Raw genomic sequence first — 144,179 nt, 5'->3', positions numbered from 1 at the left:
TGGTCAGATGAGTTATACCGCCACAATAGCGCTGAAACTGCCCGAAGGTAGGATCTTAGGATTTGCTAGGTAAGGTCAGGGAAGACCGTGGTTACAGCCTTTGATCACCAGTGAACAGGCCACCGACTACGTTGATGGATCACATTATGTGACATTGTCGGTTGACTTCAGTACATTATGTTGGGACGTTAATGTAGACAGACACTTTGATTTTATTCCGGAGGACTATGACATCTAATGCGTCAGCAATAAATTTTACCCACTTTTCTCAGCTTCAACAATGAGACGCATATGACTCTCAAACATAAGTCACAGTCGCGCGGGATTAGCCGAGCGGTCTCGGGGGCTGCAGTCATGGACTCTGCGGCTGGTCCCGGCGGATGTTCGAGTCCTCCCTCGGGCATGGATGTTTGTGTTTGTCCTTAGGATAATTTAAGTTAAGTAGTGTCTAAGCTTAGGGACTGATGACCTTAGCAGTTCAGTCCCATAAGATTTCACATACATTTGAACATTTGAACATAAGTCACAGCACTCACTCAACTCCAAACGAAAACGTGGATGCCTGCATTTCACGAAGTATGACATCCTTCTCCAATTAGGTAGCTGGAAAAACTCCAACACCTCACCATTGCGTAACCATACACATTCACACTATCCACTCGCATTAATGGGACCATGTGTCATGAGCCTCAATATCCTCCTTTTGCAGAGCGAGACATACAGGAAGAGAGTCAGTGAGGTTCTAGAAGGTACGGACAGTGATGTGGAGCCATGTCGATTCCAGCGCTATGGCCAGTAGTGCTACGTTTCTCGATTGAGCATCCATGGCGCAAACAGCCCATTCGAGTTGGTCCCACAAGATCTCATAAATCCGGGACGTTTGGTGGTCAGAGAAGAGTGGTAAACATTTTTCTAGTGCTCTTCCAACCATGCATGTACGCTGCAAGCTATGTGACACGTGCACCGCCCTGCTTTTATGTGACACCATGACGAGGAACAACAAACTGCTTGTAGGGATGGAGATGGCCACCAAGGACAGATGCATATTTGTGTTGTTTCATTGTGTTTTCCAGATTGACGAGATCACCCAGGGAACGACAAGAAAACATTTCTTGGGCCGTAACACTCCCTCCATGTTGCAGTGTAGTCGCTTTCAGACGCTGAACACTGCACTCACCTACGGGCTATCTGTTCAGTACAGCACGAAACGTGATTCACCTCTAAAGGCCACCTGTCGCCACTGAACGGGCGTCCAGTTGCAGTATTGGCGTCCAAATTACAGCCTTCGTCACCGATGAACAGCAATCAGCATGGGTGCATGGACCAGGCAATTGCGTGGAGGCCCATAAGGAGCAACTTTGGGTGAACGGTTGTTGACGAGACACTGTTGGTAGTCCCTTGGTTCAGCTGGACGATCAGTTGCTGAACAATTGCATACCTCTTCGCCTGTACTCATCTCCACAGCTGTTGTTCGCCCCTGTCATCAAGGGCCCATGGTGCACGGAAGTCAACTCGGAATCAGATTTTGAGTCATAAGTTTCTGATACTTTTCATCACTGAAGTTTACTATGGAAGAAATACTTCCTCTGTGTGACGAGTAGTGGAGCAGGTCACTATGTAACTAGATAGCTATCATTTGTCGAGTTAAGGTCCCCTATAAGGTAACGTCGGACCTCTTGGGCTATTATTCGACTGAAAATGGAGGTCACCTATCCACTGCCCCCTTTTGAGTGCCAAATTCAAGGCCACCCAACCACTATCCCGGTTCTGGCTCAGATAATGATATAAAAGGAGGTCACCTCCCCCTCCCCCCACTATCACCTGGGGTAATTGTTGTAGGAAAAGCAAGTTCTCCACCTCCCTGCCCCCCGGCAGGGCCGGCCGCGGTGACCGAGCGGTTCTAGGCGCTTCAGTCCGGAACCGCGCGACTGCTACGGTCGCAGGTTTGAATCCTGCCACGCGTATGGATGTGTGTGATGTCCTTGGGTTAGTTAGGTTTAAGTAGTTCTAAGTTCTACGGGACTGATGACCTCAGATGTTAAGTCCCATAGTGCTCAGAGCCATTTCAACCATTTGAACCCTCCTGCCCCATACCCCCCCCATATCGATGGCCCAAAAGAAAGAATTCAAAATGGTTGGAAAACAAGTTACCGCTACCCTTCTCTCCAACTTATACCAAACTCTCAAGTGTGTGTCAGTCTCAACATTAGAGCTCTAGTCATTGTAGTGGTAGGGTCATCACGGTGAAGTATCAGCAGAGATCAGCAAGTGCCCCAAGGCAGAATAAAAAGAAACTGCATGGTGAAACGTAAGAATTATCAACTTTTGCCTCTCATTGCATTAGTAGTTTGTTAAAAACTAAGGAATTTTCTGTAAGCACACCAATGTATGACCATTCCCCGTTGCTGTTTGCACCACTGGTATTGGATAGGAGTGATAATGGAAATGCACTGAATTTAAAACAAACTAAAATGCACCATGCGAAGACCCCCATACCACTCTTCACATGGTCCGTGCAAATCTTGTATTAGCATGCAGCTGTGCGGCTGACCGTGGGCTAGTGCTGCCAGATGCCAGCCGCAGAAGAAGCAGCTGTCTCAATAACAGCCAGCAAGTTGTAACTCACAGCAATCGTAACTTGTCCAGGAACCATCAGGATCGTTCGCATCTGATAGATAATGCTGCTTGAGAGGGAGGGAGAGAGAGATAGTGTGTGTGTGTGAGAGAGAGAGAGAGGTGGTCTCTTGAGTACTCTTTGCCGCACAGACAATTCCCGTAAGCATCCCACACACGAGAAAAGAGCTGCCAGATCATGGAAGTCACGCTCGACTCTTGCTAATACGTAGATGCCATCAATATTACATTAGAATTTAACAAAATGACTCCATAATCCTAAGGATTGATACATTAATATTAACATTCTAGTATCCTCACATACTATTCCTAACTGTATAGAGCTATACATATACTTAAGTCACAAACTCCTGTCAAGTAATGACTTAGGGACTGAAACAACCACCGCCAAGGTAATGAGTCTCTGATCGAGTCCTTCGCTGGGCATTTCCTCGCTGATAAAACATATCACTTATTACCCCCATGCATTAAGGAAAAGTTATTTTTACTGACATTTCGTTCCAAAGACCGTACTTCCGCTATAGCCAATATCCCTGTTTCATTTGCGAATGGCACGTGGTAAGGATGTCTGTTGGTAGACCTGCATAACTTCTCATTGTGGTCATTTTGCGAGACATAACTGGGACGTTGCACTACTTCTTTGTGTATGATTAATCACAGCTTTGCGGGGGTTCTGGTAATTCTTCATAAGCAAATTGCATTACGAAGTCAGGAGGGTGTATATATGCTGCGGAAGACGGTAGTTGTTTAATGAACATTTGGTTCAAAATAGTTGAAACGGCTCTTAGCACTATGGGACTTAACATCTGAGGTCATCAGTCCCCTAGACTTAGAACTACTTAAATCTGACTAACCTAAGGACATCACACACATCCATGCCCGAGGCAGGATTCGAACCTGCGACCGTAGCAACAGCGCGGTTCCAGACTGAAGCGCCTAGAACCGCTCAGCCACTGCGGCCGGCGAACATTTTGTTAATGGTGGTAGTAGCACAGAGGAATGGTCTACCAAAAGAGAGGACTGACAGGCATGTTATAGACTCTCTCTTTGTGGAAATTTAGGTTATGCATCCGATTCCATTCCTCTGTAATTGGTAAGAAAACTGCCGTGGAAGACAGCAGGTTTTCAAGGAACTTTTATTATTGGCAGGAGGCAGTAACAAACAGCAAAACTCTACTGAGAAAGAGGACTGAAAGGTATACTGTAGACTATCTGTTGATGGAAGTATGTGTTATACATCCGATTCCATTGCCGTGCTGGAGTATTGGCTGTACTTGACAACCAAATTGCTTTTTAAATCAGGAGGGGTATATGCCTTAGAAGACTGTTGTTCTAATGCAAGATTTGGTAATTTTGGGAGGCAGTACTACAGAGCAATACTCCAATAAAAAAGAGGACTGACTGCTGTATATAATTGCGCTTGTAGAATACTCTACTAAAAATGTGGGCTGATAGGCATAGTGTAAACGAACTTTGTTATTGCATACACACAAATGACATAAATGTTGTACATCAGTGCTATATTAAAGCTGGGGAAAGAAAGTTTTTTTCTCAGTCCAGGACCTTGATACAATGCTATGTATTTCGAGACAGATAATACTTAAAAGAAACAATGTCTGCGTGGCGCAGTGGCTAATGCAGCTGCCTCATAAGCAGGAGATCTTGTTTTCGACCCACGGTGGGGCGCACATTTTCACTTGTCGTAGCTGATTCCGAATTAAATCCTTATGCTGCTGATATCAATAGTTCCATTCCTTCCCCCTCCCCCCCCCCCCCCCCTCTAACGTCAGATTACATAATAGGTATCACAGCAGCGAATTTCGTGGGATGTCTGTTTTTTCGGACCAGAAACCACGCATTCAAAAAGAAGAATTCCATTCTGGCAAGATTTCCATTACTCACAGCAATGTTACTAGTCTGATGACTCTTCTAAACGTTTGCAGTCTTTGGTTTTGCTCTTCCGCATGATGTGGACACTTACTATTGAGGGAAAATGCATTCAACGAGGACTGCCGTTCCATTACGTCACCATAATCGTAGAGATCATAAGAGGAATCAGGGCATGTAGACAGGTATTTTTTCTCGACCAGTGTGTGAGAGTGGAATTAGAATAAAAATCGATAGTAACGATACGTTGCAGGTCCACCATGCTCTACACAGCAGCTTGTAGAGTGTATGTTTGGACGTAGATGTAGACGATTCTATAACAGGCTGTAGTGAAATGCACAAATAAGAACTGCACAGGATCGACAATTGGTATACCGACTGACTGTGAATAAATGTAACATATTGTGAATAAGTAGGCAAGGACGTCCGTTACTGTTCGATTACGCTACTGGAGTCAGTAACCATCATACAATGCGTAGGGGTAACAGTCCTGACTGAACAAAACCTAGAATTAACGCATAATACAACGTGCAGGAAAGATCATATGCCATACTGAGGTTCGTCTGAAGAAACTCAAGGGAACTTGTTTCGTCGTTTACTCCACAGAACACAGCAGAACATTGCAGCAGTTGAAGCCATAGTGAAGGAAAACCGCCGAGTGACACTGAATGACACTGCAGCATGTTTACAGATTAGTCATGGGTCTGCACACCACATTGTGCATGATGTGCTCCAGTTTCACAAAGTGTCTGCAAGATGGGTGCCACGCCAGTTGACTCCCGAAATGAGAGAACGACGTGCTGATGCTTGTGAAGAACTATTTTGGCGCTTTGACAAGAAGGTGATGGCTTCCTTGCAAGAATCGTTACTGGCGACGAAACCTGGTTCAAATGGCTCTGAGCACTATGGGACTTAACATCTATGGTCATCAGTCCCCTAGAACTTAGAACTACTTAAACCTAACTAACCTAAGGACAGCACACAACACCCAGCCATCACGAGGCAGAGAAAATCCCTGACCCCGCCGGGAATCGAACCCGGGAACCCGGGCGTGGGAAGCGAGAACGCTACCGCACGACCACGAGATGCGGGCACGAAACCTGGGTTCACTTCCATTTTGAGTGACTTCCTCATCCACCATACTCACCAGACCTTGCCCCAAGTGATTTCCATACGTCTGGACCACTCAAAGACGCTTTGGGAGGAAAGACGTTCCGTTCTGATGAAGTACGCCACGCGGTGCATGAGTGCTTCCGCGGCCCACCGAAATAATTTTTTTCTAAAGGAATTTATGCACTTTGTAAGCGCTGGAGGACTTGCATTGAGCGTGGGGGAGATTATGTTGGAAAGTGATACAGCTTTGTACCACTTCTGCACAATAAATAATATTTAAAAAATATTAAAGTTTTCATTTGACTCGCCCTCGTACGATTAATGTATACGAACTGCAACATCGCAGGTCTTACTGATGTCCACATTCTTTGAAGCTAAGACGAAAGAGATGTAGAAAAGAATCGGTCCGTTGTGGAGAGCTCAAAACGCCGTTGGAAACATCAAATTGGAGTTTAGTTACTAAATCTTTTTACGTGCTCCACATCATGTCATACAAAGAAATACATATCTTGAAGAAAGTTGTTATCACTGGTTGTGATGGTCGAATGAGATGATCATTTTGCTTCCCTGTTTTATGGAGGAAAAAATTGCGCCTTTTTGCTTAAAATACTCTTGTTAATTCCTTTTTCAGTCATGCTGGTAACACATTTTTGTTTCATAAGAGATACTGTAGGGACACATGTGAGTCGACAGTATGTTTTTAGCACTGTGTCTGCTTGTATATTATGATGAGTAACAGACCGAAAAAGTTGCAGTTCAGCATAACTAAAAGGCTAGGAGCCTCACAAATTCAGTTCCTGACCCCACCGAGCTAACGCATCCGTTTTGTGAATTACTACTGTGCTCTCTAACATAATTGCTTTGACTGGAACTATATTCTCTCATTTTATTTATACCTCGTTATTTGCTGTACATTGTAGTCAAACTTCGTGACAGTTGACAGAAAACTTTTAGATTGATACTGATTTCATGAATTTTCCTTTACTCGTCTAAATCTACATATGGCTCTGTAATGATACTTTATTATCACTCGTAAAGTATGGTTCATATACTAGTAAACATATGGGACTGTAATGTTTTGAAGTATGTTCACTTCCAATGGTCTGTCACTCAATGTTAACAAGACTCAATCCATTCATTTTCAAACAGCAAATAAAACAAAGGAAATATTGAAATAAAATTTGATGACAAAGAAATATTGAGAGTTGAGTCTTTAAAATTCCTGAGATTACACATAAAAGAAATCAAAACTGGTCAGTTCACGTCAATGACCTGTGTAAAAGACCTAATTCAGCAGTATTTGCCATTCGCTCAATTTCATCTGTTTGTGATTTGGAAACAATTAAAGCTGCATACCTAGGATATTTCAACTCATTTATGACATATGGCAATATATTCTGGGGTATCCAGTCACGAGCTAACAAAGTCCTTAGTGCGCAGAAAAACGTCATCAGAATTGTGGCTAGAGTGCACCCGAGATGCACTTGCAGAAACTTATTCAAAGAGCTCGGGGTCTTCATCATCCATCTCAGAACACTTTTTCACTAGTATGCTTTGTGAATAACAATCATACAGTTTACAAAACAAACAGTGAATATCATGGTCATGATACAAGAAGTAAACATGATCTTCACAGAGATATAAAAAATCTCTGCATGGTACAGAAACGAGCACATTATTCAAGCATAAAAGTATACAATAAACTTCCATTTCATGTTAATCTGTCTCTGGCGATTCTACTAAATTCAAAAAACAGCTAAAAATTTATCTTTTGAATAGTTCTTTCTATTCTCTACAGGAATTTTTTGACAATGTGAAACAATTAGTACAATGTGTTTAATTTTAAGCATTCCTATAAGAACTGTCTATGTAACATTGTCATATTGTTTGATGACAGAATGTCTTTTTCGTGTATTAGAATGTAAGACTTATGATTTTTTTGTGTAGTCATTATTACTACTATAATCTGTGTTGTTTAAACAGTTGAACCTCTTCTATCTGTTTATATATGATTTAGTTTGTAAGCCTCATGACCATTTAGATATGGTTATTACTGTAATAATCTGACATGTTGTACATCCTAGCGATACACTCGTACAAAGGATCTTTGGAACACGAAAATAAATAAATAAATAAATAACATGCTGGATCCGGTGATGCTTTCGGACTGGACGAAGTGACAATTGGGAACAAAAATGGCAACTGGAAACAGTCTAATATCCAGTAATGAGATCATAATTTCTCGGTAAAATTGAACAAACCGTCAGGGGTGGAGCATGCGCCGGGTATTAGTTCATGCTGCAGTCTGTTGTGAATGTCAGAGTGTGCCTGTGAGGGCCTGAGAGACAGACATCTGTCGCATCGGAAATTTCATTGGGTGTTGAGGGACGGCGTGAGACGACGTCAGTGCACGCGTCAGCGGCCCCACTGCTGGCGGGACTTCCCCGGCAGAGCCGCAGGCGGATGTAACGAGGTTTGTCGCCTGCGGCCGGGCGGTTGGCGCCCTGCTGAGTGGCGGCAGATTAGGTACGGGCGGCCAACCAGTAGCGCCGGCCAGCCGGCTGAACCAATCAGGGCAGCGGGGCGCAGCTCCCCTAACTGCACTGACGTGCCGCGGCGTGCAGCAAGTCTACCACCGGGCTGGCCAGGCTATATCTGCCTGCTCACTAGGCTTTGACTCAAACGTGTAATTTATACATTAACACCGAAACACCGTCGCTGGTTACTTATCCCCCATATACGTATGTATATTTAGCGGTACTTTGCAAGCCACTGTGCAATGCTTGACAGAGGGTATCAAATTCCACAGCCAGTGCTCTAGCTGTGTCACGGAAATAGTCTCCCCCCTGCTCAAATAGTTCAAAGGATTCTGCGGCACGTTTTATACTGGAATCGCTACAAGATACAGAATGTGTACCAAATAAAGTCCCAAGGTAGGCTACAATGCCATGACTTTGCCCTTCGTTCTTTGACACACATGGAAATGAATGACATTTTACCAGGAAATATTCTTTGGCTGGACGAGGCATATTTTACTCGGTAAGGTGCCGTTGAATGCACAGAACTATCGCGTCTGGAGTTCTACGCCGCCACATGTTGTGCAAGAACATCTATCGCTTTCAGCTTATGAGACCGCGTGGTGTGGTTGCACAAGAACCTTCCTTCTCAGTCCGTTTTTCTTCGAGATGACACTTCGCGGGCCTATTAGGTGTAAGTGATACCTGCACGTTACGAGGACCTCCTTGTGCAATATGTGATTCCAGCTTTGCAGAAATGCAACTGTGTCAACACCACTATTATCATTCAGGATGGCATGACACCACATATCACTTGTCAGGTGAAAGAGTTTCTGCGAGGAATCTTTGCTAACGACCGCATCATCTCTAGGCAGTTTCAAGAAGTGTGGCCTTGCAGACTCTAAATCCTTGTGTGTGGGGATATCTGAATCATTGTGCTTAACAGGGATGTATCTCAACTCTTCATTGTCTGAAGGATAGCATGTGATGACATACTGCTATTATTACACCGGAGATGCTGCAAGCAAATGTCAACCATGCCGTGTTATGGTTCAAATGGTTCTGAGCATTACGCGACTTAACTTCTGAGGTCATCAGTCGCCTAGAACTTAGAACTAATTAAACCTAACTAACCTAAGGACATCACACACATCCATTCCCGACGCAGGATTCGAACCTGCGACCGTAGCGGTTGCTCGGCTCCGCCGTGTTATGGATGCAGCATTTTGCTGAGTCTGGAGACAGAAGTGAACACATGTTGTAACCTTTGACCATGTCCTAGTAAACGTGACAGAAGGACCGTTGTCTTGTGTTCGATCTGTTGTTCGCTTTTCCTGCTTACAGCACCATATTTTTACCTGGTGGCAGAAAGTAAAACTATTATTCTTATTAGCATACTTCGCGACTGCACCGATTAATGAACATACCTACGATGTTTCACCGTCCTGCGATTTATAAACCCTGTACCTCAGGAATGATAAAATCCGTCAGTTTCATTACAGCCAACCAGTGCAATGGTAGCAGCGTACATGTTTTCGTGATGATCATGTTTCCCGAACGCAGTGGTATTTTTTAACAAGATAATGCGTCATGTTACAGGGCCAGGAATATGATTGAGTGGTTCGAGGGACGCAGTGGTCAGATACAGTTGATCGTCTGGCCCCCAAATCGTCAGATCTGAACTCCATCGAACAAATCTGGGAAGAAATTGAACGTGGCGTCAGAGCCCATCACCTCCTCCAAGGAATTTACAAGAAATGTTCTGGCTGATCGGTGCTGTTAAGACTTTTAAAGCATAACGGCAGTAGTACCGCATGAGGAACAAATGCTTTTTAGGAAAGGACGCTTTATGACAGAAGCAGTTTTTATTTCACATGCAGAGAATATAATAAAGAAAAACACATTTTTTATAGATTTTAAGGAAGCTGTTCACAATGTCCACAGACATGAACTTTGGACGATAATGACGAATCACACATACCTGAAACATCTAATAAATGCGATAAAATGTTTGTATTGGAACACGACTGTCTCAACGTAAAAATGGCTAATGAGATACCAACTAACAAAAGAGTACGAAACGGCTGCGTATCTCACCAACTTCGTTAAACATTCGCATAAATGAAGTATTGCGTGTATGGAAAACAGTACTTCAAAAAGATATGTACCTACACTAAACTGACGATGCACACTCCCTTTAAAGGCTACAAAGTAGAAGTGCGAAGAAAGAAGAGGCAGAGAGAGACTGTGGTAACGATGGGTACCGTAACAGGTAATTTCGCATAATACCTGAAGAGGAGAAAAAGAATTTCGATCTGCATAATTATGTAGGTCTGGATCGCAATTCGATCAAACACTATTACAGTATCGTCTTGATAGCCCATCTAATGATTGGCTGATTTCCCTCAACGCAGTCCTGTCACCTTGAAGAAGGTGCCTCCAGTAAAAGGCTAGGCGTCTGTTTTCGTCTTACATCTTGGGACTTTGCAGCCTAAGAAGCGTTTAACCCCTTTTGTTCTCGATTGCGTCACCCTATGCTAGCGTAAATCAGTAGTGTACGTAATAAATACTACGCTGAAATTGGAACTCGAGACGCATACTGCCGAATTTCAGAATTTCTATACGTTTCTTCTGTCACCAATATATATATACACTCCTGGAAATTGAAATAAGAACACCGTGAATTCATTGTCCCAGGAAGGGGAAACTTTATTGACACATTCCTGGGGTCAGATACATCACATGATCACACTGACAGAACCACAGGCACATAGACACAGGCAACAGAGCATGCATAATGTCGGCACTAGTACAGTGTATATCCACCTTTCGCAGCAATGCAGGCTTCTATTCTCCCATGGAACGATCGTAGAGATGCTGGATGTAGTCCTGTGGAACGGCTTGCCATGCCATTTCTACCTGGCGCCTCAGTTGGACCAGCGTTCGTGCTGGACGTGCAGACCGCGTGAGACGACGCTTCATCCAGTCCCAAACATGCTGAATGGGGGACAGATCCGGAGATCTTGCTGGCCAGGGTAGTTGACTTACACCTTCTAGAGCACGTTGAGTGGCACAGGATACATGCGGACGTGCATTGTCCTGTTGGAACAGCAAGTTCCCTTGCCGGTCTAGGAATGGTAGAACGATGGGTTCAATGACGGTTTGGATGTACCGTGCACTATTCAGTGTCCCCTCGACGATCACCAGTGGTGTACGGCCAGTGTAGGAGATCGCTCCCCACACCATGATGCCGGGTGTTGGCCCTGTGTGCCTCGGTCGTATGCAGTCCTGATTGTGGCGCTCACCTGCACGGCGCCAAACACGCATACGACCATCATTGGCACCAAGGCAGAAGCGACTCTCATCGCTGAAGACGACACGTCTCCATTCGTCCCTCCATTCACGCCTGTCGCGACACCACTGGAGGCGGGCTGCACGATGTTGGGGCGTGAGCGGAAGACGGCCTAACGGTGTGCGGGACCGTAGCCCAGCTTCATGGAGACGGTTGCGAATGGTCCTCGCCGATACCCTAGGAGCAACAGTGTCCCTAATTTGCTGGGAAGTGGCGGTGCGGTCCCCTACGGCACTGCGTAGGATCCTACGGTCTTGGCGTGCATCCGTGCGTCGCTGCGGTCCGGTCCCAGGTCGACGGGCACGTGCACCTTCCGCCGACCACTGGCGACAACATCGATGTACTGTGGAGACCTCACACCCCACGTGTTGAGCAATTCGGCGGTACGTCCACCCGGCCTCCCGCATGCCCACTATACGCCCTCGCTCAATGTCCGTCAACTGCACATACGGTTCACGTCCACGCTGTCGCGGCATGCTACCAGTGTTAAAGACTGCGATGGAGCTCCGTATGCCACGGCAAACTGGCTGACACTGACGGCGGCGGTGCACAAATGCTGCGCAGCTAGCGCCATTCGACGGCCAACACCGCGGTTCCTGGTGTGTCCGCTGTGCCGTGCGTGTGATCATTGCTTGTACAGCCCTCTCGCAGTGTCCGGAGCAAGTATGGTGGGTCTGACACACCGGTGTCAATGTGTTCTTTTTTCCATTTCCAGGAATATATATATATATATATATATATATATATATATATATATATATATATATATATATATATATAAATCTCCGAGCACGTCATACTGGTTGTCTATACGTGTTACGCATTCCGTCTGGACCGTGGTTACGATGTTTCCGCCTCTGACCTCCGGTCCTGGACAGACGGTCTGCTCTGATGCCGCTGCCAACTCTGGGGCATCGATACAAGGCCGCGCTGAATATTTAATAGACAGGAAGCTTCCAGAGGATCGCCGCGGTTCGTTACGCCAGCGGCCGAGCCGGGCTCGTATTAATGAATCATGTCATCAGTGCCAACATGTGCAGCACGTGGACACAGATCACAGACCGACAGCGGCACGTGTAAGCAAAGAGAAAAACCTCGGCGTGGTGGGCTGCAACTGTTAGTTGCCTTGAATGAAATTCACTGAAGTGAATAGAATCGATGAGAAAGAAATCAGTGAAGTTGCAGTGTCATGAAATGACATCACTGAAAACCGTAAACCCGTTAGAAATGCTGTACCAGGAATGTACCGTAATGAATAGTGACAGTGACTCCGCAGGTTTCATTTCAGTGAATTTAATTCAAATGGTATGTATCCCTATGACAGGATCCTTCACCAGATCCGTTGATCCTTTGGTGCTGTTCCTACATACCCCGCGTGAGTGTCTCTGGGTGCAACCTTCAGATAATATAGGAAGAAACAACACTAGCACTGAAAGTATCAGACCTGGAGGGCTGCTCAGATAGTTCTATTCGGTTCTGTGCTATCGCGACGATGGTCAGTGTAGTACAGCATATAAATGTCTCTTGATTAGTTAAAAGAGTTTTATAGTGTGTTTTGTAGAGAACATAGCTAAACGTTGTACATTATTAAGTTTACTACTGTCATCTTCCCCCGTCAGACGCGAACATCCTCAGGTATTCTTGTCGTAGGGGCAAAACGTTACAAGTTAAAAGCCGAACGGATACCAGAGGAGTTAGCATGTTCTGAGCTCTCAGATTTGTGCAGTCGAGATCAGAATCACTACTATTGTTATGAGGGCAGTAGGTAAACTGAAAAGTTGATGCGCGTGGAATTCCCTGGCGAATGGCGAGTGTCCATTTCAAGGCGGCGTATGGTTCGCGACACCGGCTTAGCGGGAACCAAGAGTGCGCGAATTTTGTAACTGTCACTGCAAAAAAAAAAAAAAAAAAAAAAAAAAAAAAAAAAAAAAAAAAAAAAAAACCAGTAGTTATATAATAGGCAATACCAGCACAAGACAGAGCAGAGCTAGGCAAGGAATCACGGGTAAAGACGGCGGAATAATATATTAGCTACGGACAATTAAAGGTGTACACCTATCTTCAAATATTACTAAGCTTAAAACGCTTTTAGCAATTATAGTGAATCATCCACTGTCAGCTCATGAGCAGCGCTATAGAAATACAGTACCAGGCCTATTACAAAATAAATACAATTGTAGTAATTACCCTGAATACTGATTCTGATTATTAAAGAAAATCATGTAAGTGAAAAGTAATTTGCAAAACGATACGTACAGTGACAGCGCGAGATAAGAAACCAGAACACCAGTCTGAAGACGTATGATGTCTGGTTTAGGTAGTTAATTGATTCACTGATTAAGAACGATGTACGGGTAGATCACAAACGAAGTGACCACAATAACGACTCAACGACACCACGCAGGTGGAACTTAAGACCTTACTGATACTCAGGTTGATTAAAAAGTCTTGTCCCGCGGGACAAAGTCTACATTGGTGACTCAATAGTCTAGGCCCCTAGAGAATTTCGTAGTCAGGAATATGACAGGATCGATTATTCGAAGCAAAAATTTCTGGTAAATGTGACCTCTAAACTCCATTTCGTAAGGGCTCTAAGCACTTGTTCATCTTAAATACTGTGAAACGAATCTCTTCTACTGCAAGCACTTTGTTTTCCATCATTATGGAGGAGGTAGTATGGACCAAAATAAGAGAAAATTGTCTGTTAAATATGGACTCTAAAACGCATAGCTTAAGGGCTGTGAGCACTTGTTCATCTTCGCTCTTCTGCGGGACAAGTGCCCAAGCTTTTAAGGTATGCATTTTAGAGCTAATGTTTACTAGATTTTTTCATTTGTTTGGTCCGTATTGCCACCCCTGTAAGTTGCCTACCACACAGACTTAGCAGCAACAGTGTGGGTACACGTATTCCACTGTCAGGGATATCAGAAGGATCTCCCCTTGTAACTTCTGACTCGATAGTTTCCGGACCAAGGACCCTTAAAGAAATTGACACGTTTACTCTTCTCCAACCTTCTCGAAAGTCTGTAACGTCATCATAGTATCACTCTGTTTGCGCTTGGCAGGTGAAAACAGCATGCCACAATTACCAAGAGGAACCAGGACGTAATCTCGATTTGAGTTATATGTGTAAGGACTGGTTTGCTGCAGCTCTCCATGCTACTCTATCCTGAGCAAGCCTATTCACATCTGAATAACTCCTGCAACATACAACGTTCTGAATCTGCTTACTGTCTTCTTCTCTTGGTCTCCTTCTACGATTTTTAGCCCCCCCCCCCCCTCCTCCGCTACCCTTCAGTACTAAATTGGTGATTCCTTAGTGCCTCAGAATGTGTGCTACCAACCGATCCCTTCTTCTAGTCAGGTTATGCCACAAATTTCTCTTCTCCCCAATTCTAATCACTTCCTCCACATTAGTTACGTGATCTACCTATCTAATCTTCAGCAGTCCTCTGTAGCGCCACATTTCAAAAGCTTCTGTTCTCTTCTGACTGAACTGTTTATCCTTCATGTTTCATTTCCATACATGGTTACACTCCATACAAATACTTTCAGAAAAGACTTCCTGACACTTCAATTTATACTCGATGTTAACAAATTTATCTTTTTCAGAAACAGTTTTCTTACCATTGCCACTCTAAATTTTATATCCTCTCTACTTCGACCTCATCAGTTATTTTGTTGCCCAAGTAGCAAAACTGATCTACGACTTTCAATGTCTAATTTCCTAAGCTAATTCCCTCAGTATCATCTGATTTAATTCGACTACTTTCCATTATCCTTGTTTTTCTCCTGTTGATGTTCATCTTATATACCACTTTCAAGACACTGTCCCTTTCGTTCAACTGCTCTTCCAAGTCCTTTGCTATCTCTGGCGGAATAACAATGTCATCGGCGAAACTCGAAGTTGTTAATTCTTCTCGCTGAACTTTAATTCCTACTCCAAATTTTTCTTTTGTTTCCTTTACTGCTCGCTCAATGTACAGATTGTATAACATCGGGGATAGGCTAAAATCCCTTGTCAACCACTGCTGCCCTTTCAAGCCCATCGACTTTTATAACTGCCATCTGGCTTCTGTACAAATTGTAAACACCCCTTCGCTCTCTGTATTTTGCTCATGCCACCTTTAGAATTTAAAGAGAATATTCCTGTCGACATTGTCAAAAGCTTTCTCTAAGTCTACAAATACTATAAACGTAGTTAACCTATGTCCTACGAGAAGTCATATGGTCGGTATTGACTCGCGTGATCCTACATTTCTCCGGAATCCAAGCTGATCTTACCCGAAGTCGGCTTCTAGCAATTTTTCCATCCTTCTGTAAGGAAACGTGTTAGTACTTTGCAACCGTGACTTATTAAACCGATAGGTCAGTAATTTTCACACTTGTCAGCACCTGCTTTCTTTAGAGTTGTAACTATTACGTTCTTCTGAAGTCTAGGGTATTTGACCTGTCTCATACATCTTGCTCCCAAGGCTATCAGTAGTTGTAACGGAATGTTGTCCACTCCCGGGGCTTGTTTCGACTTAGGTCTTTGAGTGCCCTGTCAAATTTTTCACGCAATATCAAATCTCCCAACTCATCTTCATCTACGTTCACTTCCATTTCCATAACATTGCCCTCAAGGATATCTCCCTTGTATAAATCTTACGTATACTCGCTCCACCTTCTGTTTTCCCTTCTTTGCTTAGGATTAGTGTTGCATCTCAGCTCTTGGTGTACATACAGGTGGTTCTCCTTTCTTCAAAGGTCTCTTTAGTTTTCCTCAAAGTGTCATCTATCTTACCCCCAATTATATATGTTTCTAGTAACATACATTTGTTCTCTAGCCATTCCTGCTTAGCCATTTTGCACTTCCTTCCGATCTCATTTTTTAGATGTTTGTATTCCCTTTCGCCTGCTTCATTTACTGCATTTTTATATTTTCTCCGTTCATGAATTAAAATCAATAACTCTGGTGTTACCCAAGGATTTTTAATAGCTCTTGTCTTTTTATCAACTTGACCCTCTGCTGCCTTCACAATTTCTTACGTCAAAACAACCTATTGCTCTTCTACTGTATTCAATTTCCCTGTTCTTGTCAATTGTTCCCTAATGCTCCCGCTGAAACTCTCTACAACCTCTGGATCTTTCAGTTTATCCAGGTCCCATCTCCTAAAATTCCTACCTTCTTGCAGTTTCTTCAGTTTTAATCAACAGTTTATAACAAATTAATTGTTGTCAGAGTCCTATACTTTGCAGTTACTTCAGTTTTAATGTACAGTTCATAACCAATAAATTGTGGTTAGAGTTTACATCAGCCCCTGGAAATGCCTTAGAATTTAAAACCTGATACCAAAATCTCTGTCTTAGCATTATATAACCAATCTGAAACCTGCCGGTGTCTCCAAGTCTCTTCCACGTATGCAACCTTCTCTCATAATTCTTAAACCAAGTGTTAGCTATGAATCAAATTATGTTCTGTGCAAAATTCTACCAGGCGGCTTTCTCTTTCATTCGTTCTCTCCAATCCATGTTCACCTAGTACTTTTTCTTCTCTTCCTTTTCCTGCTATCGAATTCCAGTCTCCCATGACTATTAAATGTTCGTCTCCCTTAACTATCTGAATAATTCTTTTACCTCATAACATATTTCTTCAATCTCTTCCTCATCTGTTTAACTAGTTGGCATAGAGACTTTGATAGTTGTGGGCTTCGTGTCTATCTTGGCTACAATAATGCGTTCACTCTGCTGTTCATCGTAGCTTATCAGCGTTCGTATTTTTTATTCATTATTAAACCTACTCCCGCAGTAGCCGTTCGATTTTGTATTTGTAATCCTGAATTCAGCTGACCGGGAGTCCTGTTCCTCCTTCCACCAAGCTTCACTAGTTCTCACTATATGTAACTTCAACCTGTCCATTTCCCTTTTTAAATTTTCTAACCTACCTGCCCCATTAAGGGGACAATCCGGGCTCCGATCCGTAGAACGCCAATTGTGTACCTCCTGAAAACGACGTTCTCCTGAGTAGTCCCCGACTGGGGATCCGAATGGGCGACTTTTTTACCTCCTGAATATTTTACACAAGAAGATAGTATCATTTAACCATACAGTAGAGCTGCATGCCCTCGGGAAAAATTACGGCTGTAGTTTCCCCTTGCTTTCACTTGTTGCAGTACCAGCAGAGCAACAAACCGTTTTGGTTGATGTTACAGGGCAAGATTAGTCATCATCCAGACTGTTGGCCCTACAGCTATAGAAAAGGTGCTGACCTTCTTCAGGAACCCCCTGTTTGTTTGGCCACTCATCAGATACCCATCCCTTGTGGTTGCACTTACGGTAGCGCTATTTGTATATTTGTATCGCTGAGGCATGAAAACCCGCACCCCCACCCCTCACCCCCCACCACCACCACCACCACATCCCACCGATGGCAAGGTCCAAGCTTCATATATTCAGTAGAAATAGTTACAATAAATGCATTTTTCGTTTTTCCAACGAAAGATTAATGGCTATATAAGAACAAAGTGCATATTGGGCAATATCAGTGAGTTGTATGCTCTCATAGAAGTAAGATCTGTGTGGACGTGTGGCACTTCAGTCGCTTCTAAAAGCATTCAAAATTATTAGTGTGACAGTTCTAGGCACTCTTTCTGTGTTTCTTCATTTTTATGGGACAATACAAGGTAACAGAACTTTAAATTACTGTTACAAAATACCGATACGTTGTGGAAGAAAGAGATAGCATGTCAATATGTCGTTGCATTTACAGCATATAAGAAAGTGTGAAGTAAACCATTTACACTGAAGAGCCAAAGAAATTGATACACCTGCCTAATATCGTGTAGGACCCCCGCGAGCACGCAGAAGTGCCACAGCATGACATGGCATGGACTCGACTAATGTCTGAAGTACTGCTGGAAAGATTTAACACCATGAATCCTGCAGGGCTGTCCATAAACCAGCACGCTGCAAGGCATCACAGATATTCTCAATAATGTTCACGTCTGGGGATTATGGTGGCCAGCGCAAGTGTTTAAACTCAGAAGAGTGGGGCGCCGCATTGCCCTGCTGGAATTGCCTGTCCGTCGGAATGCACAATGGACACGAATGGATGCAGGTAACCAGACAGGATGCTTGCGTAAATGTCGCCTGCCGCAGCTGTATCTAGACGTATCAGGGGTCCCCTATTACTTCAATTGCACACGCCCCATACCATTACAGAGCCTCTACCAGCTTGAAAAAGCCCTCTACTGACATGCAGGGTCCATGGATTCATGAGATTGTCTCCATGCCTGTACACGTCCATCCGCTCGATAGAATTTGAAACTAGACTCGTCCGACTAGGCAATATGTTTCCAGTCATCAACAGACCAATATCGGTGTTGACGGGCCGAGGCGAGGCGTAAAGAGTAGGTCTCCGGCTCAGAAAGCCCATATCGATGATGTTTCGTTGAATGATTCGCACGCTGACACTTTCTGATGGCTCAGAATTGAAATTTGCAGCAATCTGCGGAAGGGTTGCACTTCTGTCACGTTGAACGATTCTCTTTACTCGTTGTTTGTCTCGTTTTTGCAGTATCATTCTCCGGCCGCAGCGATGTTGGGGATTTGATGTTTTATCAGATTCTTGATATTCACGGAACATTCGTGAAATGGTCTTACGGGAAAATCCTCGCTTCATCACTACCTCGGAGATGCTGTGTCACATCGCTCGTGCGCCGACTATAACACCACGTTCAGACTCACTTAAATCTTGATAAGCTGCCACTGTAGCAGCAGCAACCGATCTAACAACTGCGCCAGACGCTTGTCTTATATAGGCGTTGCCGTCCTCGGCGCCGTATTCTGCCTGTTTACATATCTCTGTATTTGAATACGCATGCCTATACCAGTCTTTTTGGCGCATCAGTGTATTTAGTAAAAGGTAGCCACATATTGTTGATGATGTCTGTTTTTAGCAAGCTCAAGTTTAATCAATTTTCGGGAAATATTAAAACATTAATAGGGTATGTGGCCACTCCCTGGACATAAACGACGTCAAATATCATACACTTTTTTTAAGTTCTTACAACGAATATTTTTATTTATTGTATTATACGGGCACATCCCGCAACGCAGGAGGTTACAATGATGCAAGCGGTATTGTTAAATGAATTCACTTCACGGCATATGCAGCAAGTTGTTTAGGAAATTTGAGAGACCACGAAATGATTTAATATTTCTTGGAGCATTGTACAACCAGCTATTGATGATGTCTAGCTTTTTCAACACGCACAGGAAAAATTGCTGCTGCTTACTGCATTCGTGTTTACATATTTGAACCGTCTCCTCTTATTTTAAGCAGTAAGTCTCCCACAAGTTCAAACAACTTATGGGCAATCTCGTGGAACGTCTCATGGAATCGTTAAAGCACCCGCTTACTTGTAGGAGGGGAGGCACTGCAGTTGTGGCTGCAGAACATGGCTCTCCGTTGAGATCCCATAAGCTCCAACAGCACTCACACTCACTCCAGAACATGTCTCTTCCTGTAGACGAGGTGGATCAAGCACTGAGTCGTGGAGCCACATGTGAGATCTGTGGAGAGGCAACATAATTGCCGTACTTAACAGGATAAGAGGAAGAGGCTTGCGGTTGTCAGTGTGTGCTTGTCAGTACAGAACCAACATAGTCGCCACACCTAAGAGATAATAGGAAGAGATTATTGGTTGTGAGCGCGTCTGGAAATGTATAGCGACACCAGTTCTGTATCTTTTATGCTGACCTACTGGAATTCTCTTTGTAGTTGCAAGGAAATCAGGACACTTTGTAAAAAACTTGCTTGGGAATAAACATTTGTTATTGGCTCTGAGCACTATGGGACTTAACTTCTGAGGTCATCAGTTCCCTAGAACTTAGAACTACTTAAACCTAACTAACCTAAGGACATCACACACATCGATGCCCGAGGCAGGATTCGAACCTGCGACCGTAGGGGTCCCTCGGTTCCGGACTGTAGCGCCTAGAACCACTCGGCGCATTTGTTATTCACATGAAAGTTTACTGATCAGTTGTTTGCAGGGTAGCCAACAGTGAATAAAATAAATTTGGACTACGTGTGTATAGCACAGCAAAGGGTGGTTAGAAATTTGTCCTGACGGAATACCAGTTAATTTATGAGTGAAAGCTTCATGATTTTTAAGGAAAGATTTTAAAGCCATACAGTTGTTACTAAGCTATTGTTGCAAAGTTTTATATACTTGTATGGAAGTTAATGAAGTGTCTAGTGTAATATTATTCATAATATGAAGTCTCACTATCTTTGAGATTACGTGATGGCTGCAAGATGTTTCTAGTTATCATTACTGTTTTATTGTTGCTTTTTGCACTACACTTTCAGTTGCTGATTTTTATGACCCAGAACCTGCAATCGTCCGGCCAGAACTGTGCGTTGTTTGATTGTTCGGTGAGGTGACACATAGAAACCGTAACTCATGAGATATTACTTCACTTTATTACATTAATGAATAAAAGACTTACTTAACTTCGACACACTTCTTTCCTACAGGAGCACTGGTTAATTTACAGCTGTTATTGACTATCAAAGCATCACTTCATGCACTAATTAACAAACTGTTCTCTTGAGATACAGCGTCAACATTCACTAGAGTATGAGTTCATCATGAGCTTTAACAACTCTTGCTCCTACATTATGATGTTGACTCTCTCAGATGAGCTCGCGAACTAGGGCAAAGTGCTTCTGTGTTCGGCTCTACATTGACCTCTGGTGCGAGAATGCTGTTGTGCTGAGAGGGGAGTTGTGGTGTTCAAGAACCCCTCCCCTACGGCTTTGTGAACCGCAGCGAGACCTCGCGAACGTCTCTGGTATCGATATGTTGCGACTGTCATCTCTGGATGACACCACAACGATGTACGTGAAGAAAATTGTTCTTTCCTCCTAAAACACATTAGAGTTACATCCTTTTCTCTGTGCCGTTAAAGCGGAGTTATTGAACGCAGTTTTCTGAAATTCCTTCACCAGGGAAGACGAATGGAATATTCCAGAATCTGAAACACGAACAGCTGCTAGCATGAGTTTCTTAGAAGTAGATACCTTAGGGGTTCCGAAGCAACTCAAATCGCTTGATACCTGCAAGTCTCCAGGTCCAGATTGTATACCGATTAGGTTCCTTTCAGATTATGCTGATACAATACCTCCGTACTTATCAATCATATACAACCGCTCGCTCACCGATAGATCTGTACCTACAGATTGGAAAATTGCGCAGGTCGCACGAGTGTTTAAGAAGGGTAGTAGGAGTAATCCATCGAACTACAGACCTATATCATTGACGTCGGTTTGCAGTAGGTTTTTGGAGCATATACTGTATTCAAACATTATGAATCACCTCGAAGGGAACGATCTATTGATACTTAATCAGCATGGTTTCAGAAAACATCGTTCTTGTGCAACGCAACTAGCTCTTTATTCGCACGAAGTAATGGCCACTATCGACAGGGGATCTCAAGTTGATTCCGTATTTCTAGATTTCCGGAAAGCTTTTGACACCGTTCCTCACAAGCGACTTCTAATCAAGCTGCGGGCCTATGGGGTATCGTCTCAGTTGTGCGACTGGATTCGTGATTTCCTGTCAGGAAGGTCGCAGTTCGTAGTAATAGACGGCAAGTCATCGACTAAAACTGAAGTGATATCAGGTGTTCCCCAGGGAAGCGTCCTGGGACCTCTGCTGTTCCTGATCTATATAAATGACCTGGGTGACAATCTGAGCAGTTCTCTTAGGATGTTCGCAGATTTACTGTCTAGTAATTTACCGTCTAGTAAGGTCATCCGAAGACCAGTATCAGTTGCAAAGCGATTTAGAAAAGATTGCTGTATGGTGTGGCAGGTGGCAGTTGACGCTAAATAACGAAAAGTGTGAGGTGATCCACATGAGTTCCAAAAGAAATCCGTTGGAATTCGATTACTCGATAAATAGTACAATTCTCAACGCTGTCAATTCAACTAAGTACCTGGGTGTTAAAATTACGAACAACTTCAGTTGGAAAGACCACATAGATAATATTGTGGGGAAGGCGAGCCAGAGGTTGCGTTTCATTGGCAGGACACTTAGAAGATGCAACAAGTCCACTAAAGAGGCAGCTTACACTACACTCGTTCGTCCTCTGTTAGAATATTGCTGCGCGGTGTGGGATCCTTAACAGTTGGGATTGACGGAGGACATCGAAAGGGTGCAAAAAAGGGCAGCTCGTTTTGTATTATCACGTAATAGGGGAGAGAGTGTGGCAGATATGATATGCGAGTTGGGATGGAAGTCATTAAAGCAAAGACGTTTTTCGTCGCGGCGAGATCTATTTACGAAATTTCAGTCACCAACTTTCTCTTCCGAATGCGAAAATATTTTGTTGAGACCAACCTACATAGGTAGGAATGATGATCAAAATAAAATAAGAGAAATCAGAGCTCGAACAGAAAGGTTTAGGTGTTCGTTTTTCCCGCGCACTGTTCGGGAGTGGAATGGTAGAGAGATAGTATGATTGTGGTTCGATGAACCCTCTGCCAAGCACTTAAATGTGAATTGCAGAGTAGTCATGTAGATGTAGATGTAAGTTCCAGATGAAAAAGCTGTATACAACAATAGAAGTCAGCATTATTGCACTAAGAGATATAGCAGATGTCGTTAAATGATATGAATAGAAAACTCAGACACTTGTGTATCAAGATTGGTCAGGACAGAACCCGCGCCGGCCAGAGTGGCCGAGCGGTTCTACTCGCTACAGTCTGGAACCGCACGACCGCTATGGTCACAGGTTTAAGTAGTTCTAAGTTCTAGGGGACTGATGAGCTCAGAAGTTAGGTCCCATAGTGCTCAGAGCCATTTTGAACAGAACCCGCAAAAGAGGTCTTGCTTTATGCTCTCGTAAAATAACCTCACCAAGATCCTGAAAATAGGGAACAGACGCCGGCCCCTCCTTGAAATGTAACGCTTGATGTTCAAATTATCGGCTATGCGAACCAGAGGTGACAGTGTTGCATACTCAATGGGACCCTATGTGATCATGACAGGTGCTGGTCCCGTATGATGATGACGAATGCAATAAGGCCACCTTCGCCCTCCACAGAAACTCCTTACGTGGTCATGTCCATGGTTTTGCTGCTAGCAGATGGTTCAAATGGTTCTGAGCACTATGCGACTTAACTGCTGAGGTCATCAGTCGCCTAGAACTTAGAACTAATTAAACCTAACTAACCTAAGGACATCGCACACATCCACGCCCGAGGCAGGATTCGAACCTGCGACCGTAGCGGTCACGCGGTTCCAGACTGAAGCGTCGAAACCGCACGGCCACACCGGCCGGCTGCTGCTAGCAGAATGGGATCTAGTCTAGGAACGTGTACTGGTGCCATTTACTTATTCATCGTTATTATTGGGCACTTAAAGGGAAGGTGCAACATTGGTAGTGCTCCTGACGTCGCCATCGCGTCCATGTGTATATTGGTGCCGGTGATAATAAACTTATTTCCTGACTCAAAACTCATAACGTAGCTGCACTACAATGCTGTACGGCCGAACAAACAAGAAAGCCACGAAACGTATTCGCAGTTGCGAATATGGATAACCATCAGCCGCGCGGGATTAGCCGAGCGGTCTAGGGCGCTGCAGTCATGGACTGTGCGGCTGGTCCCGGCGCAGGTTCGAGTCCTCCCTCGGGCATGAGTGTGTGTGTTTGTCCTTAGGATCATTTAGGTTAAGTAGCGTGTAAGCTTAGGGACTGATGACCTTAGCAGTTAAGTCCCATAAGATTTCACACACATTTCAACATTTTTTTTATATAACCATCAGCTGTGTAATGGAATCATAATGAAAATTTGTGCCGGATTTCCCGCTTATCGCGAGCGGGTCCTTATCATTAGGCTATACAAGCACTGCTCACAGCCAGATCCTGTACAGGGGTACACATAATGGATGTACGAGTGCAGGTTGCAGACACACGGTTGAACACGTGGAAGCTTGGATCTGGACGTGAGTCGTGCTCGGATATACTAATGGTAAGACAACGGAGCACGCTAAACGGAAAATCCTGGTTCTTGTCACGGTCTAACACAAGTTTTAATGGTCATCATTCCATTATATTGCTGATGGTAGCCCATATTCTTAACTGCGAATATATCTCATGTACTACATAGTGGCTGTAGTCGCCGCAGTGCCTGTCCCTTCAGTCACGCATGCGTGTCCAAAGGACCATTGCATCATAATTCGGAAAAACACGGGCACTACAATACCACGACGAACAAAAAGTTTGTTCTCTCAAGTGCTAGAAGTATGCGGTCCTTGAGAAGCTAAATGGCGTTCAGTATCGCCCTCCTGAAACCATAGATTCCACATTAATATGACAATCATACTCTCCCCAGTAACAAGAGCAGCAGTAGTGCAGAACAAGAGCAGCAGTAGTGCAGAACAATGAAACTACAGCCTCCATATGAGCCGATCATGCCGCTACCCCATCTGACGGGTACTGTAAAACGTTTCTCCTTCTTCTACGAGGCACATAATATTCAGATGTGATTTCTTATGGGAAAAGCACTGGGTAACATTTCCTTGTATACAGAGCGTAGATATCGTTATTGCTATCGTAACGTGAATTTGCCGTTTTGGCGTTCTGCCTTAATAGAGTTGTAATTTTAATGTTTAACGGGTAACACAACGCTGTCAAATGCACCAGACTATAGAGGGTGATTTCGTGATGATATTTCTGGTATGGTGAAGAAAGGTAAATGTATGAATTCCAGGTAAGTCATCCTGGCCTGAAACGAACATGTTGAAAGTAATAAGCGAAAATCGTTCCGACGTCTTTTTTTTAGTGGAATATATGTACTGGTACTGCCTTTGCTAAGACTGTAGAGTAAGCAACTTTCAGAGGTGACAGTATGGACCAAAACAAGGAAAATAGTCTGAGAGGCCTAAACATGGGCTCTAAAACATATACTGTGAAACATATCCTTTCTACTGCAAGTTCTTTGGCTTCCATATTTTTGGAGGAGGTGGTGTGGACCAAAACAAGGAAAAAAAGTCCAGTAAATGTGGGCTCTAGAATGCATACTTTAATGCCTATAGGCACTCGTTCAGTAGAATTGTTTCACAGCAGCAAAGATGAACAAGTGCTAATTGGTCTTAAGATATGCACTTTAGAGCCCATGTTTAGTGAACTTTTTTCCTCGTTTAAAAATACTTGTCTCAGCGTTTTTGGTAATATAACCACACGGAAGTGAAAGAGCGTGTGAATTTTTTTAAAAAAACATACATCATTATTAAAGAATTACTGAAGTATTTTTACAGCTACATTTAGAAACAATGGTATTTTACTTTTCAGTTACAAATAAAAAATACGTATTTCAGTGTTTTTGAAAACTGAACCCCTAAGGGCGTGAAATAGAGGATGATATTTTTTATGAACATATATTACTAGAAAAGCATTTTTAAAGCTAAATCTATGAAAATTTAAATTTGGCTACTCAGTAAAAACTACGTTTATCATTAAAGCCCCAGGGGGTCAGATGGGGGATGAAACTTTTTATGGAAATATTTCTTTGTGAAGAATTTTTGAAGTTAAATCTATGAACATTTGTATTTGGCTTATCTGTTAAAAATAGAACATACAAATATCACTGTTTCTCGTAATTCAACCCTAAGGGGATGAAATAGGGTCAGACTGATTCACTACCCATCCCCTCCCACTGTTACTTTCTCAGTCAGAAAATAAAAAATACGTGTTTCACCATTTTTGGAAAATGGAACCACCAAGGAGTACAATAACTGGAAAAAGTATTTTTTGAAAAAAAGACATTACTAAAAAAGTAAAAAAGGATTTAAAGGCTACTGGCAACTGGTATTTCACTTCTGGTTTGGAAGTAAAAGAAATACGTGTCTCAGTGCTTCTGAAAAATCAATGCATGACGGTGTACAATAGGGTATGAGAATTTTTAAGAAAATATTTCATTCCATCAAAAAATTTTTGAACATTTATTTATGAAAATTGATATTTTACTTCTCGGTTATATACAAAGAAATATTTATTAGGTGATAAAAGTCGCTACGGGAATATCTCCACAAGAACGCAAAAAGCACGATTAAAGAAGGTTCGGGCTCCAGCTACGAGTATCGCTTTTTGGTCAGAAGTACATTCGGAAAAGACAAGGCATATCATTATGGCCTTAATTACCGTGGGGCAATGGCCTTGCCGCGGTGGATACACCGGTTCCTGTCAGATCTCCGAAGCAAAGCGCTGTCGGGCGTGGCCGTTACTTGGATGGGTGACCATCCGAGCCGCCAAGTGCTGTTGCAATTTCTCGGGGTGCACTCAGCCTCGTGATGCCAATTGAGGAGCTACTCGACCGAATAGCTGCGGCAGCATGTCATTCTTAATGGAGAAAAGTCTTCCGAAGTAAGAGTGATTTCAGGTGTGCCGCAGGGGAGTGTCATAAGACCGTTGCTATTCACAATATACATAAATGACCTTGAGGATGACATCGGAAGTTCACTGAGGCTTTTTACAGGTGATGCTGTGGTGTATCGAGAGGTTGTAACAATGGAAAATTGTACTGAAATGCAGGAGGATCTGCAGCGAATTGACACATGGTGCGGGGAATGGCAATTGAATCTCTATGTAGACAAGTGTAATGTGCTGCGAATACATAGAAATATAGATCCCTTATCATTTAGCTACAAAATAGCAGGTCAGCAACTGGAAGCAGTTAATTCCATAAATTATCTGGGAGTACGCATTAGGAGTGATTTAAAATGGAATGATCATATAAAGTTGATCGTCGGTAAAGAAGATGCCAGACTGAGATTCATTGGAAGAATCCTAAGGAAATGCAATCCGAAAACAAAGGAAGTAGGTAACAGTACGCTTGTTGGCCCACTGCTTGAATACTGCTCAGCAGTGTGGGATCCGTAACAGATAGGTTTGATAGAAGAGATAGAGAAGATCCAACGGAGAGCAGCGCGCTTCGTTACAGCATCATTTAGTAATCGCGAAAGCGTTACGAAGATGATAGATAAACTCCAGTGGAAGACTCTGCAGGAGAGACGCTCAGTAGTTCGGTACGGCCTTTTGTTAAACTTTCGAGAACATACCTTCACCGAAGAGTCAAGCAGTATATTGCTCCCTCATACGTATATCTCGCGAAGAGACCATGAGGATAAAATCAGAGAGATTAGAGCCCACACAGAAGCATACCGACAATCCTTCTTTCCACGAACAATACGAGAATGGAATAGAAGGGAGAACCGATAGAGGTACTGAGGGTACCCTCCGCCACACACCGTCAGGTGGCTTGCGGAGTATGAATGTAGATATAGATGTAGATGTAGAGTGAGAGGTCATGACGCTAACCACTGTGTCACCATTTCGACTGACCTTATTTCGTACTAAAAGACATTTGAAGAACGTCGAAAATTTTGACCATCGTTCTTTCAGAAACGGTCAAATATCTACGGGCAAGCCGAGTGAAGTTTCTGGGAAATGGGGTTATGGTACTTGCCGTGTTCTGCTCGTCAGTCCTTTCCGGACCAGGCTACCTGACCTTTTATTGATGCTTTTAACCTTCTCCACAACTCTTGAAAACATCATCACGGTATCACCCTGTATAGGACAATAACCGCGCACTGGTCCCGCCGCGGTTGTCGGTGTTCGCGCTAGGCGGACCTGTGATAAGGAAGAGGGGGGGGGGGGGGGAAGATATGTAGGCTGCGTGAGAGCCGCGCCATTGCCTGTCTGGACGCTGCTCGCGATGGATGCGCAGGATCTGCTGGTTGCCGGAGTAGCCGTGGCGCTGCTGGTGGCACTGGTACAGCATGTGTCACGCAACTGGCGGCTCTGGAGGAGCGTGGGCTGCCTTCCGGGTCCTCCGGCCCTGCCCATCGTAGGGACCGCCTGGCTCTTCGTCGTCACTAAGCGCGAAGGTCAGTCACCCGCAGCACTGGCGTTTGCGCCATCCACCAGACGCTGGTGACCTTATAACTGCAAAACTACTTGAGACTTTTTGTGATCATCAGTCTCCTGACCGGTCTGATGTGGCCACTGCGAATTCCTGTGCAGCTCCCTCTAGTACTATGGAGGTTATATGTTTAAGAAGTGTCCTATCAATCGTCTTCTTGTCAATGTTTTCCATACGTTACTACCTCGTGGACTCTGCGGAGAACTCCTTATTCCTTATCTTATCAACCCACATAAATTTCAATATCCTTCTATGTAACACCACATCTCAAAAGCTTCGATTTTTTTTTTTTTTTTTTTTTTTTGAACGGAATGGACAGTGTCTTGAAAGGAGGGTATAAGATGATCATCAACAAAAGCAAAACAAGGATAATGTAATGTAGTCGAATTAAGTCGGGTGATGCTGAGGGAATTAGATTAGCGCATGAGACACTTAAAGTAGTAAAGGAGTTTTGCTATTTGGGGAGCAAAATAACTGATGGTGGTCGAAGTAGAGAGGATATAAAATGTAGACTGGAAACGGCAAGGAAAGCGTTTCTGAAGAAGAGAAATTTGTTAACATCGAGTATTGATGTAAGTGTTAGGAAGTCGTTTCTGAAGGTATTCGTATGGAACTGAAACGTGGACGATAAATAGTTTAGACAAGAAGAGAATAGAAGCTTTCGAAATGTGGTGCTAGAGAAGAATGCTGAAGATTAGATGGGTAGATCACATAACTAATGAGGAGGTACTGAATAGAATTGGGGAGAAGAGGAGTTTGTGGCACAACTTGACTAGAAGAAGGGATCGGTTGGTAGGACATATTCTGAGGCATCAAGGGATCACCAATTTAGTACTGGAGGGCAGCGTGGAGGGTAAAAATCGTAGAGGGAGACCAAGACATGAGTACACTAAGCAGAGCCGGCCGCGGTGGTCTAGCGGTTCTAGGCGCTCAGTCCGGAACCGCGCGACTGCTACGGTCGCAGGTTCGAGTCCTGCCTCGGGCATGGATGTGTGTTATGTCCTTAGGTTAGTTAGGTTTAAGTAGTTCTAAGTTCTAGGGGACTGATGACCACAGACGTTCAGTCCCATAGTGCTCAGAGCCATTTGAACTATTTTTTACACTAAGCAGATTCAGAACGATGTAGGCTGCAGTAGGTACTGAGAGATGAAGAAGCTTGCACAGGATAGAGTAGCGTGGAGAGCTGCATCAAACCAGTCTCAAGACTGAAGACCACAACAACAACAACAACAACATTTTTCTCAACGCCCATGATTCACTTCCGTACAAAGCATAGCTTCACCCTTAACAATCTCACAAGGGTCATCCTCAGATTTCATTCTAGTAGACTTATTTTGGCCAAGAATGGCCTCTTTGATCGTGTAACCTACTTTTTATGTTCTCCTTGCTTCGTCTGGCATGTGTCATTTTGTTTCCAGAGTAGCAGAATTCCCTAACTTCGTCTCCTTCGTAGTCACCTATTTTGATTTTAAGCTCATCGCATCTCTCACTTCTGCTACTCCTCACGGCTTTCGTCTTCCTTCGATTCATTGTCATTAAATTCAACAGCTTCTGCGGTACCTACTCGCTTTCACCGAGGATTGAACTGTCATCGGCGAATCTTATTACTCACAGCCTTTCACCCTGAATTTCAGTTCCACTCTTGAAACTTCATTTTATTTCCGTCATTGCTTTTTAGTTTTCATTAAATATTGCTTCTGTTGCTCATCGCAACGACAGAAATTCCTCTCTGGTGTCTTTACTTTTCTGAAAGCCAAAGAAGTCGTCATCTAAGAACTCCTGATTTTTCTTTTGCATCCTTCTGTATGTTATTCTTGTCAGTAACTTGGACGCATGGGACGTTAAGCTGATTATGCAACAGATCTAGAATTTGTCTGTCCTTGCTACCTTCGGGACTGTGTGGATGACATTGTACCGACGGGTTGATGCCATGTCTCCGGTCTTACAGATTCTGCACAACAACCTCAACAGTCGTTTGTTTGCCACTTCCCCTATGACTTTAGAAATTTCTAAAAAACATTGTCTATGCCCTCTGTCTTATTTCATCGAAAGGGTTTCAAAGATGTGCTAAACTTTCACTCTAACATTGGATTCCCTGTTCCCACACCGACTCGCCTTTCCTCTTCTATGACGTCATCAGACTCCTTATTTCCCTCAAGGAGGCATCCAATGTACTCTTTCCACCTACCCGCGCTCTCCTCTGCGTTTCACAGTGGAATGCTCATTACACTATTAATGATGACGTCCTTGATTTAATTTTAACGAAGGTTCTTTTGACTTTTCTACATGCTGAATCAGTCCTCCCGATGACCATTTCTATCAGATTTTTCCTACAATTATTTCAGCTTGGCTTCTATAAACCTCCTATTTATTTCATTCATAAGTGTCCTTGCCTTCTCCTAAACATTTTTGTGCTTTCTACTTTCGTAGACGAATTGATGCATTTCTTCTGTTCCTAAGGGTTCTTCGCTGCTACTTTCCATACAACGATGTTCTTCTGTCCAACTCCTGAGATACCCTTTTTATGGATTGTCATTTCTCTGCAACTGAACTTCCTGTTGTGGTAATGATTAATGAGGCCATTTATGCACCTAACATGCTTTTTCCCTCTTCAATTTCAATATTCTTTTATAAAAACGTAAATGAAAGTCAAGTAACTTGAAAGCCTCCTAAAACGCCTGTGACGTCACTGGCTAACTCGCTGCTCCTACGGTCATAGAGCTAATTCAGAGTGATGTCTTGTTTTGGAATTTACTTTTCGGAAATGGTGTATAGTACCACACTGAGCGAATACATCCATAAAAGATCCTTAACATTTTTTTGAGAGATCGCGAGAATGAGAAGATGCGTAAAATGTGGTTGTACTGTACCGGAAAATTGCCACCACGTCGACGAACAAGATCACTAACCTAATTAAAAGCGTGTTTCACTGTTGAAGTTAACCTTAATTTACTTCCGAGATCTGCTTTCACACTGTTACAAGAAAGGATACCGTCATTTGATGAAATTAATCTCTTCGAGAAAATTGTCGTTTTACCCTTCTTCACATAAGTTCTTCGATAGTTCAGGTTTTGGAGTGGTAGACCGCTGAATTTTACAAGGTGATTTCCATAGACAGCTGGTTCGAATCCAACCCGAAGGAATATTTTAACTTATTCGTAAAGCGATCAACAGGCCTCTCATATGAAAACCAAATCACAATTACAAAATTTCACCGCACCGATCAGAAACAGAATATTATTGTGTATTCCTTGCTGTTTACATGTCCTCTCATTTGCAATTGCTGTTCACATAAGTCACATTCGAAAACATATTTTGTAATTAACGCGACCACACACATTTTAGTTTGTTAGAAACAATGTTTTTTTTTATCTTCGTCCTTTCCAACTAGGATCCCTATTGTTCAAATAAGGAAGTTTTATGAGCTTACATAACAACGAAGGAAATCTCCTCCTGACACTGGCGTTAGTTTACAATGCTAAAAAAAAAGGTTCAAATGGCTCTGAGCACTATGGAACTTAACGTCTGAGGTCATCAGACCCCTTGAACTTAGAACTTCTTAAACCTAACTAACCTAAGGACATCACACACATCCATGCCCGAAGCAGGATTCGAACCTGTGACCGTAGTGGTCGCGCGGTTCCAGACTGACGCGCCTAGAACCGTTCGGCCAATCCGGCCGGCTACACTGCTAAACATTACAGACATTACGACTGTGTTACCTGCATGTTGTACAAGTTTTATATCTCTCCGCATAGAAAACCTCATCCTCATAGACCTCATTGTACTGTGTGCTTACGGTGATATCTCCAATACTAGTGATGCTTTCCAAAAAATGATATTGTTTTTTCGCAAAGTAAATGCATTTATCCTCTTTGTCCATTTCTCAGACTAAGATTAATGTGAAGCTGTATATAACACATCCCACCATCGAAACAACTACTACAATATGTTCTTGCTAACGCTATTTTCGTATTTCGTGTAAAACTTTTAAAAATGTATGATCTTTCCAGGATTCGAACATTTGACTTCATTATCCAATATTCAGAAGCGCTATCCATTGCGCCACTGATCGGCCTGTCACCTCAGTATCCCTGCTGACTGTCTTCTATATAGAAATTGAACACTAAGGTTTGTCAAGAATAATTTTATTAGGCTTCTGGTCGTAACTGTGTGGACAGACAGTCGACATCTAGTTATAATATAGTGACCCATTTGCAAAAGTTCTATAATTCCTCAGTTCTGAGAGAGTTTAATGGTGCTGCAAAGGGTATAGAAAGGAATGTCCGCCGTTTGCACATATCGCCGCTCGAAATGGGTGGAGCATAAACTCATCAAGTTTCGCTAGGTTTCCACTACCAACGTTCACATTGTTTCTATTGATGTGTAAAAATTGTAATGGTTACGTAAAAATTGTGTGCAGAAAAAGTACTTAAAAACCTCGGAACTTCGGCTAACATTCCTCTAACACATGTAAAGCTTCGTCTTACTCCTAGTCTGTGACGTCACTGGAGCATCAGCGAATAACAAATCTCGATATCTAATGATTTTTAAGCTTTAATTACTTGTAACTGACAGATATTTTGTGGTAATATTAACTGCAAATGCTATTTGAATACTATAATCAATCAGAATAATAACAGTCTTAACCATATTTTTAACACAGGAGAATAACCTATTCTACATCCTTAGAGAACTTCAGATCACTTACTAATAAGGCTGGCTTCTCCAGTAAATCTATCTTCTGTTCCTTCCTATACTAAAACGTTCTCATCATCCGTGATTATTAGATACGCATTTCCCTTTAAATACTGGATTAACTTTGTGCATTATACCTCTATCTTCCGCTTATAACGCAGTCATGTATGCCTGAGCTATCGTTGTTGACGTTGGTTTTCTGTTGATAGTGATAAGAATAATCTATCGCTGAAGCGTTCGTAGTAATATAAAATAAAAATCTCAAATAAAACCAAAACAAATTCCTGACAATAACATAATTAGAACCAAACCAACAAAAATAATAAAAAGCAACCGAATTACCACACATCACTTTTTATAATGGTAGCTATGTAAACATGTAATATCACTGATCCACTGTCATCCAAGCTGTCAAGAGAGAAATAGCGTACATAAAAACCAACTAATATCAGATAAACATCTCCAATGTACGAGTACACCTAAGCAGAAACCAATAATTCTAAAAAAAATAAAGGATATGCAGCAACGATATTTCATGTATGGTAAAAACGCGTAACGATGTATTATAACTTTTCTGATCGTAGTTACAGATCACTACATTAAGATCATCGCTTACTTACGTATTTACAGTGCACCTGATGGGCTCATCGTGAATAATTTGTAAAAAGAATTTAAAGAGCAGTATACCTGGCTGATTTTCGTAATAATCATACCATTAAAAGACATATTTTGCACTGAGGGCCCCAAAGAACAAAAGAAAAAATTTTCGTAGTAAGTTACCCTCTGTCCTACCTTCCTAACTATGGCGAATCCTACAGCTGCTGCTGATGTGACCAGATTTCTCTTATCAGGTATCCTTATTTGTTTCCACGTTATTTCGGTAACCCATGCTGTATCTACGTAGGCTGTGTCTTTGCATTTCCTTTCCCTTATTTTCTAGCTTCCCTACTACGTTCAAACCTCTGACATTCATCCCTCCGATCTGTAGATTGTTACCATTTCATTGGTTATTCAATCTTTTACTCTGGACACCTCTACATTGACAGTCTCCTGCCGTGGATCCGAATGGGGGATTAATTCGGAATATTTTGTCAGTGCAGAGATCATCATGACACTTTTGCAATTACAAGCCACATTTCCTGTGGACTTACGTAAAGTGTCTCTAATACAGTGCAACCTTTAAAGACCTGCATCCTCACACCGCTACCCCACGGGCAGAGGGGCTAACCTGAAACTATGTCCGCTCCTCGGCCCTCTTTCACAAGGCCATTGGCAGAACGTGGGTGACTCCTGATACCGAAAGTCTTCGATCGCTATCGATGGTGATTTTTTTAATCAAAGTTTAACGAGTGGCTGGGCTTGTACCCTTGAGGCACGACGTTTTGATTATTACGCAAAGACGCTTCCCATAGGCCATAGCTTATCCAACGTAAAATGTACTTGGAATTCCGCCAGAGCAAGTGGCCTTTTTCGCTTTTAGTCATCTAAATTACTGGTGGTGCTAGAACCAATATTCCTCATTAGTGAGTCTCTACGCCGGTCAGATATCAGTAGAACAGTATTCTCTTGTGTATAAACAATTCGTAATTCGTTAGGAAATATTTCTGGTTTTTGTCTGGTACATCAGTCTGTTCACTAGACGGATCCACGAGAGACTGAATAACGGGTTTGGACTCGTTCATGTCTTTAACTGTGACTGGAACTTCGTACGTATTTCTGACGGATCTTTCACCAGCATCTGACTGTGAAAATTGCTGTTGACCGTAGCTTTGGCGCTTGTTACGGCTGCTTTGGTTTGATATTAAGTTTCCTCTGCCTGTTTCCCTGATTCTCTTTTGTAGCGAGAGTGCCGTTAGTGCAATATTCTCCGAATGGTACCGTTGTACCAGTGTTGGTCTTTGCCGTGTTTTATTACTTCAGTTGTTACATATTTATCTAGGCCGAAGTTTATAAGGTCTTGCAGCTTTAGCCACAGCTAGCCTGCGTTTGCTGGTACTGCACTAAATGTTCTCAGTTCGTCCATTTTGTAAGCCGATACTGATCGTCTATCAGTTCGACGTAGCTTCCTTGATGCCCTGCGTGCCTTAGGTGACCCCTGTCCTCGTAACAGCGCAATGGTCATTAACCCCTCTGTATTGGTGACACTCTTGATAAGATCGGGAATTTTTGTTGCCAGGAGGTGTAAAAGATATTTTTCTGTGTAGATTGTCGACCTGGTTTGAGGCAGTTGTCAAAGTTTTCAGTATTACTTCACAGGAGTGTTTGCCCTTACTTAAGATAACGTAATCGTAGCTTTCCCAGTCAATACGGGACAGGTTAAAGTCTCGAGGGTACTGGCAAGGTATTATCTTCCTCCCGAGTTTAGGCTGTTTTCAAATAGCTCTGTGACTGAATACTCACCTAAGTCCACCGACTGTTGTCCATATAAGTTCGCTGTCGGATTCATTCCTGCTTTTCGCTGTAAAAAAACTGCTCCTCTTGCAATGTCTAACCAGTATTACCGATATACATTCCACATTTCTCTTCGCTCTACTTCGATATCAACCGACTCACAGTTTCTAAAATGCTGTGGGGTGAGTGCTTTTTACGAGAGATGTGAGATTTGGGACTTGTTGCGAATATTCCGGCAGTTAAAAACTGTCATCTAGTGATTCTCACTAACCAAATTTGTTAACCAATCTCTTTAAATAATTGATTCATCTGATGCTACGTTTTTTTACTGGAAGTCTTGTAATTTCGTTGCTTTTTACACATACTTTATCACCCGACTTGGCGTTCCCGAGGTGTAATGCACACATGACCTATCCAAGGTGACTCAACGTACTCTTTCCATCTGTCCGTTTTCTCCTCTGCGTGTAACTGCGGAACTGCCATTGCACTCTTAACGTTACTATCCTTATTTTCAATTTCACTGAAAGTTGTTTCAGTTTTTTTTGTATGAGTATACTGAGTCAGTCCTCCGGATGACCATTTCTTTTTCGATTTCTTCACATTTTTCCTGCAACCATTTCCACTTGATTGCCCTGCACTCCCGATTTATTTCATTCCTAAATGATTTGTATTTTTGTATCCCTGTCTCTCCAAGAATATTTTTGTACTTCCTCCTCTCGTCGATCAAGTGAAATATTTCTCCTGTTATCCAAGGTTTCTTCACAGTTACCTTCCTTTCACTTGTGTTTCTCTGTCAAACATCTGTGGTTCCCTTTTGAGAGATGTTCACTCCACCTCAACTGAAGTGCGTGATCTGGTATGCCTCATCGGAATATCCACATTCTTAGAGAACTTGAAAGACGTCTCATTATTCGCAGTAATTCGATTTCCCTTCCACAATGATTCTTCCGAATGATTTTCTTCAACTTCCGCCTTCTCTTCATCATTACTGAATAGTGCTTCAGTCTATATGTGCACCTGAGTCCGTCTAACAACACACTATGTGATTTCGGAGTCTATCGGATATTGATGTAGTCCAGCTGGAATCTTCCAGTTCTGCTAGTCTTTTGCAAGACTACTTCCTCCTCTTGTGGTCCTCAAAATGCTTATTCCCTATTACAATCTGAAATGTGTTGCGAAATTCAGTTAGACTTTCTGCTCTCTTAGTCTTACTGCCAAGTTCTTATTCTCTCGTAGCCTTTTCTTTTAATTCTTCCCATACAACGGCTCTCCAGTCCCCCATGACTATTAGATTTTCATCTCCTTTTATATACTTAATTACCCTTTCAATACCCTCATATACTTTCTCTGCCTCTTCATTTTCTGTTTGCGACGTTGCCCTGTATACCTGAACTATCGCTGTAGGCATTGGTTTGCTGTCGAATCAGATGAAAGCAACTTTATCACTGAAGTATTCAGAGTAACTCACTATGTGGCTACATTTATCTTCATAACGGTTCCTATTTCCGATACACCATTTTCTGCTGCTGTTGATATTACCCTGACCAGAAATCCTTGTTTTATTCCCATTTCACTTCACTGACCCCTACTATATCTCCCGTCCCAGGGACCCAAATGGGGGACTAATCTGGAGTATTTGGCGAGTGGAGAGATCATCATGACATATTTTCAGCTGCAGGCCACATGATTTGTGGATACACATTATGTGTCTATTGCCTTCTGCATCCTCATTTACATTTATCATTACTGATTCTTCCGACTTTTAAGGGCAGTTTCCCTCCCCAAGAGTGAGAGGGTACCACGAACCTCAGTCCATTCCTCCACTGTCTTTGAAATTGCTGTTGGCCTAGTGAGGGCAGCCTCTTATATCGGAAGTAATCGACCGTCATTGGTTGTGCTTTTCATTCAAAATTTAAGCAGTGGGTCGGTTCAAATCTGGTAACCAGCACGTTTTGACACCTATTGAATGATGCTATCCCTAGATGACGGGTCCGCATTCCTTCACATGCAAAACACCTTCATCTCTCCTATATCTCCCATGTACTTGGATTCCAACACCCTATTAGTCCCCTCCCTTGAGAACTCTGTCTTGCTGTCGTGCTTCTGTCAGTTAGTCTCTCCATCCCTAATTCCGTGATTTGAATCGCCTTTCCCTCTCTAGAACTCATTCCAGAATTCTACCCTTCGTTACAAATACAAGCTACCATACTCAGCCAAATGACGGCTTCTGCCCACCACTTCTGCTGCACAGTTGGTGCCCCACTCATCCCGTAATACCTACACCATCCATCCAAAACGTTCTGAGACTGATTTTATTCCTGATGTAGTATACGCGACGTCAGCGCACTAACTATGGGGCAGGTTGAACTAACAACTCTGAACAACGGATCACCATTCAACAAGCCACTTATGAGTAGGCAACGTTTCGTAACGGACCTACAGGCCTACTGCGTGAACACTGTTGTTTCACAAATCATCCGTAAGTCAAGTTGTCAAGACATTTACAAGGATGTTTTGAAGGAGAGAAAAGTCTGTGTGGTGTCCCGCACACCTTGACTCCCAAACAAAAAACATCGAGGCGTAGACACCTACCGCGAAGTAGTGACGCAAAACCCGAGCAATTCTTTTCTTGGAAAAATCGTCATGGTTGAAGAGACTTGGTATTATCAATACGAACCATCTACAAAACAGAAATGTGGAGAAATTCACATGAAGGGACCCCACTTTCACTACGTAACGGACGTTCAAGCTGAGGTGATGCACAAGTAGAATACATCCCAAAGAAGGACTTTTGTGACAGTTTCGCTTGGTTGTGTGAACCTTTTGCGTGTTGTACTCAAGTGGTTAAGGGAGACTATGGCGAAAACTGGAAGCATTAAAAGCACTATCTTAACGTTTCTCTGTTTTTGTTAATCCAGTCTCGGAACTTTTTGCACTGACAGGGTACATCCCACCTGTCAGTTCATTCCAACAAAAACCAACCACATCCTTTCCATGTAACAGTATCTCCAATACTCTCCAATTCCAAAATGCGTACCGACAATTACTAGGAGCCGTAACGTTATCTTCCTCATAAATCCTCATAATGGAGAGAATGTACATCACATTATAATACTACGACCCTCTCATAAACATAATCACCTGTTTTAGTTACTTCAGTTATTTCATATTAATCTAGAAATTTTATTCAGTATAGAGTTGAAGAGTGACAATTTGCAGAACAGGCATAACAAATAAAAAGAAGTTACTCCCGTTCCACTCTTTACTCGTCCATTTCCTTAAGCCACAGGATTGGTGGAGGAGCTAGGCTCAGGTCTATTCCATTCACGTTTTAGCTATTTGGTCACTTAGTGCAACCGAATTCAAGACATTATCGGTGGGACTTGCCCCTTAGGGGGCGAATCTACTGTACTAGGCAGTCTGCTGCGTTGTTCGGTGCATGGAAGAGAGAAAGCAGTGAAGCAACTTAATTTTCTAACAATAAACAAGGAGTCTTTCCCCACGCAGTATGCAAAAGGAGGAGTATACTACTGGCCATTAAAATTGCTACACCAAGAACAAATGCAGATGATAACGGGTATCAATTGGACAAATACATTATACTAGAACTGACATGTGATTACATTTTCACGCAATTTGGGTGCATTGATCCTGAGAAATCAGTACCCAGAACAACCACCTCTGGCAGTAATAACGGTCTTGATACGCAGGGGCATTGAGTCAAACAAAGAGAGCTTGGATGGCGTGTACAGGTACAGCTGCCCATGCAGCTTCAACACGATACCACAGTTCATCAAGAGTAGTGGCTGGAGTATTGTGACGAGCCAGTTGCTCGGCCACCATTCACCATACGTTCTCAATTGGTGAGAGATCTGGAGAATGTGCTGGCCAGGGCAGCAGTCGAACATTTTCTGTATCCAAAAAGGGCCGTACAGGACCTGCAACATGCGGTCGTGCATTATCCTGCTGAAATGTAGTGTGTCGCATGGATCGAATGAAGGGTAGAGCCACGGGTCGTAACACACCTGAAATGTAACGTCCACTGTTCAAAGTGCCGTCAATGCGAACAAGGTCGGATTTCGGATTGTAGCCTATCGCGATTGCGGTTTATCGTATCGTGACACTGCTGCTCGCGTTGGTCGAGATCCAATGCCTGTTAGCACAATATGGAATCGATGGGTTCGGGAGGGTAATACGGAACGCCGTGCTGGATCCCAACGGCCTCGTATCACTAGCAGTCGAGATGACAGGCATCTTATCCGCATGGCTGTAACGGATCGTGCAGCCACGTCTCGATCCCTGAGTCAACAGATGGGGACGTTTGCAAGACAACAAACATCTGCACGAACAGTTCGACTACGTTTGCAGCAGCATGGACTATGGGTGATGGTATGTTGTGCCATTGGTTACACGTCTCGGTCACCTCTTGTTCGCATTGATGGCACTTTGGACGTTACATTTCAGGTGTGTTACGAACCGTGGCTCTACCCTTCATTCGATCCGCTGCGAAACCCTACATTTCTGCTGTATAATGCACGACCGTATGTTGTAGGTCCTGTACAGGCCTTTCTGGCTGCAGAAAATGTTCGACTGCTGCCCTGGCCAGCTCATTCTCCAGATCTCTCACTAATTGAAAGCGTGTGGTCAATGGTGGCCGAGCAACTAGCTCGTCACAATACGCCAGTCATCACTCGTGATGAACTGTGATATCGTGTTGAAGCTGCCTGGGCAGCTGTACCCGTACACGCCATCCAAGCTCTGTTTGACTCAATGCCCAGGCGTATCAAGGCCGTTGTTAGGGCCAGAGGTGGTTGTTCTGGGTACAAATTTCTCAGGATCTATGAACCAAAGTTGCGTGAAAATGTAATCACATGCCAGTTCTAGTATAATGTATTTGTCCAATGAATACCCGTTTATCATCTGCGTTTCTTCTTGGTGTAGCAATTTTAATGGCCAGTAGTGTATTTTCAGAGCGCCACAACCCGCCCGTTACCTCGCAATGGAGAGACCTGATTCCAAATTGTAGACAACGCTTCTATCAGAAAGCGTAGCTCTATAGATCTGAAAAGCCAGTGTACTGGTCATAGAATTTTACGTCTCTTATAACCTCAATGTAGCGTTACATTTTTGAAGTGATTCCTCACATAACACGCCGTCTACTGTAAGTGATCATTCCCAATTAAGAATAATCCTCCCTCGCCTACAACCCTGCCGGTATATCGGATAACATCCGTTGCACTGTATACGTAGTATCAAGATAGAAAACGTTACAAATAATGTTAGTTAGCGTAGGAAATTAGCAGCGGCAAGAGGGTGTTACAGATATCAAGTTAATGCCACGTTTGTTAGCTGATTCATTTTCAAAATTCAGTGACAAAGGTGATATTATTACACCAGCGAAGACATATACGGGCACTTTCCGTCTGTTAATACACACTTCGCGATCACCGTCTGCATTCAGTGTTGGAGTATTTGTGCGGAAAACCACTTCATTCAGAAGCAAAATCAAACCTCAAATGGTTCAAATGGCTCTGAGCACTATGGGACTTAACATCTGAGGTCATCGGTCCCCTAGAACTTAGAACTACTTAAACCTAACTAACCTAAGGACAGCACACTCATCCATGCCCGAGGCAGGATTCGAACCTGCGACCGTAGCGGTCGCGCGGTTCCAGACTGAAGCGCCTAGAACCTCTCGGCCACACAGGCCGGCATCATACCTCGATTTATAAAGCGTGTATAGTTTTGAACGTGGGTATCATTAGCGATACTTGCATGTTCCTGTTCAAACAAGACAGCTTTTAATACAGGGTGACAGTAACATGGTCGTTGCGATCATGTTTTTAACATATGGTCGCTTATAAGACGATTACGTCTGTCTTCCTAAGACACAATGGTACCACTTGCAAGAAAAACAAATAAGACGTGTCCCTCTGTCGCGAATTTTCGCTCAATATTGTTTGGTGCCAGCTGCATTCAGTTATTTGCGAGGTCTTATACTTAGTAGAGGATGTGTGATATATTTGCTATGATCGGCAGGCTTATGAAGTTTGTGGTGGGGTGTGAAGCTACTGTGGTCATTGTTCCGACATGTGCTAAGAAAATGACTATGTCCGGTTGTATGGAAGGCATGGCTTGGATGTAGGAGATTGCGATTGCAACACACTGATAGCTGTAATGAGGATTGAAGGATTTTATGTGGAAAGAGGGATATGGATATTGATATTTCCAGAGCTACAGGCATCAGAACATTTTATTGTATTTACAGTGACAAATATGTGGCTTTTTTCCTATGACGACATCGTTTGGTGAGTAGGGCCATGGCGGACGTTGCCTGTGGTTGGAACGAACGGGCAGTTCTGGCTTAAGGTTCTCAGGAGCGGCAGGTATAAAGAATAGTTCTGGCTGGCCGACCAGTCGGTTCTAGGCCGGATTTTCAGAGACAAGTCCCAGGGGCGGCGACCTCTGGCTAGCTGAATAACGAACTAATATTCAGTATGCACTGTGCTGTATTTGCGATCGTGTATGTTGTTTGTATTCTCCACAGAACATTGACCGATTCAGTGCCGATTACTGCCAAGTGTTGGCACTGGATGTATTGATTAAATCTGAATTCCTACCACTCCAATCATCCCCAGATGCCCTCCATGGCGGGGGGTGGCGCACTCTGGCATACACATGTGTTCACGACTGCAGCTGCAGTCACAGCGGCTGTTTCCTCCGACCACTGAGTGAGCTTGGGGCGGGGGGGGGGGGGGGGGGGCTGTGTATGAGGGGATTGGCAGGCTGCATGTGGACATGGAGATATGATCACGTGGGATGTGCAAGTGTTTCATGTATCTCCAATGTCTAGTCATGACACTACTGCTAGGGACTGGATCATGATGTAGGTGTGTTGTGCGTAATACTTCTCAGTACATTGCAGTGGAGCCTGCTCTACAATGGTATTTGCTGTTGTTTATATCCTTTTACACAGTAGGCACTTCCTTCTCCTCCTTCTGAATATAGCAGAGAAAACCAATAACGAAATCTATAGTGATTTAAAAATCCAATCACAATGTCAAATTCCCAATTGACCAATTTATTGTTTCCGGTAGTTGAATTGCAAGCACACATCTTTCCAGTCCCTCCCACAAATTGTTTAAGGAAATAGCGCGCAACGGAGCTGAAAACTGAAATTTTTAGCTACCTCCAGCAAAACGGACTTCCTACCAAATAACATAACTGTGCCAGTATCCACCAGTAGGAGGCAAGGGAAAAAACAGTACGGTTTGGCAACCAGGCGGTTGCAGGATCGAATTCTATCAATTACACCAGTCATTTTATCCAACAATGCGATGCAAGGAAAACACTGGCTGCAAACAAAGGGTATCAATTTGATTAATTAGCCAATCAATCTGATAGAGAGAATATTTCCAAGTCACCCACAGCTAGGGGTGGGTTTCGCCAGGTATCCAATACTTTGTTCAGGCCTAGTGGGGTTAGTGTGGGATGCGACAGATGCTACGTACTTCTTCTCAGATGTCTTTGTTCCATGTGCTAGAGGTTTCTATAGCAGTGGAGGTATGAGAATAGATTTACTAACTACGAATGCCAGATCTGTATGGGAGTCGAGAGTAGCAGGGGAGAGGGATGAATGAGAAGAGGGGTGAGAGGACATTGTGGTCTGTGTGTGTTTGCATCTGATGGTTCAACGGTTCACACAAGAAGGAGGCATCCACTTAAGAGAGGGGGAAGAGGGAGAGAGAGACATGGTGGGGGGGGGGAGGGGGGCTAGATCATATGTTCTGACCGAAATTTCTCAGGTACCAATATCAAAGTGTTGCTGCCACCTGACACTTTATTGGTGGATTAGTATGATGTCCGACCTGTGTGCCGCACGAGGCACCTGGCTATGCAGCACCTGGGCAGCTAACAGCAGTTGCGAGGCCCCGAGCAAGTGTAGCATGGTCTGTTGAACACTGGGACTTGGTTCGGCCCGGCGGACGGTGTTACACGATCGCCAGATATATTTAGTGCAGTCTGTGACAATGTAATTACGCGTTTCTAAATTAAAAAAGGAGCATTGTAGTTCCACACACTGTCTTGTATCCCATAAATTGTTTAATCAATATTCCACACGCTGCAGTCGGTTTCCCACCAATCAAACAAAATTTTCAGTATCCACCAAGGCAAATTGATTTAATCAATTAATCAGTCACTTTAACAGAGTGGAAGGTGGGCATTTGAGACAACCTGAAGTAGCCCGTGAACACCTAAAGTAACACAACAGGCCCTTTGCTGGCAGTTTTTCCGATCTATTTCATTAATTAGTCAACTAATTGCATATCAAAAGTGGCCCTGGGTTTCTCGGTTTTCCCAGAGGGTTCGGCAACAAAAATAAGTCTCACAGGAACCCCATTAAAAGCAGACGAATTTCAAAAATTGGCATAGAAATCGACGGGGTGAGGGTGGGAGGCGGAAAACCCCTTAATATCATCAAGGGGTGGGGTGATTAATTCATTAATTCGATATCAATTTGATATAAAGTTGCGTATAGCAATAGATCACGGTCTTGTTGATCAAAGAGAACCATAGATTAAGAGCCGACATGGAGCAGAACAGTAAATTTGCCCCAAAATTTATGCTTGCCCCTGATGTAGGCAACCCAAACTAACAAAATGTGCTGCCATACCGCTATAATCGAAATTCGAACCAATCAGATATCTGTATGAAGTCAACAGAACTAATAGACAAGTTCCCAAACATAAAGGAGATATTCCTGTTTTATTCATAATGCGTTCTACATGTCACGCCTACAATAGCCAGCACAAATTTAGCCCAAAACTGAACTAGTATTTGAAACAGTCCAAGTCGTACAGATGCTGCTGCGTCAATAATATGCATAACATGTGAAAATAATGAGGACCGTTACGTCAACTGATAACCTCACGCTATTGCTATGAATTCATTCTGAAAACGACTCTACTGCAACGTTCATTCTTAAATGATGGAACACAGACACCATTACCATCATCTACAAATTGTAAGCCATTTACTGCCCCTTTATTAATCGTTCGAAGTCGAACACGAACAATGCATGTGATAATATTAGGACGGATAGAACTTAACATCATCCCTTACGGCAGGCCTTGTGTTACTTAAAGTGGTCAGAGAAGTGTGTGCATGTAAATGTACAGTATATTCTCATCCTGATCAACAGTTTGTAGATGCCTCGGACCACTGATAAACGTAAATTTTTATAGCTTCTTTAAAAGAAATGCAATATCCATACAAATTTCCACAAAGAAAGCTGGTAGATAGAATATCGCTGCAAAAATCTGCTATATGTCTATGGTTAGAATCCAAATTTTGTTTTTAGGTGGAAAGCGCTGTGATCTATACACCATTCAACACGTATTTTGGGAAGCCTTTCAAACGTTTTCGTCACACTAGACGATCAGACTATCAGCCTGTACGAGTTTCAATTCAAAGTGTCTTTTTCCGGATTCAGTATTGGGACTATGCCACCACTCCACTATTGGACAGGAAAGATTCACAATTGCTGTATCCCACTGAATACACAGGGTGAATCACCTAAAACTTGCCGGCCGGAGTGGCCGAGTGGTTCTAGGCGCTACAGGTTGGAACCGCGTGACCGCTAAGGTCGCAGGTTCGGCTGCACCGGGCATAGATGTGTGTGATGTCCTTACGTTAGATAGGTTCAAATAGTTCTAAGTTCTAGGGGACTGATGACCTTATAAGTTAAGTCCCATAGTGCTCAGAGCCATTTGAACCATTTTTGAACCTAAAAATTGCACAGGAAATGTTAAGGAGATGTAAACCGCTATTGATATGCGATTTTCACAGAATGGGTTGACAGTCTGAGGCTCGCATTGTTAACAAACAGATAGGTTGTAATAACACTTTTGTGTGCTTGCCGTGCAATCATGCACTTTTTTTAGATGGAACAATGCCTACTGACGTTAACATTTTAAAAGTAGAGTAAATCAGAATATCAGTGGTGTTAGTTGAAGAATTCAAGTGCGAGTCGTTTAAGAGTTATCGTATTTTGAAAAGTTCCCACACCGACACTTGTACAATACCTGTGGTAGCACATAGTAAATAACAACACTTGTACACACACTGGGTATGTGGATTCTGACCAGTAACGAGACAACTGACCATTACAGGTTATCTTCAAGATGACCACTAGCAGCGGCGCCACACGCTTCCAGTCTGGTATGGAACGACTGTTGCACACGTGCTAGTATTGCAGCCGAGATGTCCGCAGTAATACGTCGTTGCAAATCATCGGATGTAGATGGCATGTCTTTTCAGACAGCATCTCTCAGCTTTCCCCACAGAAAAAAGTCTACATGCGTCAAATCCAGGGAACGATCCGGCCAAGGTACAAGTCCTCTGCATCCAATCCAGTGATTTGTAAATAACTCGTAAGGACATGCTGTGGTACTTCGTGCACAACGGGCTGGACTGCCATCATATTGGTACCACAACGTTTCTCCTAGTCTGAAGAGGAACGTCTTCTATCGTCTGTGGAAGATGGTCTATTAGGAGATTACGATACTTCAGTGTTCCATCTATGAATATTCCACGAACACGTTTACACTCCATGAACGCTGACGTTCCATCTGATGAAACCCATGGGGATTGTCAACAGACCAACAGTGCACGTTTCGGCGGCTTACCTGGCCATGAGTTGAAAATGTGGCTTTATAACTAAACAAGCTACATGATACCCATTCTTAATGCCTATCTACAGTAGTTATCACGATTTTCATATCTTCTTGGATGTCGATGGAGAATCCGTAGGACAATTGCCTGTCCTCACTTCCTCGTACGTCAGCATGAGACTTGGGCCTCCCGACGGGTAGATCGTTCGCCGGGTGCAAGTCTTTCGATTTGACGCCACTTCGGTGACTTGTGCGTCGATGGGGATGAAATGATGATGATTAGGACAACACAACACCCATTCCCTGAACGGAGAAAAATCTCCGACCCAGACGGGAATCGAACCCGGGTCCTTAGGATTGACATTCCGTCTCGCTGACCAATCAGCTACCGGGGGCCGACAGCGTTGGAGATAACGTGCGGGTCAATACCAGTAGCAGGAAGAACATTAATTTCTCCCTCTTTTGTCGTCACTTGATTCTTGCCGTTACGTTGTCTAGGTGTTACACTACCACTTTCACGAAACTGGTTGAAGAGATTGATAAATAATTGCCAAGATGACTGACGTCTATTGGGATATCTTGCCGCATACACCGTACAAGAATGAACTGCATTCTTCCTACACTCACTGTATACCATGGGCATATCGGGCGTTTTCTGTTTTTATGAATCCCGTGGTTCACTCACGACCTACTGATTGAACTATCATACACTAACTGACTAGCAAATATCATTGCACTCAATGAACACACAAACACACTGTAAACAAACTTAACAACATTATTTGGATTTGCAGCTCCTTGTGTTTACCGTGTTTGCAGTTAAAATCGTTGGATGTAAGGTCCACCAGTTATGAAAAACACAGTTTTCTCCAAGTTCCCAAACATGTTTCAGCACCTCTGTGCCATCACTAGTGGGTTTCTGTTTTATTTAATCTTTAACGTGAACATTTTTACTAAATGATTACAAAATCATGTGGATATTTAGTTCAAACTAACAATTCGTTTCTTTTTATTAATACCTTTACATTAGGTTTGCATGGTTTTTCAGGACCACTTGTGTATTATTTGTTACAGGTAGCTTGTCATCTGGAACCAAACGATATTGATGAGAAATTTTGTTAGTAGTTAACCTATCACATTATGCTCCAAATGTAATTTAGTTTGGAGCCATATTTCGCACCTATATTCGTTTTTACTTACGTTTTAGTGTGGCAAGCCCTTTTATTCTAAGCGTCATGGTGGGGTGCAGTGAAGCACACGTGAATATAACACATATTTTCACGGATAAGGTGGTAAAAGCACTTTGCACTTCACCAAAACACACTGTAATTGTGGTTGTTGTGTGTCCCAGCCCAGTTACTGTTCATTTGTTCATCAGTGAGTTTAGCGCGAAATTAGAATTTTGTTTACGTTTTATTTGTGTTCTGTACGCTTCTGAGCTGTTTGTGTTGTTTTTACATGGTATTCCTTTTGTGTGTAAGAGTCTTTGCAGAGTATAGTGTATCCATTTATCATATGTGTCTGGGGGGGGGGGGGGGGGGGTGCGTGTGTGTGTGTGTGTGTGTGTGTTTGTGTGTGTGTGTGTGTGTGTGTGTGTGTGTGTGTGTGTGTGTGTGTGTGTGTTTGTGTGTAGACTTTCTAGCTGTTTGTGTTGTCTTTCAAAAGTTCCTTCAATGTGTTAAATAGTGTGTCTCTGCAGAGTGTAGATTATTCATTTATGACCGGTTTTCCTTCTGCTATTGCCTTCTGTGTGTGGAAGTTTTCCTCAATGGTCAGTATAGGTTGTGGCTGGGTTTTAGTATTCTTAACTCTGTTTCTATTGTGGTTTGGTCGTGATTGTGGACTGTTAGATGGGCACCAAATGTGCTATGGGATCTGTTGCTTTTAAAAGCTCTAAGGTGTTCGGAATGTCTGGTTTTGAAGTTTCTGCATGATTGTCCTATGTACACTGACTGGCAAGTGTTGCGTATGAGTTCATATATTCATGATCTGTAAAATTTATCTGTGGGTGTTTCTTGTGTTCTAATCTTTTTCTGTGTTGTGTTCTCTGTCCTGTATCCTGTTTGGAGTCGCTGTTTATTTAATATGTTGCCTATTCTGTGAACAATCTTCTTATTGTAGGTGAGTATGTGTCATTTCGTTTTGTTTGTATGTTGTTGCTCTGTTGTGTCTTGTGTGTGGTCACTGTTTGTGTTTTGTGTTGTTCTGTGCTGGGTGAGAACTTGTGTGTGTTTGGTATGTTTATTTTTGTATTGTTTACATCTTTTTTTATTTTATTTGTCTACCATAAGGGTATCATAACCATTTTCAACTGCTATTTGTTTTATTGTGGCTCTGAGCACTATGCGACTCAACTTCTGAGGTCATCAGTCGCCTGGAACTTAAAACTAATTAAACTTAACTAACCTAAGCACATCACACACATCCATGCCCGAAGCAGGATTCGAACCTGCGACCGTAGCGGTCGCTCGGCTCCAGACTGTAGCGCCTAGAACCGCACGGCCACTCCGGCCGGCTGTTTTATTGTGTTTAGTTCTTGTGTGTAGTTGTGTTTGTTCATGGGTCTTCTGATTAATCTATGGAGCATAAATCTGAAGTTTGCTTGCTTATGTGTCAATGGGTGGTTCGATAAGTTGTGAATGGTGATGCTTGTGGTTGTCAGTTTCCTGAATATTGTGAAGTTGTGTGTGTTGTTTGTTTTATGTATGGTGAGATCTAGAAAATTTAGTGTGTTGTTAGTTTCTGTTTCTGATGTGAAGTTAATTTTTGGGCATAGTTTATTTCATTGTGTAGCTGTTGTGTGTGTGTATGTGGTTCATAGTCAGGCATATTATGTCACTGGCCAGTATATAACTTTGTAGTTTTTTGGTTTTATTGCGTGCCTGAAGACCATATTCTCCAGGTTGTTCATAAATATGTTAGCTAGGAGGCCACTAATTGGTAATCCCATTGGCAGTCCGTGTTGAGAATAAAATACCTTGTTGAAGATAAAATAATTTTTTCATCTTATGGTCTTGAGTATGGGTGTTATTTCATTGATGTGTGTGCCTGGTATGTTTCCTTGTTGCTTTAATCTTTTTGTAATGATGCTGATTGTTTCATTTATTGGAATACAAGTGTACATTGATATGACATAAAATGATATGAAGGTTGCTGTGTCTGGTAAGTGTATGTTCTTCATTCTGTCGATTAATTCCTTTGAGTTTTCCAGGTTCATGCTGTTATGAAAAGTGTACAGTTTTTTTAGTAATGTGTGTGTCTGTTGGGCTAGGTGGTAAGAAGGATCATTTCAGAAGTTGATGATAGGCTTTAATAGAATATTATCTTTGTGATCCTTTGGTAGGGAATTTAGGGTGGGTGTTTTTGGATTGGTGGGTGCTTTTGGATTTTTCTGTATCATCCTTTTTACCTGGACTTTTGAGAATGTATTTTTGATGTATTTCAGTGTTTTTTGAATGTTTTTTCTGCTGCCTTGAAAATGTTGGGTCACTGGTCAGTTTTGTGATGTTGCCTTTGAGAAAATCTAGTGTTTTTTCTATGTATTCCTTATCATTCATAATTACAATAATATTCCCTTTGTCTGCTCTTGTTACTATGGCATTGTTCTGTTTTAATTTTTGTTGTAGCTTGTTGGCGGTGATTTCCTCTGATGATGGATTTGTGTGTTCTGTTAATCTATGTTATTTCTACAGCTGCTAATTCTGTTGTCAAGTTAGCATTAAAATTTCGTGTGCACAGTCTTTCTTGTCCCTTTATAATGTGTTCTGATTCGTTTATCAGTTTTTCTATTTTTTGTGTGATATGTTTGTGATAATGTTGTGTTTTGGTCCTTTTTCTAGTAGGATCTTTCCTTGTTCGGTAAGATTTATGTCAGTTAGGTTAATGATTCAGTAATAGAATTTATATTGTTGGTTATGATTGTTTTCAGTGGGTGTGTTTATGCTGTTAATTATTCTGTTGAGTTTTCTGTTTTGTTTCTGCTGTTTCTCAAGCATTATTTTCTGTATGTATGCTTTGTCTCCCTGTCATTTCCTCAAAGTGAGCTGGTAATGTAAATTTGTTGGCCAATTCTAAACGTGTTCGCTAAAGTTCAGTGTTGAGCGACTGCTTTTTAAAATATAATTCCCTAATTTCTTACTTTAGCCACATAATCTCTACTTTCTTTTTCACTTTCTTTGGTGCATGTAACATGCTACTCACAGAGTTTTTGATATGGCCTGGAATTACATTATGAGGCAGGAAATTTTTGTTAAACTGGATATTGAGGGTTGTCTTCTGAAGCTGACTCACTGATGAACAAATGAACACCGACTGGGACGGGACACACAGCAACCACAATTAGAGTGTGTTTTGGTGAAGTGCAAAGTGCTTTTACGACCTTATCCATGAAAATACGTGTTATATTTACGTGTGCTTCACAGCACTTCACCATGATGCTGAGAATAAAAAGGTCTTAACACACAAAAACGTAAGTAAAAACGTATATAGGTGCGAAATATGGCGACAAACTAAATTACATTTGGAGCATAAAGTGATAGGTTAACTCCTAACAAATTGCTCATCAACATCGTTTGGTTGCAGATGACAAGCTACCTGTAATAAATAATAAAAAAGTGGTCCTGAAAAACCATTCAAAACGAGTGAAAGGTATTAACAAAAAGAAACGAATTGTTAGTTTGAACTAAATATCCAGATGATTTTGTAATCATTTAGTAAAAATGCTCACATTACAGATGAAATAAAACACTGATGATGGCACATAGGTGCTGAAACATGTTTGGGAACTTGGAAAAAACGGTGTTTTGCATAACTGGCGGACCTTACATCCAACAAAGTTAACAACATCGTACCTGCCAACTATGTAGTTTGAATGGCACAAACAAGTGTCAGAGTGGAAACTTTTAAAGTACGATATCTCCTAAACTACTCACACTAGAAGCCTGCAACGAACACCACTGGCATTCTAATTTACTCCACTTTCAGACTATTAATGTCAGTTGGAATTGTTGGACTTAGAAAGTGTATGATTCCACAAAAATACACTTTCTAAGGATTATTACTGTTGACTGGCTAACAATACGAGTCCTTGACCACCAGCCCATTTTCTGAAAACCGTACATCACTAGCACTATCTATTTTCGCAGTATTTGCGGTGAAAGTTTTAGATGATTGATCTTGTATTCAGGGTGATTTCGTTAAATAGGAACAACCTGCAGGAAACAATAAGTAAGAGGATAAGGAGCAAGAAAACTTTATGTGAACGTGTGGCCGGAAATGCGTTCCAAGGGAGATACACCCACATTAAGGATGAGATAGAAGATGTTAGTGTAGATTTCAATTACAGGAAATACATACGAGAGTGCACTTGGCAAATATGAATGTTCTGTCTGTATTTGTGTTTGGGCTCATCACTGCTGTTGCCGGTTCACTCTTATTATGGACAACGTGTCTGCCCTCTTCAGAGTGGAGGCAAAACAGTAATATAGACAGAACATTGATTTTGCTTAGTCTGTTCTCGTGTGTGCTTTCAATTAATGAACCTACACCGTCAGAGTTCATATATCTCCGCCTTCAAGTGGACTTAGCAGCTTTGGAACACGATTCTGGCCATATATGGATACAAAAATTATTGCTCATTACCCATACAGAGACGTGGTTTGTTCGCATGTCGTACAATCATTCTTCATAACAGGATAAGCCGTCGTTTCTCTGGTAATTTATAAAGGTTGGTCAGAAAAAGTGTGAAAAGCTAGTGAGTGCTGTCGTGGAGGTTGTGCTGAGAGGTAATTGTTAATAAAAATATTCGATGGAAGTGATAAATTCAAGCCTTAAGCTAGGTGAGCAAAAGCTACGTTTGTTCGGTTTGAGGAAACCAAATGAAGAAAACACTCTCTGGCAGGTTGCTTGAATTTGCGAGCGCGACGACCTGATTGGCTAACTTCAGTGCTGAATAACTCGGTGACGGCGCAACGTATCGAATTTCTTTCTTAACAATTATTTCTCATCATAACCTCCCCTCGAACACCCTCACTAACTTTCCAGACCATTTCTGCCCACCCTTTGTATCACGGCATGGTACAGTCATACTCAAAAGTATCCGAACGATCTGAATTGCATTTCGCGTGATTCGCATGCAACCGGCATAACGCAGCTGTCTAGCAGGTCCTCTAATCGCCCCATGGTACAGTCGTTTGACTATTGAGAATGGTTCCAACAAGTCACCACTAGAAAACACTGCTCTGTATCGCAGTAACTCAAGATATAAAGTAATACCACGATGCTACAAATATCAGGAAACACCTTATCACAGATAAGACTGTCCTTAAGGCTTGTAAGCTCACATTTGTTACAATAAATGACATACCTGAAATGTTACCACTCTCATTATTACGTCAGGTAGGTAACGCACGTAGTAAGTTCTTCGTATTCATGATTTCCTCTTCAAAGTAACATACAGTACTTATTATTTAACACAAAATGACATGAAAAATTTAGGTTATCCACGAGCAGCTAGTTGAGAATATGTATGAACTTCAAGTGACAAGACGAACCGTCTCGTTCTGCATATGGATTCAAACCCAGGCCAGGCAAACTAAGCAAAGATTTCGAGACTGACGCAAACTAAGAGTCATTCCTGATTAGGTATACAGGGAGTGATATACCTCGATTTTAGACAGTATCAGTAACCAAATATCAACTTTAAATTACATAACGCAAACATTTTTAACGGACGCGAATTCCTCCCCAGCATCTCTTGCCCTGTTAACGATCTACGAGAGATGTTAAATATTGCTTCTTCACAAGTAACTTACTTGAAATGCCGTGAGGTAAAGCTTTGCGTTGGACAGGGATTCGAACCCAGAACCTAATCGGATTGATATCGAATCACAACCAGTCGTGACATATCGGATTTCCTTGGCAGTAGCTAGAGGTTTTAACTGAAATGACGAGACGAAACAATAATTTTTTCTTTCCCAGGACTCCAACCATGCACCTATCGCTGTTATATTCTAGAGAAAACGAACGTTAAATACGGTTTTGTTGCACCAGCAGCGACATGTGAGCATGTTTGAACTAGAAATAATATGTCGAAGAGTTCAGTGGTCACTGGGAATGGAGCCCCGCACATATCGTTGTTGACTACACACAAAGAGACGTCAGATACCGAATTTTTCTCCACCAACAGCTCGGAAAAACGTCTTGAACTTACAGTGATCTCGCAAATAGTTCTGTGTCCCACTGGGAGTCAAAAACGTCAGATCTCGTTAGTGTTGACAACAAATGAAAAAACATTAAAAATCAAAATTATTATCCATCAGCAGATAGGTGTTCTCATGCTATAGCTTGATAATACATAATGAAATCTTTAGTGGCGGGCCAGGATTCGAACCCATTCACGCGTAATATGTGGAGATGTTGAGGAATCTGCAGTTCTGAACAAACAACAAATTGTAGCCGAGTTGTATTGTCACGAAGGGACCAAATTCCGCGTTAAGGGCGGTCTGAGTTGCATTCTCAGTTCAGAACCAATTTTATTGACATACAGAATCTCAGATAAAAGATGGAATAAGTGTCCTGTGACCCTACATAGCTTTTGTTTCGTCACTAGAAATAAATAACTGGTATAAGAAAGGTTACTGGTGATAGATTTTCTACATGTCGCCACTCCAGACTTTATTGTGGTTCAACCTAACGTCTACTTAGCAGAGAGGGAATATCATCTTTAATGTGAATTTCAGACCACACTGCCATTATATCTTCTTCACTTGGTGTAGTCAGAAGAGAATGGAATCTTTCTCTCCCTATCTAAAATCATCGACAGAAGTGGGAATCGAACCCAGACCAAAGGTATAAGAAATCACCATCAGTCCAGCAGACCACCAAACCCTCTTGTCTGTGACTCATTTTTCTATCATAACGCCGTTGCGCCACACTGGATGAGAATTCTGACACACAGGCTCCCTGTAGTAAATTGCAGCATGTTCAGTAAATTCATTTACTTGGTTGACAGAATCACCATGAACTAGCTGCCTCGGCTACCCAGTGCATACATTCGACTCTATTTTGTAATCACCGAAATAAAATCACGTAACTGCCACCTACACAGAACTGCCAACAGTGTAGTATGCATAAATTTAAATAGGAAGTGTTCCTTTCCACTTGAGCTATTCTATTGCGCTATCTGTTTGTAAAAATCGTCATGCAGCGCAACAGAAAAGCTGTAACTGTTTCTCTCAGAAGTCTAGACCCGGCCATTTGCATTATCTCTTCCCTGTTCGAAGGTCTGAAAGCCAGTACGCCCTTGCAACATCAAGCTTCCACACACGATTACACCTAGACCAACAAAACGATCACATTCGATAATGTTTCTAGTTGTGTGACGTGTTCCCACGTCTGTCATTGTGAGGGTACGTCCAGAATCAGTCCACAGATAGAATCTGTTCTCATCCGAGAAGAGCATGTGATCCCATTCTTCGTTGGTTGGGTCCCTATGCTCTTAGCACGGTGCCGCCGATGTGTGGTTGTGAACGGAACACAATGTACTGCTCGTCGGGCACATAGATCACCCCCATTCAGTTGGCGTGCCATTGTGGAGCGTGAGGTAGTGTGGCCTGTAGTCCAGTGGTTGCACTTACACCCGCTGTATGACGTTGGTCCCTTCTTGTCCGTTGCACAGTGGTCATCTGCTGCCGTAGTTGACGGTGGTCGATCGCCTCCTCTTCTCCAGGCTGCAGCACCTGCACCTGTTGCTCGGAACGCTCCCTATGTTTGTGAAACAATACTGTGAGCAGTACCAAACTCCTGACCTACACTCGTCGCTCCTAGCCATTCATCCAGTTTCCCGAAGATTCTTCCCTGTGTGAAGTCCTCTAAAAGCTCCAGACCATCTTATGATGAAGAACTCCACCGCAGTTCACTCTCACTGTTCACTGATTTACACTCAGTGGCTTTTTCCATTCCTTCAACTGCCTCCCGTTGCGGCGCTGTAGCCACGCCTACCTCACACCATGTGATGTCCAGCTTTCTATGCATGGCTAGGAGTTCTATGGCAGCATCCTGCCACAATTCCATTCATATCCACATCGTTATTACACTACTGGCCATTAAAATTAGTACACCAAGAAGAAATGCAGTTGATAAACGGCTATTCATTGGACAAATATATTATACTAGAACTGACATTCGATTATTTTTTCACACAATTTGGGTGCATAGATCCTGAGAAATCAATACCCAGAACAACCACCTCTGGCCCTAATAACGGTCTTGATACTCCTGGGCATTGAGTCAAACAGAGCTTGGATGGCGTGTACAGGTACAGCTGCCCATGCAACTCTACACGATACCACAGTTCATCAAGAGTAGTGATTCGCGTATTGTGACGAGCCAGTTGCTCGGCCACCATTGGCCAGACGTTTTCAATTGGTGAGAGATCTGGAGAATGTGTTGGCCAGGGCAGCAGTCGAACATTTTCTGTATCCAGAAAGGCCCGTACAGCACCTGCAACCTGCGGTCGTGCATTATCCTGCTGAAATGTAGGGTTTCACAGGGATCGAATGAAGGGTAGAGCCACGGATCGTAACACATCTAAAATGTAACGTCCACTGTTCAAAATGCCGTCAATGCGAACAAGGGGTGACCGAGACGTGTAACCAATGGCACCCCATACCATCACGCCGGGTGATACGCCAGTATGGCGATGACGAATACACGCTCCCAATGTGCGTTCACCGCGATGTCGCCATACACGGATGCAACCATCATGATACTGTAAACAGAACCTGGATTAATCTGAAAAAATGACGTTTTGCCATTCGTGCACCCAGGTTCGTCGTTGAGTACACCATCGCTGGCGCTCCTGTCTGTGATGCTGCGTCAAGGGTAACCGCAGCCATGGTCTCCTAGCTGATAGTCCATGTTGTTGCAAACGTCGTCGAACTGTTCCTGCTGATGGTTGTTGTCTTGCAAACGTCCCCATCTGTTGACTCAGGGATCGAGACGTTGCTGCACGATCCGTTACAGCTATGCGGATAAGATGCCTTTCATCTCGACTGCTAGTGATACGAGGCCGTTGGGATCCAACACGTCGTTCCGTATTACCCTCCTGAACCCACCGATTCCATATTATGCTAACAGTCATTGGATCTCGACCAACGCGAGCACCAATGTCACGTTACGATAAATCGCAGTCGCGATAGGCTACAATCCGACCTTTATCAAAGTCGGAAACGTGATGGTACGCATTTCTCCTCCTTACACGAGGCATCACATCAACGTTTCACCAGGCAACGCCGGTCAACTGCTGTTTGTGTATGAGTAATCGTTTGGAAACTTTCCTCATGTCAGCACGTTGTATGTGTCGCCACGGGCGCCAACCTTGTGTGAATGCTCTGAAAAACTAATCATTTGCAAATCACAGCATTTTCTTTCTGTAGGTTAAATTTCGCGTCTGTAGCACGTCATCATCGTGGTGTAGCAATTTTAATGGCCAGTAGTGCAATACGATGGGAGCTCAGTAAGTAACAAACACATTTTGTCTCGGTCACTTTCGGGGAATTTGTTGGGGGGCATCGTGGACTATTCCCGCTTCAGCCCACATAGTTTCATGAAGATCCAATAGGTGGCGGTGCTATATATAGCCTTCAAAATGGCGTCTGTAATGGAGGTGCGTTCCAAGCAGAGAGCTGTCATTGAGTTTCTTTTGGCAGAAAACCAGACCATCGCAGATGGGAGCCATAGAAGTGAACAAGGCACAGTGAGTCGTTGGGCGAGGCGTCGGTCGTCATCGCAACAGGGTCGCTCAGACCTGTCCAATCTCCCGTACACAGCTGTGATTCCTACAATGGTTGAACGTGCGCACACTATCATGCGAGGTGATCGACGGATCACAATCATATATCTCGATGATTAGCTGGGCGTCACTTTTGGTACCACTGACATACTTGTCCACCCGTTGGGGTACTCAAAGGTGTATGCCTGCTCGGTTCCTCGCTGCCTAACGGAAGACCATAAAGAGGAACGAAGGATCATCTGTGCTGAACTGCATGCGCGTTAGGAGGCTGGTCATACAATTTTTTGTCGATCATCGTCAGAGGCGATGAAACACGAGTTCATCACTTGTAACTGGAAACAAAACAGCAATCCATGGAGTGGCGCCACACCACCTCTTTTGTGAAGAAAAAGTTCAAAGTCGCGCCTTCAACTGGTAAAGTCATGGATAAAGTCTTCTTGAACTCTGAAGGGGTTGCTCTGTTTGGTGTCCTCCTTCTTGACGCAACGATCAATTCTGAAGTATATAGTGCTACCCTCAGGAAATTGAAGAAACGACTTCAGCATATTCGTTGCCACAAAAATGCAATCGAACTTCTCTTTCACTATGACAACGCAATGTCTCACGTGAGTTTGCCCATCCGAGAAGAGCTCACAAAGTTCATTTGACTTTTCTGCCTCACCCATCCTACAGCTCGGATCTTGCGCATTACGATCTCCATTTGTTTGAGTCAATGAAAGACGCATCCTACATGAAGCAGTACGTAGATGATGGGGATATTATTGATACAGCAAGAGGTTGGCTCCGACGTTGACCAGTAGGGTAGTACCATGCGGGCATACAGGCCCTCACAGTAAGGTAGGGTAATGCCGTTACATCGAAAGGAAATTATGTTGCAAAATGGTTCAAATGGCTCTGAGCACTATGGGACTCAACTGCTGTGGTTATCAGTCCCCTAGAACTTAGAACTACTTAAACCTAACTAACCTAAGGACATCACACACATCCATGCCCGAGGCAGGATTCGAACCTGCGACCGTAGCAGTCGCACGGTTCCGGACTGCGCGCCTAGAACCGCGAGACCACCGCGGCCGGCAAATTATGTTGCAAAATGGGGTTTTGTAGCCAAAAGAGAGGGGAACAATATGGCATATTGAAACACTGAATAAAACCATTCTGCTTCCAGAAAAAGATGTGTTGCATTACTTACTGAACATACCTCTTAGATAGACCGATTCACAAGGAAGGTTTGTGTACAGAACTTATTACCGATACGCCAGACAAATCGTCTATTGGTAGATAGTGCTGCCCGTGCGAAGCCGAGGTGAACCGCTAGATGTGTATAATTTGGTAGTCCAGTTTTCTTTGTGAATTTTCTGTCTGTAAAGGGCAGAGAAATGTATACCGTACACCTGCCACAACGGAATCATGGAATATTCCCATTCAAAAGTGATCACCACATGCATTAAGACACTTATCGCACTGGGAGAGCCGGCCGAAGTGGCCGAGCGGTTCTAGGAGCTACAGTCTGGAACCGCGCGACCACTGCCTCGAGCATGGATGTGTGTGATGTCCTTAGGTTAGTTAGGTTTAAGTAGTTCTAAGTTCTATGGGACTGATGACCTTAGAAGTTAAGTCCCATAGGGCTCAGAACCATTTGAACCATTTGAACCCACTGGGAGACGAGATGATCAATTCATACTTCGGAGGACGCGGTCGGCCACTGACCGATCCAGAATTGCACCGACTCTGGCACTTCCTCTTCCGACTGAAACCGACGTCCCCATATGTCTGTCTACAGATAGCCAAGGATGTGAAAATCACATCATGAAAGCTCCAAGCTGTAAGAAGGATGCTGCAGTGTTTCTAAACAAATCGCTGAAGCGCAGCCTTCGCGTCTGATTGGTAGTGTGGGGTGGGCATTATAATGCAACAGGGTGATTCCGTCTGACGGCATTTCTGGGTGTTTTTTATGGCGCATTGCAGTTTCAACAAAATGTCTTCATAGCGCTGAACATTGACTGAGGTCCCACATTTGAGGAACTCGACGAGCAGGGACCCCCTAGAGTAGTAGAAGAAGGTCATCGTTACTTTCCCAGAATTAGTGTGAACTGCTTAGAATTTGAAACTTCCTGGCAGATTAAAACTGTGTGCCGGACCGAGAGTCGAACTCGGGACCTTTGCCTTTCGCGGGCAAGTGCTCTGCCAGGAGAGACTTAAAGCTGTGAGGAGGGGTCATGAGTTGTGCTTGGGTAGCACAGATGGTAGAGCACATGTCCGTGAAATGCAAAGGTCCCGAGTTCGATTCTCGGTCCGGCACATAGTTTTAATCTGCCAAGAAGTTTCATATCAGTGCACACTCCGCTGCAGAGTGGAAATTTCACTCAGCTTAGAATTTCTTTGGCGGGGTAGATATGGGATGTTCCCAATGTTGGCTTTGCCATTGCCGCTCGTGTGGTCAGAATGTTGTCGAGGAATCATCCTGTTGCACCATGACGCACCTCCCCATACTGCCAACTGAACGAAGGCTACGCTTCAGTGATTTAGTTTGTAAACACTACAACATTCTCTGTACAGCCCAGATCATTCACCATGTGATTTTCACATCTTTTGCGACATGAAGAAAGACGTGCTTAGACTGTTGGCTTCGTTGTTTGCCATAGGGCTGTTGGTATATTGTCGAGCGGTATTATTCTGTTACACAATCATGCTCACCAGACCATACACTGCCAATCAGGCGAAGGCTACGATTCATCAATTTGGTTGGGAAACACTACATCATCTCCAATACAGTTTGGCTCTTTCACCATGCGATTTCCACATCTTTAAAGACATGAAGAAATACATGCATGGACGTCAGTTTCACGTGAACGAGGAAGTGCAAGAGTGTGTGCGATTGTGGATCCTTCGCGTTCTACGAAGTAGCGATTGATCGGCTCGTCTCCCATTGGTCATTACTTGTTAATGGAACTATTCCATGGCCCCATTGTGGCAGATGTTCTGTTTTCATTTGACTGCCCTTTATAGGTACCGGGTATCGTTATCTCTATCGAGATCCAAGAAGCGGTTATTGACTTTGCACAGTGACTAAGAAACCAAAGCAGTAAACAAAGTGTGTGAATCTCGCGTTACTTCCAGGTCGCAACCAACCTAACTGAGAATGTACGTAATCAAACACACATCCATCACACACATATCGTACACAAGCTTTCATGGCGACCTCTAGTCACCTGATGTTTTGACTGTTCGTGCCATGTTGGATACCATTGCAGTAGTAAGGATTCGACTGGTGTCACGACTAGATCAAATACTTTTCTTAATTTTTCTGCTACTTGTAGGAAGAGCCAGATGGTCTTCGTCTTGTGGCAGTTTGTTTATTGCCAAGATCTTTCGATGCTTTTTAATAGAGTAATTGGACACAGACAAAAGTATAGATGGTACTGTTTCACGAAGATGTTTGCTGAGTAGCTCTCGGTGTGATGCAATCGTAACTTGTGACTTCTTAAAATTTATTATAGGGCCCAGGTTTTGTGTCCATCATGATACTGACCAGAGGTACACTCCTGGAAATGGAAAAACGAACACATTGACACCGGTGTGTCAGACCCACCATACTTGCTCCCGACACTGCGAGAGGGCTGTACAAGCAATGATCACACGCACGGCACAGCGGACACACCAGGAACCGCGGTGTTGGCCGTCGAATGGCGCTAGCTGCGCAGCATTTGTGCACCGCCGCCGTCAGTGTCAGCCAGTTTGCCGTGGCATACGGAGCTCCATCGCAGTCTTTAACACTGGTAGCATGCCGCGACAGCGTGGACGTGAACCGTATGTGCAGTTGACGGACTTTGAGCGAGGGCGTATAGTGGGCATGCGGGAGGCCGGGTGGACGTACCACCGAATTGCTCAACACGTGGGGCGTGAGGTCTCCACAGTACATCGATGTTGTCGCCAGTGGTCGGCGGAAGGTGCACGTGCCCGTCGACCTGGGACCGGACCGCAGCGACGCACGGATGCACGCCAAGACCGAAGGATCCTACGCAGTGCCGTAGGGGACCGCAGCGCCACTTCCCAGCAAATTAGGGACACTGTTGCTCCTGGGGTATCGGCGAGGACCATTCGCAACCGTCTCCATGAAGCTGGGCTACGGTCCCGCACACCGTTAGGCCGTCTTCCGCTCACGCCCCAACATCGTGCAGCCCGCCTCCAGTGGTGTCGCGACAGGCGTGAATGGAGGGACGAATGGAGACGTGTCGTCTTCAGCGATGAGAGTCGCTTCTGCCTTGGTGCCAATGATGGTCGTATGCGTGTTTGGCGCCGTGCAGGTGAGCGCCACAATCAGGACTCCATACGACCGAGGCACACAGGGCCAACACCCGGCATCATGGTGTGGGGAGCGATCTCCTACACTGGCCGTACACCACTGGTGATCGTCGAGGGGACACTGAATAGTGCACGGTACATCCAAACCGTCATCGAACCCATCGTTCTACCATTCCTAGACCGGCAAGGGAACTTGCTGTTCCAACAGGACAATGCGCGTCCGCATGTATCCCGTGCCACCCAACGTGCTCTAGAAGGTGTAAGTCAACTACCCTGGCCAGCAAGATCTCCGGATCTGTCCCCCATTGAGCATGTTTGGGACTGGATGAAGCGTCGTCTCACGCGGTCTGCACGTCCAGCACGAACGCTGGTCCAACTGAGGCGCCAGGTGGAAATGGCATGGCAAGCCGTTCCACAGGACTACATCCAGCATCTCTACGATCGTCTCCATGGGAGAATAGCAGCCTGCATTGCTGCGAAAGGTGGATATACACTGTACTAGTGCCGACATTGTGCATGCTCTGTTGCCTGTGTCTATGTGCCTGTGGTTCTGTCAGTGTGATCATGTGATGTATCTGACCGCAGGAATGTGTCAATAAAGTTTCCCCTTCCTGGGACAATGAATTCACGGTGTTCTTATTTCAATTTCCAGGAGTGTAGTTATTCTTACATGATACGTTAGCAACAGTGTTCTTAGAGATGCTACTTACACGCAACTGGATACCGTTGGAGTCTAGGAGGTCGTTACAAGTCTGAAGAAGAGATTAAACACCAATGAAATACAACGAGAAAAACCAGTGGACCAAGGACGGTACCATTTGCAGATTCTCAATGCACATGTTCCCGGGAGGATTTCTCTGGTCCATAGATATCTCACTGATATCTGCTTTGGAGATAGCCGTTTAACAACAGTACTGCACTGTTTGAGTAATTCATCTGTTTAATTTCCATAACGAACATTTCGAACTCAACAGTATTAAAAAAACTAGCTGAAGTTAAGTGGTGTAACAATGATATCTTCACTCCTGCCCGTAACACACTGGAAGCCGCCAATCACTTTAATCAATGCATTTGTTGTGCTATGTTGTTTTTGGAATCCTAACTGATATTTACCGTGTATGTTATACGTTTTAAGGTAGTATGTCATCTTTCCCTGAACAAGCCTTTGCACCTGCATCTACATCATGCTCCACATCTAACTATGGGTGCTTCCACTAACTGATCTCACCTTCCCTGTTCCACTTGTGAATGGCGCATGGGAAGAACGATCGTCGGTAACCCTCTGTATTTGCTATAATTTCTCGAATTTTCTCGTCGTGATCATTTCGCAAGATGTATATTGTGTGTAAAATGCTGATCGACCAATGGTCGGCTGGCGATTTTGCGATATTGTTCTTGGGTATTGGTCGAATTAAATTGTGTTTGCACTTAGGGGGGTTTTTATCACTAACTAGAACGAAATTGTAGATATCTATAAAACTGTTTTTAATCCACCTATACTCACTCCATCATTACCTACTGTCTCAAGAGAAACCCTCACGATTGCTTCCCATACTGTGTGTGCAAAAACATGTTTTTTTTTTTTAAAAAAAAACGCATATGCAGCAGTTAGTTTATTGCAGCGTGAAGATTGAGTGCTAATGATAACAATTTGTTTAATTCGTATTCAGAGGCTTTAAAAACATTGTCAGATTTTGTTTTTCCTTTGCCAAAGCAGCAGAGTATTTTCCGCAGTGCTGTAGGATTCGGCTCTCTGCATAAAACTGTACTGATTTGGGGATTGTGTGGGCTTCGTCTCACTTTCTTTCGCAATTTCCTGTATACTTCAGGAAGTTAAACCCTCGGGTTTCGCTTGAACCTTTTGAGTGCAGAATCTGGTTCATCCGTGACCTGGTGTAGCTCCGTAGTCAGTCATGGAACAGGAGCTCTGTTTAACTGAAAGGTGATGGGCAATATTGTCAAAAACTGCAGTAAGACTACAAGTGAATTCCCAGACTTTAACTTCCAATGTCGAGTCATATAACTTGTCGTGGAGTATGTAAACTGTCCTTTTGTTGGACGGCGTGATGACCTTATTAGAAGAGACTTTCTCTCTTACCTTCTGCGAGGACGGGTTAACTGTATCGCGTCTTAGGCAGGAAGTCCTACAGCACAAGTCTGCCTGGAGAGCATAGCTGGATCTTCCCTCTTCATTGCTATTATATCTGTTATAGTGTTCCTATATGATATGTGATGGGTTGTATTCAAAGGTATAATACTTGTATCTTTAGAGTGAAAATCTCGTTCAGTTCTCCGCAGAGCGAGATTTTAGCTGTAGTCCTATGTTTGTGTCGCTCATAACGAAATGCGCATGCATTGACCAAGCTGGTTGGAATGATGATACCACGCTGGTTGGTTTATACGAGGGACAAATAATTAAAGAGACACATAATGTAGAAAAGACTTTGTATTTTTACGTAACGAGACTCTTACTATTCCTCAACATACTCCTCACCAATATTAATACACTTGTACCAACGATGGACCTGATACAAAGATGCCTTCGTCTTTTTTGTATGAACCATTTTCAGGCAAATTCTTTGACCTCCTCGTTATGCTGAAATTTTTTCCACCTAATGCCTCCTTTAGTGAAGCCAAGATTCATCACACGTTGAAATCTTACTCTGAAAATGATCACCTCCCCTTTCATTTCATAACGTTCTTTCCAGTGTGTACACACTTTGAGTCTTGTCTCCTTTTGTTGTTGCGTTAACACTTTTGAGACGCACGTTGCTCTACTTGTGCTTGTTACTGGTAATGTTTCGTGCTGTCCCAACATTTACTGCAACCATTTTTGCTGTATGTTCAATTGTAACACGTCGGCCCTCGCAAATAGTATCGTCAATGCGAGTTTTAAGCGAAGGAGCTGACATTTCAGCTGGCCGGCAACCTGGACGTTGCACGTCTGTTACTGAGATTCGACCGTGTTTGAAATGTTCTATTTGCTTATCCAAATTTCCACAGTTCATACAACTTTCACCATATAGTACAATCATTCGAGAAAAGATTTTGGGTGGTTTCTCGCCTTCAGAAAGGGAAACCCGGTCACTGAACATTGTTGACCTAACGTGGAGACTTCAAGTGGACACGCCATCAAAATGGTTCAAATGGCTCCGAGCACTATGGGACTTGACACCTGAGGTCATCAGTCCCCTAGAACTTAGAACTACTTAAACCTAACTAACCTAAGGACATCACACACATCCATACCCGAGGCAGGATTCGAACCTGCGACCGTAATAGTCGCGCGGTTCCGGACTACGCGCCTAGAACCGCTAGACCACCGCGGCCCGCGGACACGCCATCGTTAAATTTAATATTGAGGTTATAAACAAAACAATTTTTATATCTACACAGCTGTACTCAGCCCATCCCAGTGATAATAACCTTAAGTCATGAAAGTACAAAACTCTGTCTCTGTATTGTAGCTCATAGATTACTCCGATTAAGAATTTATTATTAGACACACTTATTTCGAGAAACAAGGGACTCAGATTAAGACAAAGTAATTTATTAATAAAGATGGACGGCATTTATTTCAGCTTGTTCACCCTTTTAATACCGATAACTAGATACAGGAACATCGTCTAATTCTGGCAGCAGTGGGTCATTTTATTGCTTGGAACTTCCTGTTTCAGGTTTGCTGGCACTGTTACGCAAGATAACGAAGAGCCACGGGGCAGTCTTCCGCATGTGGTATGGAAATTTGCCGGAGGTCCACATCATAAAGGCAGAGAATATTGAGGTAGGCTTACCTGCTTTCTGACTTTGCACAAGGCTCTGTTCCGTCAGCGCCTACGTCATCACTTTTTTCCTCCGCTCCCGCAGAAAGTTCTCAGCAGCTGCGACCTCATCACAAAATCTGTGCACTACACATTCCTGAGACCGTGGCTGGGAGAAGGTCTCCTAACCAGCGCTGGTAAGCGAAACTCTCTTCAACATGTGAGAGCTCACCTCAGTCATCTGAACTTTTTGTGACCAAATTTTCTTCTCTAGGGAATAAATGGCAGAGGCGGAGGAAAATGCTGACTCCTGCGTTTCACTTCAAAATTCTGGATAACTTTGTGGGTGTTTTCGCAGAAAAGTCGAAGGTGTTACTAGAAAAACTGAGAAAGAACGCGGACGGACCTGAATTTGACATCTACCCGTCCATAGCGCTTTGCTCACTCGATATTATTTGCGGTAAGAATACTCAATTCTTTATAAAGCTATTAACTTTTATTAATTCATGTATCTGCGTTTGCTGATTAGATTCACACAGATCTTACCATAAAATATTTACGTTGCATAAAAGGATTCCTAATATGAAACACTGTAACTCTACACTGACAGTGTTGATCATGGTAATAAACGACGTAGCGTTCCAGTGTCGTCAAGCTCATGAATATGATATAATGTAGCGTAGGTACCTGAAAGAGTCCACGGTCCTGTTCTGGTACTTGTTACCTAGTTTATAAAGAATTATGCCTGTATACGACTAGCAAGATTGCACTTTTTCGCAATCGTGAATGAAACTTTTTTCTTTTCTTGTGTGAGCATAGTATTATGGTTGGAAACGGCGCGACTTATGTGGAAATAATTAGACAAAAGCGTGCTTTGTCGGGCGTTTTTTGAGAACCATTAAATTTGTGGATTTAGGGTTGGCAGGCCGTGTTTTCGAGAACAATATCCCGTGGACAGTTTTGAGATATAACTGTGCTCTGTTTACTGCTGGGTTTTCGTTTCTGCTTACAATGGCGGATACACATTGTTGCAGTTCGCCTATTGATGTCTGGTGGAAAGTATGACAAAGTCGAAAAGTGGAGATGGTATCTCTGGAGTTGCCATTCACAGCTATTAAGTTTCTACGCGCATAATTCAACATAAGGAACTAGTATCGCGCGTTTCATTTATTTGTTTTTGCGATCTGGTGCGCCGTGTGCTAGCTGACCTCTGATCTATATTTCACCTGCACAAGGGGTAGTCGTCTCAATATATCAAACTGCTATCATCAAACGTGCCGAAAATGTTAACCGTCATCAGCAGACCCAGAAACATGAACAGACGCAAAGCATTGTAGCACGGGAGAAAGAATGTTTTAGGTATTGATGTAACTTACATATACTGACGATCAAAGTCTTTGAGTTGACAGCAATATCGTTCGTTGCCATTGATGTATACGCATGGATACCTTCATGTGTGTACGTAACATGACGTTACAGTCTTTGGTATGATAATTTCGATGGACTTTCGTTAGCCAGTGAACAGAGTTCTGTGCATGTGTTAAGCGCCACCAATAATGACGATCGCTATACCATGTTACATGCCAAAGGTAGAGTCTTTCATATGTTCGATAATGCATTTTTGCACCTTACATATTTTTTGAATATGCGAAATGTCACAATACATTTAAGGTACGTAATACTTCACGTACGACGTGGTCAGACATCTGTTACGTGTATGTTGGTATGTAAAATAAGAATAATTATTTAGGGTTTAGTTGTGTATTTAACTAGTTATTGGTGTCATGTTTCCCGAAACTTGTTGTGTTTTTAAGTTGAATAAATTACCCATTTGCAACACTGGTGCGCCATAACCTCCGTAGAGCCCTGGTGATACAGATCATTACACAACAGATAATTACGTGTTTCATTTATGTATCTTACCAGCAATCTAATCTGTAGTCTTTTAACTCAATTCTAGAGAAGGATGAACATCAACACTTGTTTTCTTCTTTCATACCTTTCTTCCTCATCTACAAACAAGTGACCTTCAACGCGATTTACTGCGCCAGACAGATACTTTTGACTTGCCATTATGTTTCATTGGTTGCAACTTGGTGGTGTATCTGTCGTTTTTCGTGGACCAGTTGAGTCTTTAAATTTCATTGATTCATTTCATTGATTGACAGTCAATAGCCTACGTGGAGGATCTCTATGTAAATGTCATTGCCCCGTCACCATCGATACACAATATTGCAGTCAACTGAGACGTTCTCTTCGCTATTTTGTATTCTGCCTAGAAGGCGGCGTATGGACCTGCTCTTGTGTTCTGCAAAATAGGCCGAATGAAGGAAGCGAGTAGGAGCAGGAGAGGTAAAGCACTTCGGTACTGCGTGTAAAATTAATGATATTTACTGTAGGCAAAAACAAGTTAATACATGGTTACTTAACTTTGGCTGAGATTAGCACGTAGGTGTGGTCGGCGTAGTTCGTCCGCTCTCGTAGAGCCAACCTACGAACGTGCACCTACGCTATGGCATCGGAACTATCGATACCACAGGTTATGTATTACGCATCCTGAATATGATAGAATCTCAATAAAAATTGAATCCCCGATCAGTGATTTACCAGGAGATTTCGCTTTACGTGATGTAATAACAACAAAATGGCATGGTCTTCTTTTTTAACTTGTCGTGTCTTCTTTGAAAACTGAGTATGTTGAACATGCAGGAGTTGCTCTAATGGGATGTCAAAAACGAACGTCAACAAAATACACAGGTAAGCATTTCTGGCGTGTAGATAACGCAATGGAGGTCTTTACATAACAACAGAAAGCCCTGGTGATGCACCCTGTGGCTTCGTACTGTATAATAAAACCACTCCGTCTACAGGCCACAAGTGGCCCATCGGGACCATCCGACCGCCGTCTCATCCTCAATGGAGGATGCGGATAGGAGGGGCGTGGAGTCTGCACACCCCTCTCCCGGTCGTTATGATGGTATTATTGACCGAAGCCGCTAGTATTCGGTCGAGTAGCCCTTCAATTGGCATCACTAGGCTGAGTGCACCCCGAAAAATGGCAACAGCGTATGCCGACCACGCCCGACAGCGCTTTACTTCGGTGATCTCTTGGGAACCGGTGTATCCACTGCGGCAAGGGCGTTGCCCTCGTACTGCATAATGCCATAACAAAAATGTTATAGATTTAACGACAGTAAAAGGAATTCATTATCAAGTTTTCCGTTTATTTTAGTGTCTCAGTTTACCGAGAACAACTTCGCCCTTTGGGCTTGGACCAATCTTTTTATGAATTACTGTTCAATGGAGTCCGATGTAACCGAGTTATATCTCGATCATAATCAAATATCACGTTGTTTCGATTTAAAAAATTTGTACTCTTCTGTTTGGCAGAGACTGCAATGGGCACATGCGTCAACGCCCAAGAGGATGCTGGATCCGAGTACGTTTCGGCAACCTGCTCGTGAGTATGTCTCCGTAACTGTTACTGCTAATGCTGTTACTCTTATACTATGTTATTAGGGAAAAGACACTGCTTATCATTTTTAACCACATCACAGTCGATAGCCCACCACACCTACAAAAACACAACAATGGCGTCGTTTTGACAGTGAGAAACCACTTCTACAGCACGTATATAGAGCCGAATGTCTTACGAATTTTCAGTCGTGGGGACAAATATATGAAAGCAGTGGATATTCTCTATGCATTACTGTTTTTAACATGTCTGTTACTCAGCAGCCGTACACTAGTTTCAACATAGGATTATAGAGCCAACCGGTTGCACATAAATGGTAGGTACATTGGCCTAGGCTTCGACACCTACTGGCGTGTCTCCATCGGAATGAAATGTTGCTAAATCCTATAAAGTAGTACATTTCTATGTATTACTTTATAGGATTTAGCAACATTTCATTTTGATGAAGACACCTCAAATACGTGTCGATACCTAGGTCAATGTAACTACGGTTTATGTGCAACCATTTGGCTACTTAATCCTATATTGATTCGGTACATATATTTAATAATACACTGTACTTAGAAATTGTTTTTAGGTACAACAGAAAATGTTAACTTCATTCAGCGAAAGTTTGGAGCACAATGTACTGAAAATTGAAGAACATGAAAGAGAATTAGTAGTTGACAAACGAGTCAGACAGGATTGTAATCTATTTATCCTAGAAACTATTTAATATGTTCACTGAACAAGCAGTAAAAGAAAACCAAGTACAAATTTGGAAAGAGAATTAAGGTACTGAGTGAAAAAATAGCAACCTTTAAATTTTGTGGTGAACTTGTAGTTCTGTCAGAGACGTCAAAGGACTTCGACGGCCAGTGGAACAGAATAAAGAGTGTTATGAAATTAATGACAAAAAAGTAAGCAGAGGTTGTAGAATGAAGTCGAATTCAATTAGGCACTGGAGAGAGAAACAGAGCAATAAATGCAATTAGAGTACAGTAGAAGGAATCAGTAGAAAGGCAGGGTTCTTACGAAAGTAATAGTACAGTGTTCGAAGCACACATCTATCGACTTTATTATGAAAGTAGGACATATACAGGGTGTTACAAAAAGGTACGGCCAAACTTTCAGGAAACATTCCTCGCACACAAAGAAAGAAAATATGTTATGTGGACATGTGTCCGGAAACGCTTACTTTCCATGTTCGAGCTCATTTTAGTACTTCTCTTCAAATCACATTAATCATGGAATGGAAACACACAGCAACAGAACGTACCAGCGTGACGTGAAACACATTGTTACAGGAAATGTTCAAAATGTCCTCCGTTAGCGAGGATGCATCATCCAGCCTCCGTCGCATAGAATCCCTGATGCGCTGATGCAGCCCTGGAGAATGGCGTATTGTATCACAGCCGTCCACAATACGAGCACGAAGAGTCTCTACATTTGATACCGGGGTTGCGTAGACAAGAGCTTTCAAATGCCCCCATAAATGAAAGTCAAGAGGGTTGAGGTCAGGAGAGCGTGGAGGCCATGGAATTGGTCCGCCTCTACCAATCCATCGGTCACCGAATCTGTTGTTGAGAAGCGTACGAACACTTCGACTGAAATGTGCAGGAGCTCCATCGTGCATGAACCACATGTTGTGTCGTACTTGTAAAGGCACATGTTCTACCAGCACAGGTAGAGTATCCCGTATGAAATCATGATAACGTGCTCCATTGACCGTAGGTGGAAGAACATGGGGCCCACTCAAGACACCAACAACAATGCCTGCCCAAACGTACTGTAGAGCAATGAGTCGCATGTCAACACAAGCACCGAAATCAACATTACCTTCCTTCAATTGGGCCAACTGGCGGTGAATCGAGGAAGTACAGTACACACTGACGAAACTAAAATGAGCTCTAACACGGAAATTAAGCGTTTCCGGAGACATGTCCACATAACATATTTTCTTTATTTGTGTGTGAGGAATGTTTCCTGAAAGTTTGGCCGTACCTTTTTGTAACACCCTGTATATAAGACTAAAGCATGATGGCAGAATTACACAGTTTATTTCTTAACACGAATAACAAAATGTGTCGTTAACATTTCCTTGATGGAAATTGATATAAATGCCCTCGCTGTCCTGTTGTGTTATTGCATTGATAGTCCTTGTGCAATCTCGGTTCTCCCTAATTAATTCAAAAACTCTCTTCAGCATTTACACTGTTACGGTTTCTAGTTCTTGGAGTGACATTGCCGTATCATTTTTTTTTCAGCTCACATACTGCTTCAAATTGCCCTCCACTGCAGTAAACACGCCTTGCAGGTACTCCAGAAAGGTTTCCAAGGGGTTCAAATCCGGATTACGGGCACACAAGGGTAATACATCAGTATCTTTATCTTCAAACCACTTTTTCGTTGTGACAGAAACGTGTACAGATGAATCATCTTGTTGAAACCTTAGGTTTTCATCCCCCAGGTCCTCTAGGTACTCCAAAAAGGTTTTCCAAGGGGTTCAAATCCGTGTTATGGGCACACAAGGGTAATACATCAGTATCTTTATCTTCAAACCACTTTTTCGTTGTGACAGAAACGTGTACAGATGAATCATCTTGTTGAAACCTTAGGTTTTCATCCCCCAGGTCCTCGTGCATTCTAATCAGTTTTGTCTGTAGCATCTTAGTGTACACGTTAAAGTTCATTCTAGTATCCAGCCAAGCAGTGTGTGGTTTACATTTAGTACAGAAGGCAGCCAAACTGATAACTCTTCCACCACCAACATTTCTCCTCATTCTTACCTGTTGCTCTCTTCTCCGATCACCCCAATAACTTTGAAATCCATCCGGCCCGTCTTAATGAAATTTCTTCCCATCACTGAAGATGCTTTCTTTCCACTCTGAAGTCCATGGCGTGTGTTTTTCAACAAATTCTAATCTATCCAGTTCATGCTTGGGTGTTAAAGCAGGTCGTTTCTTCAATGCTAGATGTTTGTGATTTGACAAAATTTGTCGCACACGTTTGGCCGTTATTGGCAACTGTAAATCAGAGACGAGTTGACAAGGATAACGGTTTGTGGCCCTTACTTTGCACAAAAGTAACCGTTTCGATCCCTCAGATAATTTTCTACTTTTCCCACATTTTCCTTTCTGTCTACATCTTGCACCCTACCTGATGAAATTATCGATCAGTTGAACGGTTCAACTAGTTGGATATTTGACGATTAGAATATCTCATTTCCTTGCACAAACCTATTTTTTCTTTTCAGTCGCATGAGAACTGTTTTCCGCGTGGCATTTTCACAATCGTAGTTTATGGGTACAACACGCATTGTCGCTAATGTTGTCTATCTCCCATCTGCAGTAAAGGCACTTACGCATACACAGACACCACACAGAGCCGAGTGCCTTTATACCAAGTTCCACCCTCTACCACCTGAATCATTGATGTCTTGTTATATACTGTACTAATAACATCAAATGCGATACCTGGTGACTGAATTTACCGGTATACTGGATCTTATACTACTGCATGCACACTGTGCACAACTACTCCAGCCGACGATGTTAATTTTCTTACAAATACCAATGCCTTCATACTGACCTCCATTATTGTAGTGTACGAGTTTTATTACTTGGACAGCAAAACAACTCACGATAGTCGAAGTAGACGTAATACAAGATGGATACAGCAAAAAAACTGAAAAACAGAAATTTGTTGATGCCGAATCTAAATTTAAGTCTTAGGAAGTCGTTTATGGCAAAATAAATTTATGTCACAACTCGACTCAAAGAAGAGACCAGTTGATAGATAACATCCAGAGGTGAGGAGGAATCGTAACCTTGGTAATGATAGGAAGCATATGTGGGGGTGGTTGGTGGGCGGAGTGACGGAGAGAGAGTAAGAATTTTAGAGTAAGACTAAAGCTTGACCACAGTAAGCAGCATAAACGAGTGTCATTCAATTATTAAACAGATAAATTGGTCTGGGGAAAAATCTGTTAGCAGGGGAAGGTTTTTACTTTTATGGCTTTAAGTTGGGATTACTGGGATGAGCCCTGATGAGCTGGTGTATCAACATGGTTTAGTTTATAACCTCAAAAATATATTTCAAGATGACGTGTCCACTTGAAACGTCCACATTAGTCGAACAACGTTCTGTTATTCGTTTTTTATTTGCTGAAGGCGAGAAGCCAGTGAATATATACTGTAGAATGTCTAAACTTTATAGTGAAGGTTGTATGAATCGTGAAAACTTTTACAAGTGGGTAGAGTAGTTGAAAAATGGTCGCGACTCAGTGACTGACGAACCAGTTGCAGTTTCAACTCCATCACTTGAAAGTCGAATCGATGACATTATTCGTTCCTACCGCCGTGTGACTGTGCAGATGATAGTTTATAAGGTTTAAGTTAGTACTGGTACAGTTCATAACATTATCTGCAACAAGTTGAAGAAGCGCAAAAAATGTGCAAGATGGGTGCCAAAGGAGTTGACGCAGCTACACAAGGAAACAAGGTTGAGAGTGTGCACTGAGCTAAAGCAAAGTTATGAAAGAGAAGGTGAGCACTTTCTCAACAAAATTTTAACTTGTAATGAAACTTGGGTTCACTATTATGAGCCAGAATCAAAAAGACAAAGCATGGAGTGGAAGCATACCAACTCACATGTCAAGAAAAAATTCAAAACCCAAGCATCAACAGGAAAAGTCATGTTGACCGTGTTTTTGGATGCTGAAGGTCCACTTTTTTGTTATTATCTCGAAGAGCAGCGTACAATGAACAGCCAATACTGCTCGGATTTTCTTTTAAAGCCGGCCCGTGTGGCCGAGCGGTTCTAGGCACTCCAGTCTGGAACCGCGCGGCCTCTACGGTCGCAGGTTCGAATCCTGCCTCGGGCATGGATGTGTGTGATGTCCTTAGGCTAGTTAGGTTTAAGTAGTTCTAAGTTCTAGGGGACTGATGACCTCAGATGTTAAGTCCCATAGTGCTCAGAGCCATTTGAACCTTTTTTTCTTTTAAACAAGGTGAAGCCAACCACGAGAGAGAGACGTCTTGGAGTTCAGAGGAGAGGAGTGATTCTCCAGTAAGACAACGCCGCACGTCCTCATATCGCTCAACTAACCCGTGACACCGTTGGCATAATGGTTTGGGAAGTACTGCCTCATCAATCTTACAATCCTGATTTAGTACTGAAGGAGGCATTACGTGGCAAGAGGTTCCAGGACAACGAGGACGTGAAAAAGTTTGAAGGAAATTGGTGCAAACATAAAGCTAAAGAGGTCTTTGCAGCCAGAATAAAAAAAGCTTGTAGGCCGTTGGAACAAGTGCATAAAGGTGCAAGGGGATTATGTTGAAAAATAGAAAAAGTATTGTTTTGTAAAAGTAAACACTTTTTTCTCCAGACCAATTTGTCTGTTTAATTATTGAATGACCCTCGTATATAGAACTCAAAAGGTCTTTACTGGATGGGATAGAGTATCTAATCTGCATCAAATCAGTCTTCGGATTGAAAATAATAACACGAAAAGATGTGTCTTCTGCTACATGCAGAAAAAAGATAAGTTTTCTTGCATATCACATCTGTAACTAAAGTAGTTTCTTCACACAGAGTGACGGAGCTGACGATGAAAAGAATGTTGAATCCCTGGCTATACCCCGACTTCATATTCCGCATGACGCCATCGGGTAGACAGTACTACAAGTGCCTCGACACGGTGCATCAGTTTTCTAAGCAGGTAGGAGCATGTAAACTTGTATCACGTATCTCAACAGTGCTAAGACACTACTGTAAACGAAAGAGTTTTTTTTCCTCAAATGTGTGTGTGTGTGTGTTTGTGTTTGTGCGTGTGTGTATATGTGTGTTTGTGTGTGTGTGAGTGTGAGGGGAGGGGCATGTCCGCGTGTGGATATCACTGTCAACTTTATTGGATTTAACAGTTAATTTGAAAAACTCTTAACATCGCACGGTTTCTGTCAACAGCTTGCGACACACAATGGGTAGAATTTTTTCTTTTTTTCGTAGAAAGTTCAACATGGTTTGATCTGTCTTAGCTTACAGTAGTACAGACATGTCATATAAGACGTGGTACACATAGAACTATGCATGAGTTCTTAGATTCCCTAAGTGGAATTTCGTTGTTACTGTAGTCAAAAAAATTGTAAATGAGGCATCCTAAAAGAGCAGTCACAGTCCTGAACAGTGACTATTTACAAGCCGTGCATCTGTGATTTACAGCTACATATGAACTAGCAAAATTAAAATATTGCACCTGAAATAGCAATTTGCACATACAAAATAGATAAATCAAACTAAAACTTGTGTATTTGCAAATATTATCGAACTTTTTGCACATTGTGGACAAATTTCCCATAAATTCATGTAGAATTAAACTGAGTGCCATCCGTATTGGGTACAGTGTTTTTAATGCAATCAGACTTCTACAGTGATCAGCGGATTTGTCCTTTACTGAAAATCTTCATACATGTCAAAACAATCAAAATATATTCTAATTTTGATCTCACATTAATTAAAAGCATGGACATGATAAACATTAGAACTGGTATGCAACGCAATTGTTGAGCAACAGTTGAGTTTCATGTGCTGTATACAAGGTCTGTCAGCCAATGTACACAGAAAACGATTTCACAATTTATAAAGAGGGAAGGGTGGAGGGGGGGGGGGAGGGACGCACAGTAAAAAGTGTCGCCCTGTACACATGATAGATAAAAATGATAGTCATTCTGCTTAAAACAAAGCAAATTATGAAGAGTATACAAATTTAAAGCAACCGTTTCCTTATCTGAGGATAATAACTACACCAGTACGGTAGCGCTCATCTTGGGGGTAACCAACTTGAGTCCTGGGGGTGGGAGATATTTTCACCACCAGTACTTAGCCGGTAAGGAAGGGAGAGGTGGAGACATAAAGTTTCTGATCACTGAAGATCTGGAGCACATTCCAAACCGTACTGCAGTGTCTCAGTGGGAGAGGCTCTGAGCACTAAGGGACTTCTGAGGTCATCAGTCCCCTAGAACTTAGAACTACTTAAACCTAACTAACCCAAGGACATCACATACATCCATGCCCGAGGCAGGATTCGAACCTGAGACCGTAGCGGTCGCGCGGTTCCAGACTGTAGCGCCTAGAACCGCTCAGCCACTCTTGCCGGCCATTGGGAGAGGGCATATGACACTTGGTAGTGAGGAGTCTGGCAGATACGATACTTAAGCTCTGCCGCCCCCTCGAGAGCAGTGGGCTATGTGCAACATTTACACACATACTCCGCAAGCAACCGTATGGAGCGTGGTGGAGGGTACCTTGTAATACTATTAGTCATTTCCTTTCCTGTTCCACTCGGAAGTAGAGTCAGCCCTAATGTCTTCTTGGTCCTTACGCGTAATGTCTGTTGACGGCAATAAAATCGTTCTGCAGTCAGCTTCAGATGCCGGTTCTCTAAATTTTCTCAGTGGTGTTCCTCGAAAAGAATGTCGCCTTTCCTCCACGGATTCCCATTTGAGTTCCTGAAGCATCTCCGTAACACTTGCGCGTTGCTCGAATCCACCGGTAACAAATCTAGGAGTCCACCTCTCAATTGCTTCTATGTCTTCCTTTAATCCGACCTGATAAGGATTCCAAACACACGGGCAGCACTCAAGAATAGACGCATTAGTATTCTATACGCGGTCTCCTTTACTGATTTAACCACTCTTTCCTAAAACTTCTCCCAAAAAACCGAAGTCGATCATTCGCCTTCCGTACCACAGTCGCCGCACGCTCATTCCATTTCAAATCACTTTGCAGCGTTACGCCAAGATATTTAAAGGACACGATTGTGTTAAGGAGGATACCGCTAATGCTGTATCCTAATATTAGGGGGTTGGTTTTTCTACTTATCCGTTTTAACTTACATTTTTCTACATTTAGAGCCAGCTGACATTCATTATACGATCTAAAAGTATGGTCTACCTCATTTTGGGTCCTCGTCCACTCACGAAACTTTGACACCTTCCGCTACACCAGATCATCATCAGCAAACAACCGCAGATTGCTGCCCACCCTCTCCGCCGTATCATTTACGTGTATAATAACGGTCTTATCACTCTTCCCTCGCGCACTTCTGACTATACCTTCGGCTCCGATGAACAGTCGCCATCGAGGACAATAAATGGGGTCTATTACTTAAGCAATCATCGAACAACTCACATATTTGGCAATCTGTTTCATATGTTCATACCTTCGTTAAGAATCTGCATTGGTCACCGCGTCAAATGCTCTCTGTAAACCTAGAAATACGGAATCTCCCTGTTGCCCTTCATCCATAGTTCACAGTATATCATATGAGAAAAGGGCAAGGTGAGTATGACACTGGCGATGCTTCCTAAAACTGCGCTGATTCGTGGACATAAGCTTCTCGGTGTTAATAAAATGTATCGACCAGTTTGTACCCTCTTCCTTCTCTCATCGTCATACAAGACAAAACGACACAGCGTTACACACTTATTACCGTCAGTTAAGGTCAACACATGAGTTTAAGACAATTCTCAGACACCGCAGTGAATGGGGCGATTGGGGATGGAGGAGGAAAACCTTTGGGGTGTAGCGAAATGCACCGTCGATTATCAAGCTGTTGACGGCCGCTGTGGCCGAGCGGTTCTAGGCACTTCAGTCCGGAACCGCGCTGCTGCTACGGTCGCGGGTTCGAATCCTGCCTGGGGCATGGATGTGTGTGATGTAGGAAGCTGTAAGGTTCTTCTCAGAGGCCACGTGCCGTACACTTTGGGTTCACGCTCGAGCGTTGCAGGCCAAGTCCAGCGCAGTAATGCTCTGCAGATCACACATCGACCTGTGTATTTATAAAGGCACTTTCCGTATACTGATCGCTATGGAATTTTGTATTGCCTCACGCAATAACAATAGTCAGCCTCTGTACTAGTTTAAGATCTAAATCTTAAACAGTTTCAGAGTTATTCACATTTATCTAGAACTACATTTTGTAACTGCCCATTAAGAGCGACTTCCCGTCACCTTAATACGTTTTTGCCAATACATCAAAAGATACTCTACAATAAACACTTTGTTGGTAGATGGATAATTAACAAACATTTTGCTTATGTGATGTATCAATTCTACAATAATAATTGCTCTACATTTTTTCATTTGTTGTACTGTCAGAGTGAGTGAAGCTGTGACGAATCAATCTTGCACTTTGCTAATAATTGAATCGATGCGTTGTAAAAAGGGTCATGCACACTTTTTTTCATATTATTTACAGGAGATAACTGATCTTTATGTCTGTGTGCATCATTTGATACAATATGGAGTCATTGTCCCATCAACAGAAGTGTTTGTTAGAAGGATATTGAGTTAGAGGAGGGGCCAAGTTCACATAAAGAAGTCCATAGTGGACCTTTCGAAACAAGAAACACGACACTAGATAATCTCAAGAAAATTCTACAGAACATACCTGACGAGCAGGAACCCTTTTATTACAGTATCTACCAAGGATGAACAAGATAAAGAAGAAGCACACCAACCATTAACTGTTTTGCTGTATTTTGGTTGTGGTCGTACTTTGGGAACATTATGAATAAACCTGTACGCTCATAACACACTCTTTTATTGCTGCAATGAATGTGGATACCACAAACTTGCATAACACAATCCTTCCACTACAAACAGGATGCTGGTTACCTTATCAACATCGTCGGGGTCGAAAAGGTGTCATCTCCAGCACATTCAGACTCGATTACTGACAACGGTTGATGGCTAAAGTATGTGGTAATGGCTTATATTGTCTCACCCTCGACCCAATTGCTACATGACAACTCTAAGATACCATGCTTAAACCTGTTATCTTGAAAAATTAACTTGCTGGGACATGAGCCCTTTTCCAGACCACAGATTCACTTAATGAATGCAGGTGTAAATCACATTATGTAATCGTGTAAGTTATGTATAATGTAAGGTTTAAGGTTTCTGGAAGCATAATCTTCAATTGTTTCCTTAATATTTGTAAAGATGAGGTTATTTTCAGTTTATCTGCTTTTCGGAAAATACTAATTTTAGAGGATGATTGAAGGAAATTAGGAGTTGGTAACTAGTCATTAAGGGAAATTACACATGCCGTTCGGAAGAACTGTGCAGCTGACTGGATACAGTATGTCCAAGCCACTCTGAATAGACTACGGTAGCGTATTGTGGAACAGCTATATGTGCACGTCTCGGAGAGTTACAATGCAGCTTTACTACCATGAGGCCCATGATAATTTTGTAAAAATGTAATTTACTTTCTCTGAGACTGCCACTGAGGGGGTTAACTCCAATCGTATACACGACTCATCAGTAGCCGACATCTATGAAATGGCCTTCGTAGACTACCTGTAATAACGAATACCAGTAAATAGATGTTGACCAGAGGTGTGCCATTGTGTATATAATTGGAGTTAAGCCCTTCAGCGGCAGTTAAGAGCTGAAGATTGTGCACTGAAGCACTGAAACTTGTAGCCATGTAATAAACAACATCATAAGGACAGCTGTAGGTGTTCCATTTTGTTACATTAGCGAATAGCCGAAGTCTCTCAAACCTCCAATCAAAAAGATGGACATACAAATCTCGAGAATTCACTCTAAGAGGATTTTGGCGCATTTTATATCAAATTGACACACTAGTTAATTAAATTGATCAATTAAACCACCCTCCTCCTTTCTCACTTAACTTACTGTGCTGCTAAGTGGTTTATGACACCCTGAGGGTTGATTTATAGCCCTCTGTAGATAATCTGTCCTCCTGAAAAACCCTCCAAGCCTTCTCCCTCCTTCTCCCACACCCCTCTGAAAAAGGGACGCTTTCATGCACCCTCTCCCCAACTCTGAGCCTCTTTTCCCAGACCAGGGAAACTCCACAGCCCTCCCCTTTCTTCAACCACCTTTTTTTGGGTCATCAGTCTTCTGACTGGTTTGACGCGGACCGCCATGAATTCCTCTCCTGTGCTAACCTCTTCATCTCAGAGTAGCTCTTGCAACCTACGTCCTCTATTATTTGCTGGATGTATTACAATCTCTGTCTTCCTCTACAGTTTTTGCCTTCTACAGCTTCCTCTAGTACCAAGGAAGTCATTCCCTCATGTCTTAACAGATGTCCTATTATCCTGTCCCTTCTCCTCATCACTGTTTTCCACATATTCCTTTCCTCTCCGATTCTCCACAGAACCTCCTTATTCCCTACCTTATCAGTCCACCTAATTTTGTACATTCATCTGTAGCACCACATCTCAAATGCTTCGATTTTCTTCTGATTTTCCCACAGTCTATGTTTCACTCCCATACAATGCTGTACTCCAGACGTACATTCTCAGATATTTCTTCTTCAAATTAAGGCCGATATTTGATATTAGTAGACTTCTCTTGAGAAGGAATGCCCTTTTTGCCATTGCTATTCTGCTTTTGATGTTCTCTTTGCTCTGTCCATCACTCGTTATTTTACTGCCCAGGTAGCAGACTCCCTTAAATTCATCTACTTCGTGACCATCGATACCGATATTAAGTTTCTCATCTCTACTACATCTCATTACCAACGTCTTTCTTTGCTTTACTCTCAATCCATACTCTATAATCATTAGACTGTTCATTCCATTCAGCAGATCATGTAATTCTTCTTCACTTTCACTCAGGATAGCAATGTCATCAGCAAATCGTATCACTGATATCCTTTCACCTTGAATTTTAATTTCACTCCTGAACCTTTTTTTTTAATTTCCATCATTGCTTCCTCGATGTACAGATTGAACAGTAGGGGCGAAAGACTACTCTTATTATTCCCTCTTGTTTGTTGTACATATTGTAAATGACCTGTCTCTCGGTATAGCTTATCCCTATTTTTCTCAGAATTTCGAACATCTTGCACCATTTTACATCGTCTAACACTTTTTCCAGGTCGACAAATCCTATGAACGTGTCTTGAATTTTCTTTAATATTGCTTTCATTATTAACTGCAACGTCAGAATTGCCTCTTTCATGCCTTTACTTTTCCTAAAGCCAAACTGATCGTCATCTAGCGCATTCTCAATTTTCTTTTCCATTCCACCTGGAAATTCGAGGGAAAAAGACCCAGTCTGTGCTGGAAAGAAAGGATCTCATGGCATTAAATTCAAATCAATGTCAACTGACATAATAATCTACAGATCAATTCAGTTTGCATATTCCTTATTTAATCAGTTTGCAAGAGACAGGGCTCCCTCACTAGGGAAAAGCTCACGTCTGCACCCCTCTGCCCCCACTGCCCATGAATGAAGGACGGTATCTTAGCCTCCATTTTAGACCACCTGCGCGTGTCTGTCGACCAGGCGCCACTGGGCAATGGGCAGAGCACAGAGCGCACACATCTGCATGCTGCGAAGGTAGAAAACCACCCATTGTCCGAATTGCAAATCACAATACTAAATACCACCGACTGCAGACCAGAAGCCGGGGTCCTGTGATATTCGATACCCAGAAAACTATCTCCGCTCTCTCTCAAGTGGCTGCTTCCTCTTGTAACACCCGGTCCTGAAACCTGTAGACCAGGGTGACGTGCCTACCTCCATGAGAGACCGCCATTTGTTCTTGCAGCCCCCAAACAAAGCATGACGTGACAGCATTCCTTTGATCGGGAAATTCCAGACTCGAAATCTGTCTCTGTCTATCTCAAGTGGTTACTTCCAGTTAGTGCGAACACATGCATGAATCAAACACACAGCCCGAGGTTTCCACCCCTCCTCAGAAAACTGTGTTCCCGTTGGCTAATGCTGGGGACAAACGGAGAGCTGTCACAACTGCTCTATCAAAAATGTCAGGAAATAGTTCATTTGCACTATCCTATCAAAGTAATTGTTTAACAATTTACATGAGACAAATAGGTCATTCACCACCACCTTACGATTATTATTTTCCATAAAAAACATATTTTCAAGTCTGAGTATCACACATAAACACTTTGCAAATCAAGTAAATAAATTTGCGCCACAAATAGATCGTAACATATCCGAGGTCTTTTACGTAACGAATTTGAGAGCACAGTCACCTTCCTCCACCATAACGTTCCACAGTACACTAAAGATACCTGCCGAAAAAACCTTATGAATGTACAAAATCGCGGGCGTACAGTACGCGCCGTCTGCCAACTGCCGGGGAGCCGAGTCCGCGCAGGCACGGAGTGGACTGGCCGGCAGCTGTGGCCGAGCGGTTCTAGACGCTTCAGTCCGGAACCACGCGGCTGCTACGGTCGCAGGTTCGAATCCTGCCTCGGGGATGGATGTGTGTGATGTCCTTAGGTTAGTTAGGCTTAAGTAATTCTAAGTTCTAGGGGACTGATGACCTCAGAAGTTGAGTCTCACAGTGCTTAGAGCCATTTGAACCATTTGAGGACTGGCATCAGCCACGCTGGCAGTCCTTCGCAAATCTATGGGTACCTACACGCGGGTTGTACCGGGTGCACAAAGGCTGGAAAGACTGTCACTATGACTTCCAAGCAGTGAGCTAATCAATTTACATCTGGGGAATAATCTTCCATTGCAAACAATCGCGATATTGAACCTTCTCACACAACGCAAACATCCGCTTCTGTCGCCGCTCGACCAGCATATTTGTTACTTGAGCATTCAGTCATCCGGTAGGCGCAGTGAGCGCCGTCCCTGGGACGTATCCCCCTGGCTATATGCAAGAGCCGACAGGTCGGAGCACTCTTTGTACCCGCTGGTCACTCGAGGCTAAGCCGCGGCCTCCGGTCGGCTGAAACATCGTGCCTACTCCTGCCACTGTCCGCAGCACACCGTAAGACAAGCAGGTGTGCCCTAGATGCGTAGGTCTACCTGCAATTCCCCCTCTGACATAGACTTCCCAGTTTGAAAAATCCACTTTACCCAATCCAAAACGGGGATGTTGTTGTTCAAATGGTTCAAGTGGCTCTGAGCACTATGGGACTTAACATCTGATGTCATCAGTTCCCTAGAACTTAGAACTACTTAAACCTAACTAACCTAAGGACATCACACAGATCCATGACCGAAGCAGGATTCGAACCTGCGACCGTAGCAGTCGCGCGGTTCCAGACTGAAGCGCCTAGAACCGCTCGGCCACCGCGGCCGGCGATGTTTTTGTCGATTAACCTTAAATCTCTCATACGAAAGGTAGGTTCCTCCCTTTTATACGAGTTATTTTCGAAGATACAAGAAATCGGACCACACATGCGTTTTCATATCAATGACGTATTGTTACTTGTTGCTAAAATCCAGTACAACAGTATAGCATACCGCGTATTTCCTCTAAGTATTCCCTCATCAGGTTAAAAAAGAATCTGCTTCTATCAGCATAATATCTGTTACATCCTGCACCGCAGCACTAGAATATTCAACTCATTATTGACTCATGACAGTGTTCAGAGCATCGTATCACAGGATGCTTCCTCACTTTCGAACTCTCTTTAAGTACCCAAATGCCTCATCACCTACAGTCTGTTAAGGCAGCAGCCCAGAGGAGTTGCAAATATCAGGTTAATACTACACATCACATTATAAATTTGGTAATACGGCTGACTTTATTACAATAGATGTCTCTCCCAGTGCAGGTAGCAGATTGAAATTTCATTAAAATCTCATCTTAAAGACTGATTACCGCTCCGACACGCGAACCATATCCATGGTATTCTCGCTCTCGCTTCCACCCACGTGGCGGCACGTCGTTGATGTGAAACAGATGGACTAATTAATTAAATTGATTATGAGAGTCCCTTTTCATGACGTGTAATTTTCTTCCCACAGTCGGATGCCACTGGCCACATAACGCTTACAGTCGCTTCTGTGCCGTATCTGAGGGCTTCCCACAGGCTAGTTGGCCACTTCCTCCGATACAAAAGTGGGTGGTAACCTCATCAGGTAGCTGTAGATATCCAACACTTAACTCAGTCTGTCTGCCGATTGGCTTGCCGCGCTAGTTGAAGTAAGTCACAATACTGCTCCCCAACTAATAGTGCTGAAACCTGGGCGCTGTAGGATGCTTCACTCTCTTCTCCGCCGGCCGCGGTGGTCTAGCGGTTCTAGGCGCGCAGTCCGGAACCGCGCGACTGCTACGGTCCCAGGTTCGAATCCTGCCTCGGGCATGGATGTGTGTGATGTCCTTAGGTTAGTTTGGTTTAAGTAGTTCTAAGTTCTAGGAGACTGATGACCACTGTAGTTAAGTCCCATAGTGCTCAGAGCCATTTGAAGCCACTCTCTTCTCCACCCCCGCGACACCGCCGAAACCTACCCCCGCCGCCGCCACCGCGCAGCAGGCGAACAGCAACCACCGCCGCCACCGGCATGCGTGTAAGAGCCGGCAGACCTAGATTTTCCTCAGAATACAGCCCTGTAGAAGCATACATATTGGCTCCCTCCAAATTAGTGGCTGGATGTCTCGTGAACTGAAATGGGAATCCCTGGAGGAAAGGCGATCTACATCTACATCCATACTCCGCAAGCCACCTGACGGCGTGTGGCGGAGGGTACCTTGAGTACCTCTATCGGTTCTCCCTTCTATTCCAGTCTCGTATTGTTCGTGGAAAGAAGGATTGTCGGTATGTCTCTGTGTGGGCTCTAATCTCTCTGATTTTATCCTCATGGTCTCTTCGCGAGATATACGTAGGAGGGAGCAATATAATGCTTGACTCTTCGGTGAAGGTATGTTCTCGAAACTTCAACAAAAGCCCGTACCGAGCTACTGAGCGTCTCTCCTGCAGAGTCTTCCACTGGAGTTTATCTATCATCTCTGTAACGCTTTCTCGATTACTAAATGATCCCGTAACGAAGCGCGCTACTCTCCGTTGAATCTTCTCTATCTCTTCTATCAACCCTATCTGGTACGGATCCCACACTGCAGTGGGCGAACAAGCGTACTGTAACCTACTTCCTTTGTTTTGGATTGCATTTCCTTAGGATTCTTCCAATGAATCTCAGTCTGGCATCTTCTTTACCGACGATCAACTTTATATGATCATTCAAAAAATGGTTCAAATGGCTCTGAGCACTATGGGACTCAACTGCTGAGATCATTAGTCCCCTAGAACTTAGAACTAGGTAAACCTAACTAACCTAAGGACATCACAAACATCCATGCCCGAGGCAGGATTCGAACCTGCGACCGTAGCGGTCTTGCGGCTCCAGACTGCAGCGCCTTTAACCGCACGGCCACTTCGGCCGGCTATGATCATTCCATTTTAAATCACTCCTAATGCGTACTCCCAGATAATTTATGGAATTAACTGCTTCCAGTTGCTGACTTGCTATATCATAGCTAAATGATAAGGGATCTTGCTTTCTATGAATTCGCAGCACATTACACTCGTCTACATTGAGATTCAGTCGCCATTCCCTGCACCATGCGTCAATTCGCTGCATATCCTCCTGCATTTCAGTATAATTTTCCATTCTTACAACCTCTCGATATACCACAGCATCATCCGCAAAAAGCCTCAGTGAACTTCCGATGTCATCCACAAGGTAATTTATGTATATTGTGAATAGCAACGGTCGTACGACACTCCCCTGCGGCACACCTGAAATCACTCTTACTTCGGAAGACTTCTCTCCATTGAGAATGACATGCTGCTTTCTGTTATCTAGGAACTCTTCAATCCAATCACACGATTGGACCTTCTCGAGAAACACTATTGAGATAATTTGGAGAAACGACATTTGAAGACGACTGGAGAAGGATTTTACTGATGCCAACATACCTTTCGCGTAAAAGCCACGAGGATAAGATACGATAATTTTGTTCTAATACCGAGGCATACAGTCAGGCTGTTGCTTCCTCACTCTATTCGCGAGCGGAATACGAAAGAAAATGGCATAGTGGTACAAGATGCCATCCGACACAAACCACTTGATGCCTTGCAAAGTAAACATACGAATGTAGATGTAAATTTAGTCCACCTATTAAGATGTCACTCCACTCGTTTATAGCTGCGCAATCTCGCGGAAAACAAAGGAGGGAACTTCTGTTGCTAAACGTCGCTCGGTAAAAATCTTCGTATTAGACCCATTTTCTCATTGTAGTCACTTCGCGAAACGTATGCGAGAGGTTGTAACATGTTTGGCCACAACACGTAAGAAGGGCTATAGAGCTACCCTCTCAACTCCCATATCGTCAGAGTATCGCTTACCCGCCATTTTCTCGCGAGTCTTCCAGTCTTCGATACATAGCATTTGACTCCACCTGACTTCGACGATTAAGAGGTGTCCCCTGCCAAGCCACAGGCCCATGCTAATTCTCTCGAAATCCCATCACGTTCCGATGCGATGTTTCCTCAGCTAGAAGGCTGTCTAGTCCTCCAACCGTCACTGAATAGGTAGAGAGCTAGCACAACGAGGAAAATAGCACACTAAGCTACAGGAGGAAAGTCATAACAATGTAGAGTATACGCGGACTGAGAAATTCAGAATCTCAACACCTACAATTCATCGATATCGAACCACTGTCTATAAAAATATCCTTCTACGTGTCCTAATCTCCTTTGATTACTACGCTAGAAATACGACATTGTAATGGTATGAGAGTCTTCGTTGACGGAATAGCGTTTCGTGAGAAATACATCACTGTTCTTGTCAAATTGAGCAAAACTCCACAACGCGAATCTAAAAGTATAACTGAAGTTCCAATACACTACCCCCTTGAATGTTTCACATTGGTGCAGCAGCTTCACACCTCCATGCAGAATTCAGAGCTATTTCAATAGTACGGTTAGATTCGTGATTTAATGAAAGGACTGCTCATTCTTTACTCCCACGTGCTGCTCGATAGTGTACCGTCCCTGAAACTGCTTTCTCTCTGGAGCAGAGCTTATTCACATGAGTAGAACGCATACAAGCCGGACCAAATCAGTGTCAATGTTTCCTCCAGCAACAGCAGTCATCTTAGTACCCCTATCTCTTACTTCTCGACCCGATTTGTAGTGCGACAGTCTCGTGATGACGTACCGACGGGACTTGCTGTCACTTGCCTCGAGCACCGTCAAATCTTAGTGAGTGGATCACACTCCCATTAAAAATCCATGTAGATTTGAGCTTGACATATTTTTCTGCTTATGCTCACCGGCTTGTCAATTAACAGTGTTTGAATTGCTTCTCTTAACACTACAGCAAATTATTCCGAACTAGACATACGCACTCTACTTCAACTCGTTCCAGATGCTTACTGCTGCATATTACACGGCAGTTAACGTTTCCGATGACAGTGTACGGGATTTCTAGTCTCATTAAAGTGCAATATATTTAGTTGCGTTTGGGTCAACTACCACCTCCACCACAGGTTTCCCGCCTGCTTGCGTACAACTCCATCACCAACGAACATCCCATATTTAATACAAAGACACTGCAAACGACTGTGCAGAGCATGGTGGAGTGTACATCACACCTGCATTATCAATTACACATCCATCCCAATCTCACACGGAGATCACACCAAAAATTTCCTAGATGCCTTCATACATACCCCAATCTATCGTATGTTTCCGGGAGAAATACGTCGTCTTTCCCAGAGATTTTTTCCGTCCCATTCCATCCGCATTGTATTTTTGTTGGATGTGGAATGTTCCTAGATGATGGAGTTGTCCGCAAACAGGTGGGAAACCTGTGGTGGAGGTGGTAGTTGACCCAAACGCAACTAAATCTATTGCACATTAATGGGACGAGAAATCTCGTACACTGTCATCGGAAGTGTTAACTACCGTAAAGTTTCCAGTAGTAAGCATCTGGAGTGAGCTGAAGTAGAATTTATACACCTGGTTGGGATTAATTTGCTGGAATCCTATGCGAAGCAATTCAAACACTATGAACTGCCAAGTCGGTGAGCTAAAGCAGAAGAATATGTGAAGTTCAAATCTACATGGCTTTTCAAGTGGGGTGTGACCCGCCCACTAAGATTTGACGCTGTAGGAGGCGAGTGACCGCAGATTCCGTCGGTATTCCATCAAGAGACTCTTGCACTACAATTCGCAGCGGGATGTAAGAGGAAGTGGTAATAACAAGGGAAACTCCCCCTCGCACCCCCCTCAGATTCAGTGGTCAGATGGCCCAGTGGATCGCCCGTCAAAAACTGAACACAGATCAGGCGTGAAAACAGGAAGAAGGTGTACTGAACTGTGGAAAAAGAGCAAAACAGAAGCAGTGAACGCTCTAAGCTCAAGATGTGCAACATCGAGCGAGTCTGAAGAGGCAAGGCCTCGTGGTTATGCGGTCACGACATAGGACTGCGAAAGAGGACATCCATTTTCAAATCCCCCTCGTGCCCCATATTGTTTTTCTCTCTCCACAAATTTAAGAACCTTACGTCCGGTCATTGATGTGTCGGTTAGCTGTATTCGAATTTGTGTCTGTGTCGTGGTATAACGTCCCGTTGCAGCAGCGACGTGTAAGGAAGGGACGTCCAGCCGTACGTACCTTGTATTTGATCTACACAGGTACCACATGCTATGACTCTTTCGTACCGTTTTGGAAGTTTTCATTCTAATTCATGTGTTGTAACATAGCTCACACCCATTTATTTGTTATTTTAAATTGCGCAAGAGGTCTATGCGGCGTCTCGACTGCTCTCACTATTCATCACATTTACTTGCGACAGTGATATATACTTACTGCATGACGCATTGATAACGTAGGACAGCTGCCAATACTACAGAAGTAGAACAGTCACGTCACTGACGGGACGAGAAGTTCATAAGATGACTGCTGTTGCTGGAGGAAACATAGACATTAATTTGGTCTGGCCTGTACGTATTGGTCAGTTGGCTCTTGGTGTACGGTAGTTGGATATTCATGTAAGTACTTGGTTTGCTTCTAAATAAATAACTAGCCCCACGCATATGCGTATTACGCATGTGAACATAATCTTCTCTAGAAAGAATACGGTCTCATGGTCGGTCCACTACCGAACCGAACGTGAGGGTAAAAGAACGAGGAGTCCTGTGATTAAGTCCCTTATCTCCCTCTACTCTTAAAATATCTCTGAATTATGCCTGGAAGTGAGAGGCTGCTGCACCGATGTAAATCACTCAAAGGATAGTGTACTGGAAGCTCTGCTATACTGTTAGATTCGTATTATGGAGTTGCGCTCCATTTGAAAAGAAAAAGGTTATTATTTCCCACGAAACGCTATACTATCCACGAAGGTTCAAATACCATTACACTGCCGTATTTCTAGCATAGTAATTATAGGAATACTGTAAAGGAGATTGAGACACGTACAAGGGTACGTTTATAGACAATCGTTCTTAATCGATGAATTGCACATGTTATGGTTCTGAATTTCTCTGTGCAGTCCACATATACTCTGCATTTTGTGTCTCTCGTCCTGTACGTTAGTGTGCTATTTTTTCGTTGTGATAGTTCTCTACATACTCAGTGACGAGCGAAGGATTAGACAGCCTTCTAACTCCTGGAATAGTGCTTCCGGAACGCGGTGCAATTTCAAGAGGATTAGCATGAGTCAGTGACTTGGCGGGCAACATCCCTTCCCCATCGAGTGCTATACAGGGTGGTCCATTGATAGTGACCGGGCCAAATATCTCACGAAATAAGCATCAAACGAAAAAACTGCTGAGAACGAAACTCGTCTAGCTTGAAGGGGGAAAACAGATGGCGCTATGGTTGGCCCGCTGGATGGCGCTGCCATAGGTCAAACGGATATCAACTGCGCTTTTTAAATAGGAACCCTCATTTTTTATTACATGTTCGTGTAGTACGTAAAGAAACATGAATGTTTTAGTTGGACCACTTTTTTCGCTTTGTGATAGATGGTACTGTAATAGTCACAAACGTATAAGTACGTGGTATCACGTAACATTCCGACAGTGCGGACGGTATTTGCTTCGTGATACATTACCCGTGTTAAAATGGACTGTTTACCAATTGCGGAAAAGGTCGACATCGTGTTGATGTATAGCTATTGTGATCAAAATGCCCCAGGCGCGTGTGCTATGTATGCTGCTCGGTGTCCTGGACGACATGATCCAAGTGTCCGAACCATTCGCTGGTCAGTTACGTTATTTAAGGAAACAGGAAGTGTTCAGCCACATGTGAAAAGTCAACCACGAGCTGAAACAAATGAAGATGCCCAAATAGGTGTTTTAGCTGCTGTCGCGGCTAATCCGCACATCAGTAGCAGACAAACTGCGCGAAAATCGAGAATCTCAAAATCGTCGGTGTTGAGAATGCTACTTCAACATCGATTGCACCCGTACCATATTTCTATGCACCAGGAATTGCATGGCGACAACTTTGAACGTCGTGTACAGTTCTGGCACTGGGCAGATTTTTTGCACGCGTTCTATTAAGTGACGAAGCATCATTCACCAACAGCGGTAACGTAAACCGGCATAATATGCACTATTGAGAAGCGGAAAATCCACGATGGCTGCGACAAGTGGAACATCAGCAATCTTGGCGGGTTAATGTATGGTGCGGCATTATTGGAGGAAGGATAATTGGCCCCCATTTTATCGATGGCAATCTAAATAGTGCAATGTACGCTGATTTCCTACATAATGTTCTACCGATGTTACTACAAGATGTTTCACTACATGACAGAATGGCGATGTACTTCCAACATGATGGATGTCCGGCACGTAGCTCGCGTGCGGTTGAAGCGGCATTGAATAGCATATTTCATGACAGATGGATTGGTCGTCGAAGTACCATATCATGGCCCACACGTTCACCGGATCTGACGTCCCCGGATTTCTTTCTGTGGGGAAAGTTGAAGGATATTTGCTATCGTGATCCACCGACAATGCCTGACAACATGCGTCAGCGCATTGTTAATGCATGTGCGAACATTACGGAAGGCGAAATACTCGCTGTTGAGAGGAATGTCGTTAAACGTATTGCAAGATGTATTGAGGTTGAGCATTTATTGCATTAATGTGGTATTTACAGGTACACAGCATGCGTTCTCAGAAATTATAAGTTCACAAGGGTACATTTATCACATTGGAACAACCGAAATAAAATGTTCAAACGTACCTACGTTCTGTATTTTAATTTAAAAAACCTACCTGTTACCAACTGTTCGTCTAAAATTGTGAGCCATATGTTTGTGACTATTACAGCGCCATCTATCACAAAGCGAAAAAAGTGGTCCAACTAAAACATTCATATTTCTTTAGTGACTACACGAATATGTAATAAAAAATGGGGGTTCCTATTAAAAAAAACAGTTGATATCCGTTTGACCTATGGCAGCGCCATCTAGCGGGCCAACCATAGCGCCATCTGGCTTCCCCCTGCAAGCTACACAAGTTTCGTTCTTAGTACTTTTTTTTCGTTTTTCGCTTATTTTGTGAGGTATTTGGCCCGGCCACGATCAGTGGACCACCCTGTACATTGAACAGTAGAAGATTCGGGAGGTCATGGAAGATAAGTGATACACTGACGAAAGGGAGTTGAGAAGTGAGCCCTCTACCGCTTCTTTTAAGTGTTGTGTCCAAACATATTACAACTACTCGCGGACATCCCGCGAAATGACTGCAATGAGGAAACTGGGTCTACTACGGAGATTTTACCGAGAAACCATTACCAGCAGAAATTCCAAGTCTTGCTTCGTCGATAAATAAGGAACAACATTCTTCCGTGAGTTTTGCATCATTTCCATTCCTGTTCCACTCGCAAATAGAACGAAGGAAAAAAAAGACATCTTCTATTCCTCAGTATGAGTGCTGATTTCTCATATCTTATCTTCGTGATCCTTACGCGGAATGTATATTGGCGTAAATAAAGTCCTTCTGCAGTCAGATTCAGACATCGGTCCTCTAAATTTTCTCAGTAGTGTTCCTCGATAAGAAAATCACCTTCCTTTACGGGATTTCCATTTGAGTTTTCGAGACATCCAGTCACTAATTTGACAGGTCAATAGACAAGATTCTACAGGGCTATATTCTGAGGGAAACCTAGGTCTGCAGACTCAAACACGGTTGGAGGTGGCGACGGTGTTTGCTGTGAGCCTGCAGGTCAGTGGCGGCGGCGGGGATGGGGCCGGGGGCGTCGCCGGGGTGGAGAACAAAGTGAAGCATCCTACAGCTCCCGTAGGCAGACAGGTTGCATGGGGGCTTAATTATTTATAATGAAAATAATTTTTTATATTTTTTGTAGATGTATGTCCGATTACGTAGTCTCGTAAACGGTTGGCCCTGACTAGTATTTGTACGCAATCTGACTGCATAGAACAACAACAAAGAATGAAATGAAATTTCCGTTAACACAATTAATTAATTAAGTCCCCAGCAACTATAAAACCTACGAAACCAAAGCACAAGTATAACTGTTCTGTGTGTGGAAGTATGACTCAACGTACACATCTGGCACGGTTCTTCTTCAATAAGACAAGAAATTTCAAATACCATTTATACTGAAGTGATAAAAAAATTTAGAAATACTATAATTGCGCAAGAAAACCAGAATTACACTCTAATACAAGAACACAAGCCAGATGCTTTGTTGACTGAACCTGTAATGACGCATTATTCAGGACATTGAAATAATGAGAAAAAAAAGAAAAGGAGTTTTGTTACCTTCATTTATATTGATGAAAAGCACTCTAATCATTACAATATCTCCACACCGACTCGCTACTACCACATCTCAACAAGAACTGACTACTGCCACATCTCGACAAGCACTGCACTCCGCTACTTCTCAACAAAACTGCCTACTACGAGTTCTCAACAAGCACTGCACTCCGCTACTTCTCAATAATCACTGCCAATGGAGGCGGCCGAACAAAACTCTCTGGCGCGATCTCTGGCGCTGTGGCTCAGTGTAGCCACCTTTCAAGGTCTCAGCAGGATTAGTTTCGGAACAGTATATCGGAATGATAAGTGACTTGCTTCCACCAGCGTGATGAGGCAGCTGATAGACAGAATGAGTTTACTGATGGATATCTTCAGCTATTTGACGGCGGTAACCACTCGTTTTAGCATTGGAGGAATAGACCACCTAGCGTGTAGGAAGCTCCCAAAGAGATTACTGAAGCGACTGTAAGGGTTACCTAGCGAGTATAATCTGACTGCGGTAAAAACATTACTCACCACGCAAAAGGACTCGCATGTTTAATTTAATTAATTAGTCAATCAATTTGATATCAATGACGTACCGCCAGGCGGGTAAGAGCAAGGCCGAGGGTACCACGGATATGATTCGCGAATAATCACTCGTTTTTTCTAGTTGTGATGAGGTATTTTGAGAGAGTTTGAAAGTTGGGAGGCGTCCTGTGGCAGAGGTGTAACATGCTCTTACCTGTCTGTTACGGACCAAAAATGAGTTTAATAATTTAGTGCTGTGGTGCAGGATGTAACAGGTATGAAGGTGATAATAACATACTTTATTTCACCTGATTAGAGAATACTTAGAGGAAAAATAGCCTACGCCATTCTGTTGTTCTGTATTTTCACAACCAGTAACGATACTTGAGTGAAATTAAAATGTGTGTATGCTCCAATCTCTTTTATCTTCTAAAATAACTCATATAAAAGGCAGGAATCTATATTTCCTTTCTGGATTCGGTAAATTAGATTTTTTAAGCTGGGGAATCTATGTCAAGGGTGGAATTGCAGTTAGGACTATATGCCCATCAACACAGGACATCAAACACTCTCCTGCTTCGATGGGGTCGAGCTCCGTCTTGCATGAGCCACATCTTATCGAAGTCAGGGTCGCTTTGTATAATGGGGATGAAATCATCTTCCAAAACCTTCACATACCTTTCGGCAGTCACCGTGCCATCAAGGAATAACGCACCGATTTTTCCGTGACTAGACATTGCACACCACACTGTCACACATTCAGGGTGAAGACACTTCTCGATGGCAAAATGTGGATTCTCAATCCCCCAAATGCGCCAATTTTGCTATTTGACCAACCCGTCCAAATGAAAGTGGGCTTCGTCGCTAACCCAAACCATGCAGCGCATACTAATTCCCACTATGCCCCGCGGCCAACAGAGCAATTTAAACGTCCTAAAGCAAACCGTTCAGAAGTTACAACGAATTTATTTCATATGGGTCAATAATTGCCACCCTGTAAAATCACCTGCATTACAGGATGCGGTAAGATGCTGTAAAATGTCGGCTCTCTGTGTCACCCAAATTAGTAAGCTGCAAGATGCGAAGGTCCGCAGATATGTTTGGTAAAATCATTACAATGTTAGATTCATGGGGTACAACAACATTATCTCTATTATAACTAGTTATACAACAATAAATGGGAATCTAGTCTGATAAAGATTCAAATTACACTTCCAATTAAATGCTGCAGGTAATAACTGAGAGGAGGAAACAGAGACAACGCAGTGCACTCGACGTACATGCACTAAGTCAAGACGACACAGGTAACTGAATTTCGTAATTACAGAGGGGCCCTCACCCTATAAGAAAAATATGTATTCGTGGTAAAAATTCTGAATTTGTTTGCTGCAGGTGTGAAGAATCGCGTCGCTTTCTTGGATTTACTACTGGATATGTCCATGAATGGGGAAAATCTTGACGACGCTGATATCCAGGAGGAAGTTGACACTTTCATGTTCGAGGTAAGCAGAAAAAAACTGTCGTCTGCAATTTTAATACCACCGTCGTTGGCTTCTCACTAATTTCACATTGATTGTTGGTCATATTGTTATACTGCAGTTACGTTCCACTGATTAAATTACCTCGTTTATGATATTCTAATCAACCTAAATAAACTTCCCAAGGTACTGCAGCTCATATCTTACTCGGTGTATATCCTAAAAAGACTAAAAGTCCTACACCGCCCGTAAGTGTTGAGGAAGACGCTAATTACCGTCGCTCTCTTGCTAAGGTAACATTGCCAGCATTGTCGATATGCCAAAAAAAAAAAAACAGCAATTTCTTACTATCCTCCTTCAATGCGAAATGCTTATAATAGTTTCTTAAGCCTGGTAAGGACCCAGAAGATCCTAAGAGTTATCGGCCGATCTCTTTGTTGTGTACAACTTACAAACTGTTTGAAAGACTGATACTAAACAGATCCAAAGAGCTGATTGAGGGCATCCTAATAAAAGAGCAAGCGGGATTGCGGCCTGGTAAATCTTGTACCAGTCAAGCTCTCAGCCTAACCCAGTATACTGAAGATGGGTTTGAGAAAAGACTAGCTACAGGGGTGGTGTTTATAGATTTGGCGGCAGCATATGATACCATTAAACTCAAAAATCTCATTGCGAAATTGCAAAAAACAACAAAAAGCCCTCAACTCACTGCTGTACCCAAACCAGTTCTATTTAACAGAGGACATTTTGTTGAGTTCCAGGGTAACAAGAGCAGATGGTGACTATAAAAAAAATGGGCTTCCCCAGGGCAGTGTTCTTGTCACCATGTTATTTAATATTTATACAAATTATCAGCCTATTAGTCACCGTCAAGATCTTTCATTTATGCTGATGATAGGGCAATAGCAGTTCTGGCATCAAACTACAAGGATATTGAGGAGATACTAGCTGAGAACCTGAAAAATCTCACCAACTATTACAATAAAAATCAGCTGAAACCCAATCCAAGTAAGACTCAGACTTGCCTATACCATCTTAACAACAGAGAGGCGAAGCGAGAACTGAATTTTTGGTGGAATGACACAAGATTAACACACTGCCCTTTCCCAGTGCGCTTGGGAGTTACTATTGACAGGGCATTGTCATTCACGCGGCACATTGAAAAGTGCACGGCAAAACTCCAATCACGGAATAACTTACTTGGTAAGCTAACAACATCAAAATGGGGAGCTAATCCAAAAGTGTTACGCATCACCGCAATGGCACTCTGTTACTTTGTTGCTGAGTTTGCAAGTCCTGTCTGGAAGCGGCCGGCCGCGGTGGCCGAGCGGTTCTAGGCGCTTCTGTCCGGAACCGCGCGACTGCTGCGGTCGCAGGTTCGAATCCTGCCTCGGGCATGGATGTGTGTGATGTCCTTAGGTTAGTTAGGTTTAAGTAGTTCTAAGTTCTAGGGGACTGATGACCACAGATGTTAAGTCCCATAGTGCTCAGAGCCATTTGAACCATTTTTTTGAACCTGTCTGGGAGCGGTCATGCCACACGAACAAACTGGACACTGTCCTGAACCAGACGTTTAGACATATTACTGAATATCTTCAGCCAACAATAGAGAACACCTATACTCCTTATCAGGAATTGCTGAGCCTAATGTCCCGACGTTCTATACAGAGTAGAACTGAACGAACAAAACAGGTTCAGGATCAACGTCGTCCGCTACATGGGCACCAAATGGTACCAAAACGCCTTAAGTCCAGAAGTAGTTTTCTCCACTCAACCGAACCACTCACAGATCCATCAAAAACTTCTAGAAAAAGACGGTGGCAGGAACAACAAGAATCTGCCCACAATTCTGAGGAAGTGCTGCCATCAGGTGCGGAACTTGAGTGGGAGAGTTGGAATACCCTGAACAGGCTGCGTTCAGGAATGGGCAGATGTAACAAAAATCTGCACAAGTGGGCAATTAGTGAGAGTGCTTTGTGTCCGTGTGGGAACATCCAGACCATGAACCACCTGCTTCAGTGTCCGCTAGTAAACCAACAAAGAGCGTGCACGGCCCAAGACCTGATGGCGTGCAGCGAAATAGCGAGGGCGTTTGTGGACTTCTGGAAGAATGAGATATGAAGCGAAGACTGCATAATATTTTAATATACTGTAAGTAATGTTCCATGTATTTCATTTTATAAATTAGCATTGTAGTACTGTAAATTTTATAGAGGACAAATTATTCTATAATGTGTGAATTTATTGTAAATTGTTTGTAGTACGCATACGAAATAATAATTTCCACAATGAAACTTTGTCCCGACACCTGGCAGAAAATAGAAAGATATCCGAGAATTCGAATCAGTAACAGATGCCAAAGTAAGTAACTCAGTAGCAGATATCCTCAGAGTAATGAAGCAACTTACATCACTTGAAAAAGCAAGTCGTTCAGTCCAGACCGTATAAGCAGTTAGATTCCTTTCAGAGAATGCTGATGCAATAGCTTCATACTTACTTAAGAAGCACATACAACGGCTCGCTTGACGATAGGTCCGTGTCAAAAGACTGGAAAGTTGCACAGGTCACAGCTGTATTCACAAAAGGCAGTAGGAGTAATCCACTAAATTAAAGATCCATTTCATTAACGTCGATATGCTGCAAGGTTTTGGAACACATGTTGCGTTCGAACATTATGAATTACCTCGAAGAGAATGGTCTGTTGACACACGGTCAACATGGATTTAGAAAACATCGTTCTTGTGAGAAACATCTAGCACTTTACACACACGAAGTGTTGAGTGCTATTGACTATGGAATTTCAAATTGATTCCGTATTTCTAGATTTCCAGAAGGCTTTTGACACTGTACGTCACAAGCGGATTGTAATCAATGGAATGGAATATCGCCTTAGTTATGCGACTGCATTTGCGATTTCCTGTCAGAGGTCACAGTTGGTAGTAACTGACGGAAAGTCATCGAGTGAAACAGAAATAATTTCTAGCTTTCCCCAAGATAGTGTTATAGCCCCTCTGCTGTTCCTTATTTACATAAACGATTTGGGAGACAACGTGAGCAGCCGTCCTAGGTTGTATGCAGATGATACTGTCGTTTATCGTCTAGTAAAGTCATCAGAAGATAAAAAAAAATTGCGAAACTATTTAGAAAAGAGATCTGTATGGTCCGAAAATTGGCAAATGACCCTAAGTAATGAAAAATATGAGATCATCCACGTGAGTGCTAAAAGGAATCCGTTAAACTTCGTTTACACAATAAATTAATCCAATCTAAAGGCCGTAAATTCGACTAAATACCTAGTAATTACAATTACGAACAACTTAGATTGGAAAGAACGCACAGAAAATGTCGACGGGAAAGGCGAATCAAAGAGTGCGATTTATTGGAAGAACACTCAGAAGATGCAACAGATCTTCTATAGAGACTACCTATACTAAGCTTGTCCCCCCTGCTTTGGACCACTGCTGCGCGATGTGGGATCCTTGCCAGATAGGATTAACGAAGAACACCGAGAAAATTCAAAGAAGTGCAGCACGTTTTGTGTTATCGAGAAATAGGGAAGACAGTGTCACGGACATGATACAGGATTTGCGGTGGACATCATTAAAACAAAGGCGTTTCTCGTTGCGGTGGTGTCCTTGCACGAAATTTCAATGACCAACTGTCTCCTCCGAATGCGGAAATATTTTGTTGAGACCGACCTACGTAGGGAGAAACGATTATCTTAATAAAAATAAGGGAAATCTGAGCTCGCACAAGAAGATATCGGTGTTCGTTTTGTCCGTGCGCTGTTCAGGAGTGGAATAATAGAGAATTATTATGAACGTCGTTCGATGAACCGTCTGCCACGCACTTACGTGCGATTTGCAGAGTATCCATGTAGATGTTGACGTAGATGTAGAACACTAAACGACACTGAAAAGAACAGATTTTTAACCAGTGATGTGGTGAAAAAATTGGAAATCTCGCATTGATTTACTCTCCAAATTTCGACAATGAGAATACCTTTTGTAGTTGGGTCAGGAGAACATAGTTCTGCATCGAGTGCCATAGGGTGATGACGATTTGTTTACTTCGGCTATAGAGAGCCACATAACTCACGTCTTAACGATAAACGCATTATAGACTATGCCCTACCAGCGGGATACACTTGTCTGACATGAATTTTATGCTGCAAATTACTTAAATGGTACAGCTTAAATAATTATGTTGAAGGAACTGTACATGACATCTGACTTTGATCATTTAGTGTACTGCACTATCACCACATTTATCTATAATTTTTTTTGGGAAAGCTGTGAAGAACTTGAAACAAAAATGTCAGCGGAACTCCTATTCACTGTGTATGAGGCTGCCGTAATAGTTGATAATGGAAGAATGTGCAGTATAGCTTGTCTAAATTTAGAACTGCTACGAAAAAAATGAACTTAAAAATAGAAGTGAAAAAAACTAATATAGTAAGTAAATGTAAAATGAGCCACTGACATCAAGATTGAAGGAAATACTATAGAAAAAGATTAATTTTGTTATTTACGCGATATTAAAGGTTAAAGGACCGATGATGCAACTGCTTAAGACTGTCCTGTACACACATCAGACTAAAGATTAGTGTAAAAATGCAACGGACTGATAATGAACACACAAACACAACTGACCTATAATGAATATGCATTTGACTATAATGAATATCTAAATGTAACGGAATTATTTTTTTAAAATGTACACACGGATAACATATCTGACTACGTTAATGACACCCTACCATCTGCTCTGTCGGTCTGTATCAAGCCAATCATTCCTCTAGCAGTCCTGCCGAGTTAACGGGGAACTCTCATTTACCTGTGATCTTGATTGCAGTGCGCTACATACTGGAACAAACCTCTGAAAAAAAGTGATGTTGTGTTATGCTTTGTAGCCGGTAATCGTGCGAAAGAATAACTTGCTCCTGATTACTTACGAATTTTTTTGCATCTTCTAGTGCAAAGTATCTGGTACTAGTTCTCTGGACATGATAGCTTAATATTCCGAGAGAAGGTCTGAATTAACAGAAAATGGGTTCTTAGCTCCGGATATAGGTAGCATGTGTTGAACAGTTACAGGTTAATAAAATACAATACAAGGAAAGTATGAGTGTGTAATACGCACGCTACAAAATTTATACTCGAAATATATTAAACCAAAGGCACAAGCGTTCAGAACATGTCACATATTGTTCGCCCCAGAACAAAGCATTCAGCACCAAGGGAAATCTCTAACCACAATTGAGGAAGCCTATTTTTCAATTAGGTTGTAGCCTCCAGTAAAGAAATGCAGTTAACAGCGGGAATTACACAATATATAATGTACAGACAATACTATAAGGCGAGTCTTTTAGACTCTGACACATTCTACGCACACTCATCACGTAAATCGCGATTAATAAGAAAAATCATAACTGAGTAAAATAATCATAACTTCTGATACCAGATGAGAACGTTCTCATCTCGTAAAAGCCGCACGGGATTTGGACTAATGACTCAGTACCTGACAAGACAAAGAAACTGGGGCTCATTGCCCACTAGTCGGTACTTTACCATGGATATCCTCTCCAGGAAGTTACGTGTGCACCACAGATTTCGAAGTAACAAATTCCGAAGTAGTTACGAAATACGCCACCGAGAAGCGACCTCAATAACAGCATGTACACTCACACAGAGGAACATGGCAAGAAACATCAACCAACTTCTCAGCTTGGTAATTTACAAACCACTGATATATGGAAACGTGTAAAACAATGCAAATCAAAGCATTTATGAAATAAATGAGCAAGGTAATATTAATTCTGAGTAAGTGCTGGAGGCCAGCCACATGGGCTGTGAAGGAAAAACTCCTCCTGAACAGGCCATGAAGGCCCAACGGTACCGACCGGCTGCCGTGACTTCCTTAGCCCACAGGCGTCACTGGATGCGGATATGGAGGGGCATGTGGTCCGCACACCGCTCTCCCGGCCGTATGTCAGTTGCCGAGACCAGAGCCGCTACTTCTCAATCAAGTAGCTCCTCAGTTTGCCTCACAAGGGCTGAGTGCACCCCGCTTACTAACAGCGCTCGGCAGACCGCTGTGAAGGAACCTCACTCAAAAACGTGATGAAAAACTATGGAAATGACTGCAGTAATTAATCTGAGATAAGATATGTAATGGCAATAGCAAATGTAAAGTTGGTTTTGAGCACCAGAAAATAATTAGTGGCCACCTGAACTTCAGCCAACCCGTAAGACATTTTCTTGCGCTGCACTTGGAAGAACTCTTCTTGCGCAGGATAGACACCGGTACCAGTCAGACACTCTATTTTCACTTGTCAGTGAAGATCACGCCTTAATGGTCTCACCCTTCGACTACCAGGTTGCAAAAACGTAAGATTTTAATCGCTGGATAACTTTCTAAAGTACTTCACATCTCGATAAAATACATTGTGAGACATTACAAAGTAGAACTCTCATTAAAGATGCGATGTGTTAACCATGGCCGCGCGGGATTAGCCGAGCGGTCTCGGGCGCTGCGGTCAAGGACTGCGCGGGTGGTCCCGGCGGAGGTCCGAAGCCTCCCTCGGGCATGGGTGTGTGTGTGTGTGTTGGTTCTTAGGATAATTTAGGTTAAGTAGTGTGTAAGCTTAGGGACTGATGAACTTAGCAGTTAAGTCCCATAAGATTTCACACACATCTCAAAATTTTTTGTTAACCATACTTTCATGTGTTTGACGACAGATTTTGTAGTTTAGGGCTTACCTGCTTTCAGACATACGTGATTTCTATTCCCTTCATTTGTCACCTCTCCCGCCCTCTTCAAATTTCTCTTGTGGTATTTGCTTCTCTAGCTTCTGTAACTTCCTATCTGTCATTGTGTATTTAGAGATCTAGGCAATACCGTCGAGTACTCTTGGACAGTGGAATAACAACTTACACTTTGTACTTGTCTCGCAAGTTGTTAAACACTCAGTTCATAGCAGAGACTTCATTTAATGGGACGACACCGCTGCTAAGACGCAATTTAAATCAGTCCACTGTTGAATCGGGACATTGACTAAGCTGGGCGAACGTGCTTTCGTTGTCTAAAAACCCATTTCTATTTTTATGTTCCACAAGTACCAGTATTACGCGCCGCAAAGAGTAGAGGAGACCGAGGCACATTGGCGATGGGGGTACGATGGCCAGTTGGTATTACTTCGTTAAACTACCCTTAGAATACGCCACCCTTAGAAGTCGTGGCTGTCTTTCCCCGAACCCAACAATGCACTTAGATTAGCGGGTAACGTAGGAAACGCATTTTATGTTTTGCTGTCAGTAACAGTAAAGTTTGCTTTCTTGGTTTTTTTGCGTACTCCAAGCAACGTTTTTACTGAACAGGCAAGTACAACGTCTAACGCCCATACATTAAATATTATTTTAACACTGTATCAGGCGAGTAAGGTGTAATAGACTTTCCTAAACGAACTAACATAATTCCAATGTGGCGATATGGCACATGACCCACTTAAATGGAGGCACTTTGGTCCACGTGGCCAACCTGCAAGCTGTTTCTTTGTCACTAAGTACTCTTATTAAGTTTAATAGGTCCAACGTTGTCGAATTCAAGATCACATCCAGTGCAATTTTTAAGTAGACAAATTGTGATGCGTGATTTTTTTTCATCAAAAAACCATAACCGCTGTTCAAGTATTCAACTAAAATGATTGAATTATTTATGGAACATTTCAGGACGTATATTTTCAAGTATCGGATCTATGAGTGTCTTCGAATGTAGTCAAGATTTGCTCAACGCTGTCCTATCGTGTTTTTTTTTTTTTTTCTTTTTTTTTTTTTTTTTTTTTTTTTTTGTTAGGGTGGTTCGAAAGTATAAAAAGAAAACTGAAAGAGGCGATGTCCCTGGAGCAGATGTGAGATTGACAGTGACAGAAGTGAAAGAGCATGGGAGTTGGGGAACATAGCTTGCTTAGAATGTTCTCCAAGATGAGGAAGGTGAGAATGATTATGCCTTGTCTTAGCTACTTTGAACAGTGATGAATAGATTCAGGGCACAACTTCGAATCGGTGGGCGCATCTGTTATGTGACAGTGACGTGAAAGGACATTTCTTTGAATGTCTGAACTGTGAAGATCCTAACGAACATTCAGATGAAGACCGATAAAAATTTGGGCACTTCATTTTTCTCATAGTTATTATATCAATGGTAACACAATTTATGAATGTAGCTTTTGTCATAAAGCTGCAGCAATATGTATTAAAATAAACTGTGAGTGTTAAAATCGATTAAATAACCAGTGTGGTAAACGCAGGTATGATGGCACGGTTAGTAATATTTTTTTTATAAACATACAAACTGTGAGAAGCCTTAATTACGTAGCTTGAGGGTCCTGAAGTAACGTACTACTGTTTCCACATAAAAATATCAGTGTAAACATTTAAAATACAAACTTCCTGGCAGATTAAAACTGTGTGCAGGACCGACACTCGACCTCGGGACGTTTGCCTTTCGCGGGCAAGTGGTAGAGCACTTTCCCGCGATAGGCAAAGGTCCCGAGTTCGAGTCTCGGTCCGGCACACAGTTTTAATCTGCCAGGAAGTTTTATATCAGCGCACACTCCGCTGCAGAGTGAAAATCTCATTTAAAATACAAGCTGGAAAAAAGTAAAGGGATGAAAGTGAGCCAGTCTGCTGGTCTCCTCTATCTGCATAATACCGTGACTGACTCTCCTTGTTCTTGCTTCTTCAACTTCTGCATCTGCTCGGGGGTGCCAACGCCGTGAAACGGTACTGTTGGCACACTCAAGCCGGCGATGGTTCAGTTACGAAAACCGGCGAGTAGGATCCCGGAAGAGGAAAACAAACTCTTAGTGCGGGGCAATCTACAGGGGAGCAGACAACCCCAACGACACGCGAAGAGCGGTACGGAAAAAGGCACAATACGCGACGAGCTCGAAAGACTGCACATTTAGCACGCGAACCACGAGTCCGGTGCGATGAAAAGATCAGGTCCGAGTTGGTCGACGCTAGAGTAAGAACTGACGTGACCGGCCTATCGCCATCGCCCATTAAATACCTGGGCCGGGCGGTGACAGTTTGTCGCGCTGCTCTGCTGTGCCGCGAGACCCACGCCAGCTCATCTATGTCCATGTTGATTGTCTTCTGGCGGAGATACTGAATTAACGAAAACTGCACAAGAAGAACGACCTGTCACACACCATCCTCCAAGTCGTCGTAGTATTTGCTCATAAGCAAGTGTTAGTAGTCGAGACTTCCAAAATGTTAAGTACGTGGAGCGAGTCTCCTTGGCGAAAGTGTTTATATCACTGGTGCAGTCTTTCATTGACATTGAGGCTACAGTACTGCCAGTCAATTTGCTAGTCGATTGCTGCTTATTATATGCGACATCCTTTACTGACATCTGTCTCTAAAGGCGTTTTTTTTAAAAAAAAATCATTTGCCGTGCTGGTTTCATGTAAAACTGTGCCTTCCTTCACTGTTGACGCACTCGTTTTATAGTTTTGCATTATATTTTAGAAAAATCATCAATCACATGTGCATTGTATTCTTTTGGCCGACCAAACGCAATAACGCCCTGATATTGGAATACAGAGACGCGTTATAGAGGTCGCGACCATGATGAAGCAGTCGTGCGGAGTTAATTACCTGGTTCCATAAAGTTTTATCCATACTTGACGGGATGTATTTGGAACGTTTTAGGTGATTAGAAAGTTAGTAGACAGGAATACAATTAAATATTTAGCTTTAATTCAGCATCAGCGGTGAACGTCGATCTTGACTTTGTACAATAATATTTACAAGTGCAGTTATAGACAGACAATTCTAATTGCTTCACACATATAGCTCAATTGTCCTTGCATAAACCGTATGTGGCGCCTGGGTAGGCTAGGCTAGGCTATGCTAACTAGCGTCTCTGCAAATGAGATCTCTGAAGCTATAACAAGTGAACAATTCATATTAAAGTCGGCTGTAGAACTGGCCAGTGCGCTAGCTTGTCTCGTAAGACTAGCCGAGTGGCGGCGCTCGGTCTGCTAGCATAGACAGTGGCGACTCTCGGGTCCTACGGCTACTGACGGACCGCGGCCGATTACAAGCCTACAACCTAGCAAATGTGGTGCCTTGCGGTGACACCACAAAATGTTCTTGCTATTATTGTCTTCAGTCCAAAGACAGGTTTGATGCAGCTCTCCACGCTACTCTATACTGTACAAGTCTCTTTATCTCCGAGTAACTACTGCAACCCACATCCTTCTGAATCTGCTTACTGTATTCATCTCTTGGTCTCCCTCTACGATGTTTACCGTCCACGCTTCCCTCCGATACTAAACTGCTGATCCCTTAATGCCTCAGAACGTGACCTACCTACTTCTAGTCAAGTTGTGCCACAAATTCCTTTTCTTTCCAATTCTACTCAGTAACTCCTCATTAGTTACGTGATCTACCCATCTAATCATCACCTTTCTTCTGTAGCACCACATTTCGAAAGCTACTATTGTTGTGTCTAGACAAGACAGCCTAGACACAATGAGAGGAAGCCGAAAGGCACGCGCTAAGCTAAAGCAGGATGGCGTGAGGTCTGAAACAGGATACGTAATGAATGCTATAAAGAAAAGTACGTAGCTGCTGGAATACTTAACTTTAATCCATCCTTGTGGTACATCTGGAGATTGTGGCGATAAAAGTGAGACTCTTTAGATACATGCAATGTTACTAATGGCGCCTTGCTAGGTCGTAGCCATTGACTTAGCTGAAGGCTATTCTAACTATTGGCTCGGCTAATGAGCAATGCTTCGTCCATGTAGTCGCTAGCAAAGTCGTCCGCACAACTGGGGCGAGTGCTAGTCCGTATCTCGAGACCTGCCTTGTGGTGGCGCTCGGTCTGCGATCACACAGTGGCGACACGCGGGTCCGACATGTACTAATGGACCGCGGCCGATTTAAAACTACCACCTAGCAAGTGTGGTGTCTGGCGGTGACACCACATTCCTCCCCCGCAAATCGGCGAACGGTCGTGTGAGAAGGCTTCCGCCCGCCGTGGGGAGGACCCCATGTTGACGTATGCGATGAGGTGGGGAGCCTAACAACAGGCGAGGCTGTGCCACCCGCACCCGGCCATTCGGTCCGAGGGGAGCTAGGAAACGCCTGAAAACCTAGTCCAGGGTGCACGTCAACATGCGGTGTATGCGCCCGTAAAGAGAAAGGAGGGGCCGAAGGGTCGACCTCCATCGCGTCGGGGTACCCGACGCGCGAAGACGCCATGTGGTCCGGAGCGGGCAAGAGTTCCATGGCGGATGACGGCCGGTCACGGGAAACGATCGGCGGCGCGTGACCTAGGGAGGCGCTTGGCGGCTGCAGCGAAGCGTCCACTGCGGGCGGCGCCGGCTGGAGGACAGGCGGCGGCGGCGGAGGCGGCAGCGGCGCGTCGCCATGGGGCAAAATGGAAGGCATCGTCGGTAACACCTGGGGATGAGGCGAGCCAGTAGATGGGTCCCCAGGGCGCTGACCGGATGGCACCGTCGCTGAAAGCAGACGAGGAGCGGCAGAACCCGTGCGACGACAGAGGCGCAGCTGATTGAGATGCCGACGCACCTCACCAGAGGCCCCCAAAACCACATACATCGCGCGGCCGAGGCAGCGAAGAATGCGCCCTGCGAGCCAACGCCGTGAACCGCGAAAGTTGCGATAGAATACAACGTCGCCTGGAGTAAAAGCAGGAGTCTGCCGCTACACAGGATCCTGATGCGGCAGGTGCAGCAAAGACATCAAGGTTCGATGAGGACGACCGTGGAGCAACTCAGCCGGCGAGCGACCATCTCGGGGCTGAGAGCGATACAATTTCAAAAAGAGCAACAAGGCGTCCTCCCGAGAATGCGACTCTTTCAACTTCAACATCTGCGACTTGAAAGTCCGGACCAATCGTTCAGCGGCACCGTTTGACTGAGGCGAAAACGGCGCGGATGTCAGATGTTGAATACCATTGGCCTGGCAGAATGACTGAAATTCTGCAGACATGAATTGTGTGCCATTCTCGGAAACAATAGTCTGCGGAAGACCTTCAATGCAAAAGATAGCAGACAACGCTTGGATGGTGGCAGTTGACGTCGTGGAAGACATCCGGACAACAAAAGGAAAATTACTGAAGGCATCTACCAGAACCAACCATCGAGCATTCCAGAATGGACCAGCAAAATCGATGTGCAAGCGTTGCCAAGGGAAGTGGCTTTTGGCCATGCAAAGACTTTCCGCGGCGGTGCGGATTGTTGTTCGGCACACGCCATGCAAGAAGAACACACATTCGTAATCGCAGCATCGATTCCGAACCAATTACTGTGCTGACGAGCAAGTTGTTTCGTTCGCACTATACCCCAATGTCCTTGGTGAAGAAGCCGTAAAACAGAGGACTGTAACGAACGTGGGACCACGACTCTGGACTGATCATTATCAGAACGCAACAACAAAACACCACGTCGAACAAAACGTATCTCCTTGTGAGCAAAAAATCGGCGAACCAACGGATCCTCGATCCGAGACTTTGACAAAGGCCATTGCGTAGCAACAAAACGCAAAACGGTAGCAAGGACCGGGTCAGCAGCTGTGGCTGTATCTACACGACGAAAATCAATCGGAAACGATTCGACCACGTCATCGGTTTCCGAATCAATGAACATGCAAGCAAGTTCGGAAGAATCGAATGCTCTATCCTCAGCAACAGGCAAACGGGACAACGCATCGGCGTTTCCGTGCTTAGCAGTGGACCGATACAAGATATCGTAGTGGTACTGTGAGAGGAAAATAGACCAGCGAATGAATTTCTGCGCTGTACGTGGAGGTACAGGCTTGTCCGGGTGAAAAAGCGACGTTAAAGGTTTGTGGTCTGTGATGATGGTAAAGTGACGACCATACAAGAAATCATGGAACTTAGTAACACCAAATACAAGAGCCAAAGCTTCTTTCTCTATCTGTCAATAATTTCTTTGCGCAGACGAGAGCAATTTGGACGCAAAGGCAATAGGGCGATCATGGAACCCATCTCTGTGCGCAAGCACAGCACCGATCCCGAAATCCGATGCATCTATCATCAACAAAAGGGGTTTCTGGGGATCGAATGGCGTAAGGCAAGTATTAGAAAGCAACGCCGATTTCAACTGGCGATAGGCGCGTTCGCATTCCGTCGTCCAGACGAACGGAACACCTGTACGCCGTAAGCGATGAAGCGGAGCTGAAATGGAAGAGGCATTGCGCACAGTCACTCACACCTTGTGATTCTAAATCGTGTAATGTTCCTGCGACCTCATCACGCAATGCGTGAGGAACATTGCGCGCTCTGAAAAATTTCGGTTGCGCGTTGACTTTCAGTTCCAAATGTGCTTCATAGTTCTTAGCGCAACCAAGGCCCGGTGCAAAAATGTCTGCAAATTCTTCACATAGCCGATAAACACTGGCGGAAGGCACAGTCTGATTCACTGATAGGACCTGATTTACTATAGACATGTTAAACAATTGCAATAAATCTAAACCAAACAAGTTCACTGCAGTAGAAGAATGAAGAACGTAAAATGACACAAGTTTTGTTTGTCCCTTGTATGTTGCAAGAAGGCTGCACTGCCCTAACACAGGGATATTCTGACCTGAATAACTGTTTAACTTAACATTTGTGGCATGCAACGGAGGTTTGCCCAGTTGTTTGTACGTGTCGTGATTGAGCAATGAAACTGCAGTTCCGGTATCGAGCTGGAATGGTATGACCTTGCCATTAAAGTGCAAATCTACAAAAAGTTTATTGTCCTGCCGACGACAAGAGCGACTGTCTCGTGCAATTTGAACTGACACTGGTACAGAAGCACTTGCGACTTGACGCGATTTCCAGCCACGTCGACGCACAGCTTGTGTGGGACGAACACAGTCACTGTTAGAGACAGTGGCACTGGACAAAGTGGAATTAACTACATGAATGTCCATGAGCGAAGGTTCACGAGCCTGAGTATTCTTGGTTCGATTCCGGCGCGAAGCAAAGGGCCTGGAATGGTTGTGATTGTCTGATCTGAGCTTTCTCTGGCAAACACTTTGAACATGTCCTTTCTTATTACAGAAAAAGCAAATAGCTTGGCGTGACGGGCAATTTTCACGCGAATGTCTAGTTGCACAGCCCGCATCTCGTGGTCGTGCGGTAGCGTTCTCGCTTCCCACGCCCAGGTTCCCAGGTTCGATTCCCGGCGGGGTCAGGGATTTTCTCTGCCTCGTGATGGCTGGGTGTTGTGTGCTGTCCTTAGGTTAGTTAGGTTTAAGTAGTTCTAAGTTCTAGGGGACTGATGACCGTAGATGTTAAGTCCCATAGTGCTCAGAGCCATTTGAACCATTTTTTCTAGTTGCACACCGCGGGCATGATTTCACTGCATTTGTATGCTGGCGCGGCATACCTGGTTTAGAGCATGGTGGCAGCTGCGTGGACGTGCGCGAGGGCAGTTTACCAGGCCGTGCAGCGCGCCCGGCGGGCCGGTTAATGTTACCCATGGCTGGCGAAGTTGCAAATTATTCCTGAGCAAAGTCAAGCGTGTCTTGTCTATCCAATATGTCTATCACTTGTTGAAGGGAGGGATTAACGAGTTTCAAAATTTGCTCCCGTATACGAACATCAGAAACGTTCTGTGCAATTGCATCACGTACTATTGTATCTGAATAAGGGAGTCCACATTCACACTCAAAAGCACAATCCCGTGTAAGGCCTTGCAATGTTACAACCCACTCCCTATTAGTTTGACCGGACTACGTTTTTGCAACTACATTAACTGTTTCCTTGAAATAGGCATCTAAAGCAAACAAAATTTCTTCGTAGGACAGAGTTGCTACGTCGCGTCGGGGAAATAATTTCACTATCACACGGTACGTTTGCACCCCTACACACGCCAATAAATGAGGCTGCCGCTCGTTACCTTGAATTCTGTAGGCTGCGAGATGAAATCCAAATTGGCGTGACCACTCCGTCCATGTTTCGATGTCTGCGTGAAAATTACGGAATGGGGGTGCAACTGCATGTTGTGGCTGCGGTAGCGGTGAAGCGGCGGCGGCCGCATCGTTTTGCAGTGCACGTTGACCCTGGACGAGCTGTCCAAGGGCATCCAATAACGCCTGCGTCTGCTGATTCTGCAAGCGATAAAATTCGGACAGTACATCTGGCGAAGCCATGACACAATTCAATTAGAGCAATACGAACGCGAAATCCTCTTTTAAGCCTCGTCGCCAAAAATGTTGTGTCTAGACAAGACAGCCTAGACACAATGACAGGAAGCCGAAAGGCATGCGCTAAGCTAAAGCAGGATGGCGTGAGGTCTGAAACAGAATACGTAATGAATGCTATAAAGAAAAGTACGTAGCTGCTGGAATACTTAACTTTAATCCATCCTTGTGGTACATCTGGAGATTGTGGCGATACAAGTGAGACTCTTTAGATACATGCAATGTTACTAATGGCGCCTTGCTAGGTCGTAGCCATGGACTTAGCTGAAGGCTATTCTAACTATTGGCTCGGCTAATGAGCAATGCTTCATCCATGTAGTCGCTAGCAAAGTCGTCCGTACAACTGGGGCGAGTGCTAGTCCGTATCTCGAGACCTGCCTTGTGGTGGCGCTCGGTCTGCGATCACACAGTGGCGACACGCGGGTCCGACATGTACTAATGGACCGCGGCCGATTTAAAACTACCACCTAGCAAGTGTGGTGTCTGGCGGTGACACCACAACTATTCTCTTCTTGTTTACACTGTTTATCGTCCATGTTTCACTTCCATACATGACTACACTCCATAAAAATACTTTCAGAAAAGACTTCCTGACCCTTAAATCTACGGCAACTGCCTTGCCGCAGTGGATACACCGGTTCCCGTGAGTTCACCGAAGTTAAGCGCTGTTGGGAGTGGTCGGCACTTGGATGGGTGACCATCCAGGCCGCCATGCGCTGTTGCCATTTTTCGGGGTGCACTCAGCCTCGTGATGCCAATTGAGGAGCTACTCGACCGAATAGTAGCGGCTTCGGTCAATAATACCGTCATAACGACCGGGAGGGCGGTGTGCTGACCCCACACCCCTCCTATCCGCATCCTCCACTGAGGATGACAAGGCAGTCGGATGGTCCCGGTAGGCCACTTGTGGCCTGAGGACAGAAAGTGTGACACTTAAATCTATACTCGATGTTAACAATTTCTCTTCTTCAGAAAAGCTGTTCTTGTCATCGCCAGTCTAGATTTTATATCCTCTCAACTTCGACCTCATCAGCTATTTTGCTGCCCAAATAGCAAAACTCATCTACTACTTTAAGTGTCTCATTTCTCGAGCTGATTCCCTCAGCGTCACCTGATTTAATTCGACTACATTCCATTACCCTCGTTTTGCTTCCGTTGATTTTCGTCTTACATCCTCCATCAAGACACCTACCCATGCCGTTCAATACCTCAAAGATTTTATTCCATCTCCATGGATTTTAACTCCTGCCCCAAATTTTTCTTTTGTTTCCTTTACTGCTTACTGTATACAGACTGAATAACATCGGTGATAGGCTACAAACTTGGTTCACTCCCTTCTCGACCACTGCTTCCCTTTCGTGCCCCTCGACTATTATAAGCGACATCTGGTTTCTGTACAAATTGTAAATAGCCTTTCTCTCCCTGTATTTTATCCCCGTTACCTTTAAAATTTGAAAGACAGTATTCCAATCACCGGGGCAAAACTTTTCTCTATGTCTACAAATGTTATAAACGTAGGTTTGTATTTCCTTAACCTCTCTCCTAAGGTAAGTCGTAGGATCAGTGTTGCCTCGGAATCCAAACTGATATACCCCGAGGTCAGCTTCTACCAGCTTTCCATTCGTCTGTATAGAATTCGTTTGTATAGAATTCGTACCAGTATTTTGCCACCATGACTTATTTAGCTAATAGTTCGGTAATCTCACACCTGTGAGCACATGCTTTCTTTGTCATTGGGATTACTATATTCTTCTTGGAGTCTGAGGGTATTTCGCCTGTCTCATATACACTCCTGGAAATGGAAAAAAGAACACATTGACACCGGTCTGTCAGACCCACCATACTTGCTCCGGACACTGCGAGAGGGCTGTACAAGCAATGATCACACGCACGGCACAGCGGACACACCAGGAACCGCGGTGTTGGCCGTCGAATGGCGCTAGCTGCGCAGCATTTGTGCACCGCCGCCGTCAGTGTCAGCCAGTTTGCCGTGGCATACGGAGCTCCATCGCAGTCTTTAACACTGGTAGCATGCCGCGACAGCGTGGACGTGAACCGTATGTGCAGTTGACGGACTTTGAGCGAGGGCGTATAGTGGGCATGCGGGAGGCAGGGTGGACGTACCGCCGAGTTGCTCAACACGTGGGGCGTGAGGTCTCCACAGTACATCGATGTTGTCGCCAGTGGTCGGCGGAAGGTGCACGTGCCCGTCGACCTGGGACCGGACCGCAGCGACGCACGGATGCACGCCAAGACCGTAGGATCCTACGCAGTGCCGTAGGGGACCGCACCGCCACTTCCCAGCAAATTAGGGACACTGTTGCTCCTGGGGTATCGGCGAGGACCATTCGCAACCGTCTCCATGAAGCTGGGCTACGGTCCCGCACACCGTTAGGCCGTCTTCTGCTCACGACCCAACATCGTGCAGCCCGCCTCCAGTGGTGTCGCGACAGGCGTGAATGGAGGGACGAATGGAGACGTGTCGTCTTCAGCGATGAGAGTCGCTTCTGCCTTGGTGCCAATGATGGTCGTATGCGTGTTTGGCGCCGTGCAGGTGAGCGCCACAATCAGGACTGCATACGACCGAGGCACACAGGGCCAACACCCGGCATCATGGTGTGGGGAGCGATCTCCTACACTGGCCGTACACCACTGGTGATCGTCGAGGGGACACTGAATAGTGCACGGTACATCCAAACCGTCATCGAACCCATCGTTCTACCATTCCTAGACCGGCAAGGGAACTTGCTGTTCCAACAGGACAATGCACGTCCGCATGTATCCCGTGCCACCCAACGTGCTCTAGAAGGTGTAAGTCAACTACCCTGGCCAGCAAGATCTCCGGATCTGTCCCCCATTGAGCATGTTTGGGACTGGATGAAGCGTCGTCTCACGCGGTCTGCACGTCCAGCACGAACGCTGGTCCAACTGAGGCGCCAGGTGGAAATGGCATGGCAAGCCGTTCCACAGGACTACATCCAGCATCTCTACGCTCGTCTCCATGGGAGAATAGCAGCCTGCATTGCTGCGAAAGGTGGATATACACTGTACTAGTGCCTACATTGTGCATGTTCTGTTGCCTGTGTCTATGTGCCTGTGGTTCTGTCAGTGTGATCATGTGATGTATCTGACCCCAGGAATGTGTCAATAAAGTTTCCCCTTCCTGGGACAATGAATTCACGGTGTTCTTATTTCAATTTCCAGGAGTGTATCTTGTTCACCTGCTTACAGGAAAATCAAAGAGACCTTTGGGGAAAAAAGAACCACCTGTATGAATATCAAGAGCTCAGATGGCAAACCAGTCCTAAGCAAAGAAGGAAATGCAGAAAGGTGGAGGGGGTGTATAGATGATCTATACAAGGGCGATGTACATAAGGCCAATATTATGGAAATGGAAGAGGACGTAGATAAAGATGAGGTGGTAGAGATATGCTACTGCGTGAAGATTTTGACAGAGCACTCATTGAAAGACTTAAGTCGAAACAAGGCCCCAGTAGTAGATAAAATCCCATTAGAACTACTGATAGCCTTGCCAACGGCCTTGCGAAGTGGTAACACAGGTTCCCGTCAGATCACTGAAGTTAAACGTTGTCGGGCTGGGTTGGCACTTGGCTGGGTGACCATCCGGTCTGCCGAGCGCTGTTGGCAAGCGGTGTGCACTCAGCCCTTGTGAGGCAAACTGAGCAGCTACTCGATTGAGAAGTAGCGGCTCCGGTAGCGCAAACTGACATACGGCCGGGAGAGCGGCGTGCTGACCACATGCCCCTCCATCTCCGCATCCGGTGACACCTGTGTTCTGAGGATAACACGGCGGTCGGTCGGTAACGCTGGTTTCGGCAGAGCTTGTGGGTGGAGTTCACGTTTTACGTTTTACTGATAGCCTTGGGAGAGCCAGCCATGACAAAACTTTTCCATCTGGTGAGCAAGATGTACGAGGCAGACAAAATACACTACCTCAATTAACACATATTCAACAGATATTGACATCTTTGGCAATGGACTTCGTTGTGAGGCGACATGGTAACTTCTTATTTGTGTAATCCAACAGTTAACTTATTATATATGCTGTAACGCCTTTTTTCTAGTCTCTCACATCTTTTGTGCAGACAAAATACGCTACCTCAGTTACTAAATATTTAACGAATATTGCCATCTTTCACTAGGGAATGTATTCTACACAAGGTTTCGGTTTCAGGCAATCTACGTGGACATAGAAACTTATACGTAGTCAAGGTACATCGTAACATTTCATTTATAAAATACACTCCTGGAAATGGAAAAAAGAACACATTGACACCGGTGTGTCAGACCCACCATACTTGCTCCGGACACTGCGAGAGGGCTGTACAAGCAATGATCACACGCACGGCACAGCGGACACACCAGGAACCGCGGTGTTGGCCGTCGAATGGCGCTAGCTGCGCAGCATTTGTGCACCGCCGCCGTCAGTGTCAGCCAGTTTGCCGTGGCATACGGAGCTCCATCGCAGTCTTTAACACTGGTAGCATGCCGCGACAGCGTGGACGTGAACCGTATGTGCAGTTGACGGACTTTGAGCGAGGGCGAATAGTGGGCATGCGGGAGGCCGGGTGGACGTACCGCCGAATTGCTCAACACGTGGGGCGTGAGGTCTCCACAGTAGATCGATGTTGTCGCCAGTGGTCGGCGGAAGGTGCACGTGCCCGTCGACCTGGGACCGGACCGCAGCGACGCACGGATGCACGCCAAGACCGTAGGATCCTACGCAGTGCCGTAGGGGACCGCACCGCCACTTCCCAGCAAATTAGGGACACTGTTGCTCCTGGGGTATCGGCGAGGACCATTCGCAACCGTCTCCATGAAGCTGGGCTACGGTCCCGCACACCGTTAGGCCGTCTTCCGCTCACGCCCCAACATCGTGCAGCCCGCCTCCAGTGGTGTCGCGACAGGCGTGAATGGAGGGACGAATGGAGACGTGTCGTCTTCAGCGATGAGAGTCGCTTCTGCCTTGGTGCCAATGATGGTCGTATGCGTGTTTGGCGCCGTGCAGGTGAGCGCCACAATCAGGACTGAATACGACCGAGGCACACAGGGCCAACACCCGGCATCATGGTGTGGGGAGCGACCTCCTACACTGGCCGTACACCACTGGTGATCGTCGAGGGGACACTGAATAGTGCACGGTACATCCAAACCGTCATCGAACCCATCGTTCTACCATTGCTAGACCGGCAAGGGAACGTGCTGTTCCAACAGGACAATACACGTCCGCATGTATCCCGTGCCACCCAACGTGCTCTAGAAGGTGTAAGTCAACTACCCTGGCCAGCAAGATCTCCGGATCTATCCCCCATTGAGCATGTTTGGGACTGGATGAAGCGTCGTCTCACGCGGTCTGCACGTCCAGCTCGAACGCTGGTCCAACTGAGGCGCCAGGTGGAAATGGCATGGCAAGCCGTTCCACAGGACTACATCCAGCATCTCTACGATCGTCTCCATGGGAGAATAGCAGCCTGCATTGCTGCGAAAGGTGGATATACACTGTACTAGTGCCGACATTGTGCATGCTCTGTTGCCTGTGTCTATGTGCCTGTGGTTCTGTCAGTGTGATCATGTGATGTATCTGACCCCAGGAATGTGTCAATAAAGTTTCCCCTTCCTGGGACAATGAATTCACGGTGTTCTTGTTTCAATTTCCAGGAGTGTAATTACATCGATAAAACACATTCACAATAGCCGCATTTTTTTCACTGAACACACGATTATCTACGGGAAGTTCACAAGGTACACTATATTTGTAACTGTTTGGATTACCTGAAACAAAGAAATTCGCTTTTAATGCTCTCGTGTGACATTGCTGAGAGTAGCGTACATTTGCTGTATTATAACTAGTATGGTAACTCATTACCCATGAAAATGTTTCAAGGGTCACGACACAACTGCCGCTGCGATGTCTTGGGCCGTCTTCTTGCTTGGACATCACCCAGATGTTCAGGTAAAAAAATTACTAGTTCTAAAGACTTTTTCCATATGTTAGTAGGTCTTAAATTTGGAAAGGTGCGTATTCCAACTAACTTTCTCCTTCTTTTTCACCAGCAAAAGGCTTTCGAAGAACTAAACGAAATATTTCAAGGGTCCGATAGGCTTCCCACATTTCAAGACTTACAGAACATGAAGTACCTGGAGATGGTAATCAAGGAGACGCTCCGTCTGTACCCCAGCGTCCCTTTTATCGGTCGTATCAATTCAAAGGAATCAGAAAGTGGTAAGTCTTTCTTCGTAACGACGTTGAATATTTGAATGTAGAAAGAGCACCTCTGTGAGTAATCCTTGTCGTAGACTTCGGCAGAAGTCCAAATTTTTAAATGAACCCACCGCCGTTTGACTGTCTTGTTGTTTATTTAATTACGACCCAGGTTTCGGCTTTCTATGCCATTTTCAAGTGATTGAGCTTATGTAATTAAAATATTTGGCAGAACATCAACCAATATATGTTAATGACACAAACACAGGCACTTGAAAATGGCATGAAAGGCCGAAACCGGGGTCATAATTAAAGAAACAATACAGTCAAATGGCGGTGTGTTCATTTAAAAGTTCTTGTATGACTATTGCTCAGCTACATCAAAAACAGATTAGTCCAAATTTTGTCACCCTTTGATATTTTGCAAAAGTTCTAAAATCTCCTTTTCGTGAAATATGAATCTTTGATTCTAGTTCAATATTGTTTAACTGTTAAATATAAACTCTATGACCAGCTATTTAATAGCATGTTGATGTACCACTGGAACGGAATACAGTAGCGGTTATGAGTGTCATGGATTCGACAACTACGTGACAGGTTTTTAAGGCTGCGGGACACAAGATGTGGTTTGTGGGAGCAGAGCTGGCACCTGATAGCGTCCCTGTTGGTTCCGTAAAGTTCGGATCACGAGAATTCGGTAGCAATGACATCGACATGAGCTCACTATAATGCTAATGAAAACACACTGCCACATTTCTGGCCTTGTGACACGCGGAATTACCCTGCTGGAAAAGGAAAGAAGAAATCGTGGAGTTTAACGTCCCGTCGGTAACGAGGCCGTTGGAGACGGAGCACAAGCTCAGATCGGGAATGATAGGGAAGGAAATCGGCAGTGCTCTTTCCAAAGGAATCATACAGGCATTTAAAGGAATCACGGAAAAACTAAACCTGGGTGTCCGGCGGGAATTTGAACCGTCGTCTTTCCGAATGAGAGCCCATTGTGCTGATCTCTGCGCCGCTTCGCTCGGTATATACTGCTGGAAGATATTATCGCCATCGGTGATGACATCAAGCATGAAGGAATGCAGGTGCCCCACAATAATGTTCACGTAGTCCACAGCACAGCTGTGTTTACGATTACTACCCCATGAACCATGGAAGTCCACGTGAATGTCCCCCATAGCACAATACCGACCCCCACCGCCCTGTGTCCGTGGGGCAGTGAATGTTCCCAGCAGCCATTCAACTGGATGGCAGCATATCCGGCACAAGCAACTACTTGTTGTAGCAAGAAACGTGATTCATCCAATCAAGCGACACGTTTCCGTTGATCCACATTTCAATCTCGACGATCTCGTGCACCTGCAGTCGTAACTGACGATGCAATTTGGTCAGCATACGAATACGTAGAGGCCGTCTGCTGTGGAGATCCACGTACGCTGAAATGTACCATTCGGAACACTTGTGCTTGCACCAGCCTTGTACTCTGCTGTCAGACATGCTGCTTACAGAGCGAGTACGCCTCCGACCTCAACGTTTTTGTGATGAGGCGTAGATGTCCAACACCTTGTCCCCTATTCGTTATTTCACGACCGTCAACCACTTTCCATACGTGGAACTTCCTGACAGATTAAAACTGAATGGCGGTCCGAGACTTCAACTCGGGACCTTTGCCTTTCGCGGGCAAGTGCTCTACCATACTTGATTACGACAGTAGCGGTTGGAGAGCACACCAGCTTAGCTGTTTTGGAGATGCTCTTTCCCAATCGCCGAGCCATAGCCATCTCAAAGTCGCTTACGTCTTTGATCACGACAGTGCCAAAGCGATCACTCATGAAACTTTCTGGCAGATTAAAACTGTGTGGCAGACCGAGACCCGTAATCAGGACGCTTACTTGTCGCTGCCAACTGCTCTACCAACTGAACTACCCGAGCACGGGTTTAAGTCCCGTCCTCGTCACTTTACTTCCGCGAGTACCTTACCTCATACCTTCCAAACTTCACCGATGTTCTCCTACGAAAGTTGCTTGACAAGCACTCCTAGAATAAAGGATACTCCAGAGACACGGCTTAGCCAGAACCTGGAGGATTGTCTCCAGAACGAATTTGCAGTCTACAGCTTAGCGTGCGTTCATATGAAGCGTCCTGACAGAATAAAGCTGTGTGCCGGACCGGAACTCGAAGCAAGGACCTCAGCTGGTAAAGCACTTGGCCGAGAAAGGCAGTGGTCCCCGATTCGTGTCGCAGTCCGGCAGATAGAATTAATGCGCCAGGAAATTTCATATCGACGCACATTTCCCTGCAAAATGAAAATTCATTCATCGCCTCCCTTCCCCTATGAGCCGAGAATACATCAGATTAAGACACTTATGGATGATGACGTTCATAACACTCTGTTTGTTTCTCGGCCGCGCGGGATTAGCCGAGCGGTCTCAGGCGCTGCAGTCAGGGATTGTGCGGCTGATCCCGGCGGAGGTTCGAGTCCTCCCTCGGGCATTGGTGTGTGTGTTTGTCCTTAGGATAATTTAGGTTAAGTAGTGTGTAAGCTTAGGGACTGATGACCTTAGCAGTTAAGTCCCATAAGATTTCACACACATTTGAACTTTTTTTTCCCTCGCTAACTTCATTGAGACCGCTGAATGAATGAGGCGGATTGCTCCATAAAGGAAGTCCTCTCTCTCTGAAAAACAGCGTGGAACGAGCGCAAAATTTATTTCGATAAAATTGTTACGGGTTGTCAGCTAGCATAATATCGCGAAGTGATTGTCTTTATATCTTATGACAACACGTACTCCGTGTAGAGATAGATCCAAGCGTAGACACAATTCCTGTGCTAGATCTTTACACTCTTTCCGTTTGCACGGGTTACAGTCTAAAAACCGTAATAGTTGTCACTTGCAATATTTAGCACAATTCTTGTCATTTAGGAAGCTACTTACTTGTTACGTGGTTTTAGCGCGTTAATTTCCGTAACAGACAATAAGCGTACTCTGCATAAGTTTGCACGATAGCCTTGGTTAGGTGACGCCTTTAGGAGATCTACGGGGTAGCCTACAACAGACAAAACTGCTATGTAACATTACGTCAGCCAAGTAAATATTATGTTCAGTAGCGGATGAGCTGAACAGTGGCTTCTGCAAGCAGGCGGCGTTATCGCCGCTGAAAGCCACAGACTTACGCAACACTGTCTTAAATACTGCGACTGATACTCCCATGGTTCGTTGACACGTTTATCACGAAAACGGGACCGTTAATGTTAGCGTTCTCTTATTGGTGCAGTGTCACTCTCGGGTCAGAGTTCTTAGATTGATAATACGCCCGACTCGGCCCTGGATATTCTCTGGCCCACTTTTCGCAACTTCGCATCGATTTTTATGGTTGTTAAAACACCGGAAGTCGCCTGATTCGGGGGTTTCACACACTGAATCCATCGGTAGCGCTATCGAGTCACAGTTCCGTATAATTATCGGTGCATTGCAATTTTAAAGAGAGCGTCCTCTCTGGGGAAAGCTATGTGTGATATGGAAAGCATTGGGTTTTCTAAAATGGTCTGAAAATCCCGTCCTCAGAGAGTAAGAGTAGAGTTAACAGAACCAACACCGTGACTGGGCCACCATAGAGTTTAACAATAACGAGTATGTGTGCTACAGGAAATGGACAAAAATATGGAAGTGTCAAAAACTCAACACACTGCCATGCCTAACACTGTGCAGGAAACGTGTTGGCATTCAGAACTGCTTCCACTCGCCTCGGAATGATAAATACAGGTCTTGTGCGGTTTTCAAGAGAATCTTATAACAATTCTCCTTACAAAATAGTGTTCAGTCTAAGAAACGATGCTGGAGGCGAACAGCGGCCACGCACCCTCCTCTCCAAGTATACGACAGTGGCTCAATAATATTGAGGTATGGTGACCCTGGGGGCCAAGGGAGATGCAACAATTCATCCTAGTGTTCACAAAACTAACTCTGGACGACGTAGGCTATGTGATCAAGGGTCCTCTCGTCTTGGCACACAGCATCACCATTGGGGAACAAACAATGTGCCACGGGATGAACTTGATAAGCCAAATGGTCACATAATCCTCCGCATTAATGCGATTGCAGAGTATACACGGGGCCCATGGAACACATTATATGACTACCCAAATCATGTCCATTGCCCCTCCATGTTTCACTAATGCGATGTAAACCCAGCGAGAAGTAGGTGTGATACAAGACTCATCCTACCAAATTACTTTCTTCCATCGCTCCACGATCTAGGTTTTACGGCTTCGGCACCATTCCCCCGTTAAGGGTATTTGCATCGTTGATGAATGTTTTCGGAATTCCAGTTCGCCTAGCAATGTCCTGCTTGTGGGGCTTCCTTCGTGTTGTTTTGGTGCTCAGAGCCTTCGCGAGTGGGATATTCCGTTCTGCAGAGAGTTTTATAATTGTCGTTCTCTTATTTTGTGTCACTATCAACTTCAGACACCGTCCGTCACCATCACTCCTCAAACACTTCCATCTACTTTGTAACTACACTACTGGCCATTAAAATTGCTACACCACGAAGATGACATGCTACAGACGCGAAATTTAACCGACAGGAAGAAGATGCTGTGATATGCAAATAATTAGCTTCTTAGAGCATTCACACAATGTTGGCGCCGGTGGCGACACCTACAACGTGCTGACATGAGGAAAGTTTCCAACCGATTTCTCATACACAAGCAGCAGTTGACTGGCGTTGCCTGGTGAAACGTTGTTGCGATGCCTTGTGTAATGAGGAGAAATGTGTACCATCACGTTTCCGACTTTGATAAAGGTCGGATTGTAGCCTATCGCGATTGTGGTTTATCGAATCGCGACATTGCTGCTCGCGTTGGTCGAGATCTAATGCATGTTAGCAGAATATGGAATTGGTGGGTTGAGGAGCGCCGTGCTGGATCCCAACGGCCTCATATCACTAGCAATGGAGATGACAGGCATCTTATCCGCATGGATGTAACGGATCGTGCAGCCACGTCTCGATTCCTGAGTCAACAGATGGGGATAGTTGCAAGACAACAAAAATCTGCACGAACAGTTCGACGACGTTTGCAGCAGCTTGGACTATCAGCTCGGAGACCATGGATGCCGGTACCTTTGCGTTGCATCACAGACAGGAGTGCCTGTGATGGTGTACTCAAGGACGAACCTGGGTGCACGAATGGCAAAACGTCGTTTTTTCGGATGAATCCAGGTTCTGTTTACAGCTTCATGGTGGTCGCATCCGTGTTTGGCGACATCGCGGTGAACGCACATTGGAAGCGTGTATTCGTCATCGCCATACTGGCGTATCACCAGGCGTGATGGTATGGGGTGCCATTGGTTACACGTCTCGGTCACCCCTTCTTCGCATTCACGGCACTTTGAACAGTGGACGTTAAATTTCAGATGTGTTACGACCCGTGGCTTTACCCTTCATTCGATTCCTCCGAAACCCTACATTTCAGCAGAATAATACACGACCGCATGTTGCAGGTCCTGTACGGGCCTTTCTGGATACAGAAAATATTCCACTGCTACCCTCGCCAGCACATTCTCCAGATCTCTCACCAACTGAAATCGTCTGGTTAATGGTGGCCGAGCAACTGGCTCGTCGTAATACGCCAGTCACTACTCTTGGTTAACTGTGGTATCGATTTGAAGCTGCATGGGCAGCTTTACCTGTACATGTCATCCAAGCTCTGTTTGACTCAATGTCCAGACGTATCAAGGCCGTTATTACGGCCAGAGGTGGTTGTTCTGGGCAATGATTTCTCAGGATCTATGCACCCAAATTACGTGAAAATGTAATCACATGTCAGTTCTAGTATAATATATTTGTCCAGTGAATACCCGTTTATCATCTGCATTTCTTCTTGGTGTAGCAGTTTTAATGGTCAGTTGCGTAAAATGACGACGTTTTTCACATTTCCCTGTATACGGTATAAATCTTCGCTATGGTGTTTCTTGAAACACCAAACATTTCGACTATCCTGGTTACGGAAGCACCCATCATATATAGATCAATAGTTTGCCCACGTTCAACTTCACTAGCTCCGATATAATACACTCGCAACTACACAGAACTCTATTCTTACGACGAGCAACACTTGCAACGTACTGAGTACACTGCACAGGCAATGTTCGTGGTCAAATACAACAGAGTCACAGGCTGGCTTGGCTAGCATCTGCATTTAAAGCCTCCATTTCCCGCGATTTTGCATTATTTTTGTTCGCCTTGAGTATAAACTTGTTTGTACCTTACCATGTGGTGGGGTTTTGTTGTCTCCATGATAGATGCTTGCCCCTTTATTGTGATGTTCTGCTACTTATGCGAAACATTTATCTAGTTGGATGTAAGGGCTCTTGGGTCGGAATCATGCAAAATATATAAATAAAAAACAAGAGATTTTTTTTCATTGATACTCTTTGCGCTCGACGCGTTGTCACCTCTTACACCCTACGGATTATTAAAATGTAACAAAACGAAAGCGGCTCGTAAGTTGCTTGAATAGGCAAACCATTAGCTTTCCAGAGCGACATCTCATAATAGGTAGGAGTGACGCTGTCTACATTATGTATGCGAGGAATGATTACGTAGCATCTTTTTAGGTCAGAAATCTAATGTCAATGTTGGTTATTTATAAGAAGATCGTATTATGCGTCATGTAAGAAAGATAAGCGTCTACCACCAAGAATCGGAATTCGAGAGCTTCAAGACCATGGCTTATCGAGACAAAAGTTTACCATTCGTTCGGCGATAATGTTGCTCACGTTGGTCGCGATCCAAAGACTGTCAAGCAGATATAGTATCTATGGGCTCAGCAGAGCGGTACTCAGTGTCATGCAGGATCACAGCGGCCCCACGTGTCTAGCGCCCGAGAGGACAGCTCGACTGTGCAGGATGATATTGTCACGTATTTTGACTCAGGAAATTTTTGGAGCAAGGCGAGTATCCACATAGAACGTGCTACGATCGCTGAAGCACCACAGACTGTTAGCCGAGCGACCATTTGTTGCAGCTTCCGTTGTCGCGGCAGCAGAGAGAGTCTGCATTTGCGCGCCTAACGACAACACTGAAACCACGTCGTCTTTTCTGAAAAGATCTGTTACTGCCTACAGCCACACGTTGAATGTCCTTAAGAGTGGAGACTCTGAAGATAACGCACGTTGCCATATTACATTCTATATCAGCATATGAGACATCACACGGTATGATGATATGGAATGCCACTGGATGCACAACATGATCACATCTAGTCCGTATAGCGAGTAGTTTGGACAAGACAAATTAACATTTCTGATATGTTTGCGACCGGCATCTGTGCTCTGTCTTAGAAGGCAGGGCACTGTCGTCTCTGTACCGTTATCTTTCAACAAGAGAATAAAAGGTTATCATAGCGGGTGCCCACCTGTTTCCCTGACCATCACGTTCTCCAAATAACTCACCCACTGGAAACATGTGCTAGGCTGGTGAGAGACTGTCGCGCCACCATCCTCTGGCCATTACGCGTGTTCAGCTTTGGCATAGCCGGCCGCGGTGGCCGTGCGGTTCTGGAGCTGCAGTCCGGAACCGCGGGACTGCTACGGTCGCAGGTTCGAATCCTGTCTCGGGCATGGGTGTGTGTGATGTCCTTATGTTAGTTAGGTTTAAGTAGTTCTAAGTTCTAGGGGACTTATGACCTAAGATGTTGAGTCCCATAGTGCTCAGAGCCATTTGAACCATTTGAAGCTTTGGCATAGAACTGAAGCAGCATAAAATGACGTAAAAATATTGTCACCCAGGCTCATTTCGTCTCGATATCCAGCGGGATTAGAGTCATTCTTGATGCCATAAGTGCCATCTCTGAATCACAAATTTTGCACCGGTAAGCGCTACAGATTTAATCAAGTATTCTTTGCCTTTGCCCCACAACGACACAGGATCGCCATGGTTATTAACGGATGATTAAGTTACGGGGTGGCCAAATTCGCTTTCTGTGATCACACTACTATCCCTCAGGAAGGAATATGTGTATCCCATCTGTTTGCATATACTGTTATTCTTGTGAAAAAGAGCGAGATGTTACTAAATGTTTGCGAACGTTGTAACTGATGCGGGACTTGGGTACCAGCTCAGAACTCACGTACTTGGATGTGAAAAACTGCCTAAAGCCTCATCCAGGCTGGCTGGCGCACGGGCCCTCGTCGTTGATCCCTGGGCGCACTTCCCCATCTCAAAAGTGGCGCTTTAACACGCACAGCTATACGGGTGGTTTAATCAAATATTCTTATTATTATACCATATACGGACAATTAGTAATAGGTCGAAGATGTTGCAATTTAACGGCCAGCATCGCATCTGCTGATAGGGTTTGGAATTCTTGTTCGCTATATACCTGACAGAATGGACGGCTTGTATCAAAAATTCATGCTGTAGTAATCTGGTGTCATTTGAATCTACAGGTATGCCATTACCCCTTAAGTATAACGGAAAAATTGAAATGACAGAATAGATGTGAATGTGGACTGTTTCGGCGAGTGCTCCAGATGGGAAGCTTTATGATTATGATTTCCCTTTGGATCGTTGCGCTGATATTCCGCTGGACTTCAGCAGTGTCATCCATTGGTAACCTGAAAGCCTTGCATTTTCCATTCTCAGCACCTTGTCGTGCAAAGACATATCACATGTAAATCATTTACGTGATAATGGAGGGGCGTAGCAAATTTCATGGACGTGTCTAACATGACGGTGCGGTTGTGGGGTTGTAATGAGTTCACTGTACTTCACTACAGTAGAAGAGAAGTCATAAATTTAATGGTTAATAACATTTTTGTAAAAAAAGAAACTCGTGACATCGGCCCAGTCAAGGCGACTGGTTTCCCTCATTAGGCCAGACAGCTTCCGTGAATAGTCTAGAGCGTAATACCTGTTAAACATTACACACTTATAAACAAGTGTCAACATAATTCTTCAGGCTTTCCCGGCGAGGCGTTGTCATGTTGATTAATCAGGTTTCTGCCGGTTATTCGCGTCTTTGCTGCACGATATTTCAATTGCGTGACTCGCAGTCTTCTTCAGGTGCTGTCCGATACTGATTCCAGCCGCGAGGGATTAGCCGAGCGGTCTAGGGCGCTGCAGTAATGGACTGTGCTTAGGGACTGATGACCTTAGCAGTTAAGTCCCATAAGATTTCACACACATTTGAATATTTTTCAACTGATTCCGGTGTGGAACGAGTCCGGTATTTATGCCTACGTTGTGCTAGGCGTTTCCTCTGCGGTCCGCGTAGCGTCTGGCGCACTTTCCGTGGTGTGCAACGACCAATAGCAACGGCTATAGCGTTTTCTTCTAGTCGCGGCTGTTCCGAACGCTGTGCGCGCACTTTGTGGTTATTATACGTTGTCAATATACCTCAATTAAGTTCTGAATGGCGTTCAAGCTCTGCTAGACGTTTTATACTCCGATTGCCGCCATTTGAGTCCTTTTGTGAATTAGGACGTTCTGTTACCGTTGTATGCCCGGTTAGGCGTTCCCTCCGAAGTTCTTGCCCGCCAGGAGCGGCTGCAGTTTTATTTTCAGCCCGATTGTGTTCAAATTGTCGCTCGAGACTCGGAAGAACGTCCTCAGATATTGTGTCTGTTGTCTGAGGTATCATTTTGTGTACGTCCTTTGTTACATGTACTGGGCTGTTTTCGCTAATTCCATCTTTATACTTGTGTCCCTTGGGATCTGGATGTTGCCCACATTGCGTCTTCAGAAGATCGAGTGCTGGGTTCCAAGCCTAGCTCAGCTGGAAACCGGTGTCCAGGTAGATGAGATTCTCGTCTAGATGACCCGGTATACAGACCAATAGAAAGGGAAGCCACAGAAAGGGTGGATAAGAAGACCAGGGCTCTTCTAAAGGAAACCGGCCTTCCAGAAAAGACCGTTAGGCAGCTAAGGGCTAAAGCACCAGTCCCACCCAGATTCTATGGCTTGGCTAAGGTGCACAAGGAAGGGGTTCCTCTACGTCCAATAGTCAGCAATATTGCCGCAGACAATGTCTACATTTTGGATTTCTTCTATATACTCTTAACGGACAGGATATGTAACTTCCGATGAGTTATCACTTCGTACAATGGCATTGAACAGTGCGCAGTTGTGTGTGTTCACAATTTCATGAAATGTGGTTCAGGACATTTAACTGGCAGCTATCCCTTATCTTACATTCGCACTTGGCAATAGCCTGTTCAAATAGTGATGGATGGAGGCTATGGGTTCACAACAGCGTCCCGTATATATGAGAAAGTTATTACTAATTTTGGACTAAAGTTTTTTAGTAAGAAATAAAAATTCATTCTACAGATTTATGAATACCTCGCATCGTATTACTAGCTGTAGTTAGGTACTTTTAATTATCTTTCTACACTTTTTTTCATTTTAGACACAATTACATTCCCCATGCGATAAATACCATTACCCGTTTAGGGCAGTGTCAGATTTTATAACAGGAAAGATAAACAAAAAATCTGCATTACAAAATTAAAATCCACAAAATGTTGCCACTTCTGTTTGTAATTAATGTAAAGTAAAACTAAAAGTGCTTGCGTTTTCTGCGATACTGTCGGAATTTTGAGAACAAAGCTGTGTCGTAACAATGTAAAGCTAAAACCAGTAATGATTGTTGACGTATTACAAATGTGACTGTGTCATTATCAGCTGTCTGTTTCAAATACGTGGACAAATACCTTCAAAACGTATCACATCGATCTTGAGTGGTAGACTCTAAGTGATGTGGCACATGGTGTCATTCATATTCATTTCTGTTCACTTGTACTTACCATAGATTACTGAACGCTGTCCTTACTGTGATGCACATACTGGGATGCACAGGACATGTGAACCACTGACAGTAAAAATATGGATCATGTCCATATTCTGACATCGAGAAGAACGGACTTTTGTATTTTTCTTTTTTTTTATTGGAAATAATATAAACAGTGAGCGGAAGATCAATACTTTGTTTTCATCTATTTGTTAGATACTATTTACACTAGAAAATCACAGTTATCAAGAAATTTGGCTTCCAGTGGGTTCTTTGTGTGAACGAAGTTATGACTCCATTCTGACTCTATTGTAAAGCGACTGGAATTTTGAAGAAAGCTGGACTGTGTCCATATCACACATTTTCATTGTAAGATCTTTCGAAATAAATACCTTGTCTTGACGGGTTAGTGCTTCCTTAATGAAAAAAAATCTGCGTAATTTGATAGGAACCGTCGACCTGTACTCGTAAATTGTTGCTGGAAGCTTCTTACAATTTTACTACGCAACAAAGTAGCTTCCCACCATATCAGATTATGAAATTTCTTTTTTTCCCTCGGTATGTTTATAACATCCTTCACCCCATTGTCAAGTTTCTCACTATAGTATAGAATAATGGATGATCCAATTTGGGAAAATGGAAAGACATTAAAATCTTCATTGAAACAATGTATGTAAGCCCATTATTTGTAGCGACACCCTAAAATTACTCCCGTATCTTGCATTGCAGTAGAAATAAATTTTAAATAAGACCTTGAAATATATAGGAATATGTAACTCATTTATTTTTAAAAACCTTCAAAATCAAACTGAATGTAAGACTGCAAATCACAGTCCGGCACGTTCAACACTCGATGTATCTGGCCTATTGAAAGACGACATCATTTCAAATTTCGCGCCAGTCACATAAGAGTGGCACTATCAGCACCACCACGAGAATGCATATCAAGTTTGCTTCAGATACGCGCTGCAACGGTCGCCAGCGTCAATACCTTTGAGATTCGACGTAGTGAGCTGATGTCAGTTGGGACGACGCCATTATCAACAGCTCACTGAATTAGAACGAGGTCGTGTGATACCTCTACAATAAGGCGGTTGTTCCGCAATATTGTAGAAGGACTTGGCAGGAATATAACCACTATACATGACTGCTGGCAGCGATGGTCACGGGAAGATACGGTCGCAGGAATACCGGGTTACGGACGACCATGTGGCACTACCGAGAGGGAAGACCATCGTGTTCTGCGTATGGCTGTGGTGCATCGTATTGCGTCTGCAGCAGGAATTCGAGCAGCAGTTGGCACCACAGTGACACAACGAACTGTTAGAAATCGGTTACTTCAAGGACAGCTCCGACCCAGACGACACGTAGCGTGCATTCCACTGATCCAAAAGCAAAGCGATTTGCTACTTAACATGGTATCAAGCGAGAGCTCCTTGTGTTTTGTGATGAAAGCTGGTTCTGCTTCGGTTCCAGTGATGGCTGTGCGTTGGTTAGGAGGAGACCAGGTGGACGCCTACAACCAGTTTGTCTGCGACCTAGACACACTAAACATACAGCTGCAGTTATGCTCTGGAGTGCAATTTCCTAGGACAGTTGTGGGGCGGCGGGTGGCTATCTTTATCAATTTTATGTTGTTTATATAAATGTTTGGTTTGTAGAATGTAAAACCAGTTCCTATTATTTAGAATGTTATTTATGCTGTCTTTCGCCGTTCTCAACACTGGCTCTCTAACTACAATATTGGCAACCAGAAAGTGATTAGCAAAACGTGAAGCCTGTAATTAGAATTCCTAGTCCCCACTTCATCTGAGAATACACTTATAGTTACAGCTTATAGCTCTGAGGAATTAGGAGACTGTCTGGGATTTATAATCAAAAACAGTCGTGAAAAAACGTCCTGTATTCTGAAAGTCACAGATGAAAACAAAAGAATCCACACAATCTAACTAACAGAGCAGTTCAGAGTCTAATGCGCTGATGCTACTATAACTGTCCAAATTAAATATTTAAATGAATGCTCGCCATAATTTGATGATAAGGTTCATCAAACGCCACGCTAACTAATGGTAGAATGTTTGTCCCGCGGCGGCACGTGAAAATACGACAATACGCAAACTGAATATCGATAATTAAAGTCAACCCAGAATTAACACTTCACTGGAAATGATTTTATGGTTACGCGTATCTCGAGTAACTTAATACGGCATCCGAGGCTGTTTGTAGCAATGATACCGACGCGACGCGACTCCCGACACAGATTGCGTGTTATTCAGCGTCTGGAGAGAACTGGGGCCTTGCTTCCTCGCGCAGCGTTCTTATATATAAAGCCGCGGTGCGGACGGCTAAGGGAACGCCTGATCAAATCGGCTCTCCCGACTAGCCGCTGGGCTAGTAATGCACCACATTAAGTTACCGAATAAATCATAGCTTCTTTTGCTGATGGGCGATGAAGCTCTTAATTTAAATGTGCATTCAGCACACAGGTAAGTAATCATAATAAAAGTTTGACGTGGCTAAGTTAAATATTTTGGGAGAGAGAATTAATTTAATTACACTGCACGCAGTAGACGAGCTCTGCACTTGCCCTTTTGAGATACGCTATCGCTATAGTTTTATAGGTATTTAAATGAAACTTCTCACATCTTTATGATTATAGCGGATCTCCATTCTACTTAAATATAAACACCCTAGCCTTATTTATTAGCCTACTTAATCTATCTTGCTTCCTTAAGTTTTAAGACAAAAACCAGAAAATTATGAATTTCAACTAAAATCTTAATTTGTGAGATCCAAAGTACTGTTTCTATTAAATTATTATTGAAAAGGAATCTAAGTATAAATTTTTAAATCTCTAGCTCTTTTCTGTTGCGCCAATGATTTTTACAGAAAAACGTCCAAATTTCGAAAATGGTTAAAGTTATTGAACTGATATTCAACACATATTAATTTAATATTACTCCTGACATGCTAGAAACATTTTAGGTTATTTACTTGATTTTTAAAGTATTGCACAACATTTATGACGTCAGAGCTAGTTACAGCGGACTGGCTGGCACACAATGGAAAGACTGATGTGCATTTATTACGGCGTGAGTAGGCTGCTTCCCTACACAGTGGGATCACTCTCACTATTATTCCACCCAAACTATCTGCAAATTTGCACTTGAATCTGTAATTCGACGTGTTGTGCAGCCATTCACAAACAGTATTCCAGGGAGTTTTTTCCAACAGGATAACGCTCGCCCACATACTGCAGATCTGTCTTCAATCGAGCACATATGGGACCTCATCTGGCGGCAACTTCAGCGTCATGCACAAACAGCATTACCCATTCCTGTATTGACCGACTAAGTGTAACAGGCATGGAACTCCATCCCACTAAGTGATATCCGACACCAGTACGACACAATGCATGCACGTTTCCATGCCAGCATTCAACATTCATGTAGTTACATCGGTTATTAATGTATCAGTATTTGGCAATTGGAATTGCTTTCCTCGCGTTTACGTTAAAATGTGAACATGCAACGTTAATCACTTAAAGATTGTTAAAAGCACACAAATCTGTAAATAGATGGCGGAGAAATACACATTTCTGGACATGGAGCGTTTTTTCCTTGTGTCTGTCTTGGTTGTACCATAACAAAATAAAAGAGGCAAATCTGGCCGTGGTCTGCTGCTTCACTCAAGAGTCCTTGTGTAAATGAGTGGTTACAAAGAGGTCCCTTGTTGCATCGCAGGTGGCTACAAGCTGCCAGAGGGCGTGATGCTGGTCCTGCATGTCTACGAGAGTCACCGCGACCCTAAATACTGGCCGGACCCGGAGCGCTTCGACCCGGACAACTTCCTGCCGGAGAGGGTGCAGGGCAGGCACCCCTTCGCCTACGTGCCCTTCAGCGGAGGACCGCGCAACTGCATTGGTGAGGCGTGCTGATATCCTTACAGGTCAAAAACCTGTGATCCATAAAATCATCCGTAGGCGTATTTTTTGGAGTCAGCATACAAATGCACAGGACACCCGTCGTCGACACGTACTAACGAACATGGGAAGTATCACACCATAAACACAGCACTTCTCCTCAGTGGTAATTTCCCCTAGCGCTATTTGGTGTAGTTGCCCTAAGTAGCTCGCTCAGCCATTAAAATAATTTCCTTGTTTATACCTGCCTCGAGATGACTGGGTGTTTTTGTTGTCCTCATCATTTCATCATCATTCATGAAAGTGGTGAGATTGGACTGAGCAAAGATTGGGAATTTATACGGGCGCTGATAACCGCGCAGTTGAGCGTCCCACAAACCAAACATCTTCATCATCATCATCATCTTTGTTGGTTCTAGAAAATAGAACGTATTGCACAAGAGATTACATTTTATTTTCATATAATTACAGGTCGTTTTCTGTGTGACATATTTTGAAACACGTTGCTGCACAGAGAGGAACTACACACTCTGCACCCCAGTTAGATCCCTCTTTTCGAAGGCCTCTTCTCGTGCATACTCCACAGTTCTTTTTGATCTTTAAGTCGTTATGCTTGACAAAAATTCTAGAAAATTCCTTAGATTAAGACAAGTCGCTTTTTAGCGATAGAGGTACGCGAGCAATTGATTATCCTTGTTGTACAGGGGTTACTACGAACTGTTCCCCCGAGACTAATCATGAATACGTCGGCATATTTTTTGTACAGAGCTTGCATGTTAAAGTACACAACCTTCTTGAAACGACGAAAAATCTTCTAATTAAACTTTTTCGACCTGCTCCTGGCTATTTGGTAGCTTTACAGTTGGGAATCGTTCCTATCCATCTACTCACGCTTGCCTTATTCTTGCTATAAACCGCGACAGCATTTGGCTTTTGCACGATGCCATTCATAAATATAAGAGAAAGAAAAAAGAAGGAAGGAAGACTAGGTTTTAACTTCCCGTCAACACGGAGTTTATTATTTGAGTTTTCAATGTACTGTTCATTTCCCCTACATTTAGCTATTCTGATTTGTAACCTGTAATGTCCTTTGAGGTTGCTCTAAGTGGCTTCATCCACAATACCACTTTTTACTTTTTCATAGCAAAAAATTACCAAGATCCTTAGCTTTTGTTAGTCAGGTATAAACCATTTATTTTGTGTCTGATGCCTGGGTCTTCTGACTTTATTGCTATATTGTATCTTGATCTTTTGGCAATTGATATTAAAACTTTTAGAGATAATGTTCATGAACTTCTTGAAGGGTTCCTCAATATTACTGGAAGAAAGTAATACAGTATTCCCATATAATACTAGTTTTATTTCCTCCCTATATGTGTTAATATTCATATCAATTAATAATCTAACACCCCAGTACAGAATTTGTTCTACCTTCAATTTATCAGTAATTAATTACCTTTATGATCTGATAGCTGATCAACATTAAACATCCTAGTTCAAATACACTTTTATGTACATTTGTTATAAAGTTATACAGGCAGAATTGAGCCCTGTGGGACTTTGACTTGTAAAGAGAAGGTTATATCATCTCAACACATTTGCTGAATTAATATTTTTAAGCTGTGTTATTTTTCCATTATCAATATTTAAGTCTCCAAAAATTAGCGTGTTTTATTGTATGCATTTCTGTACATGCAGGATAAGGTTTCTAAGCATTCAGTAAATTTCTCTGCATCACTTGCAGGGCACTGATATACAGAAACAGTTAAAAGCCTTACTGTTGGCAGAAGTATAAAGCTGCTTCAAAAACACTTTTAATAGATAGGTTGTTGAAGTCCAGAACAGTACATTCCACGTCTAAATCATTACTTATATATACATGGAGGATCCCCAATAACCTTCATTGGTCATTCCATAATTTGGAATTAGATGAAAACCTGGTGGAACATACAGTCTTATGTCTTCTTCTTTTAGCCAATGTTCATTTAAGCATAATATCATTTTGCTATTGTCTTTCAAAAGAATACCAAGTTCACCAGTCTTATAATTTAGGGACCCAATATTTTAAGTGTAAAGACAAAATAGAGGAGTTGTCACAAGGAGGAAGAGTTAGTGTGTTGTGGGGCAATTTGTAGGAACACAGAATTGTTTGTGTGGCAGTGGATGCTAAGTTAGTTTGCAATTGGGATTTATTGTAGCATCCCATAAAAAATCTTCAATTCTCTGTGGCATTTTTTTGGGTCTGCTTGAACACGGATATCTGTGTGCTGTACACGACTTTCTACAGCATTTATGTGACCACAGTGCTTTAAAGGACTTGGTATCTCATCAGCAGGAGATGATGTAGATTCTATACTTGCTGTGGCTGCTTTCTTCTTTTCTGCATGTGGTAGTGGTGCAGCCTGTATTCCCACTTCTGCAACTTTTGTTGGTTTTGCAACAACTGTTAAGGCTCCCATCTAGTCCAGATTGTGGTTCCACTTATAGCCACATAGAGACGGAATATGTTGATTGACAGGGGTGAGGCATTTGATAGTGGGCCTACTGTTTGTTAGCACTTTCAATAAATTTGCACAGAGCTTAGTTTTCCCTAACTTTCTCATGTGAAATCCATGTGTCAAAAATTTTTGTTGAAGAAACCTATTTACATTGATTACTTTTATGTGGTTTGTCACTGTAGCTATTTTCATTAAATATTTGTTCATCTAAAATATACTGTGGGTTTCTCCAGGGTTATCAAATCTATAAGGTATTTTGCTGAATATTAACTGATTCTGCATAGTTTTTGGAATAATTTCATTCAGTGGTCTTCTCAAATTCATCTTTTCTCTCATTTATGTCATTTGCTCCATGAAAGATAATGACATAATCATTTTTTCCTAAACAGAGTGATTTATTTTGTGTGTTATGAGTAATGTCTCCGAATAAAGTATTAGGCTTTAAAAATTATGTGAACATGGGTGCTTGGTAATACATGATTAAACATTTTCACGCAGTTTCTACCATGTGTATCTGATAAACACAATACTTTGCTTATATGATGGCTTTCTTCATTGAACTGGTTGCCCAAGTATTTTTGTATCTGAACAGTTTGAGATTTTCCTTTGGCTCAGTGGTTTCCCAGTTAAGGTAACTTACTTTTTTTTTTTTTAGATCTGTTGACAATGTACTTTTTCTGTTGACATTAAGTGCTTTTTCTAGGTCTAAATTTTGTTTGCTGCACATCAGTCCATACGTTTTCAATATTGATTTTGTCCTGGCTGTTACACTTTTGTTGAACTTCAGCTTCAGTGTATCCTTTCTCACGTCCTACATTTAATTAACTGTACAATGTTTGTATACCAAATTGACTTTGTGTTAACAATATAAGGGACAGGATAAAAAAGATGGCATTTTGAGTTGCAAACAGGCACAACAAAAAACTGCTATACATTTAGCTTTCAGCTAAAACATTCTTCAGAAAAGAAAATACATACACACACACACACACACACACGCACACACACACACACACACACACACACACACACACAAACACACACACACACACACACACACACAAATCTGGAGGGGATGGGCTAAATGGTTCAAATGGCTCTGAGCACTATGGGACTTAACTGCTGAGGTCATCAGTCCCCTAGAACTTAGAACTACTTAAACCTAACTAACCTAAGGACATCACACACATCCATGCCTGAGGCAGGATTCTAACCTGCGATGGTAGCGGTCACGCGGTTCCAGACTGAAGCGCCTAGAACCGCTCGGCCACATCGGCCGGCGAGGGGATGGGAAAGTGGGAGGGACAGCAAGGTACAGGTGGGAAGAGATAAAGAGTGCTGTAAGGTAAAGTGTGCAGGGACTATATGGAGGCACGACAAGACTGCCAGGTGTAGTTTCGGTAGGCTGGGGCAAGATGGTGGTTGGGGGGAAGGGCGGGGGGAGGTTAGTGGAGAAGAGGAAAGATGGGCGAGTGCATTGGCAGAGCACAACACACAGTGAGAGTGAGGGGATGTGAATAGAGAGGAAGTGATAAGACAGATGGGGTGGAAACTGATGGATGGAGGTGTGGTGACTGTAGGTTACCTACTGTAGCTTACCTACCCACACACCCCATTGTCATGACAGTAGGTTACCTCCCCCATCCACTTCCTAATGTGTTGACAATAAGTTACCTACCCACCGCCCCCCCCCCCCCTAGCCCCCTGCCCAACAGCCTCCTGATGATGTGCCTGGCAGTCTTCTCCATCTAGTCCAGGGCCGGCCAAACGCTGCACAGTGTGCAGACGTGCGGAAGTGCTGCACATGTGCGCACGTGTGCGACAGCGACATCTGTTATTAGACATGTGTCCTAAATGAACGGCGGCGGCTCCTCTTCCCTGTTTATGTGGTACAAGCAAGAGCGCAACACACCCGGTCTCGTTTACCCCTGGTGACCGTAACCTTCACAGAGAAGTACTGAGAAATGGCAGATACTGTGAAAAAGCAAAGGACGGCAGATCTATGTTCTCGGTCGTTTCGATCAAGCATCAGTGATGAAAATCTCCCGCAATTGCTTGCATTTGTCAATGAGCCGTGCTTTTGTATCCTATATTAACTATATCATTTCGCATGACCAGTGATAAACGTGTTTGGATTTATTCCTTTCATAATTAAAATTATTGTTCACTAACTGTGCATTATTGCCTCATTCTGCTCCATGTTACATTATTATCAGGAAAATTGGTCATTAAACCGCTTGTTGTAGACTTACATTTAGGGTTGTTTTTCTTAATGTGTGAAGGGCTACGCTCAGTTGAAGTCGATAAAACATAACATTCATCTAATTGTTGGTTATTACGCAGATTTCAGATGGAACTAATGAAAAATATAGCAATAATGGTACAGGTGATCATCGAGAGGTCATCGATACAGAAATTATGTGGATGTAACTGAGGGCACCGAGAATTAGTTATAGGAAACCTTGCATTAGTTTAGTGTTATTTGAAATCATGACTAAGGTTCGTTGGAAGTCGCTAAGTGCTCTCTTTCTTAAATACTAGATCAAAAACATTAGGTGTATTTACGTGCCGTCAGTCAAGCTGCCTTAATAAAAACCCACGGTTGTTAACTGTATTACTTGTCTTACTGGGTTAAACTGTTAACATAAAAGTAGACGTCTCAATGAGTAGACTGTGACAGTACTTTAAATCTTCAGTAAGTGAAATACCTTCCCATGGTTGGCTTGCAAGCTGTGGAAAGAGCACTAGAATGCAAGTGGATAAAGCGACATCTGTGCGTAGGAACATGCACTACATGAACGCTGACGGCTGCGGCGTGCACGCTGTGACCCAGAAGTTGCACATGTGCAGGAGCACCGCACGCGTGCAGAATTTCTGGCCGGCCCTGATCTAGTCCCTGCATGCTTCACCAGACAGCTGTCTCTCTCCCCCACCCACACACTGCAATGCCTTCCCCTTCCCCACTCACTCTAGACTGTTGCTTTCATAAACGTGACTGCTTACAATCAGCCCTCAGTTGCTGTAGCTGAAAGCCAAATGTGGGACAGTCTTTTTGTTGTGCCTGCCTGTATCTCAACATGTCTTCATTACAGTGAGCAGAGATCTATCCTGTTCCTTATATTGTTGGTATTCCAACCTGTAGTTCCCATTCTTTCACATTTCATTAAATATTGTGTGGTTAACAAATGTGAACCTCTAACTATGTAGACAACCAGAAAATCCTCTCCATATGCTAACTTTCATTTAATATGTTTAGTAATTTAGTTTCCAAATTAAATTCAAAATTTTAAATGTGAACCTTACACAGACAGAAGACCACAGCCAAGTACATTACAATCGTTCATAATATTTAATATTGACTGAGTTGTTGTGGCTATTGCATTTAAAACTGCTTTGACAAAAATTTTAGCTCAAAGCCAGTCCCTAAAACTTTCATCATAGACGTGTAGTTTTTCTGTGTAGATGGTTGGATGGGTGTGGGGGGAGAGGGTGTGGGGTGGGGGGTGCTGCTGTCATGCACTCTTCCTCTACAATTCTGAAAAATACAGTATACAAATAAATGCTATTTCAAATACAGGGAATGATGTGGGAATTGGTGTTTGATTTATTAACTCATTAATGTGTGTTTATCAGAGACAGCTGGATCATTTTACAGAACATTAAGGTAGAAAAAATACTTTTTTTGTTACCGAACACAATTCAGGCCACCTTTTGTTATCATCCAGTATAGATTACAACTATGGTTTCCAGATGATTGACTTATAATTTTTCCTTACGGATATTGAGAGTTGTACTCCAGAAATGGATTATAATTAAGTATTTTTCTTCCTTTTAGGGCAAAAATTTGCACTGCTGGAAGAGAAGACTGTCCTCTCTTCACTATTAAGGAACTATGTCATTGAGTCTGTAGAGAGACGTGAAAATATTAAAGTCACTGCAGAGCTCATCCTTCGGCCCATGAATGGAATCAAGGTGAAGCTGAGGACCAGGTAGCTCTGGAAGCTGGTGCTTCCATTAGTATAATGTTGCTGGTATTTCTCTAAGAAATATTTTGATATAAAATGAATGAAAAATATTTTTTATGTGTTTTAAAATTACTTGCCTGTTTACTTATACAGTGCTAATTTGTTTCAATTTTGGAAAATTGTTGAAAGACATAGAGAAATTTTGAGAACCATTTTTATTTTGTAACACCAAAAGAAAATCTCAAGTTTTTACAAGTCAGTTTTGTGATTATTACTTAATAAGTTCAGTGTTTAAAATGTGTGATATTTGTTGGTCTTTGCCTATATAGATATATTACTTTGTAGTTGGTAGTGCATTGCTACCTGTTCAGAGGTGATTGTAGAACAAGACTTAATCACTAACATTCGGTCAGCATAGAATTGATTCTCAATCTACCTGATCAAAGACAGCAGGGGTTGTTGAAGCCAAATTTTGTTTTATTTCACACAGTAAAGTTCTCGAAAATAATTTAAGGTTATAGTGCAACCCTCATAGACCCAAATAAATACAATGAGTCATATGTAAATATAATAGTAAATTGTTGTATCTCACTATGATGGTCAAATGTTAACAATGAAATACACCAGCACTAAAAAAGTTATGCATTCATAATATTTATTTAATTCAGTTTGAAACATACACATTTGTCATTTCCCCCTGAATCTGAATCAGGAAATAGGAATTGATATCATGTGGAATCAAAGTAACATGCCACAAAGAGAAACTTCTATCTAATTCAGAGGACTTTCCAATCCTTCCAAGTCTTCTGAGATCAATCTCTTATCTCCCTTTGCTGAAGAAACTGATAATTCTGAATGTTAGGACTAGTTTTCTCTATTTTTAATGTGTCTATTGATAAAACTGGAGTTTTGTCTTCTAGTGAGAAATAGGTCAACTGGCCAGCGATATTGACTTTTTGTAATTTTATGCTTTCCTCGAATGCATTCTCCTTATCAAATTGTAAGTAACTGAGGTTGTTCTGTAACAACAGAACATACAATAATATGGCATGCATGCCTACTATCTTTACAACTGTAAAAAATTAGTCTGTGTAGCCACCTATGGCAGTTGTAAACTGAAAGATTCCTAAGGAATGAAATTGCATCCATGGAAGATGAACAAGTAATTGCTTCACAGCAGAAAGAAGGTAATGAAAATGAGAAACTGTGTAGCTGTTCATTTTTATTTTGTTATTTGGAAACATTTATCCCCTGAAGTTGTGTTGCCTTAATGGCCCAGTGTGTGCCATTGCAATAAATGTAAGAGTTTTTGAGTCATGTCTGACATGATTGTTAGTTAAAACAAAGCTGTATGTATGCAAAATAATACCAAGAAACCAAAAGGTTTTCAGTTGTTATGTTCTTCTGCAACTCTCCCCCACAGTCAAGTGTATGAGCAACTGTACTTAGTGGAAGAAGGAGAAGAGATAGACACTCTTCAGCACTGATGTAGTCAGTCACTTCATTGTTCAAACAGTTGACAATTGCATTACCCTACCAGCAGCATATCTGCTGTCATTCCAGAAAAAAAAAATAATTATTGAATTTTAAACTGAATTTCTATTTTATTTTGACCTGAAAAAGTGATGAGTAGCAAAGCAAGTTGTATGTCTCATGCACTTTTACTTGTTTCAAAACTGCATGTAAGATGCAGATAAATGATAGTAGGAAATTGAAAGGGAAATAACTTTAACATTTCAGCTTTGTCCAAACAAGTTTTCTTCCAATTTTTCCTTTGTCTGGTGTATCATTCTATTGACAAGCAGTAATTATTTTTTGCTTGAAGCTCATGAATTTTCCTTACTCTAATATATGTTTCCTATCAACTCGGTAAAACATCTTCAGCTTCATCAATGTGTTTATTTACTATGTTCTTTAGATAACTGGTTGTTGGTGTATTTTCTCCTATGTGATTATTTTCCATCTTAACACCTAAGGACAAAGATGTTACAAGTTTTTGCAAATTGGAAACTGACTTTAAGATAAGAAATAGGACAAAAGTAACTAACAAGAGCCAACTGAGTGACTGTTTATGCACTATAAAATTTCACCACAGCTGACATATTCATCCTGTGAGATTCAGCAACTGTAGTGATATTTAAGATAATTCTCATTTATTGTACCACCACAACTGCAAATTTAAATTAGATTACATGTTTCAATTAACAGGATCGTTGTCAGATCTAAGAAGTTTTCTCAGCAACTCATCTTATCCTCTCAGAATCACATATCAGAGCACTGACACATCTACTTCGATCAAAGCTGATCCTGAATGATCAAAACGTGTAATCTAGTTAAAAAAATGTGCCACTGAGATAGAACAATAAACGAGAATTATCTCAAACTCTAAAATTTATTATGATAATTAGAGATTACCCAGACTTTTGATCTTTAAATGATTCACTTACCAATTTAATTGCTTAGTCCCACAGAGAAATTGTTATGTATGTGAATTCCAGGTAGGTAGGTTGCAGGAATGACACACATTTGATACAGTTAAGATATCAAGAATATTTATTCATAGAATTGTGGAGTATGCATACAAAGACATTCACACTATCAGACAGCAAAAGCAAACTGAAGTCTCATGTGGCACTCCAAAGATATCACCAAACTCAAAGAATGTCTGACAAAGGTAATTAAACACAGTTTGTTTACAATGAGTTGTCACTCAGAAGGTGAAGCCCCAAAAGTGTTTTGATTTTTATCCCTCCCGCCCCCCTCCCCCCTTTTTTTCAGGTAAGATATGTTACAAATTTAAGGAACCAAGTTTGTAGAGCCAATTAAATAGCCAAAGTATAGTTGAGATAGGCTACGATATTGATACCATTACCCAAGTACAATAGTTTTGCATATATACATGCTGTAATCTGCCTGTAGCAAACTTTTACTGCCAGGTTAAGTAATTTTGTGAACACTGAACATTCCTTTTATACAATATGCAGTGGAACTGAATGGCACACGCAGTCAATTCAGATTTGATTATTAATACATAACAGTTAAAACTGGGAAGAAACAGAAGACACATTAGTGCTTACCTTCAGGAGGGACAACTTCCAGAACAACTAACAAAGTGAAAAATGGAGAGCATAGATTTCAGAACAATAGCTTACTTCTGAAGGGGAAGTGAGATAAATTAGGATGGATAAGTTGATATGCAGTAGGTTGCAGCTCATTCAAATCCTGGACAAAGAGAAAATCACACTGAATTTTGTTCTTTATTCTACTAATATACCTAGTCAGTTGTTAGGGTGACTGATATGTACTGTAAGAAACTGATCCCTTTGGGGACTCCAATCATAAAATTTGTATCAGTGAAATATGAAAGAATTGAAGGAAAATATGACCCTCTGTTACAAGATCACATTTATTTGCTCAGATATAATACAATGTAAAATGTGGTGAGAAGAAACCTTTTGTGCCCAATTACCAAGCCTATGCCATAAAGAAGTAATATAAGTTGGGTATCTATCTGCTATCTTCGGCAACAATAGTGGGGTAACAACTTCACCATCTGAGTATACTGCATCATTGCTGAAGCTCTTAATTCTCACATCTCTCAAAAGATGAGTGAGACAGATGTTAGTGTCAGTGGCATTGAAAAACAGCTGTAACTATAAAAAGCAGGCGAAGCCCCAGGGCCCAACAGGATCCCTATCAGTATCTATATCCAATTTATGGCTGAGTTAGCCCCTCTGTTAACATACTAGCAAGCTGTCTGTCCACATGAATGGCCACCATCAAACTGTGGCTAAAAGGCAGCTGGAGCCTGCAGTTGCCAAACATCCTGCTCAACATATTGTGCTTCACTTCAATGCTTGCTTCACATCCTGTGCCATCTGGATCCTTCCTACTAATACCAGCTTTAATTAATCTTTAATTGTCTGTCTAAATAGAAGTCAATAATTTTTGGAGGATTCAGTTGTTATTGCAATAAATAGCACTAATACAAACTGTAGCTACCGTTGCCTGAGATTGCAGTATGTGTGTGTGTGTGTGTGTGTGTGTGTGTGTGTGTGTGTGTGTGTGTGTGTGTGTGTGTGTGTGTGTGTGTGTGTCGTCTATTTTTGATGAATGCCTTACAGGCCTGAAGCTTTATTTGCGACATTCTTTTTGTTGTGCCTATCTGCAACTCAGCATCTTCGCAGTATGGTAAGTGGCAACTTTCCTTATCATAATATTGATATTATTGTTGTTGTTGTGGTCTTCAGTCCTGAGACTGGTTTGATGCAGCTCTCCATGCTACTCTATCCTGTGCGCGCTTCTTCATCTCCCAGTACCTACTGCAGCCTACATCCTTCTGAATCTGCTTAGTGTATTCATCTCTTGGTCTCCCTCTACGATTTTTACCCTCCACGCTGCCCTCCAATACTAAATTGGTGATCCCTCGATGTCTCAGAACATGTCCTACCAACCGATCCCTTCTTATAGTCAGGTTGTGCCACAAGCTCCTCTTCTCCCCAATTCTATTCAATACCTCCTCATTAGTTATGTGATCTACCCATCTAATCTTCAGCATTCTTCTGTAGCACCACAGTTCGAAAGCTTCTACTCTCTTCTTGTCCAAACTATTTATCATCCACGTTTCACTTCCATACATGGCTACACTCCATACAAATACTTTCAGAAATGACTTCCTGACATTTAAATCTATACTCGATGTTAGCAAATTTTTCTTCTTCAGAAACGCATTCCATGCCATTGCCAGTCTACATTTTATATCCTCTCTACTTTGACCATCGTCAGTTATTTTGCTCCCCAAATAGCAAAACTCCTTTACTACTTTAAGTGTCTCATTTCCTAATCTTATTCTCTCAGCATCACCTGACTTTATTCGACTACATTCCATTATCCTTGTTTTGCTTTTGTTGATGTTCATCTTGTACCCTCCTTTAAAGGCACTGTCCATTCCGTTCAGCTGCTCTTCCAAGTCCTTTGCTGTTTCTGACAGAATTACAATGTCATTGGCGAACCTCTAAGTTTTTATTTCTTCTCCTTCGATTTTAATACCTACTCGAACGTTTCTTTTGTTTCCTTTATTGCTTGCTCAGTATACAGATTGAATAACATCAGGGATAGGCTACAACCCTGTCTCACTCCCTTCCCAACCACTGCTTCCCTTTCATACCCCTCGACTCTTATCACTGCCATCTGCTTTCTGCACAAATTGTAAATAGCCTTTCGCTCCCCATATTTTACCCCTGCCTTCTTCAGAATTTGAAAGAGAGCATTCCAATCAGCATTGTCAAAAGCTTTCTCTAAGTCTATGAATGCTAGAAATGTAGGTTTGCCTTTTCTTAATCTTTCTTCTAAGATAAGTCGTAGGGTCAGTATTGCCTCACGTGTTCCAACATTTCTACGGAATCCAAACTGATCCTCCCCGAGGTCGGCTTCTATCGGGTTTTCCATTCGTCTGTAAAGAATTCGCATTAGTATTTTGCAGCTGTGACTTATTAAACTGATAGTTCGGTAATTTTCACATCTGTCAACATCTGCTTTCTTTGGGATTGGAATTATTATATTCTTCTTGAAGTCTGAGGGTATTTCACCTGTCTCATACATCTTCCTCACCAGATGGTAGAGTTTTGTCAGGAGTGGCTCTCCCCCCAGACTGTCAGTAGTTCTAATTGAATGTTGTCTACTCCTGGAGCCTTGTTTTGACTCAGGTCTTTCAGAGCTCTGTCAAACTCTTTACGCAGTATCATATCTCCCATTTCATCTTCATCTACATCCTCTTCCATTTCCATAATATTGTCCTCAAGTACATCACCCTTGTATAGACCATCTATATACTCCTTCCACCTTCCTGCTTTCCTTTCTTTGCTTAGAACTGGGATTCCATCAAAGCTCTTGATATTCATGCAAGTCGTTCTCCTTTCTCCAAAGGTCTCTTTAATTTTCCTGTAAGCAGTATCTATCTTACCCCTAGTGAGATAAACCTCTACATCCTTACATTTGTCCTCTATCCATGCCTGCTTAGCCATTTTGCACTTCCTGTCGATCTCATTTTTGAGACGTTTGTATTCCTTTTAGCCTACTTCATTTACTGCATTTTTATATTTTCTCCTTTCATCAATTAAATTCAATATTTCTTCTGTTATCCAAGGGTTTCTACTAGCCCTTGTCTTTTTACTTATTTGATCCTCTGCTGCCTTCACTATTTCATCCCTCAAAGTTACCCATTCTTCTTCTACTGTATTTCTTTCCCTCATTACTGTCAACTGTTCCCTTACGCTCTCCCTGAAACTCTGTACAACCTCTGGTTCTTTCAGCTTATCCAGGTCCCATCTCCTTAAATTCCCACATTTTTGCAGTTTCTTCAGTTTTAATCTACAGTTCATAACCAATAGATTGTGGTCAGAGTCCCCATCTGCCCCTGGAAATGTCTTACAATTTAAAACCTGGTTCCTAAATCTCTGTCTTACCATTATATAATCTATCTGATACCTTTTAGTATCTCCAGGGTTCTTCCATGTATACAACATTGATATTATTATAAGAAGCAAATGTATGGGATGGACTCATCTCTTAAGTAATAATTCTTGTTCCTTAGTGTTTTGTGTTTGGACCTGAAATAAGACATTCATTTTTAACACTGGAGGGCAGCACTAGGCAAAGTAAAGTGACAGGCTGGTGACTATCAAGATGTCGGTAGGGAGATGGGACTATCAAGAAAGAAAGATAAGAAGCAGAAGTGGCTGACTGGAAGTGGAACACAGGACATGGTACATGTGCTGCAGAAAGTAGTCCCCCAAGGGCAACCCCTTCATGCAAAAACTGTTTCTGATGATTTGCATGTATCACCAGAACATCCATTTTCAGGTAAACATAGGGACCACCATCTCCATTATCAATCAGACATTTCATGTCTGACTTGCTTCACCTGAACCTTGTCCCTGCTCTCACACTGTTTGGTGGTCTATGGAAATGGTGCAATTCCTCATTGTGGGCAGTTCTCGAATGTGTTGATTTACAGATATGTTACTCAGTTTTTGACATTCTTTGTCGTCAACTATCTGTTTGCTACCAACATTTTTGGCCTCGACACCTTCATGGCATTTGGGTTTTCTATCTCAGATGATGTCTAGATGGTTTCCACTGTGCTCCCTTTCCAGGAATTGGACGACTTCTAGACAGTGTTTTTGCCTCTCTTTCAATGGGATGTGGGGTGTTCTTCAGATTTTCAAGAGCACAGCACCCTTGAGCCAGGTGTCATGCTTTGTTTTTACTGCACCACAATGATTCTGGTGGCTTACACGCTGCTGTGAAGCTGGAACTCGATTGTCTGCAAGCAGCTGCGGCTGTCAAGCCTGTCAAATCTAATGCATGGTCCACATCCCTAGAAATCATCTGGAAGCCGAATGGGTGTCTTCACTTGTGTGGGGATTT

At 43.2% G+C, this 144,179-nt stretch overlaps 1 protein-coding gene across 2 annotated transcripts; it reads left to right on the top strand.

Moving 5' to 3' along the window:
• Positions 1-28,266: 28,266 nt before the first annotated feature.
• Positions 28,267-137,390, top strand: LOC124622015 (cytochrome P450 4C1-like). Of its 2 annotated transcripts, XM_047147566.1 has the most exons (12): positions 28,267-28,445; positions 65,014-65,120; positions 65,204-65,294; positions 65,372-65,557; positions 68,488-68,557; positions 74,147-74,273; positions 93,851-93,923; positions 94,012-94,121; positions 115,254-115,322; positions 115,424-115,592; positions 130,110-130,289; positions 136,622-137,390. In XM_047147566.1, the coding sequence occupies exons 1-12, from the start codon at positions 28,274-28,276 to the stop codon at positions 136,777-136,779; spliced, it is 1,512 nt and encodes a 503-aa protein (XP_047003522.1). In that variant the 5' UTR covers positions 28,267-28,273; the 3' UTR covers positions 136,780-137,390. The 2 variants fall into 2 exon arrangements, with proteins under 2 accessions (XP_047003522.1, XP_047003523.1); XM_047147567.1 differs by lacking the exon at positions 130,110-130,289.
• The last annotated feature ends 6,789 nt before the right edge of the window (positions 137,391-144,179 follow it).

This window comes from Schistocerca americana, chromosome 7 (genome assembly GCF_021461395.2).
Source record: "Schistocerca americana isolate TAMUIC-IGC-003095 chromosome 7, iqSchAmer2.1, whole genome shotgun sequence".
In the NCBI taxonomy this organism is placed as follows: domain Eukaryota; kingdom Metazoa; phylum Arthropoda; class Insecta; order Orthoptera; family Acrididae; genus Schistocerca; species Schistocerca americana.
The sequence above is the reverse complement of the archived record's forward strand: the minus strand, read 5'-3'. Positions and strand labels throughout refer to the sequence as shown.

Coding starts and splice junctions, on each gene's coding strand:
- LOC124622015 (XM_047147566.1), top strand. CDS start 28,274: ATGGATGCGCAGGATCTGCTGGTTGCCGGAGTAGCCGTGGCGCTGCTG. Junction 93,924..94,011: donor ACTAAGTCAAGACGACACAG/GTAACTGAATTT, acceptor TGTTTGCTGCAG/GTGTGAAGAATCGCGTCGCT. Junction 94,122..115,253: donor TTGACACTTTCATGTTCGAG/GTAAGCAGAAAA, acceptor AAATGTTTCAAG/GGTCACGACACAACTGCCGC.